Genomic DNA, 127,046 nt, shown 5'->3' on the forward strand with positions numbered 1-127,046 from the left:
TATGTGTCCCTGCAAAATTCATGTGTTGGACTGTGGCTCCCACAAGATGACAGTAGTAAGAGTTGGGGATCTTGGGAGTGATCAGGCTACGAGAGCTCCTCCTTGTGGATGGGATTAGTACCCTTATAAAACAGCCTGAGGGAGAGAGTTCCTCCCTTCCACCCTTCTGCTCTTTCGCCAAGTGAGAAAACAAGGATGCGCCACAAAGCACCTTCTTGGAAGCAGAAAGCAAACACCAAGTTGGCTGGTGCCTTCATCTTGGACTTCCTAGCTTCCAAAACAGTGAGAAATAAATTTCTGTTATTTACAAATTACCCAGTCTGTGATGTTTTTGTTACAGTGGCAGAATGGACTAAACAGGTGGGAACTTTTAGTATCCACCCCTCTGCCCAACTTCCAGAGAGAGAAGAGGGGCTAGAGGTTGAATTAATCACAATGGACAATGATTTAATCAATCATGCCTATGTAATGGGACCTCCATAAAAACCTTAAATGATGGGGTTGAGAAAATTTCCACGTTGGTAAACACATCCATGTGCTGGGAGGATGGTGCAAGTCAACTCCATGGGGACTGAAGCTCCTGTGCACAGGACCTTTCCAGACCTTGCTCTGCATGCTTCAGTGATTCATCTGTATCCTTTATGATAGCCTTCATAATAAACTGATAAAATTAAATAAGAGTTTCTCTGCATTCTGTGAGCCATTATAACAAATTTCTGAGTCTGAGGAAGGAGTCATGGGAATCCTCAATTTGTAGTCCTGTGAGAGAGAAGTGTGGGTAACCTGGGGATTCGTTACTTGTAACTGGCATCTGATGTGGGAGTGGGGCAGTCTTGTGGGACTAAGTCTTTAACCTGAGGGGTTTGTGCTAACTCCGGGTGGTTAGTATCAGAATGGATTAAATTGTAGCACACTTAGCTTGGCATGGTGGCTCACACCAGTAATCCCAGCACTTTGGGAGGCCAAGGCAGAAGGATCACTTGAGGTTGAGGAGTTTGAGACCAGCCTAGGCAATATATTGCCTAGGCAATATAGCAAGACCCACGTCTCCACAAAAAATAAATAAATAAATAAAACAATTAGCTGTCATGGTGGTGCCTGCCTGTAGTCCTAACTACTCATGAGGCTAAGGCAGGAGAATTGCTTGAGCCCAGGAGTTCAAGGCTACAGTGAGCTATGATGGCATCACTGCACTCCAGCCTGAGTGACAAGAGTGAGACCCTGTCACAAAACAAACAACAATAAAAATAAATTGTAGCACACTCAGTTGGCATCTGCAGAGAACTGAGAAACAGTTTTCCTTTAGATATGCTGAGTGGAGAGAAAAATGGAATCCTATAAAATGGTCGATTAAAACCAGAGAAGGCAGAAAAAGAGGGAAGACTGGGTAATTGACTAAGTATGCAGCAACAGCATCCTGAGCTTCCATGCTGGGCCTGAAGCAGCAAATAAATGTCAGAGGAGCGGGGACTGAACACCTTCCTGCCTTCTTGAGTCCAGCAAGACCTAGATACCAAGTTTTCCCCACCCCAGCTGCCCAGATACGGGTGTGATTCTTAATTCCAAAAGACAGCTTCAAGTCAGGAGATCTGATTTCTAGACCCAGCTCTGCTGGACTGTTGTGGGCAAAAAATAAAGACCACCATTCATCCTTTTGGTGCTTTATTTCCTGAGGCATTCGATGGAAACAATGAGTATCCATCCAACCTACTGCACCAGCTGGTGAAAAACCAGAGTGAGCGGACACATCTGAAAGTACTGGGTAATGAGGCAGGCCAGCGAGCGGACACATCTGAAAGTACTGGGTAATGATGAGGCAGGCCATATTGAAACGTGCACTGCCTTAGGTTTGAACCAAGTTCTGCTGAAGACCTGTCACCAGGGGCAAGTCATGTAAATATGAACGGTTCTTCCACTTGTAAAACGTATTCTTTTTCATGTCTCCAAACTGGTAGGAGCGAAGAGTGTCGCGTTATTGGAGACGTTCCTCAGCGCCCCAAGAGGGCAGGTGTCTCAGTCGGTTTCTAAACTCTGGCTCTGGGATTCTCTGGCCCCGCTCTATTATTTACAGATGAAAAAGGCTCAGAGACCGAGTGACTTGTCCACGGTCACACAAGGAGTACTGTCACAGTATCGATCCTACGACCACGGGGTCTGTGAGGAATTTGGCGTGGTCGGCGTTGGATTAGCAGCCAGCGATGGCGGCTTTACAACGTCAGCACCGCAAAGCGAAGACGAGGCCCGTCAACTAGCGGCCGGTTTAGGCACTACAAGAAAAGCGCCGTGAAAAAGACACTGGGTTCTGCGGCAGGCGGGAGCCAATACGCACTAAGTTCGCTCTGCTAATTCCTTTTTTCTATTGGTATTTCTAACTGTCAAACAAACATCTTCCCGTCTCTTATTGGTTTGCCATCAATCATTTTATTCAGTCTACCAATCATACGCTCTTTGCCAAGTACTTGTTTTCGTCATGACATCTCTTTCGGAGGCTGACGAATTCAGCTGGTTCCTTTACTCCATTGGCCAGATGAAACTCCGGGGGCGGAAGTGAGAAAACCTTTATTCGTATTGGCTTAGATTTACAAGCGGTAGTTGTCTATCAAATCTATATAGGCGCCCTTGGCGCTCAGGAAGTACGAAACCGGAAGGGGTGGGCCATGCGAAGATGGCGGCACTGGTGAGTATAGTGTGGTTGCTTCCTCGCGTAGCTGTTATGGAGTTTTCCTTTCCCTTCAGCGGCTGAAGGCAAACTGTTGATACCAGGGAAGGGTGGTGATGAAAGTGCTTCAGGGAGGTTGCCTCGCTAGAGTTACTGTTCCTGTCTAGTAACCCAAGGGGCTGGCTTTAAGACGAGTCTGTGACCCGGAGTGTGAAGGCCCCAAGTCTGGGGTGTCTGGCGGAGAGAGAGCAGTTTTTCAACCTAGTCGTTCCGCCTTCTTATAATACTGAGAAATGATTTTTCTTACCTCATCTCCCTTCTGTAGGAGGTGCTGGAGTCAGACCTGCCAAGTGCCGTGACACTTCTGAAAAATCTCCAGGAGCAAGTGAGTAGTGTCGCCTCTGGAATAAATTAGTCATGGATTGGTTTTGACTTTACGTGTTTCACCCCAAACTTTGGTGGTTGAGATATATGAATGCTCCCCAAAACCATAGGAGGAAAATGATGTAATGAAAATCTTTTCAGGCCAAAATTCGAAGTAATTGATTCCGCACCTAAGAGAATACAAGAGACTCCAAAAAGAAATTATCTGAGTAGTTTTCCTTTATTCATGTAGTTAAGGAAACCAGTGCTTGGAATAGTAACATGATTTGCCCTTTGGGTGCCCAGGTAGTACACACTTATATACAGATAGATACTCCTCGACGTAACAATGGAGGTTATGGCCTGATAAACCCATTGTAATACGAAAATATCGTAAGTCGAAATTTAGGCTTGTTGCTGCTGCCCAGCATCATGAGAAAAGTACTACTGAATGCGTATTGAATGCATATTGCTTCTACTGAATGCATGTTGCTTTTGGACCCTCGTAAAGTGGAAATTCAAATCATAAGTCGGGGAGCTATGTAGTTCTGTTTATTGTAAGTTCAACCAGCACAGACAAAATTACAGCCCTCCCATCACTGCTGTCTCTGTCGTTTTCCCCTCCCTTTGGTTTAATAAAAGATAGTCTGCTCTTTAAGAAGTGTAAAGATTTTTTGTTGTTTTTTACTTTTGTTTTTTTTTACTTTACATTTGAAGAACCATCCCTCCCCAGAAGTGAGAAGATGGTATTTATACTTTAGACAGTGTTTCAGATAATTTTTAGGTGGCATTGTTTAGCTTTTACTCTTCACAATTTGCAGACATGATTTGATAAGTGTAGTCAGTTGTTTTATTTGTGCTAATTTCAGGTGATGGCTGTAACTGCACAGGTGCAATCACTGACAAAAAAAGTTCAAGCTGGTGCCTATCCTACAGAAAAGGTAAGATGTACTCAAACATTAAGCATCCCCTGACTTAATGGTCTCAGTAGTTCTTTCATTGTATGTTTATTGTGTTTTATATATCCTAAGTGCTCGAGCTTCAAACATAAATGAGATCCAGTTTCTGTGTTGAAGTCTAGTGTGAAGACAAAGCAAAGCAACAGATATGAGTATTAATAGTAGCAGTCACATTACAGAGTTATGAGGAGTCTCCAGGGATTAATTAACTGCCAGAAGAGCAGAGAGATTCAGGACAGGCTTCCCAGAGGAGGTGATAAGATTTTGAGGAATAAACAGGAGGAATGGAAAGAAGCAATGTGCAAAGGCACAAAGGCCTGAAAGCATGGTGATATTATGGGTAAGGAGGAAGTCATTTTTGTGGTTGGATGTACATTCTGTGTTATGTGTGGTGGGGGTAGAAAATAAGACTGGAAAGATAGTCTCTGAAGATTATTGTAGGCCATTTGAGGAGTTACTTTCAAATTTCATCTAATCTAAGACACTTATTAAATGGGACATACCACTTATTGTATATACAAAGAAAAAATGTTTGCAGGCTGGGTGTGATGGCTCATGCCTATAATCTGAGCACTTCAGGAGGCGGAGGCTGAGGCTGGAGGATTGCTTGAGCTAAGGAGTTTGGGACCAACCTGGGTAACATAGTGAGACCCTGTCTGTACAAAAATTAAAAATCAGCCGGGCATGATGGCATGTGTCTGTAGTCCCAACCACTTGGGAGGCTGAGGCTGGAGGATCACTTGAGCCTGGGAGGTTGAGGCTGCAGTGAGGTGTGATTGTGCCACTGCATTCAGCCTAGGTGACAGAATGAGCCCCTGTCTTATGACATAATACTAACATGCCAGGGACTGAAACATGCATCCTGATTTCAGAGATGTTAAAATATGAAAACGATGTGCATCTTAAACTTGAAATATGTCCCTGTAATCCCAGCACTTGGGGAGGCCAAAGTGGGAGAATTGCTTGAACCTATGTGTTTGAGACCAGCCTGGGCAACATGATGAGACCTGTCTCTACAAAAAATAAAAAATGAGCTAGGCTCAGTGGTGTGTGCCCATAATCCTACCTACTTGGGAGGCTGAGGTGAGTGGATCACTTGAACCCAGGAGATTGAGGCTATCATCAGCCACAGTTGCACCATTGCACTCCAGCCTGGGCTACAGACTGAGACAGTCTTAAGGCCAGGCTAGGAAGAAAGGTGGCTCACTCCTATAATCCTAGCACTTTGGGAGACTGTGGTGGACAGATCACCTGAGATCAGGAGTTCTGAGACCAGCCTGGTCAACATGGCAAAACCCCATCTCTACTAAAAATACAAAAATTAACCAGGCATTGTGGTACGTCCCTGTGTGTAACCCCAGTTATTCAGGAGGCTGAGGCAGGAGAATAGCTTGAACCCAGGAGGTGGAGGTTGCAATTAGCGGAAATTACGCCAGTGCACTTCACTCTGGGCCACAGACCAAGACTCCATCTCAGGAAAAAAAAAAACAAAAACAAAAACCAACAATTGAAATATGGTAGTTTTCAAATTAAGGTCTGGTAGAACCTTCTCAGGGATTATTGGTTGGGGGCAATATGGAAGAATAACTCTGGACCTCTCATGCCTACTTAACTGGAAAACTGATATTATATTCTTTTATATATTGAGCTTTTGTCCTAAGATATTTATGCCAAATATTCTATGGATAAACACAAGTATGAAAACCATTAAGAATCACTGAAGGATTTTTAAGCACAGGAGTTGCAGGAGATTTGTACTTACAGAAAGATGACTAACAGCATTTAAAATATATTCTTGCCTTTATCATTCATTTATGTTCTTATTGTCCATTTTTATTCAAAAAATTTTGAATCTTTGTTTTTCTCTTATGCTTGTAACTCAGTTTGAATTTGACAGTGCCCAAGCACGTCAGAAGAGCCTACTTCGCAAATTCTTACCTGTTTTCGTCCTGGGTACCATGGTTTTTTGTTTTGTTTGTTGAGACGATGTCTCACTCTGTCACCCAGGCTGGAGTGCAGTGGCATGATCTTGGCTCATTGCAACCTCCACTTCCTGGGTTCAAGTGATTTTCCTGCCTCTGCCTCCTGAGTGGCTAGGATTACAGGCACCTGCCGCCACGTCCAGCTAATTTCGTATTTTTAGTAGAGATGGGGTTTCACCATGTTAGCCAGGCTGATCTTGAACTCTCAACCTCAGGTGATCTGCCTTCCTCAGCCTTTCAAAGTACTGGGATTGCAGGTGTGAGCCACTGTGCCCAGCCCTGGGTACCATGCTTTGAATCATTTTACTGCCTTTTGGATATGGATGAGTTGCCAGCATCCTTCTTAGATCACTATATATTTGTTTGTTGAACAAATATATTAACTTATCTTTTATAAGACTGAGGTTGGCCAGGCACGGTGGCTCACACCTGTAATCCCAGCACTTTGGGAGGATGAGGCAGGCAGATCACGAGGTCAGGAATTCGAGACCAGCCTGGCCAACATGGTGAAACCCCGTCTCTACAAAAAATACAAAAAATTAGCCGGGTGTGGTGGCAGGCACCTGTAATCCCAGCTACTCAGGAGACTGAGGCAGGAGAATCGCTTGAACCTGGGAGGCAGAAGTTGCAGTGAGCCGAGACTGTGCCATTGCACTTTAGCCTGGGCAACACAGCGAGACTCCATCTCAAAAAAGGCGAGGCGTGGTAGTGCATACCTGTAATATCAGCATTTTGGGAGGCTGAGGTGGGTGGATTACCTAAGGTCAGGAGTTGGAGACCGGTTTGACCAGCATGGTGAAACTCCATCTCTGCTGAATACAAAAAATTAGCCAGGCATGGTGACGCATGCCTGTAATCTCAGCTACTTGGGAGGCTGAGACATGAGAATCACTTGAACCTGGGAGGCGGAGGTTGCAGTGAGCCGAGATTGTGCCATTGCATTCCAGCCTGGACAACAAGAGCGAAACTCCTTCTCAAAAAAAGAAGACAATGACTGAGGTCACAAGGTTAAATGACTTACTCAATATTTGACTACCAAATACGTAACTCAGAACTTAAACTGTTTTTCTGACTCTCAACCCTTTGCTTTCTTTCTGTACCACACTTGTGTTGATCTCAAGAGCTTAGCATGTTTGGCTTAAAGACATCCAAGGATTAGGTGTTAGAGTCACATTTCGTTTGAATCTTAGCTCTACTTGTATTACTGTGTAATCTTGGCCAAAGTACTTAGCGTCTCTGAAATAGGTTTTCTCAGGGTGTGAAGTTTGGAAGATACTTAAAAGCACAAAGAAAAAAATGAAAAATATGTGTAATCACCACTCAGATAACCACTGTGGTATATTTTTTTTGGAGATTTTTTAAATTATAAGAGTAATATATGCAACACTTTTTCGCAGTCTAAAATACACCATTTCTTCCTTTTCCTCATCTCTCCCTGGGGTAGCGGTTAATTGTGTGTTATCTTGTAGACAGTTTTCTATGTGTATAAAATGTATACATCATACTCCCTGCCCCCCCCACACACACACAGTTTCACAATTAAAGTCATATTATACTTTCTACAACTTGTGCTGACATGGATTTAATTCTATGCCATTTTATGTAAATCATTGTTTTTACCTATATCATATTCCATTGTATTGGGGGAAGTTGGTAATTGCTTTGATTAAATTCATTTAAAAATTGGCAGTGTATGGAGACATTTTTGATTGTTGCAGCTTGGAGGGGCCAAGAATGGGTAGAGGCCAAGAATGCTGCTGAAAACCTACAATGCCCAGGACAGCCCTTCACAAAAAATATTTTGGCCTCAAATGTCAACAGCTCTGAAATTGAGAAACCCTGTTATAGTTTTTTCTTGGGGGTAGTTTATTGATTTTCCTCTTCTCATTGTCTTTCATTAATTCTCTGAGTGATGTTTCTTTTGTATTACCATAATTTTCTCATTGGCCATCTTAGGCATAGCTACTTCTTGAGACTACTCCAGATACCTAATATGAACTGATTGGGAAGATCTTGAACTTGGAAGAACATCCTGTTTACCCTAGACTTTCTTCCTGGTTTTGTGGCTACAACCAAATCTGCATCTCTTTATGTTTTTTTCAACTCAGGGTCTCAGCTTCTTGGAAGTGAAAGACCAGCTGCTGCTCATGTACCTTATGGATTTGACACACCTCATTCTGGACAAAGCCTCAGGAGGGTCTCTTCAGGGACATGATGCAGTTTTGAGACTGGTGGAGATTCGCACGGTATGAAGCATTTGGCATCTTGGAGTTTTAGGTTTCTAAATCTTGAACTCCAAGGCTGTTACATAGTAACTCTCATTTAAATGAGTCTTCTCATGTTTAAGGAAAACAAATAAAAAAAAGGTATTTTTCTGTTCATTTGCTCTACTTTGTATATATTTTAGGTGACTTATGTGGCATCTTAATATAAAGACTTTGGTATGTGCTTCATTTTGGGAGGGGAATATAATCCTGTTTAACTACCATATTGTAGGTTTTGGAAAAGCTTCGTCCCTTGGACCAAAAACTGAAATATCAAATTGACAAACTGGTCAAGACTGCAGTGACAGGCACCCTTAGTAAGTGAGGAGACCATCATGAAGTTGTGGGAACCATTGTAAAGTTCCAAATTTTGTGAAATCCCTTGGGTTATTTATTTCAGGTGAGAATGACCCACTTCGTTTTAAGCCTCATCCCAGCAATATGATGAGCAAGGTAAGGGGTTATATTATTGGGTTGTATTATTCTGATTTTTTTCTGAAGGAGCTATACCTAGATGAGCCTCGTGGTGATCCTGGATCCCCTGGGATTCTCTTAGGACTTGATTTTATAACTTGTGTGTTAGAATGCTGAGTATGAGATTCCCTTTTCTCCCTTTTTATATTCCCACCTCCCCAGGGTACTCCAGCTTTGGGTTTTCTTCTCACTTATGAATGCTTCCTAAATTTGCAGACATTGTTTCTTTTTTAGTTGAATTCTGAGGATGAGGAGGATTATGAAGCAGAAGATGGCCAGTCTGAGGCGTCAGGGAAGAAATCTGTGAAAGGAGTGTCTAAGAAATATGTTCCGCCACGCTTGGTTCCAGTACATTATGGTATGTGTCTTGGCTGCTGCCTCCTCAGCATGAATGTTTCTCTTCTTTTCTCTGTTCTTGGATAACTTCTGCTTATTTTCATCATGTAGATGAAACAGAAGCTGAGCGGGAGAAGAAGCGTCTAGAACGAGCTAAGAGACGGGCATTGAGCAGCTCTGTCATTCGTGAACTTAAGGAGCAGTACTCAGATGCTCCAGAGGAAATCCATGATGCTCGGCATCCCCATGTTACCCGCCAGAGTCAGGAGGACCAGCACAGGTGTGAGCCCTTGCATTGGAAATTTATTCCTATGCTGGAGTCCTGTCCTCGTGCTTTAGACAATTGTGACTAAGTTTGATACCAAGAGAATTAACGTTATATAGAAAATATAGTGAAAAATTTGGGATGATAGTTTCTAAGAGTCAGGAGTTTGGAGTACAGGATAGGAAGTAGAATTTTTTTTTCCCTGTTTAGTCCAAAGCAAAAGCAGTACATTGCAACTCGACATGAGATTTGAGGGGGAAAAAAGAAAAAAAAGCAGTACAAAGAGGAATACATGCAGTTCCATATATTACAACTTTAAAATTCTGTGTTTTACTGTCACAGTTCTCACTTATGTGCAAAAAGCAATAAAGGCAGGCTTTTATTATTGTGAGTTAGATGAGTTCAGTCTAGGAAAGTAAAAAAGCAGTGTAATTGAATACAGACTCATCAACTTTGCTCAGGTGCAGTCTTCACAGTTGATGGATTTGCATGAAAAGACAAATTTAGGGAAACCTGTTTATAGAGCTGAGATGCTGAAATAAAAAAAATTTTTGGTATAATTTTAAATACTATTATGTATGGATAGGCTATGGACTCATATCTAGGATGAGGGAAGTTCTAGCATAGAGCACATTTCGTTGAGGAAGCTCAGTGTTGAGCATTCAATATGTCCTTACTAAATCCTGTGTTGATCTGCTCTGAAACTTCTTGAGAACTCCCTGAACAAGGGATGAGTAAATACTTGGGCCCAGGTTCTGGGCTGGAGCTTTCAATCTTCATGGTCTGAGCCTGCTGGAAACTGTCTTTCTCTGGCAGGATTAACTATGAGGAGAGCATGATGGTGCGTTTGAGCGTCAGTAAAAAAGAGAAAGGACGGCGAAAACGAGCAAATGTCATGAGCTCACAACTTCATTCCCTTACACACTTCAGTGACATCAGTGCTTTGACAGGAGGAACTGCTCATCTTGATGAGGTGAGGTTGAGATAACCATTGTAGGAGATGACTTTCATGCTTTCAGCCAAATGTATGTAGGGCTTATTACCATGAGGAACTTGGGAAGGGATGCTAGTTCTCAGAACCACAGTACCATTCCTTCGCTTCTCCATCTGTCTCCAGGATCAGAATCCTGCTAAAAAGCGGAAGAAGATATCTAAGAAAGGTCGGAAGAAAAAAGGTCAGTGAACTGCTAGGACTTAGGTGATCAGGTGCAAGGTGGGGAATACAAGTTGAGACTATTTGGATTTGCCATTCTGGGTCTCAACAACCCCTGTAGTATCTCTTCCATACTGGACAATAATCTCCTTAGATGGGCTTTTATTTTTTTCTTTCCTAAGCTGGATATCAGCATCATTCACAAAATGAATCTCTGGATTCCACATCTAAGGTTCCACAGGTCCTGTTCAGGCCATAAATAGAACTGTTAAAGTGTCACTTGAAGGAACCATTATCCCATTTCAATTTTATTCTGTCTTCTCGTCTTTCGTCCTGGGAAGATATGCAAAGTATTGCTAGGAGACCCTATCCCTGTGAGCCCTTCTCTCTAGATGTCCTCTTTTCCTGTCCCTTTAGCTTTTCCAACTGTCCTTTGCCTCATTCTTGGTTTCCCTTCCTTTCAGGTTTTCGGAGGCGGCGGTGATTATGAGTGTACATATTTGTATATTTTTTGTCATCCTGAGATACTTCTAATATCATTGTATATAGGTTGTTTTCCCTGGAATTTATTGTTTGTTTTGGACATGTGGAAAGAGCCTTACTAATAAAATTTATTTTACTTATGAATTAAAGCCCCTTTTGCACATGTATTGTGTGACTGGAGTCGCTGGGTTTGGGGTATTTTTGGTGAGTGGTTGGTGAAAAGGGAAAGATTTTTTTGGAAGTGTGAAACATTTGGCTATTTCCTTTGATAATATGTTTTTCCTGGAAACTAAAAATTGGTTGTTTCACAAAAAATACTGAGAGATGAGGGTGGAATAATCAACTCTTTCAACCCATGTTGCCCCAAGTTCCTGTATGATTTGTTGTAATGCAGTACAGATTTGAGATATCAATACATGAATTTTAGGTTTTATTATTGTTATCTGGGCTGGCCACCAGGTGGCATTTGTGGTTCAAGAAACTTGTGAAGCTTGGCTGTAATCAAAAGCAAGATAGAACCTTTCCACATCAGCAAGAATTATTCTTGTCTCAACCTCTCTGAATGTTTTTCATTTCTTTCTGAAATGGCATGAACATAGGGCTGATCTTTGGTCAGTTACTGAGATAGTTTGTAGAAAATAGTACAGTGAGTAAGAAGGCTGGAGTGAAGAGTCAGTATAGTTTTGTGTTTTTCAGTCTTTGACCTCCCTTCAACTGAGGGTTGTTTTACCAGAGTCAGTAAAGGCTAACCCTTCTCTAAAGAGCTTGCCCCTCCTCCCCCCGAAAAAAGCCAGCAGACAAGCAGAACAGTCCTAGCTTAACAGCCAAAGAAATGAAAATCCCACAGAAATAATCAGCCAAACTCAAATCAGGAGACTGGTGGCAGTTACACATCTGAGATCTTGTATTCTACTCTGTTAGTTAGATATCCCACAGGCCTTGGATAATACAGAAAGTGAAAAAAAGGATTAAAAAAAAGAAGTTGGGTCTGTAAAACTAATTCATTGGAGTTTTTTAAAAAGGCTTTGGGTCTCATGAACATTTGATTTTGTGTCTAGTATTCCTTGGTAGTATTGACAAATTAATTTGGGTTTTTATATGACTAAAACCTTGTTGATTCTGAATATATGAATCTGGATTTATACTATTCTGCCTGATTGGGCAGTCTTCTGTTAATTCTGTGATCTCGAGCAAATCACTTAACATCTCTGGCCTTTAAGTTTCCTCAGCTAAAAAATGAATGTATTACACTTCATTTCTGAGATTCCCTTTAAGTTAAAGCCTAGAGCTTTTGTCAATGACACTAAGTTGGGTTTATGTCTGGGGCCACTAACTTTTAGTCCCTGGTAGATCTGAGGAAGTCTGACATGCCCTGGGCTCTCATACTTCCATTTCCTCAAGGGAATCTAAACAAAGCCACAAGCACAGATTTAGAGACTTTTTTTCCCTTTATGGCTGAACTAACTAGATGAGTGATTTGGTTCAAAAATACTTTAGTTAAAACCACTTCATTTGCTGGTTAGGACCACTGTGTTTCTAATTTATTAAGATTTGTGGATTATGGGAACTGCCAGGGGAAGGGCAGTGCTCTTATAAAAAAAAAAAAAAAAAAACCAAAAAAAAAACAAAAAAAAAAAAAACCTACTTTCTGGCCACATGTGGTGGTTGACACCTGTAATCTGGGCACTTTGGGAGGCTGGGGCAGGAGGATTGTTTGAGGCCAGAAGTTTAACACCGGCATGTTTAACACAACAAGACCCTGTCTCTAAAAATTAGCCAGGTATAGTGGTATGCACCTATAGTCTCAGCTGCTCGGGAGGCTGAGGCAGGGTTTGCTTGAGCCCTGGAGTTTGAGGTTGCAGTGAACTATGATCTTACCACTGTATTCCAGACTGAATGACAGCAAGACTTATCTTAAAAAAAAAAAAATCTTGTGTTACATGCTGAGCTAAGTGCTTTATACTTAATCCTTATAAAATCTATGTTATTTCCATTTTACTAGTGAGGAAGCTGAGACACGTAGGGCAAGCAATTTTTCCTAAGTTGGAGAACCAATACTGGGGGAACACTGAGGATGGAGGACTTCAAGTATCCTATGTTTCATGAAAATCTTCAGGGTTAAAAAATCTTTTTTAATTTGTAGGTGGTTTTTAATCTGGCTCTCCTACCCTACTGCCCCATTTCTGTTAGAGGCCTCATCTTCAAAGAAACCCCAAGTTCCACGATTCTGGTCTCTTGGTGGTATACCAATGAACACAGCAGACAAAATCCCTGCCTTTGTGGATCTTATATTAATTCAATCAAGTCTTTAATCCCAGGACATTTTGTTTTCCCTGAACTTTAGGCATTATTTGAAAGAAGTTTCTGGTAAAAAGTTGAACTGTTTCTGAGAATAATTGTACCAGAGTCCTTAAACACTGTAGAGTGTATTGTTTGACAGAGTATTACATGGATTCTCAATATGTAAAACAAGAATAAGTGGGGTTACTTTGGTCGAAGTGGGGATGAGGAATCCTAAAGTTCCATGTTCTTATGACCCCTTTTCCCCAAGATTCCTGAGGATCCCCTAAGGAACCTTTAGAATTCTTTAGAATATTGTTTGAGAACAACTGTTAGGGTAGTAAAACAAGGGAACTAAGAATTAGAATTTTAGGATTTTGTTATAGCTGTTCACTTTTTTTCTTTCCCTTATTCCTACTCATAGATTCAGTTCTCTGATCAATTCCAGATCACATGAATATCAGATTTCCTCAGTGTATTGCTGACAACAGATCATTTCTGGTGTTCACTAAGTAATATCTGTCAATGCACACGTGAGCACCTTACCTGTTTGGTTTTATCATGTGATGGCTTTATTCTGTACAAGTAGTTTACATCTCTGCTTTGTTTTCATCTTAGGGTACAGGGAAAAGAGTTTGACCAAGGCCTGTCTTTGCCTTAAAAGCATTGTTTTGTTAGGATTTTATGAAGGCTTGCGAAAATGTCTATTGGTAATTCACAACAGTCTTTTTAGATACCTTATTAGGAAAAATGCATTTTATTTACAAGGGAGATTGTTAGTGTGTCAATTTTCAGCACTACGGAGAGTTCAAACTCTCCTCATTGCTTGGGTTGATGGACCATACATAGCTAAACCATAGAGCTATATGGTGTAGACCTGACCTTTTTCAGAGCTCAGTTTATCTGTCCAATCTCCAGTTCTGATTGGTACAGATTGGGTGAGAGTCAAACACTCCTGAGTGTCCCCCATCCTCCCTGGAATCTTTTAGGTCTATAAATCCCAGATTCGTGCCAAGGATTTGGCTAACTTGTTGGAAGTATGTGAGTGGAATCCTGCCTCCTGCTCCATTGGTAATATCATGTATATTATGGTACGTGAGATTTTTACCAGCCCTTAAGAAAAACTCTGTTCCCTACTCGTCTTTGCTTAGAGAACCTTGAGGGGACTTAAAGTTGCTTTTTCATTCCTTGGGCCTTGTTTTCTTCCTCTGCATGAGGAGAGGCATCAATGCTCTGGCTCTCTGCCCAGTCTTACTTTTGTATTTCTTTGATCTCATTGTTCAGAGGGTCTCAGAGAAGCCCCAAGAGCCATGCCTTTGCATGTTTAAGCTATTGATGCTTTTGAAATAACAGAGTGTTGCTGTGTAGGAGTGTATTAAAGGTCTATCTTAAACAAATTTGGGTCAATAGGTGGCAGTAGTCACCGAGTCCGGAGGCCCTGACACCCCCTAAACACAAACACATTTGATGGCCATTATATTTAAGGAAGGATGTGAGAAAGGAGGTCGCATTGAGATTAAAATGGGGAGAAAAGCAGTCCCTTTTGGTGGAATCCAGGAAATGCTGAAATGTGCTGGATTACATCTGTGGAAATGTTGTGTGGGGTGTGGGGGAAAGATAGCTGTCAGCTAATGAAGGACACTGATTGGAAAGAGGAGAGCCTCGGGATTGGGGGAGCAGATTCATTCATCTAAGATGTAGGTGCTAAGGCTTCTTCCAGCTAGTATACGGCTGTGTTAAATGAGGACCAGCACTGAAAGGATAGAGTGGGGTTGGAGGGAGTAGAGATAGAGGTGGGGGAGGAGGGGCAGAACTGTGTGAAGGAACCATGGAAAGGGTGGGCTGTGAACGGGAGAACTGCAGTTAGAGGGGGAGGGGGAGGCTGCTGCAATACTGAACCTATCTAATGGGGGAGGGGAGGGCGTGATATTGGTCTGTGCTGCAGCTGCATTGCTTCCCCTCCCCCACACTTCCCAAGGAGCCAGAGGAGTGCTGGCAAATCTGTCTTCATGTATTTATTATTATTAAAAATGTGACAGATCCTTCCTCCCTGGAAGCACAACAAATACTACTGATCACATTTCTCTCTCTCCTCCCTCTGCAGACCTTTTGCATTCTCTTTCATTCTACCCTGTCCTCCCCCACTTGGTCTGCTTGGTGGGGGGAACCCTTCCTTTCTTTCCTTCTTAGAGCTTGGTGGCTCCCTGGGGGTTTCTAATGGTGGTTGGGAGTTTTGAGGCAGTGCTGGGAGGAAAACCTGAGTGAGGGGCATTCATGGCCCAAGGGAGGCAACTGTATTCTCTTATATCCAGTGGGGAAAGGAAATCACTTGGAAATAAAATAAAGATAAAAATCCTCTTTCCAGGTAATGAAATATGCAGGTGCTCATATTCCTTTCAGTACCTTGTGTTCCTCCTTTTTCATATTCTTCTCTTTTCTATTGCCTGAGTTCTGAAGGGGAAACCCCCTTGCAATGGTAAAAGCCAGGAGTTCTCTGTCTTCCCTCCCTTACCTTGTTAAGTCCTTTTCTTTCCAGGAGAGCCATATACAATTTATTCTTCTAGCCTGCATGTTGTGTAACTGAGAGGTTTGAAGGGCAAAAGCCATGGCTTCTTCCTCCCCACCTGCACCCAGACTCCTGTGCCCAGGCAGTGACCTCTTTTGTTGCAGTCTGTAGCCCTTCATCATACCCATAGGTGGTGCTGCTGTTGCTCTGCAGACGGGGCCCTCCCCAACAGCATCATTCCTCCTCCCCCTTTCCCCAGCCCTCTACTGCCTGATTGTTATTCCACCAGCGTCTCCTCTACTGTTCCCTTCCTCAAATTAATTTTGTGGCGCTCTTTTTTCCGCAGTGCCATCTTCTTCCCCTCCCCCAGCTCCAGCCCTCTTGCTTTCTGTCTCTTTCTTACTCTCTGTCTGTCTGCAGGATCTCCATCTCACTCCCCTATCTGAAATCTACACTGTTCCTTACTCCCTTTCTTTTTCGTTGTCTGTTCTACCCTTGACATCTTACAGTTGACTCTCCCAGTGAAAAAGGGCTATAGATGAGAGTGGTTTAGAAGAGAACAGGGTGAGGAGAACTGAGGGGTCAGTACTGAAGACGGTGGGGATAATCATGAGGCTCTGTAAGGGAAACATGATGGGAGCGAGAAGATATCCTTTGCTGTCTGCCTCTATTCAGTTCCTGGATTTGGATAATGAGAGTTCAGTTGGCAAGGGATCGATCCTGCATTATCTGAATCTACAGATTTGGGTTCTACATGCTGGGAAAATGGGAGCTAGGGAATAGCAAGAATTCAGATAATAATGGCTTCATCCAGAGACTTTTGAATTAGATTGCTAAGATACCTCTACTTTTGTTATCCTATATTTTGAAGACGAGGAGATGTCCTGTTACTGATCTTTTGTGTCCTCACAAGGTTCTTGCCAGGACAGCTGTGACACTGAGCATCCTGGCTTTCTGGTCACTGCTGAGCACAATTTTGGCTGCAGGACCTTGGCTTACTCTTGTAGTCTGCTTCCTCTTTTTGTCATTCCATGCTTCTCCTTTGTCACAGCTGAATTTACATGGTTGCCTCATTTAGCCCACAGTGCTCTGTATTGTTTAACTTTTCCAGGATATAGCCCGAACTCTTTAGACTGTTATCTCAGCTCTCATTTTTTAACTTTATTTTGAAGACCTTTCACTGTGAGACCAGTACCCTAGAACCAGCTAATTCAGCAGTGCTTTTGATTATAAAGTTACCCAATTTCTAGGATGGCTGACTTTTCTCTTATTGGATTATTCTTTATGAATTAATAGCATCCTGGTTACTCCCTGAATAGTAGTGCTGAGTCTGACTTCTGTATATCCTAGGAATAGTCCACAATACGGACAGTATGGCCTCTTTCCTTGTTTCCCTGGTGAGAGGAGATCTTCCTTAGCGTAAGTGGTAGTCCTAGAATGGCTGGCTTCCTTTTTCTCAGCATGTGTCAGTCAAAACTGACTCCTGGATTATGGGGAGAGGCAGAGTTTGCCAGAGCCACAGTAAAAAGCAAGGACTAGAACACCACCCCCTCACCTTACTGTCCAAGCCATGTAAGTGCCTGTGGAGCCCTGTCTCCTCGCCCACCTCTCCTGCCTTCCTAAGGTGTATATATATACGTTGGTGGAGGCAGAGGCTGGTGACCTCTTCATTTTCTCAGCTGATTGTCCTGTTTCCTTTCTTAGAGATCTTTCTCACTCTATTCGGGGGACTCTAGTTAGGGTTGTGGTTTCATGTAAGGTAGACAGTGATCTCTGTTTAGGTCCCTCTTCTAAAAGCAAGGCCCAATAAATATTTGTTGCAGTGAACGGTAGAGACTTTTTTGTTTTAGCATCCTTTGGGTGAGTAATAAATGGAGGTTTAACTCTTTCTTTTCTAGGTACTTACATTGCTGTGGCTAAAATTGTTTGATTTTTGTTTTCTTTTGCTTACAGGCCCTATAGGGGAAAATGATTTATCTAAGACTATTCAAATAAATTACTAGCTGGGCTGGTATTAGAATCTGTTTTCTCTGACATTCAGGTCTAACTTTTCCCTTACTACCCCTTGGAAACCTATGTCTAATTCATCCCCTGACAGCCTTGAAGCTGTGGCCTGGTTTTGTGTCAAAAGCTGGCCTTGGTTGGCCTGCTAAGAGAGCATCAGCAGCAAGACAGCCAGGGTGTGTGGGCTTGGCTGACTGGTTGAGGGACCTCACTCTCTGGGAAGGAGTTAGCATTCCCACAGGCCTTACACAGGCTAGTCTACTACTACAGGAGCCTCCAGAGTACCCAGGTAGGGAATGGATTCCCATTCCAGATTTAATTTGACCTTAGCGCTGGCCAGTATACCCCTGCTGCTAAATAGCTTGGGTCTGGATGGCATTTGGTGGTGGATGCTCAAACTCTGGAAGCTCTATTCCTTCTGTGCTGCTCATTTGCAGCAAACTCATCAGTCCCAGGATCACTTAAGTAACAAAAGGCTCTATGGACCACTCCTTCCACTGGTGTGGATAACTAAATCTTAAGCATTTCTCTGTAATGTAAAACTGTCATGGTGGCTATATTAATACATTTTCTTATTTTTATTGTTAATTAAAGCTTAGCATAGAAAATTGGCTTAGAAAGCATTCATATGTACCACTTTAACTGAACCTATGGTACCTTACCTTAAGAACTGCCTTATTTCGTTTTCCAACCTTGGGTTTAGCCCCATGGGCGGGCTCTGGAGAACAGAAAGCCCCTGAGTTTCTACTTCCTCTCTCCCAATTTTGATTTACTCGCTGCTGACTCTTATAGGAAGCCCTAGGTGGTAAAGAGATCAAATCAGAATTCCTAACCAGGAAAACCCTGTCTCTTAGTTACAATGACCATTCTCTGTCACTGCATTCAACTCTGTGACAGTTAACACCAGAAAACCTGCATCTGGCTTTACACCTTCCTTCTTAGTTTCCTTCAGTCAAGTCTTATGTAATCTGTCACTAATGGCAGACTTCTTCTTACCCTTCTTAGGTAGTCCTCTCTAGGCTTCAAGCCTAAAAGCTTCCTAGATGCCTCCCACCAAAGTGTTGCATTCTGAACTTTCTCAGCCCTCATATACTCACATCAACCCCCTACTGGACACATTTCCCCTGAGAGTATCCGGGGACACTCCTGGAGAGCCACTAGGTACTGCTGCAAATCCCATTCCTCACCCATCTCCCTGCTGGAGCTCCTGGAATCAGATTTTGCAGTTTCCTGTCATTCTAGCCTCCTTTTCTGTTCATTTGGAAGATTTTCTCCATTGCCTTTGGTAAATTCCTGGTTTGGTAGAAATACCCAGTTTTTAGGAAGATCCTGTGGGTTGGGATCCCTGTCTCTGGCAGCTTGGTTGACCCTCAGAAAGATCTGCTCCTGTATTCTGCCTGCAGTGCTTCCATTGCCCTCTGCCTGGCCTAGGCTGTACGGGATCAGTATGTGGAGTCCTCTGCATAGACATTCCATCCCTCTTTATCCATCTTGGCAAACAAAGCATCACTGTGTTCCTAACTTCCTCCTCTTCCTTCTCCCCCATCATTTATTCTTCACTTTCCCTCACCTTCTCCCTTTTGTTCATGGACACCCTGCATTCCTCTTCCTTTAAATCTCCTTGTCCATTTGCTCCCCATTGCCCATCTGTGCCCACTCCCCCCGTCCTGTCTTTCATTTTGAATAGCTATCTTCCTCATCACCTGCTCCTGCTGAGCAAACAGCATGCTATGGGAAGAATGGCAGCAGAGTGGGTCCCTGGTTGCCAAAGCAAGCTATCCCTTTTCTCCAGAAGATCAGTGCCTATGTTTTCCCATCTTGTCCTCAGTGATCCTTAAAAGCCAGGGAACCCCAAGATGCTGGCTCTCTCTTGGAATGAACAAGCTCTTGGCTTCTTCCAGTGTTGAAGAGGAGAGGAATTATTCAGTTCAGATGCCCCATTCTTTGGCTTCTGAGTGTGGGTATGTCCATGTCTCTCCCTCCCTTTCTCTTGTTCTCTGTCTCTCCCCAGCACAAAGCAGCGGCAGGACTGAATGAGCTTGTCTAGAGACTCTGTCAGCCTATGCCCCTCACTTTTGTCCCTCTCCTCTTGTTGTACATGCAGTTGGCAGGGCAGGGGGCAAAGGAGGGGGTTTGGAGGGCAGTGGCATGGTGCCAGCCAACCCAGAACCATCTGCGGTGCCTTCTGCACTGAAGCAGGCTCTGTCTGTCCCGCCCTCCTCCTCTCCCACTCTTCCTCTCTCATTTTTAATTAGGTGCTGAATTAATTAAATCCCACATGCTAATTAACATTCCTACAGGGAAGAATGCCAGGTCAGAAAAATAGGGGGTGGTAAAACAAGGCTTTTGTCCATTTAGGAGAGGAGATTAAGGGATGGGAAAGTAGGGAGAAGAAGAATAGAGGTGAGGTAGAAAGAATAAGGGTGGAAAGAAACCTGAGATAGGTGTGAAGAGATGGAGAAGAGAAATATGGAACCTATTAAAAAAAGAAAAAAATGGGCCGGGCGCGGTGGCTCAAGCCTGTAATCCCAGCACTTTGGGAGGCCGAAGCGGGTGGATCACGAGGTCAAGAGATCGAGACCATCCTGGTCAGCATGGTGAAACCCCGTCTCTACTAAAAATACAAAAAATTAGCTGGGCATGGTGGCGTGTGCCTGTAATCCCAGCTACTCAGGAGGCTGAGGCAGGAGAATTGCCTGAACCCAGGAGGCGGAGGTTGCGGTGAGCCGAGATCGTGCCATTGCACTCCAGCCTGGGTAACAAGAGCGAAACTCCGTCTCAAAAAAAAAAAAAAAAAAAAAAAAAAGAATTATTAGCACTGGAGGAGTGAAAGTGTCTCGAAGTCTCTAAAGGTTAGGAAGTGGAGCTCTGAGTCTAAAGCGTTAGTATGAGTGAATAACTTGAAAAATAATGACACAGGATGCTAATTTGCTGCCTTGAATGTCTTCTAAAGAAATAAATTTCAATTTTAACAGGAGTACGTTAGGTTAGAAATGAAGGAGAACTTCCTTATTTCAAGGCAGTGGAACACTCTGCTAAAGCAACTCTAGAAGGTATGTTGTTATCTGTTCAGAATAGTTAAAGTTTGCCCAAAGCTGGGGGAGGTGATGCACTTTGAAGACTTTTTAAATACTAGTCCTGTAGTGTGTACTGTGTCCTGGAGAACCAAGAAAATCCAGGATGGGGAAATTCAGGATTCACTTTCAGTTCTCTTTTCTCATTGCATCCAGGGGGAACTTTGACCTTGTTCTCTGTGGTCCTATCAACTTTTTAGGGATGAACCTTCTCTTTAAATTAGATAATTGCTTCCCTGGGAGGTTTAGGGCACTGATTCCTAGTTGATTGAGTTAGCTGTCTGATGGCTACCATGAATTCTCTTCTTGGCTGAGGAGTTAACAGATAGGAGAATAGTTCTTTATGGGGCCAGAAGAAGTGGGGATGGGAGGGTATGGATTGATAAGGTTATCAGTCCACAGAGGACTCCCCTGTGAGGTGTGGCCTAGCCTGAGAAAAAGTAGGGACATCTTGCTTGTCATTGCTTTTTTCCTCTGAAAGGTAAAGAAAACTATGCTTAGTACAGATCTAAACTCTCCCTTGCCTCCCCTGCTCACTCACCAAGAAATGATGTCTGTAAGGTATCCAGCAGGTTAGCAGATCCTTCTGATGGCCCTTAACCCAACCTTTTTCAGTCTGAAATGCATCAGGGGCAAGTAGTATCTTATATCCGTCTTACCATCATTCATTTAATTAGATGGCATTGCCCACTACCATTATTCCTGCTATAATAATCAATTCACTCAAAATATTTGCATATTTAAGCACCCACTATCTGTCAGACATATTAAGTATTAGGGTTAGATACAAAAATAAGGAATGAGGTAGAACTACAACATCTGAGGGGTTTACAGTTTAGTGGGGTAGGGAAAAGATGTACACAGGGAAGTGCAGTAACTTGGCCAGGCATGGTGGCTCACACCTATAATTTCAGCATTCTGGGAGGCTGGGGTGTGAAGATTGCTTGAGCTTAGGAGTTTGAGACCAGCCTGGGCAACATAGGGAGACCCTGTCTCTGTTAAAAATTAAAAAAAAAAAAATTAGCCAGGCATGGTAGCATGCACCTATGATCTCTGCTACTTGTGAGGCTGAGGTTGGAGGATTGCTGAGTTCAGGAGGTTCGAGCCTGCAGTGAGCTATGGTTTGTGCCACTGCACTCCAGCCTGGGTAACAGAGTGAGACCCTGCCTTAAAAAACTCAACAAAGTGCAGTAACTCATTCTGCATATACATATGCATACAAATGTGAACTCCTGTAGCACTTAATATCTGTACTCCTTTTTTATATATTGTTACTTATTCTTTCTTATATATATGTGTCTTATCTGTCCACAGAGATGGGGCCCTTTTTGATGGAAGAAACACAGGTCTTTAGAGTGAGGTCCAAGTAGCACTAAAGTCTTACATGTTATCAGCTATTAAGTAAATGTGTTAATTAATATACAACCATTTATCAAGGTAGAATTGTGGCTTTAGAGTCTGTGACATTCCTAGTTGTGGCAGGTATTTGTCCTCAGAAGGGAGTTCTTATTTTTTGAAAGTTGCAAAAAGTATGATGGTAAGTAAGATATAATTATGTGATAAATAAGATAGGTAACTCAATAGGATAAATTGCGTAGGTTCCTAAATGGGAGTTGAAGCCAGCCTGCGTGGCTAAATAGGGGCAGGCCTGAAGAGACGCAGTGGAGAGTATAGAGAAAAGGGCATAGGCGGGCCAGGCGCGGTGGCTCACGCCTGTAATACCAGCACTTTGGGAGGCTGAAGTGGGTGGATCACGAGGTCAGGAGATTGAGACCATCCTGGCCAACATGATGAAACCCCATCTCTACTAAAATGCAAACATTAGCTGGACGTGGTGACACACACCTGTAGTCCCAGTTACTCGGGAGGCTGAGCAGGGGAATCTCTTGAACCTGGGAGGCAGAGGTTGCAGTGAGCCGAGATCACGCCACTGAACTCCAGCCTGGTGACAGAGCAGGATTCTGTCTCAAAAAAATTAAAAAAAAAAAAAAGGGCACAGGCTTGTGTTTGTATGTAAAATATTTCCTTTCATTTTTTCATAGGTATTTCCCACCACCTTCCTACTCCAAAATTACGATTAGGCAATTTATACACATTTATATTGTTTTGTTCCCTTAACATTGTGTCATATTTTCCTATACTATTAAAATATCATATTAAAAATATACTTGGCTAAGTGCAGTGGCTCACGCCTGTGATCCCAGCACTTTAGAAGGCTGAGACAGAAGGATTGCTTGAGCCCAGGAGTTCAATACCAGCCTGGCAACATAGGGAGAGTCCATCTCTACAGAAAAAAATACAAAAAATTAGGCATGGTGGCTTGTGCCTCTAGAGCCAGGTACTTGGGAGGCTTAGGTGGGAGGATCGCTTAAGCCCAGGAGATCAAGTCTGCAGTGAGCTGTGATTGTGCCACTGCATTCCAGCCTGGGCTATAGAGCGATATCCTGTCTCAAAACAAAAACATTCTTAATGAACATGTCATAGTCCATTGTGGATATACCAAAATTTGTAAAACCATTTCTTACTTGTTATATATTTAGAATGTTTCCAGGTTTTTGTTGTTTGGTTAGGTTTTCTTCCTTTTATGATGACACACACATCTTTATACATAAATCTCTGTGGTTTTTGGAAGAGGAATTTCTGGCACAAAGCATAAAGACCCTCATTCTAATGTGTAGATTTTGTTAGATTCACCTGGGGAAGCTTATTATTTAAAATTTTTAAGGACTTATTTTTTGATTAGGTAAAAAATTTAAATGCTATAAAATGGAATGCAATGAAATTTTCTTCCACTTTTGTACCTTATTTCCCCTCCATAAAGTTGTTCTGTGCGTGTATGAGTATTTGTGAAGATATTGAAGCTCTGTACAAAAAAAAATAGAGATCATTTTGATCCTATCTGCCAGAAATTCTAATTCAATCTGAGATCGAACATTGGAATATTCCCCCACCCAGAAAGCTTTCTAGCTAATTCTACTGTGTAGTCAAATTTGGGAACCACTAGGTGAGATGAACTTGAAGGATCCTTTCCAGCTCTAAAATTTAGTGACTGAAACTCACAGAATTCATGATTTTAAAAAGAGTGATGGCTAAAGAATAAGTCGTATTCAAGTGTCATAAAGATTCTCTTTGAAATGATCTCACGGATCAAGTTTTTGATACTGAATTTATTAATAATACAAATAATGGCTACCATCTGTTGAGTGCTTATTTGTGGTGAACTCTGTGGAAAGTGCTGTATACATTCTCACTTAAACCTCACAGCACCCCATGAGCCAGCTAGGTAATTCTAAAGGCTTTGGGAAGATTAAGCAGCTTGCCAGTGATTATGGGACTAGTAAGTGGCAGAGTGAAGATCTGAACTCATGTCTCTTAATCTAGGCTAATGTTCATCCTCACTCTTTCCCTGTCTCCAACTGCGAGATTAATAATATAGATCAGAGAATACCCCTTTCATCCTCCCCAAATTCTTGTAACCACTGTTATCAAATTAGTATATGTCTTTCTGGATCCCCTTCTGTGCACTTATGTAGAGGAATATTACATGGTTTTGTGAGTGTTTTGAAGTTGTTATTTCATTTTTACATAACTGGGAGCACACTATACAGAGGGTTATACCATACTTGCTTTTTTTCTCTTAATAGTATACCTTGAAAATCTTGCAATATTTGTACCTAAAAATGTAATATTATTCTAAAGAACTAATGTCTCCAGTTCATGTAACTATTTCCCTAATGGTGGGAGTTATTATAAACAGTACTATTAGAAAAAATCTTGAATTATTTTGTCATAAATGCATAGAATTGCTGGAGAGAAGTTTTAAATGTTAATGGAGACAGAAGTTGCCCTCCAAAAAGGCTAAGCCGTGCTAGCAAGGGAAATGGTACTCTCATACACTGCTAGTAGAAGTCTGAGAGTACCATTTCCCTTGCTAGCCTGGGACAAACGGTAGCTCTTCATCTGAATTTGCTTTATGTTAATTGCTTCTACTGGATAGTCTCCTGCAGAAAAAGCCAAATATTGACAGATCTCTTTTGATTAAACTCTAGGGTAACTTTTCCCCTATTATTTCTGACCTCTGTCTGCACCTGTTCTCTGAGATACATAGTCTTTTTTTTTCTTTTTGAGTCAAGTGTCTAGATTTTATGGCTTTTCTGAACATCCTTGTCCCTGTCTGCATTTCCCTTTTTTAGTCACTATTATGCCTGAAATGGTTGAAGTAAAACTCTGCTTACAGTCAGAATGCTTTCTCTTAACTACCTATCAGCACCAGTGGGGGTGAGGGTGAGGAATTACATAACACTTTAACACATTGCTTATTTTCTGTTTTAACACTTTATTTGTTTGTTAAATATTATTTTGTCCTATTTGTGATCTGTTTAGAATGTGTGAGTCAGGCTGCTTTCGAACAGAAGCCACTAAAGGGTGGGATCAGAGTGCTTGTGTGTGCTCATCAGTTCAGCAAGAGGTCCCTTGATTTTAGGGCAGCATTGGCTAGTGCACAGTGAAAATGGACTTGCCCTAATGAGAAGGAGTACAGTCACCTTCAAGCCCTACTGACTTTTGGATTACACACAGGAACAAATAACTAAAAATAAATGAGAAATAATGAATATTGTTTGCTACTTTGACAAGTTCTGTTGCCTTAGTAGTTACTACAGAAAAATTAAAGGGGATAGATGAATTCAGGAGGCTTCTATTCTTGAAGGCCTTTTTTGATTTTCTTCCTGTGTGAGTAATAGAGCAGTAAATGTCTGGAGGGAGGGAGGAAGAGGCCTCTTCCAGACCCAGGGATCTAGGATCCTTGAGTAATTAGGAATGTTGCCACTGTGGCCATAAAAAGTTCAAGTTGGGCTATTTAGCTTCTAGATCTTGATGCTATGAACAAATCAATGAAGAAAAACTGACATTGAGGGATAATTTAAGAAACTTCAGAGCATTAGAACAGAGAGAGAATTCAGAAGTCATTTACCATGGCATATGGCTTAATAGGGTTTGGGATCTGAAAAAACTGATCTTGAAACTCAACCACATCCTAGCTGCATAGCTTTTGGCAAGTTGCGTGTCCTCTCTGAGCCACAATTTCTTGATTTGCAAAATAAAGATAATAGCTACTTCATAGGATTTTGTTTGTTTGTCACCCAGGCTGGAGTGCAATGGCACAATCTCAGCTCACTACAACCTCCACGTCCTGAGTTCAAGCAGTTCTCCTGCCTCAGCCCCCTCTCCCCACAGTAGCTGGGATTACAGGTGCACACCACCATGCTCAGCTAATTTTTGCACTTTTAGTAGAGACAGGGTTTCACCATGTTGGCCAGGTCTCGAACTCCTGACCTCAGGTGATCCACCTGCCTTGGCCCTCCAAAGTGCTGGGATTACAGGCATGAGCCACTGTGCCCAGCCACTTCATAGCATTTTTGTGAGAAATAGAAATAAGTAAAAAGCGTTTTGCAAAGTGCCTAGTATGTAGAAGGTACATACTTCTACATGTACATGTGGTTATCATATGGGCCAGCACCCTCATTTGGATGGGGAAACTGGTTCAGAGAAATGAAGTAGTCAGCTTAAGGTCACAGACCTTGTGAGTAGCAGAGGCAGGCCCAGAATCTAGATTTCTTGACTTTTAGTCCAGTTTCCTTTCTACCACACTACAATACAACCTTCTCTCATTTATTCTTTAGTTTAAAAAGAAAAAAAGCAAAAACATGCTGCTGTCACCACCCCCACCCCACAATGTGCATGCACCTTCATCCTTCTCTGTCTTTCTTTGTGTATAGGGAGATAATTGGAATGGGAAACCCACAAAGGTACAAGATAGGAAGAAATGCTCAGTTGGGGAGATTTAATTGACTAGCTTATCAGAAGTCCTTGCTGGCAGTAAAGCAGTCATCTTGGATCCATCTCTGGCATTAAGCAGTGAGGAATGTACTTTGAGCTCCTCCAGTCTCCTCCCCCTTTTTTCCTACTGTGCTCACAGCCTCTGGTTGGCTGTGACTTCCAAATGGATGAGGCTGATTTGTGCCGGTATCCTATTGGCCAACTCTGTTTCCTCCTAACCAGGAGCAGCTGAGAGAGGAAAATAGCTGGTTGGCCTTCGTTTTTTTTTTTTTTTTTTCCTGCATTCTGCAGAGAGAAGAAGGGAGGAGGATGTGAAATTGGAAGATCCAAGGCTGAGAAACTTGCCTCAGCAAAAATATGCAAGTGTCTTTGGGAATCATTGGCTCCCATATTGCTAAATTCTGTACAGAGATTGTCCTGGATGGATTAAGTTGACAGCACTTACCCACTGTCCTTTTAGAGCTAACTTCAGGGGACTGTGTGCCCTGTGCTAACTACCACAGCTGCTGTCTTCACTGTGGTACCTTGAGGTCTGGACCGTTATCTGCTTTTCTTGACCTATTTTATCTTTTCCTACTTCCATTCCCAACGGGCCTTATTTTCTGTTAGGAGACAGTGAATAGTGATGTTAGCCAAGTGCTGCTAATGAGTTTGATTGCTCATGGTATCGTTCCCAGGTGACATAATGCCTTAACTTAGGTAAGAGTAGCACATCTGTCTTCAGAGGATTTTAAGGAAATGACCCTAGACATGGGTAATTTGGGCAACATGATATCTGCAACAAGTCGCATTTGCTAGGCATACAATAACTCTTTTCGGAGCACTGCTTTTTGTATTAAGCACTGTGCTAGGTGCTGGGCTAAGACAAGAGCCCTCTCACAGAGAAGTTCACAATTTGGAAGAGAGTTGGGTATGTTTGAATAGTTATTACAATATAGGGTATGCTCTAGAGTGGACCATCTGTTTAAAGTACTACGTAAGATCAACAGAGTGGATCCATAAGACATGCCAGAGAGATTTGGGGGCCTTGGTCCAGGATTGTGGTATTGGGGCTGGGGCTGTACTTTAGCTGTCCGTAAACTCAGGGTCATATGGAAACCTGGTACAATGGTAGAGGCATTCCCTTCTTTTGAGAAGAGTTTATTAGAGCAGAAACCTTGATAGCATCATTGGGTCACACCTGGGGTTAGGGACACTCTTCACATGCAATCTGGTATGGTAAAGTGGCAAGAACCCTAACTGGGAATAAGAAGACCTAGGTTCAAGTCCCAATTCTCTTCCCTAGAGCTGGTTCATAATCCATAAGTTGATTACCTCCCATATGCAAAGGGGGTATAAGAATTGGGCATATAGAACTTCTTTCCTGATCCCAAGAGCCTGTAATGAAGTTTCAAGGCAAAGCTTACAAGGATTGAAAAGGAGAAAGAATTAAGCTATTTAGTAACTACTATTAAAACAATGTAATGGTAGAAATTAGGATACTCATAATTACATCTCCCTCTCTTCTTAAAAAAGATTGGAGCTAGAGTACTTAGCAAAGCCCTTGGTAAATATTAGTTGACTGACTAAGGTTTGGCAATGAAAAGCCATTTCTGAGGGCTTTGGTGAAATAGTGTTATATCAGTTGACAAAATAAAACTCCCTTAGCTCTTTTTTTTTTTTGAGATGGAGTCTCACTGTATTGCTCAGGCTGGAGTGCAGTGACACAATCTTGGCTCATTGCAACCTCTGCCTCCTGGGTTCAAGCACTTCTCCTGCCTCAGCCTCCTGAGTAGCTGGGATTACAGGCACATACCACCATGCCCGGCTAATTTTTGTATTTTTAGTAGAGATGGGGTTTCACCACGTTGGTCAGGCTAGTCTCAAACTCCTGACCTTGTGATTCACCCGCCTTGGCCTTCCAAAGTGCTAGGATTACAGGCGTGAGCCACCATGCCCCGCCCAGCTCTTAAATTATATACAGTGCTTTAAGATCCTTGGAGGGAGATATTGAACTAAATGCAGAATGCCATCATTAGTCTGATGCATGCCGTTGGGAAACTCTTGTCACGTTATGAGAAGTGAGCTGCCTGTAGCTTCAGTCCAGGCCACATGTTATAGAGAAAAGTGCCCTGGATTATGAGTCAGAAAACCTAGGTTCTACCCTCACCTCTGCTACTTACCAACAGGGTAAGTTTGAGGGAGTCAGCCTTTCAGTTGCCTCATTTGTAAGGAGAAAGTAATATCCGCTGTGTTGATATAGAGAACAGGAAATTTCCAAAGCAAAGCTTAAAGTAGAATGTGCTGTTACCCACAAAAACACCTTCCTCAGAGGCATTAAGTCTCCTGCCTTCAGGTAGGTCCTAAAGTAACCCTGCTTTACAGATGAAGTAACTGAGGCCTGCAAAGGTTATGTTTTGAACTGATCTTGTCTTTGTTTCAGGGAATGATCTTTATTCAAATGTCCCCTTCTGTATGACCACTCTATTTAAACTGGCCCAATCTCTCTCTATGTACAAACCCCTGTGCCCCTTCCCTGCTTTATTTTTCTTTGTGGCATTTTCACCAACCAATATACTACATATACTTAGAGATGGCTTACCTACTGAACATTGCCTTATGGTACAATTTCTGCTGGCATTTCAGGAGCAGAGGAATGTAGTGACTAGAGTGAGCCCTGGACATTTTGCATCTTGGGTCTTGTCTTCTGGTTAAAAAGGGATCCTGCCAAGTGAAAGGATCTTGATAATCTGTTTAACTGGGTTCAGCTTCTAGGTCAAGGATAAAACTGGTAGTAAATAATATTCAGAAGAAGAAATCTAGGAAATAGAAGTATTGTGTTCCTTTGCTCTTGAGCTTGGTCATAGGCATTGTCCTGTTGGGGATGGCCAAGAGGGTTCAGAGGGCTCAGGTTCCCTAGAGTGAATTCCCTGTAGATTGGCGCAGTTACTAATGAGGTTACCATATTAAAAATTCAGATTTATGATGGCTCATGCCTGTAATCCCAGCACTTTGGGAGGCCGAGGCAGGTGGATCACTTGAGGTCAGGAGTTTGAGATCAGCCTGGCCAACATAGTGAAACCCCGTCTCTACTAAAAATCAAAAAAATTAGCTGGGCGTGGTGATGCACACCTGTAGTCCCAGCAACTCAGAAGGGTGAGGCAGGAGAATAGCTCAAACCTGGGAGGTGGAGGTTGCAGTGAGCTCAGATCGTACCACTGCACTCCAGCCTGGGCAACAGAGCAAGACACCATCACAAAAAAAACAAAAACAAAACACCTCAGATTTATGCAAATATAATGATTAGTGAAAAAGGTATTACTTACAAAAAGATTTGGGACATTTATGTGCTGTAGATGACAAAACCCTGGACTAAGACTTAGCAGTTCTGGGCTGGGCACAGTAACTCACACCTGTAATCCCAGCACTTTGGGAGGCTGAGATGGGAGGATTGCTTGAGACTAGGAGTTTGAGACCAGCCTGGGCAATATGGCAAAACTCCATCTCTACAAAAAATACAAAAATTAGCTGGGTGTGTAGTGCACGCCTATAGTTCTAGCTACTCAGAAAGCTGAGGTGGGAGGATCACCTGAGCCTGGGAGATTGAGGCGGCAGTACACTTGGGAGGCTGAGGCAGGAGAATAGATTGAACCTGGGAGGTGGGGGTTGCAGTGAGCTTAGATCGTGCCACTGTACTCCAGCCTAAGCCACAGAGCAAGACTTACTTATTGTAAAAATAAAAGTTTTTAAAGCTTATAAAGGAAAGAAGGAAATAAATATGTATTAACATTTATTGGGTGACTCCTAAATGCCAACCACAGGTTAAGGGCTTTTCATTAGGAAAAGTAGCTCATTTAATCTTCACAATCACTGGGCTGTTTTACAATCATCTTACAGATGAGGAAACTGAGGCTTTTGGGGATTTGTCCTGATAGAGTAAAAAATTTTTCCAGGGTTCCAGATTTATTACATGAGCTGCTTTCTTGGATGTGGATCTTGGTCCTCAGGATGCTGCTTAGCTGCCCCCTTGGAGCACTGCTGTTGTCCTGGCATGCTTCTTTGCTGAGCTTCAGCATGAATATATAAATAGTTACTCAGTGGTGTTAAAGTGGGACTCATCAAACAAAACGGTCCTAAGCAGTGTTCCATGGCAGTAGCCTGGATGGGACAGATTAGCATGGCCACAAGATCTTTGGCTTTGCCTAAACCCAGTGGGCCTCACCATTTGACCTATTGAAGTTTTCTTCTTAAAACTCTTCTTCCTTGGTTTCTGTGATGTACATTCCAATTGATCTTTGTATCTCTCTATTCCTTCTTGGTCTCTTTGGCTCCAGAGCCTTCTCTCACTCCTTAGACATCTTAAGAGTATGTCCTTTTCTCTGCTTGTCACTCAGCATTTTCTCACTAGGTGATGTCATTCACTCCCATGGTTTCAACTACATCAATTTCCTAATAATTCCTAAGTCTCTTATCTTCAGCTTCTAACTCCTGTATTCATTACTTGATGGGTACTTTCACCTGGATGATCTAAACAAACTTTAGTTTAACATTTCTTTTTCTTTTTTTTTTTTTTTTGTATTTCAACAGTTTTTGGGAAACAGGTGGTATTTGGTTACATGAATAAGTTCTTTAGTGGTGATTTCTGAGATTTTGGTGCACCCATCACCTGAGCAGTGTACGCTGCAACCAGTATGTAGTCTTTTATCACTCACCCCCCACAAGCCTTCCCCTCAGGTTCCCAAGGCCTATTCTGTCATTCTTATATCTTTGATTCCTCATAGTTTAGCTCCCACTTATAAGTGAGAATATATAATGTTTAGTTTTCCATTCCTGAGTTACTTCACTTAGAATAATGGTCTCCAACTCCATCCAGATTGCTGCAAATGCCATTATTTGGTTCCTTTTTATGGCTGAGTAGTATTCCACAGTATATATACACTACATTTTCTTTGTCCACTCATTGATTGATGGCCATTTGGACTGGTTCTGTATTTTTGCAATTGTGAATTGTGCTGCTATAAACATGCTTGTGCAAGTGTCTTTTTCATATAATTACTTCTTTTCCTTTGGGTAGATACTCAGTAGCGGGATTGCTGGATCAAATGGTAGATCTACTTTTAATTCTTTAAGGAATCTCCATACTGTTTCCCATAGTGGCTGTACTAGTTCACATTCCCACCAGCAGCGTAAAAGTGTTCCCTTTTCACTGTATCCATGCCAACATCTATTATGTTTTGAGTTTTAAATTATGGCCATTGTTGCAGGAGTGAGGTGGTGTCACATTGTGGTTTCGATTTGCATTTCTCTGATAATTAGTGATGTTGAACATTTTTTCATATGTTTGGCAATTTGTATATCTTCTTTTGGGCATTATCCATTCATGTTTTTAGCCATTTTTTAATGGGATTATTTGTTTTCTTCTTGCTGATTTGCTTGAGTTCCTTGTAGATTCTGGATATTAGTTCTTTGTCAGATGCATAGTTTCCAAAAATTTTCTCTCACTCTGTGGGTTGTCTGTTTGCTGATTATTTATTTTGCTGTGTAGAACGTTTTTAGTTTAATTAAGTCCCATCTATTTGTTTTTGCTTTTGGGTTCTTGGTCATGAACTCTTTGCCTAAGCCAGTGTTTGGTAGTGATTATCTTCTAAAATTTGTATGGTTTTACGTCTTAGATTTAGGTCTTTGATCCATCTTGAGTTGATTTTTGTATAAGGTGAAAGATGAGGAGCCCGTTTCATTCTTCTACGTTTGCCTTGCCAATTATCCCAGCACCATTTGTTGAAAAGGGTGTCTTTTCCCCACTTTATGCTTTTGTTTGCTTTGTTGAGTATCAGTTGGCTCTAAGTATTTGGCTTTGTTTCTGGGTTCTCTATTCTGTTCCATTGGTCTATGTGTCTACTTTATACCAGTAATAGGCTGTTTTTGTGACTATAGCTTGTACAGTTTGAAGAGGTGAAATGTGATGCCTCTAGATTTGTTCTTTTTGCTTAGTCTTGCTTTGGCTATGGGGCTCTTTTTTGGTTCCATGTGAGTTTTAGGATTGTTTTTTTCTAATTCTGTGAAGAATGATGATGGTATTTTGTTGTTTTCTTTCTTTCTTTCTTTTTGAGACGGAGTCTTGCTCTGTTGCCCAGGCTGGAGTGCAGTGGTGCAATCTCTGCTCACTGCAACCTCTGCCTTCTGGGTTCAAGGGATTCGTTTGCCTCAGTCTCCCGAGTAGCTGGGATTACAGGTGCCCACCATGCCCCGCTAATTTTGTATTATTAGTAGAGACAGGATTTCACCATGTTGGTCAGCCTGGGCTTGAATTTCTGATCTCAGGTGATCTGCCTGCCTCGGCCTCCCAAAGTGCTGGGATTACAGGTGTGGGCCACCATGCCCAGCCTTTTTTGTTTTTCTTTTTGAGATAGTTTCACTCTGTTGCCCAGGCTAGAGGACAGTGGCACGATCTTGGCTCACTGCAACCTCTGCCAACCAAGGTCCAGCAATTCTCATGCCTTAGCCTCCCTAGTAGCTGGGATTTCAGATGTGTGCTACCACACTCAGCTAATTTTTGTATTTTCTTTTTAGTAGAGATGGGGTTTCACCATATTGGCAAGGCTGATCTGGAGCTCCTGGCTTTAAGTGATCCATCCATCTTGGCTTCCCAAAGTGCTGGGATTACAAATGTGAGCCACCGTGCCTGGCTGATGATGGTATTTTGATGGGAATTGCATTTAATTTTTAGATTGCTTTTGGCAATATGGTCATTTTCACAATATTGATTCTACTCATCCATGAGCATGGGATGTGTTTCCATTTGTTTGTGTCACCTATGATTTCTTTCAGCAGTGTTTTGTAGTTTTCCTTGGAGAGGTCCTTCAACTCTTTGATTAGGTATATTCCTAAGTATTTTATTTTTTGCAGCTATTATAAAAGGGCCTGAGTTCTTGATTTGATTCTTAGCTTGGTGGCTGTTCGTGTATAGCAGTACTACTGATTTGTGTACATTGATTTTGTATCCTGAAACTTTACTGAATTCATTTGTCAGATATAGGAGCTTTTTGGATAAGTCTTTGGGGTTTTCTAGGTATACAGTCAAATTGTCAGTGAACAGTGACAGTTTGACTTTCTCTTTACCGATTTGGATGCCATTTATTACTTTCTCTTGTCTGATTGCTGTGGCTCTTTTCTTTCTTTCTTTCTTTTTTTGAGACGGAGTTTCACTCATGTTACCCAGGCTGGAGTGCAATGGCGCGATCTCAGCTCACCGCAACCTCCGCCTCCTGGGTTCAGGCAATTCTCCTGCCTCAGCCTCCTGAGTAGCTGGGATTATAGGCACGCACCACCATGCCCAGCTAATGTTTAGTATTTTTAGTAGAGACGGGGTTTCACCATGTTGACCAGGATGGTCTCGATCTCTTGACCTCGTGATCCACCCGCCTCGGCCTCCCAAAGTGCTGGGATTACAGGCTTGAGCCACCGCGCCCGGCCTGTTTTCTTTTCTTTTCTTTTTTTTTTTTTTTTTTTTCCAGTTTTTGGTAGAGATGGTGTCTCACCATGTTGCCCACACTAGTCTCAAACTCCTGGCCTCAAGCAGTCCTCTAGCCTTAGCCTCCCAAAGTGTTGGTATTACAGGTGTGAGCCGTTGTGCCCAGCCTTAGCTTAACATTTCTGAAGCCACTATGTTATTTCTCTACCACATTAACTTCCTTTTTTCTTAAACTTTATTTTTTAGAGAAATTTTTGGTTTACAGAAAAATTGACTGAAAATTACAGAGTTCCCATGTCCCTTGTAACCTGTATGTCCACACATGCACAACCTCCCCCATTATCAACACCCCGCACCTCAGTGGTACATTTGGAGTTTTTGGTGGTGGTTGTTTTTCAGTTTTTTGTTTTGCTTTGAGGAGCTCAAGCAATCCTTCTACCTCAGCTTCCCAAAGTACTGGGATTACTGGTGTGAGCCACCACGCCCAGCCTCACAATGGTACATTTGTTACAGTTGACAAACCTATATTAACCTATCATCACCTAAAGTCCATAGTTTATAGTAGGATTTGCTCTTGGTGTTGTACATTCTATGGATTTTGTCAAATGTAGACTGACATGTATTCAGTATTATAGTATCATACAGAATAGTTTCACTGACTTAAATGTCCTCTGTGTGCTGTCTCTCCACCCCTTTCATCTCCTGACCCCTAGCAACCACTGATCTTTTCACTATCTCCATAATTCTGCCTTTTCCAGAATGTCATTTGGTTGGAATCCTGTAGTATGTGTAGCCTTTTCAGAATGGCATTTTTCACTTAGTGATATCCATTTAAATTTTCTCCATGTCTTTTTATGGCTTGAAACCTTTTTTATTTTTAGTGCTAAATACTATTACATGTACCACAGTTTGTTTATCTAGTCACTCACTGAAGTATATCTTGGTTGCTTCCAAGTTTTGGCAAATGTGAATAAATCTTCTATAAATATTTATTTTGAGTTTTTTGTGCGTGTATAAGTTTTTAACTTTTTTGGGTAAATACCAAGGAGCATAGTTGCTGAACTGTATGGTAAAAGTATGTTCTTTTTTTTTTTTTTGAGATGGAGTCTAGCTCTGTCGCCCAGGCTGGAGTGCAGTGGTTTGATTTCGGCCCACTGCAACCTCCACCTCCTGGGTTCAAGCAATTCTCTGCCTCAGCCTCCCGAGTAGCTAGGATTATAGGCGCCTGCCACTATGCCCAGCTAATTTTTGTATTTTTAGTCGAGACAGGGTTTCAGTGTCTTGGCCAGGCTGGTTGGTCTTCAACTCTTGACCTCGTCATCTGCCCGCCTTGGCCTCCCAAAGTGCTGGGGATTACAGGTGTGAGCCACCATCCCAGGCCAGTATGTTCATTTTTTTAAGAAACTGCTAAACTGTCTTCCAAAGTGGCTGTATCACTTTTCATTCCCATCAGCAATGAATGAGTGTACCTGTTACTCTACATCTTTAATAGCAGTTGATGTTGTGTTTTGTTTTTAGCCATTCTAATGATGTGTAGTGGTATCTCATTGTTATTTTTATTTCCAATTCTCTGATGACATATGATGTTGAACATCTTTTTATATACTTACTTGCCATGTGTGTATTTTTTTTTTTTTTTTTTTTGAGATGAAGTTTTGCTCTTGTTGTCCAGGCTGGATGGAGTGCAATGGCACGATCTCGGCTCACTGCACCTCCGCCTCCCGGATTCAAGCTATTCTCCTGCCTCAGCCTCCCAAGTAGTTGGGATTATAGGTGCCTACCACCACGCCCAGCTATTTTGTTGTATTTCTAATAGAGATGGGGTTTCACCATGTTGGCCAGGCTGGTCTCAAGCTCCTAACCTCAGGTGATCTGTCCGCCTCGGCCTCCCAAAGTGCTGGGATTACAGGTGTGAGCCACCGTGCCTGGCCTGCCATCTGTGTATCTTATTTGGTAAGATATCTGTTTATATCTTTGGCCTATTTTTAAATTGGGTTGTTTTTATATTGTTGAGTTTTAAGTGTTCGTTGTGTATTTTGGATAGTAGACTTTTATCAGATGTATCATTTGCACATATTCTCTCCCAGTCTGTTTCTTGTATTTTCATTCTCTTGACACACACACACACACACACACACACACACACACTTTTTTTTGGCAGAGCAGAAATTTTTTATTACAAATTTTTTTTTTCATTTCAATAGGTTTTTGAGGAACAGGTGGTGGTGTTTGGTTATATGAATAAGTTCTTTAGTGGTGATTTCTGAGATTTTGGTGCAACCATCACCTGAGTAGTGTATACTGCAACCAGTGTGTAGTCTTTTATCCCTCACTCCTCTCTTACCCTTTTTCCTGAGTCCCCAAAGTCTATTATGTCATTCTTATGCCTTTTCATCATCATAGCTTAGTTCCCAGCATTTAGTTCTTTTAGTCACTTTCTAGTTGGTGGTTCCACCATCTTCCTGATCACCCAAGCTCATTATCTGAGCATTATTCTGGATTTTTTCCTCCACTTGTCCCTATCACCATCAGTTAAGGAAAGCTAATATTACTTCCTATTACCTATTACCCCTGTTTTTGTTTAGTTTCTAATTACCTCTAACCTGAACCACCCACAACCTCCTCTTACCCCGCCTCTGGTATTATTCCTATTCAAATCTCTTCTCCAATGAGCCACCAAAGTAATCTATCTGAAGCATAAATCTTACCATTACTCCTCTGCTTAAAATCCTTCAATTTTTCTTAGTAGCTTCAGAATAACATTTAAATTTCTTAATGTACCATACACAGAAAGCCCTTTCTGAGCTGTCTTCTGTATATCTTTGCTTTAAACTTTTTTTTTTTCTTAAAGAGACAAGATCTCACTCTGTTGCTCAGGCAGGAGTGCAGTGGTAAGTCATAGCTCACTGCAGCCTGAGAAATCCTGAGCCCAAGCAATCCTTATGCCTCAGCCTCCTGAGTAGCCCAGACTATGGGTGCATATCACCACGCCTGGCTTATTTTTTATTTTTATTTTTTGTAAAGACAGGATCTTACAATATTGCGCAGGCTGGTCTTAAACTCCTGGCCTCAAGCAGTTCTCCTGCCTTGGCCTCCTAAACTGCTGAGATTAACAGGCATGAGCCACAGTGCCTGGCCCTTCACCTTATACTTTTTGCTGCACAGCAGTAATCTACTTGTAGTTCCTTGTGTTCACCTTTGTGCTTTCACAGGCCTAGCACAGTTCCTGGCTAGGAACTGTGAGTAACTGTGAGTACCTATTGAGTAGGTACTCATAGTTATATGTTGATTGATAGTGAAATATATAAATGTGAGATCGCATGGACTAGAAGTATTCCAGGTTCAGAGCTTCTAGAATAGGATACTAGGGAACCAACTTACCTAGAGAGCTTAAAATTTCCTGAACTGTGGGAATATGTGGACCTTAATGACATAAAATTCGTTTCTGCTCTTGATTCTATGGTGAGGGACTGATGTCCCATCACTGTCCTGAAATTTGGGAGACTTAGACCTAGTGTTGGATCTGTCACTTGGAGCAACTAACTGGCCATCTGTGGGCCCAGAATCAGTGAATTTGCAATGTAGTTAAGAGTAGGCTCTGTATTTACTTGAGAAAACTGAGGGGAGTAGGTTTAGGGGTAAAATCAATAATTTAGTTTTTGGAATAATTTCAAGAGATCTATTGTAAAAAATGATGACTATAGTTAATAACAATGTATTGTATTGAAAATAAAGCCTGGGTGTAGTGGCTCACACCTGTAATTCCAGCACTTTGGGAGGCCAAGGTGGGCAGATCACCTGAGATCAGGAGTTTGAGACCGGCCTGGCCAACATGGTGAAACTCCGTCTCTACTAAAAATACACAAAAAGTCAGGCGTGGTGGTGGGCACCTGTAATCCCAGCTACTCGGACGCCAAGGCAGGAGAATCGCTTGAACCTGGGAGGCAGCGGTTGCAGCAAGCCGAGATGGTGCCACTGCACTCCAGCCTGGGTGACAGAGCAAGACTCCATCTCAAAAAAGATGTAATGTTCTTACCACAAAAAATGGTAAGTATGTGAAGTAATACATATATTAATTAGCTCAATTGAGCTATTCCATAATGTATACATATTTTAAAACATCATGTTGTACACAATAAATATATACAATTTTTATTTGTCAAATAAGTAAAATTTTTAAAAAGAGTAGGCTCTGGAGCCCAGTCTGCCTGGTTAGAATCTCAGCTGTTCCCTTCACTAGTTAGTCTCTCCTTGCCTCAGTTAATAGGTGTAATAATAGACCCTGTTTCACAGAGCTGTTAAATTAGATGAGTTAATATAGCACCTGATATAAAGGAAATGCCGAGTAAACATTGTTATTGGTATTGTTGAAGGAAATAAAGTCAGCCTTTGGAGACCGGGTGACATGACCTTAACCTAGTAGAGGGAGAGGGAACCCAGGGCTCCTTTACAACCCCTAGTCTTAGGGTCTGATCTAGCTGTATCATATCTGAGTGACCCAGTCTTCCCTATTCACAAACAATACTTGTTACAACAAATGCCTTGTGGGTGAGGAGAGTTATTAGAATGCATATTTCTGGGTCTTCTCTTTGCCCTATTGAATCAGAGTCTCTGAAATGTGGTCTGGGAATAAGCATTGTCAGCAAGCTTATCAGGTTATTCCTATGCTTACTCAAGTTGGAAAACCATGGCTCTAGAAGTCTGTATTTTAGTCTGGGATAGCCCAGAGTAGGGGACTGAAGTTTGTGGAGGAGGACTAAGCAACCACATTGAGTGCAAGTTGGGAAGGTGCTTAGAGTTCCAGAAAACATCCCACTGAAACATCCAGGATCTCCTGATTGGCATATTCTCAGTGAGCAAAAAGCAGGTGGAGGACAGGGAGCTTGCCACCCAGTTATCCAGGGAAATGAATTCCAAGAACAGGGACCAGCTAGTGCAGCGACCCTAGATGCAGACCATATCTCAGTTGAAAGGTTGGAGTAGGCTGGTTCGGGTTGCAGGGGGAATGTAGAAGTGGTAGATGCTGAGGACTTTCCATCTTTCTCAAGGTTTCCTGGCCTCTGGTTTTCCTTCTGCATAGCCTCTTCATCCCCAAGGGCCACCACTGAGTAGTCTCTCTGGCTTCTTTGCTGCTAATGGTGGGAGGCTTGGAGAGTGGCTGTCAGGCAGAATGATGGTTCCAGAAGACAATATACAGTTTATCAAATACTGAATTTTGTAGCTCACCTCTATCACTACCGTTGTAGGGATCTGGCCAGACTTGGCAGTGTTGTTTGATAATATAATAATCATCATTTATATCGCGGCTCTGGAGTACCTCTGCTACTGACAGCCACTCAGTGTCTGGGTGTTGGAGAGAGAAAACAGGCTCTAGAAGGGAAAGTGAACCAGGCTGGAATCTACAACCCTGGCAAGCTGAACATTGGCCTTTCTCACTGACCACGAGGGGATAATTTAGCAAAGATACCACTCAATGATAAAAGCAGCCCTGAAATGCTTTCTTTAAAAAAATGTGCCCTTTGAGAAGTTTAAGTTATGCCTCTATACCCTGAGTAGGTGAGTGACGCCACTTTGTCCCCCTTTATCCTATGGTTTCTCAGCTACAGGAGTAGTCAGCAGGTGGATGGTGAGTCATACTCTATAATGGCTCTGTCAGCCCAGTGCCATAGGGCTGTCAGGAGCCTAGGACTTCTTTTTTTTTTTTTTTGAGACTGAGTCTTGCTGTGTCGCCAGGCTGGAGTGCAGTGGTGTAATCTCGGCTCACTGCAACCTCCGCCTCCTGGGTTCAAGCGATTCTTCTGCCTCAGCCTCCTGAGTAGCTGGGACTACAGGTGCGTGCCACCACACCCAGCTAATTTTTGTATTTTTTAGTAGAGACGGGGTTTCATCATGACGAGAATGGTCTCCATCTCTTGACCTCCCAAAGTGCTGGGATTACAGGCGTGAGCCACTGCGCCTGGCCTAGCCTGGGACTTCTACAGGAGCCTATAGAGAGGGAAGGAGGAGATGGGATCATATGGCACATTCATAGACCTTCAGAGTTTGGAGGGACCTTATCACCTGGAAATTTGAATATAGATCTCTTCGGCAAATCAAAATTGTATTTTAAAGCTGTTCCGTCGTTGAAATGGGATGGTGAGTTTTCTTGTAAAGAGTTATCACTCTTGTTAAGTTGTTGGGGGGTTGGATACTGGGAAGGTGGGTATGGAGTAGGATGGGCCCACAGTAGGACCCAGAAAGTGAAGAAAAATTGGTAATATTCTTCAACCTTTAAAATGAGCTGGTCTCCACTTATTACCATTGTTCTTCAGCTCTACAAAGGGCCATGCAAGGGAAGGTGGGCTCATTGTGGCACAGGGAGGCCAGTCATCATGAGAGTAGATGTCCTGAAGCTCAGGGAGCTGGAGAACCACCCCTGGTCACTTGACAAGCTTTCCCCAAAGTGGAACCTGCTTCTGTGGGAATAAAATTAAAAATTAAATTTAAGGTGAGTCATGTGTCCCTGCAGGTTTCAGACAGCCTATCCTCTTGAGGACTCTGATGGAGAGATTAAGTGACCTCAGGGACTCCAGATGTCCAAGTTAGGACAGGAAAAGGGAAGGTTACTAGGGATGCAGCAGGAGATGTCCCAGGAGACATTTGTAGTTTCTGGACCAGAGTGGGATTGAGGAGGTGATAGGAATAGAAGCTTTGGGTTGATACCAATGGTCTATAGTGCAGAATGTTTTAGTAGAGAGGGCAGAGATGGCTTAAAACTGAAGTTCTGAATCCAAGATATCAGGAACATTTAGGGGAGATTTTGAAAAACGCAAACTCCTGCCCCCATCCCCTTCCCCTGCAGGGATATAGAACTGGATTTTGTTCATGGACTATTAGGATCTGCCAACCTGGGTGGGGCTGGCTTATCCATCTGCCAGCTTCCTGGTCAGAAACAGCCCTGAGTACTTGCTAGGGCTTTCCCCAAAGCAGAATACGGTTTCTGTGGGAATAAAATTTAAATTTAAAAGTTAGCTGGACATGGTGGTACATGCCTGTAGTCTCAGCTACTTGAGGGGCTGAGGTGGGTAGATTGCTTGAGCCCAAGAGTTGGAGGTTGCAGTGAGCTATGATTGGGCCACTGCACTCCAGCCTGAGTGACACAGCAAGAGCCTACCTCAAAAAAATAAATAATTAAATAAAAATAAACTTAAAAAGTAAGACCTCTATGGCTAAATAAGTTTGAGAATTAGTGGGTTAAACATGGTCAACCATTTGGGTTTTTTAACCAGCTCCTCAGAGCCTTAATGTACCAGCATACACGTGAATCTCTTAAAAGAGGCAATATGCAGTATTTCTCAAACTAATTTGATTGAGGGTCCTTTTTTTCTTGGGGAACATTTCATCAGATTAATGTTTCACAGTGCATACCCAGGAAGAAGTTTCACTATACTGATATCTCTCTCTTTTAAAAAAATAACAACTCAAAGTTAGATAGCCCTTACTCACGTATTCCTAAACTCTTGGTCTTTGAGGTGGGTAAGAGTATGCACTTTTCCTACTCCGGAACTCCAAAGGCAGGCCGTGTCATGTCGTGGTCTTCCTAAGGCAGCCTTGAAGGCAGTGCCAGCAGTTCTCTGCTACTCATAATTCCCACTGAATTCATACCCCTCACAGTTCCCTATATTGATCTCTCATGGCTCTCTGCAGCAGATATTCCTAGAATACCCCTTCCCCTTGACAGAGAAGTAGACAAGGGCAAGTCAACAGGGACCCCTCTGAGCCCAGAACCTTCTCTCGGTGACCTGGTCTGAGGGTCAGTGTGGCTGGATTGACAAGTAGTAGCTGTTGACTCCCTGGTTTGGGGTTGGTTTTCTGTAGGAGAAGCAACTGTCGGGAGTCTGCTGCCTGAGGAATATACATCTCTAGGCTGGGCTTGGACTCTGAACTCCAGGCTGGGGTGGGGAAATGGGCTTGAAGACAAGGAACTGGCTGGGTCTTAATCTGGATAAGAACGCTGGGTGGCTCTCACTTGGATATCAGTTTTACATCCCATTTACCATGCCTGTTCTCTAGCTCTCCCTGCTCCACCTGTCCGTCACCACTCAGCTCTCTTCCTCCTCCATCCTTCATTTGGGTTCTCTCTTCCTCCCCCTCTGTTCTTCTAAGAAAACTGGCTCGCCTTCCTCCTCCCCATCCCAATCTCTACTTCTCTTCACATCCCCTCTGCACCCCCAGCCTGGCAGCCTGCCCTGTAGGAATGTTAATTAGCATCCACGATTTAATTAATTCTGTAGCTAATTAATGATTGGGGACTGGGGGCTGGTGAGCTGGGGTGCAGGGGGTTGGGGGCTGGAGGTGACAGGGAGAAATAGCGGAGGCTGCAGAAGGCATCGCAGATGGCTGTGCGGTGGCTGGCACAGTGCCCACCGCCATGGATGCAAACACACTTGCGCACACGCACACGTATACACACACACACAAAAAAAGGAAAGGGTGATCGAGGAATCAAATCAAAAGCAGGCAGAGAAGGGCAGAGGGGCCCTGGGAACTGGGGCTGTGGGGCTGGGGGTGGGGAAGGCTCTAGATCTATTTGAATCTGCTCCGGAAGTAGAAGAGGAGAAAAAAAAGAACAACCACAAGCGCAGAGAGAAGAGAGCTCTCCCGATACCCCACCCCACCCCCACCCCACCCCAGCCACCCCTCCTCCCTGGCATGGGGATTCATGGGCACCAGCTGAGGACGGGGTCCCCTCCCTCTGCCTGCCATAAATATTGGTACTGAGGACCCAGACTCAGAAGGATAGAACATTCCCAAAGAAAAGAGTTTTAAGTTGCTTTAAAAAATATATATGTGTATATATGTATGTGTGTATATATATATATATATATATATATATACATATGCATGTATATATATATAAATATATTTTTTAAACTGCACCCGTTCTGGTGTGAGGGCGAAGGCGAGTGAAAGAAGGTGACTGAGCCAGGAGGAGAGCGCAGATGGCTTGGTGGTGGTATGGTGTGGTGAGTTGTGGGGAGGAAAAGAGGGGGGTCTGGCAGAGGTTGGGGGTGGGTGGAATGAAGACCCTGTTTTCCTCTTTTCTTTTCCTCTTTTCGTGAAGGAGAGAGAGAAAGAGAGAAAGTGGGTGGGGAGAGAAGCGAGACAGATGGCAGAGTGGAGAGGCGGCAGCCAGTGCCGGCACTGCCCAGCCTGGGCGGACCCAGCTCCCTCTGCCTGCCAGCTCTCCAAATGCCACCCTTCCCCCATCCTCCCCTCTCCCCATCCCCCCAGCTTGGCACTGATCTCAGGGAGAGAGAGGGAGGGAGGCTGGGCAAAGAGCATCTGTTCCCTCCATTCTCCCAGCTCCATCGGCTGCCAACCTAGGGCCATCGTCTGCCTCCATCACCCCTCCGCCTGCCCGCCTACCCACCCAATCCCAAACGGGTGCTGGATCAGGTGCTGAATCCGGCTGCCTCCTCGGGTACCAGTCACTGCATTGCTGTGTGTCTGCCACCGCTGCCTGGCACTCATGGGGCCGTGTGTGTATGTGTGTGTGCGCGCATGTACATGTACGCAAGAGCGCGTGCTGTATGTGAGCCTCCTGGGCATGGGTGGGGGTTGGCATTGCGGTTGCCAATCTAGTGTCCAACCAGAAGGACATTGGGATGGAATGGAAGAAGGAGGGGAGAGGCTTGGGGCCTGGGAGGGGAGAAGAGGTTGCATGAGTTGCTTCATGCTGCCTGCTTACTGGCATTGGCATTGCAGCTGCCACCCTTGTGCCCACGGAGATGGGAGGAAGCGAGTGGAGAGGGCAGTGGCAGGAGTCCTGTGCTGTAGGAGGAAGGCTCCCTACATGGGAGCTGTTGGCATCACATCTGTCAGGCTGGTGCCCAGAACTGGGGCAATGGGGACTGGGGGATCCAGGAAGCAGAGAGGAGGGGCAGGACTGTGTTTCTGATGTTGCTGTCCCTCTAGAAGCTCAGCTCTGAAAAATTGTTGGAGTTTGAGGTGATTAGTGCTCTTCCAGCTTGGGAAAGTAAAGTAGTGGAGAGAGTAGCCAGGGAAGCGCCAAGAAACAGTCTATGAGCCGGGGAGGAGGGAGTGTGCCACTGTTACCCAGGGAGAACTTGTTGGGGCTGGCAACCTGGCCCTTTGTCAGAGCATTGAAGGAGACAGCAAGGGGACCAGATGTGAGGTGGGTGGGTGCTGGCACTGCCCATGGCACCTGGCACAGGCTCTGGCATTGTGTGGAACAGGGGAGTGTAACGGTGCCTCTTGCCAATCTGGTTGAGAGGGCTATTGTGCCAGGAGTGAGAAGGAAGGAGGTGAAACATTTTGGGAGGCGGGGTGTTTGGGAGACCAGACTTTTTTTCTGCCAGGACCTCCTTCCCCTTCCCTCTTAGGCATGGGGAATGGAGCGACAGACAGAGGGTGTCATGAGGACACAAAGGAGGAAGCACACCATTGCCAAGACCCCGAGGAAGGATGGAGAGCGCTGGCAGTCCTGCCTGGCCCCCAGCCAGTTCCCTGCTGAAGATGGCCAAATCCCCTTGCCTGGTCTGTATATGCCACTTTTGCTGGGGTGGAAGGAGGGAAGGGCTGTCTTGCTGAGCTGGGCTCTAGAATGGGAAGGGTAGCTTTCTGCAGATCCCATTTGGACTCTCCAATTGGAACAAGTGAGATGTCTGATTTTCCTCTTCGGTACCTTCCTCTCTTCCCCCTCCCTTTGCCTCACCCCCCTTTCATCTCTCGTCACCACCTGGGTCCTACTGCTTGGCACCCAACCAACTGGATGCTGCCACATTTGGCAGTGCTGCACTGGCACGTGAACAGTGTCTCAGATCCTGCAGATCCTGGCACTGCGGCAAACCGAAAGCCACCAAACATGCTCACGATGCCACTTGGCGGCAGTCAGAGAGAGGGGGCTGTGCACATAGCAGTGCCAGGCATTGGGTGGAGCTCTGTGCAAGGAAGTGGCATGAGAGGATGCCCTTAACAGCTAGGCTGAGTCAGCACTCCCTGGTCAACCCCAGCTCTGCCTTCCTCCCAACTAGATACCCACCTCCCTCCAACCCTTACTGCCCCCAAGAAAGGGATTTAGATGGTACCATACTGAGTGTTTGAGCACCATGCAAAAGGAAACTGGAGCACAGAGGGACAGGCTATAGCAAGGCTGTAGACACATCTAAGGATCGAGGCCAGTGGACCATGCATATCCTTGAACAGCAAGAATAAAAAAATAAACCCTAGGAGGGCAAAAGGAGGCTGAGAGAGGACCACCAGCTATGTTGTTACCAGGATGGCACAAGAAGAGATTGGAAGGGAAGAAGTAGGAAGGAGTGACCCTCAGGTCTTGCTCTTGGTTGATGGAGTGGTTTGTACCTGCATATTTCATTCTGCCTTGTGATTTGCTGTGGTTGAGATGAACTGGTTCTTTCTCCCTTGTTAAAAGGTCCATATTCAATAATAGTCCTAGAAAGATGGAAAGGTGCTCTAGGCCTAGAGAGGTAGATAGGTGTTAGGAAGACAAAGGGACTTGTCCTTCCAGAAAGACTATGCAAGGCATCCAGTTAGAGTTGGATAGATTTCCGTATCTTTGAAATCCACCCCAAGAAGGGAGACTGAGGATCAGCAATGATCCCTGGTAGAGGAGAAGGGCCCTAGGAGGAGAATCACCAGCATCTGTGGTGATGCAGACCAGTCCCCACAAAACTAGACCTTGGGTCCCCATCTGAAAGAATTTCCAGTAGGTTTGGCTTTCCCAGTAACTGGGCAGATCTTCAGAAGATCTGGAAGATTTGGCTGTGGGTGATGGGGAGGGGAGGCTGGGTGGCTCTGGGAGATAGGGCCTGCCCAGAGGGGAGTAAAGTCCATGCTGGGCTGAGCTGCTCAGGGCAGGGGGAGTTCTGATTTCAGCATCTCTGGAAGAATATGGCCACTTCAGAAGAAACAAGGTGTTTTCCACAGCAGAGGAGAAAGCAGGGAGGCACTCAGTCAAAGTGGTGAGTGGACAATGTTTCTGTCTTTTCTCCTGTGGTTGAGATGAACAGCCAACGTAAGCAGAAGACTACGATTAATTTCCATTATGGTGGGGGTGGGGGTGTGGATGATGTCAGAGTAATGAAGTCGACGAATCTGAGGTTATGATAAGCCCTGGTGTGGTAGCCCCTGGGGTAGCAGGATTGGTCCCTAGGGGCGGGAGAGATGGGGGCAGGTCACAGATATACATGGTGCTGAGCTTTTTAGGCCAGTGCTCCTCAAACTTCAGAGGGTATAGAATCACTTTAGGAGTTTCTGATTCAGTTGGTCTAAGGTGTGATCCAGGAATATGTACTTTACATGAGCATTCATGTTGCAAGTGGAAACTTGAAACTTTGAGAAACACTGTTCTGAGAGATGGCAGTCACCTTACAGGATGGTCGGTACAATCAGGGTTTCCCTTGCCTTTTGCATCTGTCTTCCCCAAACTTACTCATGTCTTTATGCTGTCATGTTTGGGATATGTGTGTTGTGGGGTGTGTGTATGCGCTTTGGGTAGGAGCAGTAGGAGGAAAAGGAGAGATTGTGAGGCTGAATCCAGCAAATGTAACTTGTTAGAACAATGATCCTCATTGGCAGTAGTTACCACAGAAGAATCCTTTAGGGAACACTTTCAAAATTCACTCTTCTTTCCCCACAAGATTCTGATGGCTGGCTGCCCATGGGTTTCTGAAACCTCATCATTGAGAATCACTAGGTTAGGAACATTGTCAAGAAATTATTCTCTGTGATCCAGTCATAATTGTGTAGATTTTGTGGCTAGGTACAGGATGGGTCCTGGGTAATGGAAGTAGGAATCGGCAGAGTACAACTCAGCCTACTGCTGATACTTAGCAAGTGGCAGAGGATGCTGTTGTTTGAGCACTTGGCGGGGACATGTAGAAATGAGCACAGCATGGGTCATTCTTCTCATCCAATTGAGAAGACTTAGTACAGGGTCTGGTATCAGGGAGGGCTTGTAGATGTGGGGCAGTACTGAGCCCCTGCTGATTACTGGTTGTGGTGTCTTCACCGTTGTTTGTGTAAGAATGTGTGTGCAGTTGGATGGGATTATGAGTCAACCCCGGGTGCTGCATCACCTTTCCCCCTCTCCTTGGACAGGTTCAGCTTGTTCTGGTCTACCTATACTCAACCTGCTTCTCCATTAGCTTCTGGGCAGACTTCTCTCTGTGGCTGGGGAATTGGCAAGAAATACCATACTCAGACTAATGACACTTACTCCTTGTCTGTGCTTTGTGTGAAGGCTGTCTGGGTCCCGTATATCAAGGAGCGTCATGGGTGGCCACACAATTGAGTCACGCGACTTTATGTTCTTCCCATAAAGTGTAGTTTCCCTCGAGGAATTGCCTTCGTGATTACTTCCCATTTTCCCCCAAACTTGATGGGCCATGGTCTAGGTCTTCTGCAAATGTCCTCTCTCAAATTTGCCTTCATCTGATCTTTTCAGAGTGTATCTGAGTTATAATCCTGTAGACCCTGAGCCTGGGTCTACAAACTTGTTGTAACAAGAGCTTTCTCAGTATAAAGGCCTTTCATCCTAACTCAGTCTTCTAGAAATGACGCTGTCATGGCTGACAAGTTTCTGACCGGTTGCTTCTGAGAGAAATGGTCCCCCAATACCTGACCGTTCCCAGCGGTTTACCTGTGTTTCATGGTGGTATCATATGAGCTTTCCCAAAAGTTTCCTCTTAATTTGCCTCCTGTGTATCTCTTCCCTGATGTCCAGAATAATTTAAAGTCCTCTCCTCTCCCCACAGCGTTTTTGTTTGGTTGGCTTAGGTTTTGGGTTTTTGTTTGTTTGTTTGTGACTGTGGGCAGCGTGCACGTGCCCCCACTGCTTCCATCCCCTCCATTCCCTCTTGACTGCCCAAAATGGCTGGGTATGGGCCCAGCGCCCATCCATTTTCAGGGCTGGTTGTTTCATGAGGTGAGTTGTTACACACTCCTTAGCAGATCCTCTCCCTGTAACTTTACATTCAACATTTGGTCACTCTTCCTCTGACTGGTTACTTTTTCCTCTCACTTTTCTCTGTGTATAAGCTTTTTCTACCTACTTTTGTGTGATGAAAATTAGCATGTGTTGGAGGGTTTTTCTGCTTATGGGAGTGTAGGTCATGGTCTTGCGGTATGTCCCTTGTACTTATACATACGCCCATGGGGCCCCGTCCTTGCTAGCACTAGTGTGTTTCCCTGCAGCCCCCTCTGCTGGGGTCCGCTGCTGTTTCTGAGGGTGTGTTTGCTTGTTTCACTTGTACAGTCATACATGGAGCTCTGTATTTCAGATTTACATATCTTTCCAGGGATGAATGACTGTCTTAAAACAGATCACGGTGTTGGAGATTTGGAGAATCAATAATCTGGTCTATAAGCCCTGAAAGTGGCTTAAAGAAACAAATATAAAGAATTTAAGCAGAAGGGTGCTATTATACCTGGAATAAAAGGCTTGCTTAGTTCTTAAAGCTGCTTCTGTGAGCATACTCCAGAGCTAGAGGTGGGGTAGGAACAGATTTCTTTTTGTGGTCCTGTTGCAAACTCTGTCCTGTTTGGCCATTAAGGCTTTAGATTTTCTCATATTCTTTTAGCTGTCTTTATTTTTGTTCCTAGTTGAGGATTGGACACCTTACGCCATCCTCACACAGACTCTGGTTTAGAGCAAAAATAGCCAGGATCACTTTCACCCCCTGCCTCTCTGTCTGACCCTGGTCGTTAAGTAGGGTGGAGCTCAATTTGGGTGCCTCTTTAAGGACCTGTGTATGTTAGAAACCCTGGGGCTGGGGGTGGGGGAGGTAGGTACTGTAAAATAGGTGTTATTGTGCCAAGTGCTTGAGTTAAGGCTCTTACTCCACAGGAGAAGTACCATGATTTAATTCTGGTGACTTGGTATTCGCCTGTAGGATTCTGCAAAGGATTATGCTGACTCAGCCTTCTGTCCACCAGAATGCCCACTAGCATTGCTCTCTGGAGTAGGAGTGCTGCTGCTGAGGACTTTTGGTCTGAGAAAGGGGCTGGGGAGGAATGCTTCCAGCCGTTGGGAACATGGAATGGTGTCCCCTCAGGAAGCATGATTGATTTAAGTCAGCAGGGTCAGCTAGGCTCTTTTGCCCCCAAAATTCCAGCGTTCCTAAGCCTGGCAATACCACATGCAGTCCCAATAGTAGATAAGAGCTGACTCCAAGCAGTACAGTTGCTTAGAGTCAGCCCTATCTACTGTTGGGGCTGCATGTGGTATTGCCAGGCCAGGGTGTTGGATGTAAAAGATCATGTTGCGTGACAAGAGGAGCTGGGACTTCTGGTTACATTAGCTCTTGGGAAAACACTCATAGTTCAAACCAAAGCCAACCTACCCTGGCTGTAAATCCCTAAGATGCAGGACTCCACACCTCTAATCATTCCATGCCAGGTGTTTGTTGATATTTTCTTTAAAACGCTTCCTTTTTCTCGTTTTTGTTCTAATTGTTTTTGGTTTTCAACTTTTATACAGAAGTCACATTCCCAGAAAGCACAAGTGAAAAACCTTCTTTCTTTTCATATACATGCTGCTAAGAAAATAGTTTTATACACAGAATTTCAACAAGAGAGAGAAAAGGACAGGGAGGGAGCGGCACAAGAGAGGTGAGGAAAGAAACATGGCAGAAAGCACAAGACCGCAGTGGTCAGTTTCTCTCCTGTTGCCTACATTTGTAACTGGCATTTTTGGTATCAGAAATTGGGGTGGAGTTAGAAAACTAACTCCACCTAATTTGCTGTAGGTTAGAAAACTAACTTCACCCCACCCCTAATTTGCTAGAGTTGGAGTATTTTAGAAGTGAATAGGACAGAAAGTAAGACTCATGGAATATATGGGGGCTACTGATTGAGCTGAACTTTCTCCTCCCTCCCATCCCATCTGTATATAAGCCACTGCTTCAATATTAACATGTTCACAGAGTGTGATGTGACTGACAGCAGAAAATCTAAATTCCAGGGCTGGGCAAATTTGTATGAGAATATGAATTGGATAATGATAGAGCAACAGCCTGAAAGGAAGAGTGGATGGAAGGAGAACACCTTGAAAGAGAAGTGGTCTTAGGGACAAGAGTAGCAGGAAAAACTATCTGGAGGACATGGGAATTTTGCAGACTTTTCTTTGCTAAAAGAAAACATGGACTTCTCTACCGCATGCTACTTCAACTGGGCTTTAGGATTGCCAAAATTACCACCTGATGGCTACAGAAACGATTTGCTTAGGGGTCGGGAACATTATTTCGGGTTCTGTCAGTTCCCTTGGTGATATCACCCTATCAAAGATTGACCTGTGCTTCAGTCATTTCCTTGCCCACCCCATCCCCTCAATTCGTATCAGCTCTAGACCCCCGTGAGCCTCATAGACAGATCCCGACTCCCTTGGGAATGCTTCCCAACAGCTGCTGCTTAATGGAAGAGCTAGGATGGGCTGGACTGGAGAGAGCAGGAGCAAAGGCAGAGGACAAGTGGGAAGAAAAGGAGATTGAGGAGAGGGGAACAAGGGACCCAGCAAAGGTGGGCCTCTAGGGAGGGCAGCAGGATTAGGGATTTGTGAAAAAAGTAAATGCGAGGAAAAGGTAGGAGATGAAAGAGCAGCAGATCTCAGATTCAGAAATTAAATATCCCACTCACCCCTTTCTTCTTGGGACTGCCAAGATACTTTTGGTTACACCGACTTTTCTAACTCATAGCTGGAAATGAAGGGCTATTACCTATTCTAATAAATACTCAATTCAGGGAACTGGGACATGTCTCTCCCCCCCAAGTTCAGGTTCTTCTCCCTATATTGCCAGCTCCCACCTCTGAGACTGCATAGTCAGGGGAAGGTTGCACTGACTTCAGTTCTTCGAGGACCACCAGGCCCAGAGCAAGGAGTTAAAGCTGTTTGATCTTCCAAAGATGAGGTGGTTTAAAGAAACCCTTAAACTGGGGGGTGGGTGTGGGGCAGGGAGTAGGGAGTGACACAAATAGGAAAAACCACTTGGTTGATGGGAGAGTTTTTTTTTTGTATTTTCCAAGTTTATCTTTAGTTCATTCCTCTGGTCTCTCCATTTCTCTCTTTTGTGCGCATGTGCACGCACTCTCTCACTCTCGTTTTTTTGGTTGTGTTTCAGTTTTTTTTTTTTTTTTTTTTTTTTTTAAAGAACTTTGGATTTGCCGTTGGTGGGCAGTGCCTGCCTCTGGAGGCTGGACCCTCACGTGGCAGGGTTAGGACAAGGGGCGGGCCCACGGCTGCTGAGAGTATCTCTGTGTTTAAAGCCTTTGAGAATAAGTTACTGCAGTTCCCAGGGTGCAGGGTAGGGGTTGGCAGAGGGGTTTCTGGCGGCGGCTTCCCCTAGAGTCCAGGCCGCAGGGGCTCCCCTGTCAGGCAAGGAGAGGGTTAGGAGGGAGAGGGTAGGGAGAGTGAACCAGAAGCACTTCTCCCTTGCCAGCCTCCAGTTTGGTTAGAGTTTTGTGGGCTCCCTGCCCATCCCAGGCTCCAACTTTGGGAGCCAACTGAGTATTTGGAAAGAGTTTATGAGCGGTATGGCGCTCTAGACAAGGGGTTAGGAAGGAAAAGGGGGAGTGGCAAAGTTTGTTTTCCTTCCTCCTTCTTTGCCTTGGGTTTTCTTTTTTGTTTCTTCTTTTTCTTCTTTTTATCTTCTTTTTCAAAATTTTTTGGTGTTTTCTCAGTGGAACGTCATGGGATAATGTGTGTGTGCATGTGTATGTGTGTATATGCATTTATGGGGGTGGTGGGGCTGGGAATTCAGTGAGGAAAAGGAAGATAGAACCAAGGATATATTTTGTGTGTGGCAGGCAGACATGTATGAATAATCACGGTGCCAAGATGGGTGTATGTGTCTGTGAAGACAGGCAAGGGCTACATTTGCAAGGAGCTGAGGATGAGGATCAGTGTGTGTGTCTGTGGGGATTGGGAGGAGGCAGGACTCTGCTGGAGGTGGGGTGTGTGGTGCCCACTGAGGGTGGGAACGGAATAGTTCCCATGAGGTGGGCGGGGCCAGGGGGTGGGGTGAGGGATTTGAGCTCCCACCAAACACCCCTTGGGGTAAAAGAGGGAGCCCTGAGGCCCTCCCCTTTCCCCATCTTGGTTTATCTGTTTATAAAGCTAGAAGTGTAGAGGTAGTAGTAGTTTTTGGGTTGGAGTCCGTGTGAGGTAATCTTGCTTCCTCTTTGGCAAAAGCCACAGCAGCCGAGGCAGCAGTGGCGGCGTTGGTGACGGAGATGGGTGGGCCCCCTGGAGGTGGGGCTGCCTTGCGCCTATGGGCTGAGGAGCGCAGGTGGGAGGCCAGGGCTTCACGCCCACTCAGCAGCACCTCACATGCCAGGCAGTGGTAGGTGCAGATGGGCACCCGCAATGGGGGTGGCATGGAGCCCCCAGGGCCCCGCCCAAAGAAGCAGAAGGATCTCTGGTGGGCAGTAGCCAGGGCCTCCCCGTCAAATGCCATCTTGCACTGGCGGCACAGGTAGCGATGAGTTACATCCACAGTGGAGATGCCAGTGCTGCTTGTCAGCAGCTCATCAGCCTCACCAGCCTCCCCCTCCCCTGGAGCAGGCAGTTCAGGAGGCTTTGGAGGTGCTGTGGCTGTGGGCTCAGGGGGCTGGGGTGGTGGCTGGAGGAGGGCATTGGGGAGCAGCCCAATGAGAGTCTGAGGTATCACAGGGTTCATGGGAAATAGCCCCTTCTTCATGCCATAGAGCTGTTGGAAATAGGCTCCTTGTAGCTGGGGACCAAAGACAGCTGGCGGTGCTGTCCCCCCTGCAGGGGGCAATGGAAAGGGCAGGAACTGGCCCCCCAACAGGGCTGGGACAGTGGTCTTCAATGCTTTGAGGTTCTTGAGGGCATCACTGGAGGAGGTGGTGGGGTCTGCAACTGGCTTTTGCTCACCGGAGACCTTGTCCCCCAAGGGCTCAGTAAGAGGGCCCGGGACAGGGTCAGTGGTGCCTGCTGTGGAGGTGTTGGTTTGCTCAGGCACAGGTCTCTGAGGTAAGGGGCGGCCTGGGCCAGCAGTCTGGACCACTGTGGTGGTAGGCAGGACCGAAGTGGCGAGGCCAAGGAGGCCTGAGGAGGCTGCCGGGCCTGGGAAGATGAAGGGAGGGATGAAGGGTTAGCCACCTCCTGTCCCATCATTCTTCCTGACGTAGATCACCTCCAGACACACACACCCATTCCCACCACCGGATTTCCATGCCCCTTCCCTCCCTCCTTTCCCCCAAGAGCCTGAAGCAAAGGAAGGCCACAGGAGATTGGACATGGGAAGAATAAGGAAGGAAAAGGAAGGGCATGTCATTAGAAGGGGATGTTCTCTCAAGCCCAGCTCCTCCCAGCTTCCCCACTCACCTGAATTGAAAGGAGCTAAGTTGCCCAGCGAGGGCTGAGCCAGAGCTGGTCCAGACAAGAGGACCGGGGCCAGGCGAGGCAAGGTTGGGGCAGTCCCGAGGGGCATGGAAGCAGGTGTGGTGGCAGGTGGGGCCTTGGGAACTGGGGGAGCCTCAGGTGCCGGGGCTAAGTCGTAGCACTTGCTTTCACTCTTAAGCTGGGCTCGGACTGCTTCCTTGAGCTTGGCCAGGTGCTGACGGGAAAAGAGATGGCCTCGGCAGGAGACATAGAAATCATACTTGACATCACAGTAGGGGCAGTCGGTGCGCTGGGCTGCCAAGGGTCCCTCACTGCTGCCCCCAGTGCTCCCTGCAGCTGTTCCCTGTAGTTTGGCCTTCTTTTCCTTGGCACGAGCGTTCTGGAACCAGACCTGGATGACTCTCTTGGGCAGCCCAATCTCCTCCCCTAGCACCTCACACTCCTGCATGGTGGGGGTACGGTAAGCTTCATAGCAGGCTTTCATGATCTTCAGCTGCAGGCTGCTCATCTGGGTCCTGTAGCGCCGCTGCCCCATTCCGTCTGGAACCCCAGTCCCACCTCCAGGTCCCCCACTGGTCCCTCCAGCCCCAGGGGATTCTGGTTCAGCAAGGCTGGAAGCAGATGAATCACTCAGATCTCCTGCAGACAGACTGCAAGCCTCACTCTCTGGAGAAGCTTTAGGTGGGTCATCTGGGCCCTCTTCCTCACTGGGTGGAGGGGGAGGTGGGAGAGGGAGAGGTGGCTCTGGTGTTGGGGTGGTGGCCTCTTTCCCAGGTGGTAGGAAAGGCAGGGGCCCAGAAGCAGGGGTGGCGGTGGGGTAGGGAAAAGCAGGTGCTTCCCTCTTTGGGGCCTCCCTCCCAGTGCCATCATCTACCTTGCCCAACAAGAGGTTGAACTTGGGCAAGGATGCAGGGGTGGCTGTGGCAGGGGGCTTGACTGCCGGACTAGGCACCCCCCCAGGGGTGCTTCGAAACTGGCCTTTCCTCTCCCGGGCCCTGGTATTCTGGAACCAGACCTGAACCACTCGCTTTTTGAGCCCCACCTCCTCAGAGATGCAGTCGAGCATCTTGCGTGTTGGGTTAGAATCCTGCATGTACCAACGGTACAGGATCTCCAGCTGCTCAGGTAAGATGGTGGTGCGCAGCCGCTTGTCCCTGGGGGGCTCACCCTCCCCTCCTCCCCCTGCTTCACTGCCTGTGGGGGACAAGCTGCCATCCTCAAGCTTCCGTTTAAGAGGTGGCCCTGGCATTGGTGAGGTGGCTGCCACCAGGGGGCTTCTCTCCCCAAACACCAGCAAGGGCAGATCTAGGAGTTGCGGGGGACCACTGGGCTGCATAGATGGTAGGAAGTGTAGTCGGCGGTGACTGGTCAGGAGGTCCTGGCTGGAGAAAGAAATGGCACACTGGTCACAGGTGTGGGCTGGGGAAGGTGACGGAGTAGGCTTCTCTTCAGGGTCTTTGCCTCCTGCCTTTGTTGCCTCTGCTTGGCTCAGCTCCTCCCCATCCAGAGGCTCTGGTAATGGACCCTCAGGCCCTGCCGGGGGTTCAAGGCCCTGGTCCTCCTCTACTTCTTCCTCTTCCACCTCTTCCTCCTCTTCCCCTCTCTCTGCCTCTTCCTCCTCCTCTTCAGGGGTCTGGTCATCATAGCACTTCTTGAGGTGGCGCACCAACTCAAAAACACAGGAGAAAGTGGCATGGCAACGCCTGCAGCCAGAGGCTCCCCCGGTGCCTCCTCCACTTGGCATGGGCCCACCCTCACAGGCATTTTTACGTGCTTTCTGACGGGCATTCTGGAACCACACCACCACCACACGGCTAGCCAGACCCAACAGACTTGCGAGTCGTTCCACCTCTCCGTCTTTGGGGTAGGCACTAGTCTCAAAAAAAGACTGCAGGGCTTGGGTCTGGAACTCTGTGAACTTGGTTCTGGAGAACCGGCGGCTGGCAGGCACCAGGGGAGGAATATTCCCTCTGGAGCTTTCTTCCTCCTCTGTGGGCCAGCGTCCCCCTGCTCGGCTTCGCTCTTCAGGGGCACGGATCCCCGCTGCCTCAGGCTCTGGGACCAGGAAGGGTGGGGCCAGTTGGGGAGCAGGTGAATCCAGAGACCCATCAGGAGGTCTGGGGGTCTCTGCAGGGGGTGGGTATAGGCTGTCATAGCTCTTTCGAAACTGAGCAGCATAACGGCTCAGGGCTTCAAAGGGCAGAAAGCGGCGGTGGACATGTTCCTCGTGTGTCTTGAGGATAAGCATATTGGAGAAGAGTTTCCCACAGGCCCCACAGGCCAGCTTGTCCCCACCCCCGAGGGTCTCAGGTGGAGGTGGGGTAGGGGGAGGGGGCACAGCTTGTTTCCCTTCATTGTACTGAATCACCAGCTCAAAGCCAAAGTTTTCTAGAAGGGCTTTGGCTGCAGTGCGGGCAGCCTCATTGGGCAGTAGGTGAGGGGGTGAGGAAGGCGCTGCCTCATTACCCTCTTTGGCCATGGGGGGCCGCTCCCACTCCTTCTCAGCCAGCTCAGCCTTTGGAGGTGGTGGTGGTGGAGGAGGAGTGGCAGCTGGCAGGGACAGCATGGGTGCAGGCCCAGCTAACGTCAGCTTGGGCCCCACCTTGAGATCGTGGAGGTAGAAGGGCAGAAGCAGCTGTTGCTGCTGGAGCTTAAGCAGTGATTCGGGCACCAGAGGGAATGGGGGCAAGACTGGTGGGGTGAAGAGAGGGGCTGGGAATCGGTGCAGGTCCAAGGGAGGTGGGGGAGGGGACAGGAAAGGCAGTCCAGATATGAAGCCACTGGGGTCAGGGCCCTTCTTCTCAGTGCCCACCTCCCCCTCTGTCTCGCCTTCCTTGGGCTCTTCTTGGCTTCGCTCTGGCCCTTCAATCTTGGAGTCAGTCTTGGTTCCCCGAGAGCGAGTCTGATGCAGAACTGACCGCATGTGGATCTCCAGGGTGGAGCTCTGGTTGTAGGAGACTCGGCAGACTGTGCACTTAAAGGGCTTGTCTGTGGCAGCAGTGGTGGTAGGTGGGGCACCAGCCTCTCCCCGGGCAGGGGCGGAGGGGTCAATGGCAGCCTTCTTCATCTTATGAAGGTGGGAGACAGAATTATAATGAACCAACAGAATATTCTTCTGGGTGAAGGACTCCTTACACACAGTGCACTTATAGGGCCGGGCAGGGTCAAGAAACTTGTCCAGGGCAAAGTTGGTGGTTTTCCGATAGGTTAGAGGATGGCGAGGATCAGCTGGAGCTGGCTCTGCAGAGCGGAGCTCCCCAGTGGTCCCCTCTTCCTCCTCAGCCATGGTGGGCAGAGGAGCTACATCTTCAGCTTGGGCATCAGGCTGAGGGACTGGAGATGGGGCTGGAGAAGGGGGTTGACCAGGGCTTCCCGAGGGTTTGTCTGGGGCCTCAGCTGAGGCCAGGGGAGGCTCAGGAAGAGGATCTGGACTGGCTTCTGGGGTCAGGTTAGGGCCTTCTAAGGGAGAGAGAAGAAGGTACAATGAGCAGGAACTTCATTTAAGCCAGACCCCACCCACTCAATGTCAGGGAGTTGGCCTTGGCCTCAGTCATCTTCAGACCTTGTTGGCCCATGGAGCCCACGTCCCCTTTCGTGGTACCTTGGGAGGTTTATTGTTCCCTTCCTTACCTGCTGCCTGGTCTCTTCTGGGTGCAGGCTCTGGCCCATGAGTCTGGGGTTCTTGGCCATCATCCAGAGGGCTTAATGTGGGTCCAGACAGCACTTTGGTTGTAAATGTCATCTCTACAGTTGTAGCCTGCAATGGGAAAGAGCCTAGTGGCATCACCACCACCACCCACTGCCTCTATGGTACTCCTGACCCATCTGCCCTGTACCTATACCTGTGCTGAGCTCCCTCTCCACAGATCCAGCCTCCTGTCTGGACAAACCTCCCACCTAATTGCTGCTTTTGCTACAGGTGGGAGAGCCTGGGCTGCTGCCTCTCCTGTTTGGCTCCCTCTTTCCCCAAGCCAGAAGTCATTGTTCTTTGAGGCTCCCTGGTCTGGCAGGCCTGTACCCGCTGTTCAGCAGCACTTCTCAGGACTTAATGAAAGTGAAACAGAAGCCTAGTCTTCTCATCTCTGAGGCAGCTAGACAAGCTCAGTTCTGAGGCTCCTTCTCTAAAATCCAACTTTGAATCCATGAAATGCTGCTTTTGTCACCAACACATGCACTTGCCTGAATGCTCCTGCCTCTTCCTCCCCTCCTGCACAGCCCTAACAAGGCCAAGTTGGACCGTTCTCACCCAGCCAACACACACGCTTGTCCGAATGCCCCCTTCCCCCAACACACGCACTAGCCTGAATGCCCCTGCATTTTCCTCCCCCACTGCACAGCCCTAATAAGGGCACCATTGGACCATCCTCACACAGCCTGTACTCACTACAAGCAGCAGCTTCTCAACGCACTCCGGCACCACGTTGTGCAGGTGGCTAAGGTGGAAGTGCAGGGCAGGCCGGCCCACCAGCTGCTCCTGGCACAGCGGGCATCTGTACTTGGGCTGTACTGCATGCTGGGAGAGTGTATGAGCCCTCACCTGGCTGGACTCTGGGCTCAGGAAGCTGCAGTATGGACAGCAGTAGACCTGGAGGGTACATATGGGCAGTGGAGGAAGTGTCAGGGAAGGATGCGACCCACCATTACATAGTCCTTTGGATGCAGCACTGGCCCCCACTCCTTTTTTTTGAGAGAGAGCCTGGGTCTGTCACCCACGCTGGAGTGCAGTGGCATAATCTTGGCTTGCTGCAACCTCCGCCTTCTGGGTTCAAGCAATTCTCCTGCCTCAGCCTCCGAAGCAGCTGGGATTACAAGCATGTGCCACCAAGCTTGGCTAATTTTTGTATTTTTAGAGAGACAGGGTTTTGCTATGCTGGCCAGTCTGGTCTCTAACTCCTGACCTCGGTGATCTACTCATCTTGGCCTCCCAAAGTGCTGGGACTACAGGTGTGAGCCAAAGCGCCTGGCGTCTCTCTCCTAATTTAAGAGGAACTAGCCAGATAGGAAGGCATTACAGCGGACCCAGCCTCCAGCCACAGTCCTGAGAGCTAGCTCCTTCCCGCTTTCCCTTGGATTGGGACATAGGCCTAGCTTAGGCCGCTACCTTGCACTCCTTCTTTGGCCCTCTTCCACCATCTTGGCCGCTCTGCCTTTTCTTGGTGTCTTTCCTAGTCTTTGCTGCTGGCCTCAACTCTCCAGCTAAGTGATGGCTCTGAACCTACCTGCCCCCACCTCGGATTTAGTTTTCTTTTCTTACCTACGCTATCCTGCCTGTGTCTGCTCTGTGAAATGACTCCATTTCCTCTGGGCACTTTCTGGACCCAGAGGCTCCCTTGTCCCTGGCCACTCTGCCTCTGTGAACTGTCTCCTGAAGAGGGGCCCTACCTGTCTGCTTAGAAGCCGGTTTATCCTCCCTCAGGCTTAGCAGCTTCCACCTTATTTTCCACCTTTTTTTCCTTCATCGTAATGTGAATAAACATGACAGCTCCCCTAGTGGCCCAGGAAACTTCTGGCCCAGCCCTCTCAGCTCATTTTCAGCCATACTTCCAGAGGGGTGAGGCTGCCAGAGCCCCATCATCACCTGACTGCCAGACCCTGTCCAGTCTGCATCCAGGCTGGCACAGGCCTGCATGTCAGGGAGGGCATGGCCGTAAGGGAAGGGGATCCACATGCTCATCTTAATGCACCTAGCCCCTAGAGCAGACATCTGGGAGAGGTCTGTTGGCGGGAGCAGGAGTTAGGAAGAAAAGATGCTGAGGACGTAAGGCATTACTTCAGCTTGCAGTAATGCAATAAATTGAATATTGCAATAACAATAAGTGCTACATACGGCAGTCCAGCTTAGAGAGCTATGAGGCATAGGATGGCATCTCAAACCAGGGGTTGGGAATGCCCTCAGAACCAACTTTCAGCCCATAGAGCTGCCATTCCTGGGTGCTGCCTAGCTCTGAGTCCTGGTGATTTAGAGATTTGTGGCACATGCTGTCAGCCTGAGTCATTTGGTTGGTGCCTCTACCCTTAGCAAGGGGTGCCAGGACAGTTCCATCTAGGCTCAGGGCTTTTTGTAGGGTAGGAACACCGGTGTCTTGTCTTTCTGCTCCTAACTGAGGGATAAAGAGCTGGGCATAGCTGATTGTTTGCTTTTGCCTTTCTCTTTTCATTTATTTACTGCTTTCCTCCCCTCCTTCTAGCATCTACCCGCACTCTTTCCTACTCTTAGCACAATTCCTTTCCTCATTTCCAATCCCACAAGTTCCTGTCTCCCTCCTGTCATCTCCCTCCGTGCTTGACCCTTCTGGGCCAGCTCTGCCCCACATGGTGCTGAATATGTGGAACTGGACCTGGGTGGAATTTCTTAACTGTGCTATTCTGAGTGAAATAAGTCAAAGCATGACAAATTAGGTCTGCCTTCAGAATATGAACAGATCTCAGAGCCAGGCCCCCACTTCAGCTCTTCCCAGTTACCCCAGTTCTGACCATGGTCTGGTTGGCACTGTCTCTGGAAGGGCCAGTCTTGTTCTCTGTCTCTTCTGAAGCTGAGGATGAAAGGAAAGGAGATTAAGGAACTTTGACAACCCTCAAGATGATTTGTAGCAGACAGCCCCCAGGGTAGGGAGTTGGGCACTAACTAGGGAAAGGGCAGGAAACTCAGTAGGCAGGTGAGTCTTGTCAAGGGATGACTCCGGGTCAGTAGGATGGTCAGATCTGAGTTCTCAAAGAGGGCAGAAGTGCCTAGTGCCCCATGGCTCAGCCTCCTGTCCCCCTGATGAGCCCTTTCTTTAATCAGTTTTGCTCCTTCAGCACAGACATTGCTGGCTCCTGGGTTACTGCAAGGCCCCATGAGTGTCTCAATGTAGGAGTACTTGAGGGGAAGGGAGGGAAAAAAGACCAGATGAACAACTCACCCAATTGTTCTGTCTTGTTCTGGGCATCTTTCTCAGGGGTGGGTGGCTCAGCTATGGGGGTGACAGGAGCCTTCCCTGTGTAGGATGGGGAGAGAGTCAGCTTAAAGAGATTCAGCATCAGGGAAGGGAGGACATAGGGCAGAGGAAGCAGGACAAGCAGCAAGTCAATGAAGGAGAAAATGGATGGATCAATCAACAGGCAGGAGAGTATGAAAAGCCAACAAAAAGAAATACCTACACAGAAGGTAGAGGGAAAATTACAGTAATTGAACTGGTAGGGCCTAGGAGATCATTTTGTGAGAGTCCAGCTCCTGTCCTTCTATAGAAGTCCAGTGGTAGACAGCAGAAACAAGACCAAACTCAGCTCCTAGTCTTAATTGACCCAGGAAGTGGGAAGCCCCAGAAATGTGGGAGAGGCACTGAAGAAGGAAGCCTCAGTTGAATGGAAGCAGCTGCTGTGGTGAGCAGGAAGTGGCAGGTCTAGCTGGGAGAGGAGATTACCACTCAAGTAAGAATTGACAGATGTGTAGGAATTTATTTTCGGTGGCAGCCTAATTAAAGTGTTAAAAGTTCCTTAACTCCATTCAGCCCTGCGCCGGGATCGTTAGCTATTGATCTGGGCCCCTCCGGCACTTAACTCCAGCCAGCATATTGGCAATTCAATTAGCACCAGTCAATGCTGCGTGTTCCTGGCTCCTGCTCCCCATGTCCTCACCCTTGCCCACCACTGGCTCTACAAAGCCCGACGCCCATGCCCACCTCTGGCAGCCCCTTCCAGGCTCTCCTCCTGCACCCTTGGGATCAATGGTGCCTGGCTGGCTGTTCCCGGCCTCTGTTGGTACAACCTCAGCTGCCTAAGGGTGACTCTAAGCCCAGCCTTAGGGCTGAAGACCTCCTAGGAGACAGGAAGAGGCTGGGAAGCTTGTCAGGGGCCTCTTCCCATCCCTGCTGCCTTTGGATCATGCCCACAGCTCCTATCTCCTTCCAAAAAGCCCTGGCCCAACACAAACCAGATTCCGTCCTTTTCTACCTTCCCTCTCCTTCCCACCCAGCTACCGCCTGTCACCCCCCAGCATTACTAGGACACTAGTCACTATTCAGGATCACTAGGTGGTTCCTCCTCACCACCTTCCCATTCTATGTCATCTACCCAGCAAAGCTCCTGCCCTTCTTTGCCCCTCCTCTCAAGGTAGCCTCCATGGTGCCTGATGCCCCCATTCTGTCTTAACCTTCACAGCTTCTTCCCATTTGCTATAGATGGCCCACAGGCCCACTTCTTCCTTGTATCTCTAACTCTGCAGCCCCCCTGCTCCCCACATCCTGCTGCCCTCCCTGCCCAGCCCTTATTCTCCAGTCCCCTCTTCCTTACCGGGAGTCTGGAGCTGCCTGTGGCTGAAGCTCAGGATGCTCTGAAGAGCTGCGGGTCCTTCCTCAGCAGTTGGGCCATTCTGTAGCAGCTGCAGATGCCTCTGGGCCTGGGCATCGCGGTGGGCAGGTGTGCGCAGGTGTTGTAGCATAGCCAAGCGGGAGGGTGTCTCCCACGCACACAACAGGCAGTGGTATAGCCCCAGCTCTGCCCCTGCCTCCGCTCCCTCCATTTCCAGCAGAAACTAGAACCATGGGAAGAGGCTGGCTCAGGCCCAGAAGGGACACCCCAGATCTCAGGGGAGTTTTTTACATATATATTTTTTTGAGAACAGAGTCTTGCTCTGTTGCCCAGGCTGGAGTGCAGTGGCATGATCTCACTCACTGCAACCTCTGTCTTCTGGGTTCAGTGATTTTCATGCCTCAGCCTCCCAAGTAGCTGGGATTACAGGCATGTGCATCACACCTGGCTAATTTTTGTTTTTTAGGTAGAGATGGGGTTTCACCATGTTGGCCAGGCTGGTCTCGAACTACTAACTTTAAGTGATCCTCCCACCTTGGCCTCCCAAAGTGCTGGGACTACAGGCGTGAGCCACCACACCCAGCTTCAGGGGAATTCTTTGCCTCCCCCAAGAGAGACTGACTAGCAGCAGCCCCCCTACCACCCCTCACCTCCTCCTCCCGAAACTCCCTCTTTTCCTCCTGTGGCCACCTGAGTATTACTGCTTGCTCTTCGCAACCTTTTCTCTTTCTCCTACCACTCCTGGACTCCCTCCCAGCATGCGAATGGAGTCTGGTTCCATCCTCTTGAACCTCTGGTGACATGACAGACTGAGCTGACACAACCCTCCCTCCAGGGCCAAACACCAGAAGAGCCAAATAAAGTCTGTTTCACTTGTCAGTCTACTATCCTTTAGTTTCTTTCTCCATGTCTGTCACTTTGTTACCCTGCTGCATACTTTCCTTTTTCTCCATTTGTAACCCTGGGTTTTTCTATCACTCTCTCATTCTGCATCTCTTTCCTCCATCCCCATTCCCTTCTCCTCTTCCAGTGGCCCTTCCTGACCCAGCCTCACCTTATAGATTTGGCTGTTTTCTTCGTGGGCTGCACCCCTGGCATGCAGCTGCATCTTCTCCTTGCTGTTGGACTCAAAGTCACAGATGTTGCAGCGCAGGTGCAGCGGGGAGATGGACCCATAAGGAGCCCCATCTCCCAGGGGCAGTGGGGAAGGGGTGCCTACGGCCCCACCTCCTTCCCGCAGGTGGGCTGCCAGCTGGTACTTCTGAGCATGTTTGTCAGTCTTGAGGTGGAGTTGGAAGTTGGCCTTGAGCTGGGTGCCATAGCAGCAAAGTTTGCAGCGGTGGGTGTCACCAGCCACCTCTTTCCATTCAGCTTCCGGGAGGCTCCGGCCTATGCTGCAGTGGTAGAGCAGCAGCTCCAGGCTGTCTGTGCTGAAGGCCTGGCACACTAGGCAGCGGAACACCTTCAGGGACGGGCTATCATCTGGGGGTGGTGAGGTGGGCAGGCTGTCGGATGAGGAACCCAGGAGCTGACTTGGAGGCAGGTGGGCATCAGGGGATAGGCTTCCAGGGGCTAGAGGACAGAAACAGATTAGTGGCCCAAGAAAGAAATGGGACAGGGTTGGTTCACTATGTGGGGAGGTGGGTTAATGAGGGGGCAGTGCTCTGAGGGACTTATGATTACCTAAGTGGGAGTTGCTCCTTGGGAGAAAGCAAGGAATAGGGTTTTGGCCCTGGGGAGGAGAGAAGAGGAAAGAAGTTCAGAAGCTTACCAGGTGTGGAGAACTTGCGGGCAGGTGCTCCAAGGTGATGGAAACCATTGAGAAGCAGCTGGGCTTCCAGGGGCTTGTCTGGCCTCAGCCCTGGGCCAGGCAAGGGAGTCTGAGGCTGCCCTAGGGCCTGGGGCCCAAAGTACTGGAAGAGTTCAGGGGGGTTAGTGGGGGCAGCCCCTGGTGGGGGAGGAGGGCCTGGCCCCACCAGTCCAGGTGGCAGGCCCAGCGGCAGCCCCTGGTGCAGCATTAGGACATTCTGCATGTGCTTCTCAGAGGTCATATGGATGCGCAGGTTGCGGGAGATGTTTGTCTCGTAGCTGCACACCTTACACTGCCAGGATGATTTGGTCTTAGGCTCTTTGTCTCCCGCAGAGGGTGGGAGTGATGCCTCTGGGGGACTTCCTTGCCCACCAGGGCCGGCTTGGAAGCCCTGCAGGTTGGCCAGGTGCTTGTCAGACTGCATATGGATGCTGAGGTTGCCTTTGGTGGTGGTGGAGTAGTTGCAGACGTCGCAGCGGTAGGGTTTGTAGCCACAGTTGTAGCTCTCTCCACGAGCGAGGCGGGGGTGGGCGCCCCCAGCACTGCAGTAGCTGCAGTGACTGTTGCTCTCAGGGTGTTTCTCTCGCATGTGCACATCCAGGGTCTGCTGGTACTTGTAGTGCCAGTTGCACTTGGGACACTTGAGTGTTTTACAGGAGTTGCGCGAGTGGAGCAGGGACATGTGGCTGGACAGGCTGAGGCCCTGGAAGGCTGCAGGGGCCGGGGTGTAGTCATCAGCCAGGCGATAGGGCTGGGGTGGGTCACTGGGGTCTTCGGGGGAGCCCACTGGGGCAGGGAAAGTGCCCCCCTCCTTGGAGGTGGGTGAGCTTTGGTTGAGTGGGGGGCAGAGCCCTCCATCCTCTTCTTGCCCCTCGGGGAACCAATCTGGCCCTGCCTCGCCTGCTGCTGTTGGCGATTCTTTGGCTTGGGTTTGGCTGGGGTCCCAGGTGGCTGTGGGTGGAGAGGGTGGGCTGAGGGCCATGACTTCTTCATCCAAGAGGACAAGGGCCTGGACGTCTGCCTCAGTGGGGCCATCCTCTGTCTTGGCCACATTCGCCTCCATGTTCACTGTGCTGCTGTTGTCAAGGGGTATGTCAGAAGAGGGGCGAGCAGGGAGTTTCAGTTCCAGAAAGCTTATGAGGGCCTTGCAGCCTTCATCCCCCTCCTGGAGCACAGCTGGGCTACCTGACAGGCCCTGATGTTGGGCAGGGGTTAGCTTCACCCCATGAGACTGTGTATGACCCATAAAGGCCTGGGGCTTGCTGAAACCCAGGCGGCACAAAAGGCAGAGCCAGAAGACTGTCACGTGGTTGCCCCCACTGTTCCCCACGGGGCCATCTTTGGGATCTCCGGCTGGGTCTGGAGCCAGCTGGTAGCTCCAGAAAGCTCCATGCCTTCCCTCACAGGCAGCCGGAGATGGTACTGAGGTATCATGGGACAGAATTTGGTCAGAAGAGCTAAAGCCTTGGATTGGGTCAAAGCCATGTTGGATGTGAAGGGCAGTAAGGTGTGAGGGGGGTGGGTGGGCAAGGAAGTTCAGGCTGGGCTCTTCCTTGATGCCAACCTCACCCCAGGGGAAGCCCTTTGGTAACAGGAGTTCACTGCCACCTGGCAGGGACAGCTTGGCCACCAGGTAGGCCTCACCTCCAGCTGTGAAGAATAAGTGGTTGCTCAGATCCACGGGAGGGAGCCCTTCTTCCTCCTCCTGCTCCTTGTCCTTTTCCATCTCCAGGTCATTTGGTGAGAAGTGACCACAGCCAGGCCCTTCTTGGGGCTTCCCAATCTCCTTTGGTGGGACAAGGCCACAGCCCACCTCCAGGGGCTGTCCCCCTGGCTCTGAGGACCTCATGTTCTCAGAGGTGGAGGGTGCAACAGGAGGATCTTTGGTGATAGGACCAGAGGAGGTGCTGGAGGAGGAGGTGTCCGGAGGCGGGGACGGGGCATTGTGCCCAGGAGAGGGGGTGGTGCCAGTGGTAGAGGCTGAATTAAGGGTGGCCATGGTCGACGGAGGAGTGCTGAGGGCTCATGTCAGCGTGACAGCCAGTACCCTGCAGGGAGACACAAAGAGAGCAGTGCTATGAGGCTGCAGGGACCCCAGCTGGGCAGCTGGATCTCTGGATACTCCTGCCCCATCCTCTTCCCTGAACACCAGACTTAACCACTTTGCTAACCTGAAATTTCACTTAGTGTCTGACAGGCTTCAAAACATAGTATGTCCAACATCAGAACTCTTTATTTTTTGAGATGGAGCTTCGCTCCTGTTGCCCAGACTGGAGTGCAGTGGCTTGATCTCGGCTCACTGCAAACTCTGCCTTCCGGGTTCAAGTGATTCTCCTGCCTCAGCCCCTGAGTAGCTGGGATTACAGGCATGCGCCACGACGCCTGACTACTTTTGTTATTTTTAATAGAGACAGTGTTTCTCCATGTTGGTCAGGCTGGTCTCAAACTCCCAACCTCAGATAATCCACCTGACTTGGCCTCCCAAAGTGCTGGGATCACAGGCGTGAGCCACCGTGCCTGGCCTAGAACTCTATTTGTCCCCTGAACCTGCTCCTCCCCATCTTTCCTATCTCAAAAGTTGGTACCAACATTCATCCAGTTGCTTAGGCTAAAAACCCAAAGATTTCTCTTGCCCTCACCCACTGGACATATCCAATTCAACAGCGACTTCTAAAACATGTCAATGCCTCCATTTATCTCCTTCACTAACATCATCCTGGGTCCTACTGAAATGCACGCAGCACAGAAGGCAGCCCATTATCATCTCTTTCCTGAACTAATAAAACAGACACCAGATTGGCCTCTCATTTCCACTGCTATCTCCTACAATGTATTTTCTCTGCATCCAGCAGCCAGAATGATGGGGGCTTTAGTTATTGCTCTGCCTTTAGCATAGAAAACAATGCCTGCCACAGTCAATAAGTGTCTTTTGAATGGCAGAATTCTAGGAAAGACTCTTGGATTTTCCATACCCTGATGAGGTAAATTCCCTAAGTCTTGCCAGAGACAGGGCACAACTGATTTCCCCTGGCATACAGGCACCATGCTTCTCTCCAGTGCCTTCCAGATCCATCTCTGGTCACAGCATGTGGAACAGATGGGAGCTTCTCTGGTCAGTTAAAAGATAACAGTCTGTTGTCTCCTCCTCCCGAGAGAGATAACAAATAATAAGTAATAGTAATAATATTACTATTATATTACTACTATATAAGTGCATATACCATGGTCCTGGCACTATGTTAAATGCTTTATATTATGAAGGTGCATATACCATGGTCCTGGCACTATGTTAAATGCTTTATATTAATCATCTCATTTAATCTCACGGCAACCTTATTTTATAGATGGGGCAGCCAAGAAACAGGTTAGGTAAGCTACTGAGGGTCACACAGCTCCAAGATGGTAAAACTAGAAATGACTGATGAGGCACTAAGTAAACCCCAGATCTTTGGTCTACACTACACCCAGCTAGACGGTCCCTCAGACACAATACAAGCAAAACGAGACTCCAAAGGACTAGAAATGAGGATTCCAGGCCAGGCGTGGTGGCTCGCACCTGTAATCCCAGCACTTTGGGAGGCCGAGGCAGGCAGATCACCTGAGGTCAGGAGTTTGAGACCAGCCTAGCTAACATGGTGAAACCCCATCTCCACTAAAAATACAAAAAAATTAGTTGGGCATGCTGGCGCACTTATAATTCCAGCTACCTGGGAGGCTGAGGCAGAAGAACTGCTTGATGCAGGGAGATGGAGGTGGCAGTGAACTGGGACTGCGCCATTACACTCCAGCCTGAGCAACAAGAATGAAACTCCATCTCTCTCTCTCTCTCTCTCTCTCTCACACACACACACACACACACGCACGCACGCACGCACGCACACACATACACACACAGAATGAATGAAATGAGGATTCCTGGGCTGCCCCCAGCTGACAGAAGTGCCAAGTCTCCCATCCTTTTTCTTTTTTTAAATCAGGAACCTCCCTCTCGAACTCACCAATTCCCATACCTCACCATCCTAAACTTCCCCCAGGGTCCCAGTTGGCCCATCTACATCCTCTCTAGCTCTCATATTAGCAGATCTCTAGTGATTAAACTGGTAGTGCTTCGGGTAATGGGTAAGTGGCATGGTCTCTCTTTTCCTGGGCTACCTCTAACCCTCACCTCCAGATTTTTTTATTTGGAATGGGTCCTTGGTCTGGCCCCACCCAGCATGAAGTCCCTATTCCTGCTTACCTCCTCCTGGGGGTGTCTAGCCAGGCACGAAGTCAGAGCCATTAAGGAACACTGAGTGGGGTGGGATTACCATGCTAATTAAAATGCAAATCAGCACCTGGGAAAGGGGTGGAAGGGATGGGGAGGTGGGGGAGTTGGAGAACCAAAAGGGAAGTGAAGGAATTGGACTGAGGGGAGCTGATTTCTAGATAACCAGAAAGCAGAAGTCCTGAAGTTGAGTGAGAAAGGTATTCCTCCTGCAGAATCTGTGGTGGGGGTGAGGGGTAAGGGTGCTGGTTTGCGAGGGTCTGCCATTCTATTGTCACCCACAGGGTGGGCCACAATGCCCTTCCACCTCCCCACCTGGAGGGAATAACTGACTCTGGACTAGGGGACCCTGTTGTAGGCCCTGCCGCCAAAGGCTGAACACAGGTGGGTGGGTGCTCACTCCCAGCCAGCCCAAGCACTAGAGTTCACCCTGTCTGCACCTACCAGCTCCTTCCTGGCTCCTGACTCACAACGCTAGATCACAGCTTAGAGTAGGGCTAGGCAGACCTAAGACCCAAATCCAGTAGTAACTCCCAGATTCTCTCTCAAAGCATCTATTTCCTAGAACTGGGAAAAGACACAGCTGATTGATAGCTAGAAACCAAAGGAGCTTAGCTTTTGGCTAGCTTGTAGGTGAGATTCCAATCGGCCGAAGGTAGGTTGACAGCTATTTAAAATTGCAAATCTCTTCCTCATCTCCCAACCTAACCCTCCTCCTCTTCAGGAAAGAATTTCAATTGCAAATTTATCTCTGCCTCAGTTCATCCTCCCCCCACCCCAAATCCTCCTCCCCTTTTCTTCTCAGAGCTTCTCCCATCACCCACTATTACAAACCTTTAGCTGCAGCAATTATTTTTTCACTTTTTTTCCCCCTCATTGCATTTTTACTCCTCCATCTTTCCTTCCTTCCCTCTCTGAATCTCTAGGTCCCTTTCTTTGTCCTTCCTACCTTGAACTGGAGACAGCGCAGAAATGGACAGGCCGAAGAGTTGTCCCACTCCTGCCACCCCCAGGCTAAGATTGTTGCTCATCCTCACCCATTGCCATTTTCCCCTTTAGTTCCCGGCCTTCCTAAGGGCATCTTTTATCCCTGGGGACACATCTCACATGTGGGTAAAGGGACAAGGCGACCCCTGAAAGGCCCTGACATTCCTGCCTCGAAGGAGGCAAGAGGAGAAAGGAGGAAGAAGGTGGATCTGGTGTAGGGTGGAGTTTGGGACAGTCCAGGAACGACCTGGGTAGAGTCGAGGGCCGGGGGGCCTCTGCGAAGGAGAGGGGTTAGGGGAGACAGCAGGCTGTGGCGGCAGCGTGATTAGAGAGGAGATTGATGTGAAGGGGCGCCACAGACGGCAGAGAGAGTCAATAAAACGAGAGGATCACATTAGAGGCGACAGAGAGAGCTTTAAATTACAAGGCTGCTGCCACTGAGGGGGAGGGGAGGAGGCAGGCCTGGAGCCAAGGGAGGGTGGAGAGTTCTGAGGGTATAGTCATCCCTGAGATGAATCTTGCAGCTCCAAAATGGCCCATAGTCTCCAGAGCTCCCTGCTGCCCCTTCATTCCACCCTCCTCCCCTAATGCACTGTTTCCTCACAAGGCTGAGGAGGGGACGAAGGTGACGATGGAGATAAAGGTGTGGAGAAATAGAAGACATTTTTTCCTTTTGGTATTGCCCTCTTTCTCTGTCCAGACCCAAGTCTCTGTTTACTCCTCAGGATGAGAAAGGGAGGATGGAAGTGCTACGTTCAAGACTCAGCCTGGGAGTTAATGCCCTACAAACAAAAACATACACAGTCATAATTACTGAGCTGCAAATATTCTTCTATGGGAGGTGGGAAGATACACACTAGGACCCAAAAAGCTACCGAGAGAGAAATGTGACGAGACAGAGATAAGAGGCTCAGATGTAAAGTTGCAGAAACACAGGTGGAAAGCAGAAAAGGCAGGCTCTGACTGAACAAGACAGGGGAAACACAGTGAGACTTAAGAACCAGAGAATTACAAGAGCCAAAGGGCATGGGCAAAAGGAAGAACCACAAAACTGAAGTGTGAGAAAGGAGAGAATCTGCTCCTCGCTGAAGAGGAGCCAGGTCGTGGATTCAGGCTGACGGGCAGAACTGGAGGCAAAGCTGACAAGGTATGCTTCCTCTGATCCCCCAGCGAGACCAGGACTCCCATGGGTACAGCCCCCTCCCACTTCTGGCTGATGAAGAGAGGAAAAGACACACTACTGCTCCCTAGTGGTTACAGAGGGACTATCACCAATGAGAGGGTAGGACTAATGCAGCCTGGCTTTTTCCTAACACCCCACCAAAAAAAAAAAACCTCTCCTCTCCCTTTTCTCCAAATCCAACTCCATGGCAAAGGCTTTCCAAGCAAAGTCTATCAGGGCACCGTCAAGTTTGCATACAATGATTTCCACTTCAGGGCCTTCCAAACAGTTCTGAGTTTTTTATTTTTGGGGACAGGGTCTTGCTCAGTCTCCCAGGCTGGAATGCAGTGTCACCATCTTGTCTCACTGCAGCCTCTGCCTCCCAGGCTTAGGTGATCCTCACACCTCAGCCTCCCTCCCAGTAGCTGGGACTATAGGCATGTGCCACCATGCCCAGGTAACGTTTGTAAAGATGGGGCTTCACCATGTTGCCCAGGCTGGTCTCAGATTACTGGGCTAAAGCAATCTGTGCGCCTTGGCCTCCCAAACTGCTGGGATTACAGGCATGAACCACCGAGTCTGGCCTTCCAAACAGTTTTGCCTTTCACTTTTCTAAATGTTTAATCTACCCGTTTTCCCTTACTCAGAGCCACTTTTAGGACCTTTTTCTTTATTCCTCTTAAATAATTGCCTAAGGCATTTCACTCTTATATACTCTCCCTGTCCTCACCTTTCTCTCCTTTTTGTCTCAACCTGTTGATTACAAGAGAAGGTGACCATGGAAAGAAGAGGAACAGGAAGGATGAGATATGTGTACCCCTAGTAAGGGAGATTGTTTGATATAAACAGCAAATAAACTATAACTAGATGAGCTTTATTTTTAAGGGCAATGGAAGAACATGGGCTTTGGATCCATGCAGAGAGAGCCAGGTTCAATCCTTGCTCCACCACTCACTAGCAACTTTGGGAAGTTACTTATGAAGCCTTAGTCTCCTTATTTGGGAAAATGGGAATAATGATATTTTCCTGACTCGGTTGTGAAGACCAGAATAGGTAATATGTAAAGTGCATTTACTGGGTGTTCAATGAGGGTAGTTCTTTCCCTCTCTCTTGGCTGTTTCCCATCATAGAGTAGAGCAGTGTTTGCACAGAGGCTGACAACTTTCTTTCTGTTCACCACCACCCCCACTTTTTTTTAAGACAAGAGTCTCGCTCTGTCACCCAGGCTGGAGTGCAATGGCACGATCTCCACTCACTGCAAACTCTGCCTCCCGAGTTCAAGTGATTCTCCTGCCTCAGCCTCCTGAGTAGCTGGTATTACAGGCGCCCACCACCACGCCCAACTAATTTTAGTATTTTAAGCAGAGATGGGGTTTCGCCATGTTGGCCAGGCTGGTCTCAAACTCCTAACCTGAGGTGATCCACCCACCTTGACCTCCCAAAGGGCTGAGATTACAGGTGTGAGCCACCACACCCGGCCTCTGTTCACCCCTTTCTTTTTTTTTTTTTTTTTGAGATGGAGTTTCACTCTTGTTACCCAGGCTGGGCTGGAGTGCAATGGCACGATCTCGGCTCACCACAACCTCCGCCTCCTGGGTTCAGGCAATTCTCCTGCCTCAGCTTCCTGAGTAGCTGGGATTACAGGCACGCGCCACCATGCCCAGCTAATTTTTTGTATTTTTAGTAGAGACGGGGTTTCACCGTGTTGACCAGGATGGTCTCGATCTCTTGACCTCGTGATCCACCCGCCTCGGCCTCCCAAAGTGCTGGGATTACAGGCTTCAGCCACTGCGCCCGGCAATTCACCCCTTTCTTGACCAAGACTCATCCTCTAATCTCTACCCTTTTCAACTGAGGGCAAAATCTTAGGTGGCCAGGATTTAAATCTAGTCTACTCAGCCATGGAGTTCACTTCTTACTTAGCCCTCTTGATTGTTGGCCTAGAGATACCCATTATTCCAGAGCAAAGAGTAGAAGTTTTGCCCAGGCTCACACTTGCACAGAAGCATCTAATACTTGGATCAAAACTATTCTGGCCTTTCCCTGCATGTCTTCTTTTTTTCAAAGATCCTTTCCAAGTCATCCCTGCATTTAAAACTATCATTTTCTCTATCTCTACATCTTAACTTCTATATTTAAAAAGAAAAACAAACAGTACTTCGAGTCTTCCCTTTTAATTCTACCTATCTCTCCTAGACCTTTCCTCTTCTATAAATATTTAAGGAGTGCTTACTTTGTGCAAGATAAGTTTTGTCCAAAAGAGAGGGAGACAACCAGTATGGCAGAGAATGAGACAAGCAGGAAAAGGAGTGTTGTAGAGGGCAGAGAAAGATCGATAAGGCAGAGAAGAGGAGGGAGGAAGAAAGGAAGGAGAGAGGGAGAGGTCAGGAAGTGAGGAGGAAGATGAAGCATTTGCATATATTCAATCTTTTCCAGGCCTCCCAGCTCTGGCACCAGATTGGGATAGTGGCCTGTCCCCAGTGAGAGGGAGATAGCAAGGAGTCTGTGTCCTATACTTTTGCAAGATGCTTAAGGTAGGCATGAGGAAATTGGGTGAGGTGTGAGGAGAAAAGGGCAGGCTCAGGGAGAAGATGGGGGTGGTAGGGAGCAGACAGGACAAGGGAAGCGGCAGACGAAACAACACACATTCACATTTGCACGGATTTGCTGAGGTGTGCTGCAGAGTGTCTGCTACTGGTGGGGGCAGTATCTCCCTTGAGGACTTGGAAAGTGTTGGATGTGTTAGGACAGCAGTGTGGAGCTGCTGTGCTGCACAGATATGTGTGATTTTATAGTACACTGGAGAGGCTCACATCCTGCTGGATGTGGTTCTCATGTTCTACACACCACAGGCTTAGACAACCACAGGCCAGCTCAGATCCCTTCTTCTATATGAGCACTCGGTGAAGAAGAGACAGGGAGTTGTTCCCTTAAAATCAGAATCAGGATCCTTTTTGCTCCTGGCATGGGAGACCGCTGAAGAATCTGGTCTCCCAGAACTTGGAAAGAAACCATCCTAAGTGACTGTATATGTAAATAAGTCTTTCTGGTTATTTTATTTTGTGAACCTGTGTGATGTAATGACTACATTTAAGTGCTATTACAAACAACTAATTGTAATGATAGTTAATAGCTAACATCTTTAAAAGTTTGCCATGGCCAGGCACGGTGCTAGGTCCTTGGCAAGTATCACATCACCTAATCCTCCACTACAATCTGATGCAATAGATGCAGCTCTGTATTCATTCCTAGTTTACAAACATGGAGATGGACTTAGATGGGTTAAGTAATTTTTAAGATTTCCCACTTAAAAAGAACTAGAGGTTGGAACTCAGGTACCCTGATGTCAGTGCCTCTGCTCTTGGGTTAATTTGTAAGCTTCTGAACTCTGGCTGGTATGCATTTTGAATGAGGCCTTCTAAGTCTGATTGTGTTACTCTGTGTGTCACCATGATAGCATATGTGCTATCATGCTCCTCTTTGAGCTTGAAGGTGCTAGATGGCTGTCTTCCATTTGGTTTGTTCTTAGTATAAGATGGGCCAGAACAGGACCACCGCTTTGTGCAACTCCAGGGCATGTCATTCATACTGCATTCTCTGCAGGGGCACTGGCCATGCCCTGTGTGAAGGAAGGGAAGGAGGGGAAGGGACGGGAGGGGAGGGGAGGGATCGATAATGGCAGGTAGTGTTATTTGAATGATATACATACCCATTTGTGACAATATCTCCTAAAGTTGAAGGTCTACACATGTATATCCATATTAGCATATGAACTTCATCAAACAAGCAGTCTGGTGTTATTTAAAAACAGCCGTTAGGGCCAGGTGCAGTGGCTTACGCCTGTAATCCCAGCACTTTGGGAGGCTAAAGCGGTGGATCACTTGAGGTCAGGAGTTTGAGACCAGCCTGGCTAATATGGTGAAACCCTGTCTCTACTAAAAATTCAAAAATTAGCCAGGTGGCATATACCTATAAGCCCAACTACTCAGAAGGCTGAGGCAGGAGAATTGCTTGAACCCGGAAGGCTGAGGTTGCAATGAGCCGAGATTGCACCACTGCACTCCAGCCTGAGCCACAGAGCAAGACTCCATCTTGAAAAAAATAAAGAAATAAATAAAAACAACCTTTAGGGGTTGAGTGGGCATGGTGGCTTATGCCTGTAATCCTAGCACTTTGGGAGGCCGAGGCAGGTGGATAATGAGCCCAGGAGTTTGAGACTAGCCTGGCCAATATGGTGAAACCCCCATCTCTACTAAAAATAGAAAAATTAGCCAGGTGTGGTGTGGTGCATGCCGGTAGTCACAGCTACCTCAAAAAAGCTGAGGCAGGAAAATCACTTAAAAACCTGGGAGGCAGAGGTTGCAGTGAGCTGAGATCACACTACTGCACTCCAGCCAGGACAACAGAGTGAGACCCTGTCTCAAAAAAACAAGAAAAACCCAATAGCCTTTAGAGTCAGACAGACCTGGAATCAGATTCTATTTCTGTACCTTAATATGTAAATGACCTCAGGTAAGTTGTTTAAAGTCTCAATTCAATCCCTTCATATAGAGAATGGGGCAGACCGGGCACGCGCCTATAATCCCAGCACTTTGGAAGGCCAAGGCAGGCAGATCATTTGAGGTAAGGAGTTTGAGATCAGCCTGGCCAACATGGTGAAACCCTGTCTTTACTAAAATTACAGTAAAATAAACTGGGTGTTGTGGCGCACGCCTGTAATCCCAGCTACTCAGGAGGCTGAGGCAGGAGAATCGTTTGAACCCGGGAGGCAGAGGTTGCAGTGAGCTGAGATCTTGTCACTGTACTCCAGCCTCGGCGACAGAGTGAGACCCTGTCTTTTAAAAAAAAAAAAAAAAAAAAAAAAAAAAAAAAAAGGAAGGGGGAATAGTACCTCCTGGAGTTGTATCCACTGAGAGGATCATCACTGAGATTGGCACTCTGGATGTAATCAATAAATGGAAATCACAATTATTCATCCATGTGCCCTGTTTCCTGTGTTGGGGGTATGTGTATGTTTGCTGTTTTTTGATTGTATGTGGGGAAGCTGGTAACCTGGCTGTAGCCTTGTCCCAGTACTTCTTTGGGGTTGGTGAAGGTGCTCGTTCTCCCTGGCTGGATTTTCCCAGGCCCTCCGTGTACACTTGTGTGGGCCCTGTGCTTCCCGTTCGGTAGCAGGGTGTCCTGTTCAGTGTGTTGCCTGGAGCCTGTCTGTGGTTGGCCTGGCTGGCTGGCGCGGGTGTGTTTAGGGTGGTGGTAATTACTGGGATGGCCCAGCCCTAATGAGTGTGATCTCGTTACACTCTTGCTGCCTCTAATGGAGCTAACCTCATTTCACAGCCATTAGAGATGGAGATGAGGCCCCGCCCACTGGCCCTGCCAGCTGCAGCTTTTGCAGCCCTGGCCACGTTCTTTCCCTGTAGTTCGCTATTTCTCCATTCCACTTCTCCGTCTCCCTCCTTTTTTTCTGCCCTTCCTTCCAGGTTTCCCTTTCTGTCCTCCATTGTTCTTTTCCCTGGCTGTTTTTATGCACCCCTCTCCTCTTTCATTCTCTTTTCCTGTCTCCCTTCCTGCTCCTCTCTTCAATTCCTGGGTTCCTCTTCTCTTAGAATGCTCCCTTTTTTCTCCCCTAGTCGATTTGTCCTCCACATTGCTATTTCTCCATCCTCTTTTCCCTCCACCTCCCCCCGCCCTTCGCGACTCCTGTCTCTCCCCTCCCCCACATTGCCCTGTCTGGCCAAAGGACAAATCTCAAGGGGAAACCAGCAAAGACAAACAAGGAGCAGTGACTTCATTATCGTCATTAATTTGCCACTTCAGTTCCTCCCATAAGGGTCAAAGCCAGCACGGCTTGAACTCAGGACTGACACGTAGGCTGAGACCACGGCCTGGCTTTTCAGCTTTACTTCTCAGACAACCACTCGTCCTCCCTCAGCTGTCTTCATTTTCCTGTGGGAGGTCAGGCTCCCTGTTTTCTCTCCAATTTCTTAGTCCTCACAGCCTACTACCTTCCTTCCTTTCTCATCTAAATTGTGGCCATCTCCAAGTCATGGGTTTTTCACCTTTGACTCCTATCTCTGTCATACTCTCCCCCAACTTCTCCCTGCCTAAATCTTTCTTGAACCTCTTATCTTTCCCTGGCCTTCTCTCTTCCTAACCTCAAATGCATTTCTTTCCCTAAAGCAACAGTATTTATTTGTAGGTTTGTGGAAACCACATAGCCTGAAGAAGCTGGAAATCAGAAGAAGAAAAGCATCTGTGGCCCAAGCAGACCAGTAATACAGAACACAGAGATGGTGGGGAGAAAGGCAGACAACTGCGATGGAGGCAAGAGGTCTGCAAGTAAAGGGGAGCAGCAAAATCTAGACCCATGCTCATGGCCCAGGAAAAAAGAAGACAGAGGCTTAAGACAAGGTGAAGGAAAGGGGATCACAAAACAAAGAATGAAGTCTGAGGATGGAAATGGCGTTTGCTCCATTAGGTCCTCGGGGAAACACAATCTAACACTCCTGGCCCACCCTCTGCCCTCCTTCAATGAGAAGCCAAACGACTGGTAATTGACTCTTGACCTTAGCCCAAGCCTAGTCCCAAAGGGAGAGGTGCAGGGTAGTTAGCAATGACTGGAGGAGGCACTAGGGAAATGTGCATACATGAAGTTAAATTCCTGCCCACACCCACTTGCACCATATCAACATGCTTCACAAGACCAGACCTTCCATGCATAAACCTTCTCTCTGCAGAGAGGTCTTGCACACCCCGGGACATTCATGTCTTTCCGATTGCACAGGACCCTAAGCATGTGACATTCCAGTGGTTGGCCCTGCTGGGAATTCCAAGGCCTGAACTTTAGCTTTGATGTAATCTCATGTTCCTGCCAAATATAGAAAGAGGGCTTCTATTCTCTCATTAGACTTTTGGAGATAAAAATTGCGGATGGGTGCTGAGCTGTCTCAGGAGGAATTGGAAAAAGAGATCTTCCTCCGGTGTATGCAGCCACCATGCCAGTGGTACAGCTTGGTGACAGGACTGTGAGTGGACATCAGCCCTGTCACCCCTTAACAACTGCACATGGGGGCCCTGGTCTCTGGACTAGTTCCTATCTGAGGAAGCCACTAAGAGCCCATGGGATTACCCTAGAGGGCTGAAGTTACTTTTAAATTTTTCACCCCTGCCTTGCCAGCCTGGGGAGGAAGAATGGGCAGGAAGTTCCCAGGGACTTTCCCCAGAGAGGCAAGGGGCTCTAGGAATGTGGGTGTTGGGATGACTGAGCTTAGTGTGAGGAGCTCGAGAAGAAAGATGGAAAAATCAATGAAATGAGTTTCTAACGGTGAGGTAAAGGACCGCCGTGTCGACAGCCTGTCGCCTGCTGCAAAATATGAGCTGCCCAACTCCGTGGCGGCGGCTGACAGTGTAACAGCCACCACTGTCCTTCCTTCAGGACCCCTGCCTACGAGCCCCTTCTCTAGCTGCCCTGGCCTTTCTTCTTATAGCCAGATTGTCCTCCAGTGCTCCCGGCTCTCTCCCATCTTCTTTCCTACATTTCTCAACCCATTCAGGGTCTTTTTGGCCCTTTGTCAACCTCATGATTTTTGATTGGGTGCATCTTTCTCCTCTATAGATTCTGTGTATTTAGACCTGTTTCTGCAGATTTTGCTCTGAGAGTTGTGGTGAGCTCTACATCTCTTGCCTCCTCCTCTTCTAGATACCTCAGGAGTCTCAACAATGGACAGTCAGACGTCAAGGCCATCCCTCAGAGGGTTTTCTACTTCAAGATCTGGGCACCAGTAACTTCTGCCTCCTCTGGCCTTTTGGCCCACATGACCAATGCTGACTTCCTTGTATTAATAATTACCTGGATGGGGATCGGTGTTTAGAATGGGTCTGGTATTGATTTATGAACCCTTTATTTGTGGCCATTGTGTGTGTGTATGTGTATATGCATATATATATATATATATATATATATTTATGGGTATTGTAGTTTCATGATTGGGAATGGGGTGGGGATACTACTTTTTTTTTTTTTTTTTTTTTTTTAGAGGGGGGTTTTTGTTACCCAGGCTGGAGTGCGATGGCTTGATCTCGGCTCACCGCAACCTCTGCCTCCTGGGTTCAAGCAATTCTCCTGCCTCAGCCTCCCGAGTAGCTGGGACTACAGGCATGCGCCACCATGCCCAGCTAATTTTTGTATTTTTAGTAGAGACGGGGTTTCACCATGTTGACCAGGATGGTCTCGATCTCTTGACCTCGTGAGCCACCCACCTCGGCCTCCCAAAGTGCTGGGATTATGGGCGTGAGCCACCGCGCCCGGCCTGGGATGCTACTTTTAATTCAAATGTGCCAACTCTCTTTGGAAACAACTCTCAACATTTTCTGGAAACCACCTCCTTTCTCTTCCCTCCTCCACATCTTCCTCTTGGGCTCCTAGGGCTGTTCATTCATATTTTTCTCCAATTATCTCTACAAAGACTGCACATCAGCCCTTAGAGGTCCCCTGGCTGCCTCCAAGTGTGACCCTAACCTAGTCTCTCCTCTCTGCCTCAGATCTCACTGTCACTGGTTAACTACCCTCGAGCCATTCCCTCCTGTTTCTGATTTCCCAGTTTGCTTGTTAATGTGGACTACGGTGGGGGTATTGGGTGAAAGTTAGGTGGTAACTCTTTCCCCGAGCCTCTCCCTACTAATTCAACATCTGATCATTAGATATTTATTGAGACTTTTCTGTGTGACACTGTGTTAGGTGCTGGAAAACAATCAGAAACTAGACAGATGTAGCCACTTCTCAGATGCCCATGTGACCAACCCTGAGTGTCTTACCAGACAGCTTAGTCTCTCAGACTAGGGGACTCTGTCCCATTTTCCCCCTTCCTGTATAGCCAGATTCTACTGTGCCCTCTGCATTTTACAAGTCTTCCCTTTTCTCAATCCCTAAATGAGTTTACACTCTCACATAGCCCTGACCCCTTCTCTCTGCATTCCAGCTTTAGTCTTCATTCCTAAACCCAAAGCCATTACATTTTCAACAACTCTCCTCCCTGCTCACAAAGCCCTTTTTTCACAATCTGTAGCTGCCATTTCTAGTCCTCCTCTGCCGTCTCTGTCTGCCTTTTGATCCAACCATCCCGACCTCAATGCCCTGTCTTAGGTTCCTTCCTCTTGCTCCTGTCAGGCTCTGGCAAACCTCAGGCACTCACAAACAAGTTATTTGTGACAACTGTTGTTCTGAGCTGAGAACAACTCCAGGGAGGCAACGTCAAGCTACCAGAGTCAGAAATCCTACAAATTCGACGCAGGCCCTGGCCCCATAGGTGATACAGCACCCCAGCAAAGCAGCAAGTTGTTCTTGTATGGGTCTCAAGGTAACACCAGCTGCCTCTGACATCATGGAGGGAGGAACTCTGTCAGGTTGCCAAGGCAATACCAGCAATTTATGACATTAGAGGCTTGAGGTCTCTGGTTTTCAGGGGCTGGGAAGATTCAGGTTCCTCTCAGCTGAAGTATATGGGAATTCTACTTTTTCATCTCTTTGCTTGTGTTCTGGCTTGGGAATTTGAAATACAAAGGCTTTGGTAGGGTAGCGAGTGATTAGGCCAATGAAATGAATGCTGGTGAGGTTCTCTCTCCTTCTCTCTTCCAGATATTTCTGCTTTCTCTCCCTCTCTTGGGCATTTCTCTCTTCTGGAGCTTCGCCCAGTGGTATTTCTGCTATTTCTGCTATGCTTTTTTTCCACCCCCTGCAGTGCTCTCACTCTCTTTGCATCAGTCACGCTGTGTCCTCCTCACACCAGAGGCATTTGTTTCCTTTGATACCTCATCCTCTCCTCTTTTCCCCCTACCAAGCTCTGCGCAGCTCTGATCTGCCTCAGCACTCCTTCGTTTGCCATCCATTTACCTCCTTTGTACCATACTCTCTTCCCACCTCATCTTGTTCGGCAGTTCCTCCCTTCCCCCACTTTACCATTGTATTAATTTCATAGTGCTTTTTCTGTTGACCTCCTCTTTAGGAATATTCTATTATTTCTCTTCCTTTTACCTTCTGTATTGCTATCAACACGTTTTGTTTCATTCTTCCAATTTCTTATTGATCACCCCTTGGTCCTCCCCTGCCCCCCAGTCTGCACAGATTTTCCTCCCTCACATCATACATTTCTCTATCCCATGTGTTTATTGCACTGACCACCCCTTCCTTTCTGTAATTCAGTTCACCTCTGAAATCTGCTATCTTCTGCTCATTTCTCCCTCCTCCTTTTACCTTTCCAAGACCCTGAGATTTGGAAAAACAATGATGGGCTAAAAACCAAGGTAAACTCTCTAGATCCTTTATCCACCTTTACTGTTCTTCAGGCTGAAATGAACCTGGCTCCTCACATACGATAGCTTTTATGACACTAATAAACACTGCCTCATAAAAAAATGGTGCTATGATAATAGCAGGGGCCTAGGAAGAAGATGAACTAAAAAGTGAAGAAAAAGCAACTGATATCTAGAATGAACTGAAGGATGAGGGGCAGCTAGGCAGGGAGGAGCTTAGAGTCCTAGGGAATGTCTCCTTACAAAATCAAAGTTGACAGTTAACTGACATAATGGCACTGATTGATGAAGGGGTTATATGCCCCTGGAAGCCCATTAAATTTATTTCTTGGCCTGTTAATGTGCCTTCACAAACCGTACCCCGCACCTCTCCCAGCCCCTTGCTTGCTGGTACCTTCTGCTGCTGGGGTTAAAATGCTGGGTAAGAGGGAAAGGGATAAAAGAAACTTAGAGTGATCAAGTAGAAAAGGTAGGAAGAGGGCAGATTATGGGAACAAAGGTGGAAACTCTTAAGAGATAATGGGAGACAGATGGAAAAAAGGGATGAAGCAAAATGGGGAAATGAAAAATATACAATGATAAAGTGGGGGAAGGGAGTAAAATTAAGTCAGCAGGGAAAAGGTTTGTGGTGGGAAGCTCCTGGAAAGGCAGATGACACAGGAGACCAGAAGGTGAGGTTCTGATGAAGGAGTCAGGCACATGGCAAAGGGGATAGTCAACAATGTTAGGAAGTTCCAAAGCTTCCCTCGTGAAGGTGGAAGAGGAAGCTGTCCTGGCCATGCTGAAGGCACTAGAGGCTTTGCTCCATCATCCCACTCCTCCAGGCCCTGACTGTGACCACCACAAACATGACTGATAAGCAAATTCCAAAGTAACCTGAAAAGGCCAGAGATATCCAAACAGCTTCTGAAGGAGCGGGCATGGAGTCCTAGACTGACAGAACAGGCAGCCAAGGCGTGACACATAGTGACAGGGACACAGGAGAGGATCACTCGGATGGGAAGGGTCACAAGCAGAGAGAGTGACATACAGACCCAGAGACGGATAGGGTGGAAGAGATGAGTGAATAACAGCAAAATCAAAAGTCAGGGACACATGGACAGAGATCAGCGGGGCTACAGGCGCAGCAAGAAGCTTGGTCCTGTGCTTCATAATGACAGGGCTACTCAGAGGGGCAGCCAAGAGCAGATGGGGGTGGTGGAGGTGGGCGAGCAGGACAGACACGCTTCACCTTGAATGGGGCTGTAGCCTCCCCTCACCTACTCAACCCTTTCAAAAAAAAAAAAAAAAAAAAAACAGGAAAGAAAAGCCCAACTTCAGCCAAAAACCAACGAAGATTGAGGGTATCCACGACCCCTCCCACTCCACGCCCCAGCACGCTAGCCCATCCATCAGCCCGCGGGCCGCGGTTCTCCCATCCCACAGCCGGCGGTGGGCCGCCGGGACCCAAGCCCCTCCAGGCTGACAGCTGCGAGCCCTCACACTCACCGGGCCTCCCCTTCCCTCCGGGACCCCCGCTCCCTGCACAGCTCGGCGCGGTCCGTCTAGGCTTTCGATACCCTCCGTCTGTCCGGCGGGCCTCTGCCTTTCCCTTTCCCGTTTCTCCCTCCACCCCCGCATCTCTCGCTTCCCCCATCCCCGCGCACGCCCTCTCCCTCCCACACCCCTGTCTGCTTTCTCCCAGGGCTCTGGGTCTGTCGGTCCGTCCGTCCTTGTCCCCTCCCCCAGACCCTTCCCATCCCTCTCCGTCCCCTCCAGCAGCAGTCTCCGAGCGCCTCCTCTCCCGTCTTGAGCTTCCAAAGAGCAAGGAAGGGAAGAGAGAGAGGGAGAGGAGAAAAAAACCAACCCAGCAGCATCGGAAATCGATGCACTTACACCTCAGCTGGAAGCAGGGACGGGAGTCGAACCGCGGCCGCCAAGCAGCGCGAGGCGGGGAGGGGAGGGGGCGGCTCTTGGAAGGGACTTCTCCGATGTGTTGATTCCTCTTTTTTTCCCCTCCTCCTCCCTCCCTCCAGCGCTCGCTCCGGGGCGTCGGGGACGGAGATGGAAAAAAAAAATAAATAAATTCACGGAGGTGAGGGAAGTGAAGGAAAATAATCAATGCTATTTGGCTGCGGCTGAAGTGTTTCCCCGGCTTCGTGAGGGGGTTTCCATTGATTCACCCTGGGCACTCGCTCGCTCCCTGCCTCCTCCTCCTCCGCCTCCTCGCCCTCCTCCTCCTCCTCCTCCTCCTCGCCCTCACTCCTCCGCCTCATTCACTGGCTGGAGTCGTGGCGTCCCACACAATGGAATAATCAATACCCAGGCGCCCGGGGCGGCCCCACTGAGCAGGTGCAGCGGCCCGCCCGCCGCGGCGGATGCCGGGAGTTGTAGTCTGTTTGCGCCCGCCCGCCTCGCGGGACCCAGGGCAGGGGCAGGCCGGCCAGCCCACCAGGCCGCCTCCTCTACTCTGGCTCCAGTTCCAAGCCGGTGCCTGCAAAGAGGGCAGACCCCTTTAAACTCTTTCCCGTCTCCTCTGCTTTTCATCCTGTGGCCTGCAGAAACCATACATGTGTTTTGTCTTGTTTTAAATCAGCTTTAGAACTAGCCCTAAGCCGCCCAAGGCTTCCTTTTTTCCACTCCCTTCTTCCTGCCTTATTATTCCCCCTCCCTCCCTATTGGGTACTAGAACCTTCACCACAGCAATTAGTCCTTGGTCTCTGATAGCTTCTGCCTCCTCTAAGCGGTTACACAGTCCCCTGAACTGCATAGGGGGAGGGGAGATTCTGGCTCCTCCTCCTCATCTTCAGTTTATCAGCTCATTAAGTGCTCTTGTATTTATTTATTAATTTATTTTGAGACTGAGTCAATCTGTTGCCCAGGCTGGAGTGTAGTGGCTCGATCCCTGTTCATGCAACCTCTGCCTCCCAGGTTCAAGTGATTCTCCTGATGCAGCCTCCCAAGCAGTTGGGATTATAGCCTCCCAGGTTCAAGTGATTCTCCTGACTCAGCCTCCCAAGTAGCTGGGATTACAGCCTCCCAGGTTCAAGTGATTCTCCTGACTCAGCCTCCCAAGTAGCTGGGGTTACAGCCTCCCAGGTTCAAGTGATTATCTACCTGATTCAGCCTACCAAGTAGCTGGGATTACAGCCTCCCAGGTTCAAGTGATTCTCCTGACTCTGCCTCCCAAATAGCTGGGATTACAGCCTCCCAGTTTCAAGTGATTATCCTGCCTCAGCCTACCAAGTAGCTGGGATTACAGCCTCCCAGGTTCAAGTGATTCTCCTGCCTCAGCCTACCAAGTAGCTGGGATTACAGCCTCCCAGGTTCAAGTGATTCTCCTGCCTCAGCCTCCCAAGTAGATGGGATTACAGGTGCCCACCATCATGATTTGTTAATTTTGTATTTTTAGTAGCGATGGTGTTTCACCATCTTAGCCAGGCTGGTCTCAAACTCCTGATCTCAGGTGATCCACCCACCTCAGCCTCCGAAAATGCTGGGATTACAGGCGTGAGCCAGCACGCCCAGCCGCTCCTATATTCTAATAACAATAATTTCTAATATTTCTTGAATGCACAGGGACAGTTCCAAGCACTTTTACATATATTGTTTACTCCTCTCAATCCCATGAGGTAGATACATTTATTAGTCCCATTTTACAGTTGAGGAAACTAAGGCACAAACAAGTGAATTAACTGGCCCAAGGTCCAATGGCCAATAAGTAAGTGAAGCACCAGGACTCAAAAACCTCCATGGTCTGGCTCCAGGGCCCACATTAGCTGCTATAGCCTACAGGTCTTAAACAACAACAAAACCCTGAAGTTCACATGAAAAATAAAGAGAGGCCAAGCGTGGTGGCTCACATCTGTAATCCCAGCACTTTGGGAGACTGAAGTGGGTGGATAACGAGGTCAGGAGTTTGAGGCCAGCCTGGCCAATATGGTGAAACCCCATTTCTACTAAAAATACAAAAATTAGCAGGGTGTGGTGGCAGGCACCTGTAATCCCAGCTACTTGGGAGACTGAGGGAGGGGAATCGCTTGAATACGTTGCAGTAAGCTGAGATCACACCACTGCACTCTAGCCTCGGCGACAGAGCAAGACTCTGCCTCAAAAAAAAAAAAAAAAAAAAAGGAGAGAAAGAAATGAACATTTGGAGTTTATACTATGTGACAGTTTATTTCTGAATCCTCACAGATAACTGAGGCAGGGCACATTTTCTCAATGAAAAAGCAGAGGCTGGCTGGGCACTGTGGCTCACACATGTAATCCCAGTACTTTGGGAGGCCGAGGCGGGCAGATCACCTGAGGTTGAGAGTTCAAAACCAGTCTGACTAACATGAAGAAACCCCGTCTCTACTAAAAATACAAAATTAACTGGGTGCAGTGGCATATGCCTATAATCCCAGCTACTTGGGAGGCTGAGCCAGGAGCATCATTTGAACCTGGGAGGCAGAGGTTGTGGTGAGCTGAGATCGTGCCCTTGCACTCCTGCCTGGGCAACAAGAGGGAAACTCTCTAAAAAAGTCAGCCCAGTGTAGGGGTGCGCCTGTGGTCCCAGCTAATTGGGAGGCTGACGCGGGAGAATCGCTTGAACCTGGGGGGCAAAGTTTGCAGTGAGCTGAGACCACGCCATTGCACTCTAGCCTGAGTGACAGAGTGAAACTCCATCTCAAAAAAAAAAAAAAAAAAAGGGGAAAAGCAGCAGAGGCTTAGGGAGTTGGAGTAGCTTGCCAAAGGCCACACATCTAGAAAGTGAACCCCTGGTCTGGCTCCAAAAACTGGTCTTTCCATTCAAATAAACTGCTGCCTTTACCCCACTGTATTGGACCTTCTAACACAGGAAAAATTAGGTTTCCATCCCAGGTTAACAAAACTGGAAAGCAAAAAATGGATGAAAAGCAGACCATAGGAGCTGGGGTTGCTCCCCTCCCTAACCAACGATGCTTAACATGGAGTGGGGCCAGGGGTCCATCTAAGCTATCCCAAGTTCAAGATGCCATTTGTTTATTTATTTATATATAGGGTTTTGCTCTGTTGCTGAGGCTAGAGTGCAGGCAGTAGCAGGATAATAGCGCACTGGCCTTGACCTCCTGGGCTCAAGCTATCTTCCTGACTCAACCTCCTGAGCAGCTGGGATCACACCTGGCTAATTAAAAAAAAAATTTTTTTTGGTGGCCCGATGCAGTGGCTCATACCTGTAATTCTAGCACTTTGGGAGGCCAAGGTGGGTGGATCATCTGAGGTCAGGAGTTCAAGACCAGCCTGGCCATCATGGTGAAACCCCATCTTAAAAAAAAAATAAATTGGCCGGGCGCGGTGGCTCAAGCCTGTAATCCCAGCACTTTGGGAGGCCGAGGTGGGTGGATCACGAGGTCAAGAGATCGAGACCATCCTGGTCAACATGGTGAAACCCCGTCTCTACTAAAACTACAAAAAATTAGCTGGGCATGGTGGTGCGTGCCTGTAATCCCAGCTACTCAGGAGGCTGAGGCAGGAGAATTGCCTGAACCCAGGAGGCGGAGGTTGCGGTGAGCCGAGATCGCGCCATTGCACTCCAGCCTGGGTAACAACAGCGAAACTCCGTCTCAAAAAAAAAAAAAATAAATAAATAAATTTTTTTTGTAGAAACACAGGCTTGCTATGTTGCCAAGGCTGGTCTCAAACTCCCGGCCTCAAGTGATCCTCCTGCCTTGGCCACCAAAGCGCTAGGATTACAGGTGTGAACCAATGCACCTGGCCAAAATGCCACGTCTTTATTTATTTAGAGACAGAGTTTCGCTCTTGTTGCCCAGGCTGGAGTGCAATGGTGCAATCTTGCCTCACCACAGCCTCCGCCTCCCGGGTTCAAGCTATTCTCCTGCCTCAGCCTCCTGAGTAGCTGGGAATACAGGCATGCACCACCACACCTGCCTAATTTTGTATTTTTAGTAGAGATGGGATTTTTCCATGTTAGTCAGGCTGGTCTCAAACTCTTGACCTCAGGTGATCCACCCGCCTTAGCCTCCCAAAGTGCTGGGATTACAGGCATCAGCCACCATGCCTGGCCAATGCCATGTCTTTAAACCAGTGTCCTTCTCTCCATAATACCTCCCACGGGTCATGTGTTTCCAGAAACATACTGGTGAGAGGGCAAGTGTTGAGAATATGGCACTTCTCACCCATCATAGGAAGGAGTTCAGGAGTTAAGAGCCACTGTTCCTCAGAGAGCTTCCTCACACGGAAGGTCAGACTTAGAGTCTCCAGATAACCAGAACTATGGTTAAGTCCTCAGAGGGAGTAAGAAGGAATTAATATTTTGTCTCCCAAAGCATTCAAAGGGCTGACCCCATGTCTTCCTGTATTTTATTTTTTGGGGGACAGATCGAGTCTTGTTCTGTTGCCCAGGCTGGAGTGCAGTGTCGCCATCTCAGCTCACTGCAACCTCTGCCTCGTGGGTTCAAGCAATTCTCATGCCTCAGCCTCCCGAGTAGCTGGGAACACAGTGCGCCACTACGCCGGGCTAGTTTTTGCATTTTTACTAGAGACGAGGTTTCTCCATATTGGCAAGGCTGATCTCGAACTCCTGGCCTCAGATGATTCGCCCACCTTAACCTCCCAAAGGGCTGGGATTTCAGGCATGAGCCACCACACCGGCCTTTCTGTATCTTAAATGAACATGAGTAGTTCTACACCCGACAAAAACTGTTTAGGGACTGCTAGAAACTCTGACAAGCTCCTCAGTCTAGCACTCAAGGCCTTTTCCTCAACTGGATTTCTAGCCTGGTCTTTTACTTACATACTGCCCAGGTGCTCTCCAGTTTCTGGGCCTTTGCTTAGGCTATTCCTGTCTCCATCTAGGTCTCCAACTGTTGAAATCCCATCACATCTTTAGTCCCGGGCAAAATATCACTTTATTCTCTGACAGAAAGTTTATCACCTGCCCTTACTCTAAAAGTTCATGCCAGGAGGTATTAGATCCCCTCTAATACTCCAGAGTAGCCAAACTAAATTATGCGCTACCGCCACCCTTTCCCCCAACTTCGCCACCATTGCCACTGGCCTGCACTTAGCTGGCTGCTATAGTAGATACCTGCCGGACAGGGTGAGTAGCTTGTATTCCAGGGCCATCTGCCTGCGTTGGGGGTCCAGCGGGGAGGCGCTGGAGACGAGAATGGGGCTTGAGCTCCTTGCACCCTACTCTCCCCGCCGCCCTGTTAGGTATAGTGCTACAAGCACCAATTGCAGCTTTCCTGTTACCATAGCGACGGGCGGGGCGCGAGGGCAAAGTCTCCCCTTGGAACTACATCTCCCATCATGCACCCGCGCCCCAGGGTGCCTGGCTCAGCCTCAGGCCTGAGACCTGTTCCAATCCCCCGGAGCCCTTAGGGGCCGACAATGAGAAGCAGAGCTTTAAGAGGCGGCCTCGCTCCCCTGCCCACCGCTGGGGTTGTGGCCTCCCATAACATAGCAGATTCTCGAGCCCTGGCCTGCCCTCGGCACCGCCACAGCGGGCCTAATATGGCCGCTGGTGCTGGGGCCGGCCGGGCGCGCAGAGAGTCCGGCAGAGGTCTGCGATCAGGAACTACTCCCGGCATTCCTCGCGGGTCTATGGCGTGGTCTCCCTTCCCCCTCTCCGGGTCTTGCGAGGAGACTCTCGGGCTTTGAGGTGAGACCTGAGGTTCCGCTGGCCGGTACTGTAGCAGGAAAGGGCAGGTCATCCCGGGTCGTGAGCCACTGGCCTCCTTGGGTGGCGAGGTGTAGAGAAGGGGGCGTTGGAAAGACATCCGCCACCCGTCCTGCTTTCTAGGGGGCCCTTTGGATTGAGGACATCATCGGCAGTGGAAGGGATTTTACTGGAGACCTGTCACTGTCAGAGACTTAAAATATCACCAACGGGGCGTTAATGTCACCGAGGCTGAGAGAAAAGGGCAGTAGCCCTAGAGACTACTGCGACACAGTGTGTGCCTCATAAATTCTTCCAGGGAGGGCGTCTGTGCTGAGTTGTCGCCCCAGGGGCTGAGCACCAGGCTTTGCATCCTCGGGAGCTCAGCAAACGTTTGTTCAACCAATTGCAGGTAGCATGGCCCAGGGGTTGATTGAGGTGGAGCGAAAGTTCCTTCCAGGGCCTGGCACAGAGGAGCGGCTGCAGGAGTTGGGGGGCACCCTGGAGCACCGGGTCACCTTCCGAGACACCTACTATGACACCTCTGAGCTGAGCCTCATGCGGGCCGACCACTGGCTGCGACAACGAGAGGATAGTGGATGGGAGCTCAAATGTCCTGGAGCAGCAGGTGTCTTAGGACCCCACACTGAGTATAAGGAAGTCACAGCGGAACCTGCAATTGTGGCCCAGCTCTGTAAGGTGCTGGGGGCTGAGGACGTCGGGGCTGGAGGTGTGGCTGCTGTGCTGGGCCCACTGGGGCTGCAGGAAGTAGCAAGTTTTGTGACTAACCGGAGTGCTTGGAAGCTGGTGCTCTTGGGAGCTGGTGAAGAGGAGCCACAGCTCAGGGTAGACTTGGATACAGCCGACTTTGGCTATGCTGTGGGTGAGGTAGAGGCCCTGGTGCATGAGGAGGCGGAAGTACCAGCTGCCCTAAAGAAGATCCACAGGCTCAGCAGCATGCTTGGTGAGGGAAACAACAGGCCCTTTTGTACTTTTCCTGTTCCCCACTTTCCTCTTTTGGAAGCACCCACTGGACTGTGTAGTGGGGGAGGGCCTCTGGATTAAAAAATTTTTTTAAAAGAGAGATGACGTTTTTCGGTGTTGCCCAGGCTGGTCTGGAACTCCTGGACTCAAGCAATTTGCCCTGACTCAGCCTTCCAAAGTGCTGGGATTACAGGTGTGAGCCTCCGTGCCTGGCCTGGATTAATTTTGTAATGGGAATTATTATTATTTTCTGAGTTTGCTTACAGTTCTGTGAAATCTCTTTAACAGTAGCTAATTTGGATTTAGTCCTTCTATGTGTCAAATCCTAGTCAATCTGTCTCATTTAGGTCTTATACCTATAGCCAGGTCTCCTTCACTTTCATTTCTCTGCTTTGATTCTTCGTTCCCCCAATCTTTTTTTTTTCCCAGTTGCCACTCCTCCAAAACAAGGAAAATAAGCCTTTTTACAAAAGCTGTCCTCTCTGAAGCTCGAACTCAGGACCTTTAGATGATGAGACTGATACACTACACCAAGAGTCCAACTGATCTGTCCTTTTGTTTTTATAATCAGCTAGATCCTCTTTTAATTTGTCCTTTTGGCTTTTCATAAAGGACAATAACATTATATTTGAGGCAGTGGGGTAGGATTTGGCAGATTTGTTCCCAAGCATAATTCCCTTGTTGACAGTTCACCCATACTACTGTGGACTTGTGCATCCCATGGGGCCTGCTAACAGCCCTGCAGTGCTGTTTGAGCCTCTTCGGCAAACACACTGAGTTCCTTACTATGTGACCAGCACGCTGCCAGGCACTAACAACAGATACTGGTAGTAGGCAGTTCCATTCTCACCTCACTATGAGAATTCTATGTGAATCCCACCCCATGGCTATAGCTTCCCTCTTCTTTCTATAGCCCTGGTTTTTATGTGTACGTCCCTGGATATGCTTCATTACCAAGCTAATGAGCTTTGGCCTGCCTAGATGGGCTTTAATCTTGATTGGGGCATGGGGTAATAACTGAAATGAGCTGGTGTTGAGACATCCTTTGTCTTCATGGCACCTGAGTTCCTCTTCGCCATTTCTCCTTGCTGGAGGAGAGGCTCAGGTGTGGTTTCCTAGTCCCACTAGTGCCTGAAGTTGCTTTTTTAGGTCCCACTTCCACAGGCAGACAGGGAGTGGACTAGTGGGTTATAGAAGCTGGGTGGGTGACACTCAGAACCCCAGTGTGGCCTTGGAAACATCCATGGGGTCCTGGCTAGGTGGGCAGGGAGCAGAGTCAAAGTGCTTGTGGCTTTGTCCATTTCTCTCCTTGTCCTTTCACCTGTAGGTGTGCCAGCACAGGAGACAGCACCGTCCAAGCTGATTGTGTACCTACAGCGTTTCCGGCCTCAAGACTATCAGCGCCTGCTAGAAGTGAACAGCTCCAGAGAGAGGCCGCAGGGGACTGGACATCCTGACAACAGCTTGGGCTAGGGGTGTTACTTCGTAGAAGGGGAAGAGAACTCTGGGTCTAACGGGGTCCACTCCTGGGCCCACTGTGCCTCTCCCCTCGGCGTCCCTTCTGACAGTGACTCCTCTCTCTCCAGCTTTGTCTGTTTCTTTCCCCTACTCTAAGCTACTCTTCCTTCAGCCCTCCCTGGCTGCTTCCTCTCCCTCATCCGTCAGATGCAATCTGTGGGCCGCCCCTCTCCCCTGGCCGCTAAGCAGCCTCCATTGATTTCCGCTCGTGTTTATAGGATTTCCACTTAGCCGTGATCAGTAGTTAAGCACAGGAAAATCCCTTGCCGCCCCCCCTCCCTTGGTCGATGCCATTGATTCTGCCAGCGGCTCCTAAACCGCCTTACAGCTGAGTTAGAGATGAGGGGAGGCAGCAGGGATTTCCCTGCCTTGGGGTTTGGGAAATAGAAGCAAGTTGAGGAAATGGTTGGGAAACCCTTATTAGAACTCTAGGAATTCAGATCTGATTTTGCCACTGTGCCCAGCTCTGGCCCAGAGGGTAGAGTGCCTCCTCTGGAAGTTTAAGGGCAAATTTGTTCCCTGACCTGGAGAGGGGTAGAAAGAACCAACCCCCCCACCCCATGTTGAGACAGGTTCTCAAGGCCAGGGGAAGATGCATACCTCCTATGTAAGAAGGCTCTTCCCTTGCTGTTATTAATACACATTTTCTACTTCAAATATACCCAAATATGGCTTTCCTCCCCTCTCAGGCTTTATTGGGCTTTATTTGTGGGAGAATGGGGCTGGTCCCCAGTTTTTGCAGTGCAAAGCCAGAGCGCCACCTGCTGGTAGCCCTCAGGGGTAGGTTCCAAACTGCTGGGGCCCCCTGGGGTTTGGGACACAGGAGAATTTCAGGCTGTGAGTGAAGACAGTTACTGCCACGATTCCACAGGCAAGTTGTTCACCTCAAAGATCTCCTGCACCGACTGGCCAAAGTGGTTGTAGGTGAGGCGCAGCTTTAGCCGCAGGGGGGCCTAGGAATTGGAGAACGGGGACCAGGATTAGCACCCACAGCTTTTCCTATCCCTGGGTCTTGTCTTGGCGGGGGGCGGGGGAGCTCCTGAAGCTCACCTTGTTAGGATTGAGGATTCTGAAGAGCTGAGTGACAGGAAAGCCACCCCGAGCTGAAACTGTGTTCCCACTGGGGGCCTGCAGCTGCAGCTGGAGACTCTGAACACAGGAGTTTAGTAGAACACAGTATGGTAGTAGGTAGGCCTCAGGCAGCCCCTCCACACCCAGTGGCTGCACACCCTTTTCCTGTAACTCCCCAAGCTGGTCTCCAGATGAGTCACTCCCATCTCACACTGCCACCTATCCACCTCCACTCAGTGGCCTTTTTTCCTGGAGTCCCCAGGCCACCTCTGAACCCTAATCTTTGCAAACCTTGGGCACAGCAGCCTGGCAGATGAAATGGGTGACATCACTCTCTGAGGAGTTGGTGGCAGTGATGATGATTAACAGCAAAGCAGGATTTTCGGGGGGTCGAATGAAAGACAGATTCAGCTGTACTCCCTCACGCTCAAATACTTTGAGATCTGGGATGGGAGCTGGAGTAAGGAGATAGGCAGCTCAGTGTGCCTGTTTGAGAGAACATGTTTATTCATTCATTCAACAAAAATTGAGGGAACACCTATTGGCCCTGCACTGCTTAAGAGGCTAGTGACAAAGTAGACAAGAAGATAATGCTGGAGCTTACGATAATGGGGGAGGGAAACAAGGGCCACACCCAGTGGCTCACGCCTGTAATCCCAGCACTTTGGGAGGGTGAGGCAGGTGGATCACCTGAGGTCAGGAGTTTGAGACCAGCCTGGCTAACATGGCAAAACCTTGTCTCTACTAAAAATACAAAAAAATTAACCAATCGTGGTGGCTCCCGCCTGTAGTTCCAGCTACTAGGGAGGCTGAGATAATGAGAATAGCTTGAACACAAGAGGTGGCAGGTTGCAGTGAGCCGAGATCATGCCACTGCACTCCAGCCTGGGTGATACAGTGAGACTCCATCTCAGAAAAAAAAAAAAAATAAGCAAGATAATTACAGACCATAATAGATGCTATGAAGGAAATAAATCATGCCAGAATAACTGGGAAGAACTAACTTAAATAGGAGTGGTAAGGGAAGGCATCTGACATTTTAGCGGAAGCCTGAAGCGTGAGAAGGAGCTGGTCATTTAATGTGCTATGGAAAGAACACTCCATGTATAAAAGAACATGAAATGCCAAGGGTGGGAGGGTGTGAGGAGCTGAGAGGGGGGCAGTGAGTGGGTAGTGGGAAAGTGGTATAAGAAGGGCTGGGGAGGAAGCAGGGCCCTGCAGGCCAGGGGAAGAATTTTGGAATAAAGGGAAGACATGGGTAACCATGATTGACTTCATTCTTTAACCTTCTGAGATGGAGATGGGATGGGGGACACACAGGAGGAAACAGGGCCCATGGCCTCAGCCCTTGGCTTAGGAGGAGAAGCAGCACATTTCCACCTACCTTCTCTAAGACGTACCCCCTTTGCTTAGGCTTACCTGGGGATGGAGGTGCACAGGGAAGATCAAGCAGGTGTACCAGGGCACCTCCTGGAGAGCGGTCCAGAAGAGGAGGATGCTGGGCATTCCCAGAAGCCCCATCCAGGAGATCTAGCAGATCCAGGAGCTGTGAGGCCTGGGGAAAGGGACAGAAGGGGCAGGGCTAGGTACAGCAGCTCAGCCGTCTTCCTACCCCGGGGCTTCCAGCCTCCTCACCTGGGACTCTGTGGGCGCTGGGGCTCCTTCTTTACTTTCCTTTGCTTCCTCATCAACCTGAGGGCCACCTTGCTCCACAAGAGGCATTTTTTCCAGGATGGCAGCCCTGAGAGGATGGAATGCAAGTGTGCCTCTGTGTGGTCTCTGGGTCTTTCACAAGAGGCATCTAGGATAAGGACTAGGAACATGGAGAGCCCAGGGCATATGGCTCAGAAGTGGCCTTCTGATTTCCTAAAATGACACGTTGTTGCTGATTTTCGGATGGGCAAGGAGGGTTGGAAGCCAGCTACAATTAACAGTGGGTGGGAAGCTCTCACCGGGGATGTGGAAGAACACAGGTAATGATGAGGCCCTCGTACCTAGAAAAGGGCATTTGGGATTGGGCAGGGGTGTAGGTCCTACACTGCAGCACAGTGCTGGACGCACCTCATATGGTCGTACTTCCGGAAGAGTGTGTCATACTCCACAGCCCGCTGCTGCAGCTCCATGTCCAAGCAGCTCCCGTAGATGGACACCACCTGGCGGATGCGGCTGTGCCAGTGTAGTATGTAAGTGGCAATGGCAGTGTGCCACTGCAGGATGTGGCAGGAAGGAAAGGCCCATGGACACCACCTGGTGGATGGGGCTGTGCCAGTGTAGTATGTAAGTGGCAATGGCAGTGTGCCACTGCAGGACGTGGCAGGAAGGAAAGGCCCATGGAGCAGGGAAATACCCAGATTTGGCTCAAAAACAAGAACCTAAGGGCTAGGGTAGGGAGGGCTGGGTATGTATGCCTGGAAAGAAACTCAGAAATGGGTGGGCCCAATGAAAGGCCATCTCTCAAGAGGCTGGGACCCCTTCTTACTTGTTGTCCCCACGGAGGCGGGTGCTGAGCTTCATGAGGGCTGTGAGGGCATATCCTCGGGTGGCTGGCAGGGACATATGGGACTGCAGCACCTTTTCCAGCAATGCCAGCACTTCCTCTTCATCCACCTTCAGACATGGATAGTTACTGACTCTGGTGCAAGTTCTGCCCCCCTGATGAGTCCCTCCTCAGTACCCCCAATAAGGTCTCACCTGAAGGGGCTCAATCTCCTCGAAGTTCCCCTCCAGCAGGAGGTCCCCATACTCCCCAATGCACCAGGCTGCCACCTGCACCAGTGGTTGCTACACGGGATAAGAAACTGCTGGGCTGGCTGGGCACGGTGGCTCACGCCTGTAATCCCAGCATTCTGGGACGCTGAGGCAGGAGGATCGCTTGAGACCAGGAGTTTAAGACCAGCCTGGGCAACATAGCAAGACCCCGTCTCTATTGGGAAAAAAAAAAGAGAGCGAGAGAAAGAAAGAAACACTGCTGGGCCAGTGTCTGAGGTCCCCTCCTCACGTCCAGACCTGGCAACATCCCTCTAGGCAGTGCAGAAATGGTGGGGGTTGGAGGGGTGGGGAAAGGGAAGTTTGTTACCTGGCTCCCACTGCCCTCTGGTGGCCAAGCATCAGAACTACATGGTCAAACTACACAGGATGTAAACGTAAGAGGGTCGCTCCCTTGTGGAAGGGGTGGATGCTTTCTGCCCATCCTACTTAATTAAAATGAAAAAGGGGGATATAGATACTAGCTGGCATCTGTTAATTCATTCAGCATTCAGAGTAATAATAAAACCTCATAAACACAAGAGCTTTAATCTCAAGGCAGCTCTAAGAGGCAATCAGGGTACATGGAGCATAAAGGAAGTTAGTCATCTGTAGTTACACAGCCAGGAGATATCAGAGTCAGGACAAAAGCGCAGATGTTATTAAAGACGGGGCTCTGTGCTTGGATGTCTTCTGCACTATTTAGGTAGCTATGAACTTGAGAGAAAAATTGGAATCTAGTGTAACGAGGAGGTGGCCCAGGATGGGCGAAGGAATGGTTGGGCAGCCCTGGGCCTGGGTAGGTGGGAATGGTACCTGGGAGATGTCTTCTGCCAGGGCATTGTAGAGGCGACGCACAGAGTAGGCATGTAGCTCCTGGGCCCCCCCAATCAGCTGAGTCAGGTTGGCCACTGCATCATCCCGCACATGGGTGCCCGCCTGGAAGGTGCGGACATGGCCAAGTCAGTGTGGTGAATCCTGACTGCTCCTGCCCAGCTCTTTGGCCCCTGCCTCACCGTTGTCAGCACATGCAGGATGGTGTCTATGTGCCAGCGTTTGGTTGGAGCAAACCTAGGGGACATATGGCTCATCAGTCCTGGTACTGACTCCCTCAGATTCTACCCTCTTTGACTCCTGGACACCTCACCTCTCTGCAGCTAGCAGGATGCCTGAGGCACAGTCAGCTCGTAGGTCAGGAGGGCAGGACTCCAGAAAGGCTTGCAGCTCTTGCATCATGGCTCGCACATTGGAGCCATTTACCAGAGCCAGGCTTAGTTCCAGGGCCCTCCTGGCAGAAGAAAGAGGTTTCTATGCAGGTAGCCCAGGTCATCCTGGTCCATGCCTCAGGCCGTCCCCTTCCCCAGGAATCTGTTCCCCTTAGTCCCCTTACTCCAGCTGCTCTAAGCTGGCTTGGGGCTTGGCCATCAGGCACTGGGAACTTCTGCCCTGCCCTCCTGTCCCCTCTCACTGCTCACCGGCTAAGGGAGGCATCAGTTTCCTGTAGACATTCCACCACAGTGGGCCGATGCCGCTGCACAGCACTGTGATCAGACTGCACCAGCCGAAGCAGTGACGTCAGGGCTACATACCTGGTCAGGATGGGGGAGGCTCTATCACGCCATGGCCATCAGCCTCCACCCCCCGTCCTGTCCTGGGTATAGGGGTAAGGGAGAAATGGATCAGGAGGCTCTGAAGGAAGGACAGAAGGCCAGGGGATCAGTGGCACAGCCTAGGTAGACAGTTGGGACTATTACCTAATGTTCCTGTCACTGTTGTGTAGGAAACGGCCAAGAATGTTGACAGCTAGAACCTATGAGAGGCAGACGTTGGAGTTGGCCAGGAAAAGAGCAACATGCTCATCCACTGAGGAGTGGGAACACGCTGGCACAGGATGATGGGGCTAGGAGGAAGAAACCAGCAAGCAGGATCTGTGTGGGTGAGGTGGTGGGTGGGGCCCTGGTGGGAGAGGCATAAGAAATAATACCCGTAGGCCAGCTGCGGAGCGGATGTCCATGATGGTGAGTACTGTCTCAAACAGAACCGCATTCCCCGCATTTCGGCTGGTGTCTGTGTTAGTGGCCACCTGAGTGGATGAGAGAGATGTATCTGCTCAGGGCCCTCCTCAAGTCTCCGATGTTTGTTTGTTTGTTTGTTTTTGAGAATAAGTCTCGTTCTGTTGCCCAGGCAGCAGTGCAGCGGCGTGATCTCAGCTTACAACCTCTGCCTCCTGGGTTCAAGCGATTCTCCTGCCTCAGCCTCCCGAGTAGCTGGGACTACAGGCGCACACCACCATTAGCCCCAGCTAATCTTTTGTATTTTTAGTAGACACGGTTTCACCATGTTAGCCAGGACATTCTCGATCTCCTGACCTTGTGATCCGCCCGCCTCAGCCTCCCAAAATGCTGGGATTACAAGCATGAGCCGCCATGCCTGGCCAGGTCTCTGTTTTTCTGAGACAGGGTCTCACTCTGTCGCCCAGGCTGGAGTGCAATGGCATAATCACAGCTCACTGCAGCCTTAACCTCTCAGGCTCAGGTGATCCTCCTGTCTCAGCCTCCTGAGTAGCTGGAACTACAGGCACATGCCAACAAGCCCAATTAATCCTCAGGTCTCTTGAAGGTCTTCACCATTGTCATCTGTCCATCCTTCAACCATCCAACAAAGTTCCCTGAGCCTCCACTATGTGCCAGAGCCAACCTGGGCTCTGGGGCAATAGCACTAAAACAGACTGTGTCCCTTCTTCATGGAGTTCACTGTCTAGAGGAGATGGAGCAGCGATTATACGGCCACTGCACAGTGAAGAGTCATGTGATGGGTGCCCAGGGCTGGTGGAGTCTCTAAGCAACACAGCTAACCAGTGCCCTCTTCCCAGCCCCCACCTGGGCCAGCAAGTCATTCATGGTCTCACTGCTCTCCTCATGGTTCCGGCCCAGGATCCGAAGCAGACGAAGTATCTGGACCTGAGGTTGGGGTGAAAGTTGAAAGGTGGAGGATTTCATAGGATAAGGAGTCACGGGGCTGTAGAGAAAACTCCAACATGGAGGACAGCACTCGCTCCCTAGAGCCTCCCTGCCCTTCACCTCCACAGGTCCCTTGGTCTTGGGAGTGGAACAGAGGTATGCGAGGCCAGGGGAGTTTAGGACAGGCTTTAAAAAAAATTGTTACCAGACTATATTTTCTGACTTTTAGGCATCTCCTCTTCCCTCACAGGTCCTGGGATGACCCGGGCAATTCTGTGCCTGCTACTCTGCTGCCCAGGACACTGACAGAACTAGTGTCCTCTGGGAGGAGACCACTGGCCATGGTCTTACTGCTACAGCCTCTCTTCCAGGGATACAGCAGTGAAAAGTCACCCCACCTGCAGGAAGGGGTCGCTGACTCCAGATATGCTGTGTTCTGTGGAGCATCCCGTTGTCACCAGAGTCCGGAGGATCTGTGCCAGCTGGGGTACCACCTGAAGGGAGGGCATGACTTTGGGCATTCTTCCTAATCCTCTCCAGCTACAGTCCCACTCCTTCCCCGCTGACCCTCTCTCTTCCAGGCCCAGGGCCTGCCCCTTCACTAGCCTACCTTTCGGAAGTGCCTGAGGGCTTCAGGGCTTCGTTCGCAGAGCTCCGTGATCAGCGTGATGGTGCCCAGCAGGATGCCTGGGGTCAGGGTCGGGGAAGTGAATGGTGGGGGCCAGGGGCAAGAGAGTCTACTGCGTGTGTGCCTGTGTGTGTGTGCTACCCTTCTCCTATAGGCTGGTGTCCCCATCCAATTTTCAATTCTTTTGTCCACAGAGCTGAAGCAAAGGATGGGGAGCCCCACAGCCTTACCATGGTGGCGCTCGTGAAGCAGTTTGGCACAGGGTGGGAGGAAGACGTTGGAGAGTTCGGGGACCTTCCGGATCATGTGCACAGCAGTCAGAATAGCCTGCAGAGGTCAGGGCCCTCAGACAGGTCAGAGGGGATGGACCCCTACACCTCTACTATATGGCACACAGCGGGCAGTCTTTGGAGGAGCAAGTGCCAAGAGTCCCGCCATCTCACCTTCTTGCGCACGTAGGGGCTGGGCTGCAGAAGCAGTTTCTCCACCTCTGTGGCCAGGTCTCGGCACATCTCAGCAGAGCCCATGGTGCTCAAAGTGCACAGGGCCAGGCCTTGTACTGGCTGAATCCCCTGGCTCAGGTCACTGCAGGGTTTGGGAGGACGGTCAGTCAGGCCTCTGAGAAAATCAGTCCTTTTCAATACCCACAACAGGCAGTCCCCTGGGATTTCCAAGGTTCCCCACTCTCCCATCTCCCTGATTCCAAGTGATTGCCAGAACCCTCTCACTTCTTGATGCTGTTGGTAATGAGCAGGTGGGCCTCGTGCCTCTCATCCAATAGAAGCATGGCCCCCAGGTAGCCCACCCTCTTGTCTGTGAATCTGGAGGAGGCGATCAGTTTCAGGCACTCCATCTATGGAGAAGCGGGCAGACCAGGAAGAGGCAGGGGTGAAAACAGAGACACTCACATCCCTATTCCATCTTCCTCTTTAAAAACAGATTAACCTGTGGGGCATCATATCTCATCACCCTCCCTTCAAAAAGAGGAGAAGCTTAGGAGATTCAGGTGTTAGTGGGTAGGAGGAACTAGGAGTTGAGGAGGATGGGAGGCGAGAGGAGTGGAGGAGGTGCCTGCCCTAAACAAGGCTAGCCAGAGAATGAAGGGCTCAGGCCAGATGATGACCAGTAGGGGTAGCAATGGGGAAAGAGGTTTGCAGCGCAGGCTGGAGACTCAAAAAATGTACAATGAATGAAAAAACAAACAAACAAATAAAAAAACAGGCCTTAAACAGGTGACGGCGTCTGAGACTGCGCCACTAGCCTTCATCAAGCTCAGAAGAGAAGTATTCCTGGCCGATACCTGTCCAAAGTGGGCGGGGTAGCCCAACATGTGGACGTAGAACAGTTTGGTCAGCTGCCGGTGCCTGAGCATTGGGTCCCCATCGCGGAAGGACGCCCGAATGTGGGCACACTCCTTTTGGATCACCTCCCGCTCCTGGGCCTGAGTCCTGGCCCCGCGAATCTCTTCGATGAGGTCCTGAAGCTTCAGCGACGGCACCACCATCCTGACGAGCAAAGCCCGGGAGTGGAGCAACACTCTCTGGCCGGGTGTGCCTGGGCTTTCAGCCCAGGCCTGTCCTGTGTCAAGACCCTAAGAGCCCCGGTCCCACAGGTACCTTAAAATTGGGCCCCGCATTTTACCTTTCCCCAAGTGGGTCTCCAAATTTCGCGCCCACCCCACCGCCCGAGCAGCCCACTACGCATGCGTCTCCACCCCAGCCGCGCTCGTTCCTATTGAGCATGCGCCGGAGCCCCACCTGTCTGTCCCCTGTTTCCTCCCCTACCTGGTACCCTGTCCCTAACTCAGCCGATTGCTTTCTTTCCACGGCCCTCCACTGTTTCTTCCGCGAGCTTCCTCCCCCCATTCCCATCTCAGGCAGCGGCAGCGACAGCCTGCCTTCCCCAGGACGCCACCCTCACCTGGCTTCGGTCTCAACTCCGCTCCTCTGCCCCCCAGCGCTTCCTGGTACGGGGCCGAGCTGGGGTTGGTGGTGCTCGGTGCAGTCCTTCCCTCTCCCCGCCTCCACCACGGGACCCCGCCCTCCTGGGCCGACTGCAGTCTTCCAGAATCCTCTGACCTCGGGCCTCAGAGTTAAGGGGAAGGATCTCTTATCGCAGAGGGGCGGAGAGACACCACGATAGTCCTGGAGTTCTCCCAAGAGGCCTCCTCGCACGGCCTCACCACCCGGAGGGCCTCAGCTTGGATTCGAAGCCATCGCACCCAAAAGGAGATGACAGTCCCCCCCCTTTTTTGAACTTTTTTATTAATATATTTTTTTGTTAAATTTCTTTGTATTTTTTTCCTGCAAGACTTGGTGTTGGCGGCACTGTTGTAGTTTAACGTCAATCCCAAATTCCATGAAATAGAAATCAGAAGTAAAGGTTGAGAGGGGAGGAAGGAGGGAGGCAAGCCAAGGAATAAACAGTTTGACTAGAAAAAAAGAAGAGGGTATGTGTGGTGGGCATTCCCGGGCAAGGCCATTCCTTGAGGGAGGGGGTTGGCAGGCAGCTTGCCTCTGCCTCATGCAGGGGAGGGAGGAAAGATCCCCTGGGGACCCTACAGTCCCCTCTTCCCAGGGCTTCCTGCTCCCAGGGGAAAAGCTAATACCAGGGAAGGATCAGCCACAACCTCAAACAGGGCTCTCCACCCACCTGTCACCTGGGTTTGACTCCCACCTCTGCCCTGCCTGGGTAGCGTGTGAGATCAGCTTTCTTTGATCCCCTCCTTCTGTTGTTTTCCCATTTCACAAGATTCTGATGTGAGCGGGGAAGGGACATAACCCATTTTGAGACTACTAAACTTGTCACAGCTTCTGCTTCCTTGTGAGCTCCTGTTAACTTGTCTGGTCCTATCCCCCAGAAGTGCCTCCCCCCACCCCAACTCCTAGAGTTGGGGTGTGGGGGCCTTGCTCAAGTGCCTCTAACCCTCTGCAGTAGAAATGTCTTCTTCAGGCCCCTTAGGAATTTAATCAAAGGCCACAAGTGAGTCCAGACCAACCAAATAAACTATTGGAGTGAGGGGAAACAGAAGGATGGGAGAAGTCAGTGGCAGAGTCTGGGCGGGGTGGACCTGACTGCATTGGATATTCTCTGTTCCTTTACACGTTGCTCTTGGCATGGCATGCCACCATAGGGGGCTGGAGGAGGGGCTGGCTTGATGAGGAGAGAAAGAGGGAGATGCTAGGGAGTTATTCTACTTTTCACTTCCCTTCTCTCCCTCAGGGAAGGATGGAATTGGGCAGGAACCCAGCTCAGTGCTTGGAGGTGAGATAATAGCCTCCAAGATTAGAGGTGGAGGCTGCACCTCCTGCAGCTTTTTTACTAGGCCTCAGAGGGACACCAGGCCCCTCAGGCCAGGGAGCCACAGCAGCTCAGCCAGTGCGTTGCCCGGCATTCAGTCACTCCTTCTTCATTTTCTTCCTTCTCTCCATTCAGCTTCCAGGAGTCTCCTTAGGATACCAAACCCCCACCCGCAGCAAAGTTTAGGTCTAAAGAAAAGGTGGGGAGGGCGTGGGGCAATGGTCTGACTTAGATTTGTGTGTCTCAGAGAAGACAGCAACTCTGAGAGAGAAAAGCCCTTCATATGTAAACAATCTAGAGAAAGAAGGGGTTGGGATGGGAAAGGAATACAGGGACAGATCCAGAAGAAATGAGATAATCTGAAAGAAGAGAGGGAAAGAAAAAAGAGAGAGAGAAAAAAAGAGGGGACAGAAAAGAAAGGAAGAAGAGAAAGAAAGATAGGAGAAAACACAGCTAAGAAGAGGAAAAGAGAAAAAAGACAGGTCAAAGGGGTGAAGAGGCAGGCAACCAAAGCCAGAACCAGGCCAGGAAGTAGCCTCAGGTGAGGAGCTGGGAGAACAGGAACGCCAGGCTGAGGTCTAGGAGGGCCACAGCTCCCACCACCAGGGGGTTGGCAGCTCCCTAGAGAGACAGAGAGGGAAGCCAACTCAGTCCCTGAGGACAGGGCCCACCTTCCTGCCTTGGCTGAGGTGGCAGAGCTGAAGGGTCTCAGGCACCTCCCTGTAGAGTCTGGAGCTGGTGGGGCTGGTATCACCAACATTTGTTTTGGATTGCAAAACCCCCTGTTCTCCCAGGCAGGGTCCCACCTTTCCTCTGGCACCATCAATACAGGGACAGCCCTTCCTTCTCCTCCCCCCAGTCCCCTCCCATCAGCATATCATGTGTCCCAGGCAGGAGGTGCCTAGCCTTAGTAGCAGACATTGGCAGCAGCAGCCAGTACTGCAGTAAGGCAGAGGGATGTAGGGGTGAGGATGTGGTTGCTAGGAAACAGAAGGCCTAGAGCCCAATCAGAGTAGAGGGTTCTGGGGAAACTCCGCCTCTCCTGGTTTTCGGCCTTCTTCCCTATTTCAACTTCTTCCCAGGAGAGGGAGGGAGAGTCAGGGTAGGGAGGGAACAATCTTTTCCTTTTTTATTTCTGGGCACCAAAGAGAGAAAGTGCGGAGGTGGGGGTGGGGGTGGAGTAGGAAACAGAGAGCTGGAAATGATATGGAAGGAGAGCGGGGAAAAATGTTTTGGCTCTCCCATTAATTATTAGTTTATAACCCTGGGCAAGTTAATTAAATGCTCTGGGCCTCAGTTTCCCCATCTGTCAAATGAGGGTGTCGGGCTCACAGGTATGTAAGGTTCCTTTCAGCTCAACATCCTTTTTTTTTTTTTTTTTTTTTTTTTGAAGTGGGTTATGGTCCAAGACAGGCAGAGGAAGCCAAGTCGAAATAAATGCCCTCTGGGGATCAGACAGGTCTGGAAAGGGTGGGAGGCAAGGCTTTGGGGAGAAAAGGGCACAGAACAGGAACAGAGAATCTCACCGGCTGGGCTGGCCTCTCGGTTGCAGCGGGCTCCCCAAGCTCTTCTGTCAGGCACCCAGCATCAGGACTCCTCGAGGATGAGCCCCTCAGGACCAGCATGGTGATGGGCTCAGGCTCCGTGCCTGCTGGGGCCCTCAGTGGGGGCAGGGCCTCTTCATCCTCCCCCTCCTCCTCTCGAAGACTTCCTGAACTGTCGCTGCAGCCTCCGAGGAGTGGGGAACCGTCTCTGGGCCCTGGCCCCTGCATCCCAGCCTCATCCTCAGCCTCATAACCAGCTAGTTCCTCTGCCTGCTCACCTGGTCCCCCCCATTCCTCAGGCCAAGCTTTGGGGCTGGAGAAGGGACCCTGGTCCCCTCCAGGAGGCAGTGGGCTTCGGCAGGCAGGGGGTCGCCAGGGTTGGCGGGAGGAGGCAGGACTGCTGGGCAGTTCAGGGGATCCCTCTGAGGGGGTCAGTCCATTTTCATACACCCCAGGGCTGTCCTCATCCAGGGGCTCCGTGTCAGAACCTTCTGAGTCCTGCCTGGGTCTGCGGCCTGGGTAGGGATAGCTAAGAATCAGAGGGGCCTAACTGGCCTTGGGCTGGAGTGGCTGCAGCTTTATCCTTGACTGGGTACTTCCCAGGACTTTGGAATCCCCAGGCTCATAGCCTCTCACCGCCAGACCCCAAACCCCCCATTATCCTACTGCATACATTTCCAGTCCCATTCCCCAGACAACCGGGTCTAGCTCCACCCTGTGTTCCTTGCACCCTCATTCCTTGCTTTTTCCATCCCCTGTTCCCTTGCAGGGCTTCTCATCTGTTTTCCCACACCTGAGCCTCTCTAGCTCCCCAGGGGCCCCACTTCCCTCCCCTGGCTGCCCATGCCTCACCTGGGGCCTCTAGCATGGGCTGCAGGTCCTGGGCTATCAGTTTGGCCATTCGAGCTGCCTCCACAGCCTTCTCAGCGACACTGCTGGCTGCCACTGCCTTTAGGATGGCGTCTGCTGCCCTGTTAGATCCGGAGACAGGGACTAGATGGGGACTTAGCAAACCTTCCCCCACTTCAAAATAGCCCCTGCTCAGATGCACCAGTCCCCAGTCCCTGTCCCCTAGTCCCTGCCCCCTCCCTTTTTTTTGAGGCGAAGTCTCACTCTTGTCACCCAAGCTGGAGTGCAATGACACAATCTTGGCTCACTGCAATCTCTGCTTCCAGGGTTCAAGAGATTCTCCTGCCTCAGCCTCCCGAGTAGCTGGGATTACAGGTGCCTGCTGCCAAACCCAGCTAATTTTTGTATTTTTAGTAGAGACGAGGTTTCACCATGTTGGCCAGGCTGGTCTCAAACTCCTGACCTCAGGCAATCCACCTGCCTTGTCCTCTCTAAGTGCTGGGATTACAGGTGTGAGTCACCGTGTCTGGCTGTCCCTGTCCCCTCTATATCACATCCTCCTGAGACGAGCTCTCTTCTGGAGTCTTCACCCTTCCCCACAGTCTGCCAGCTGTTCCCCTTCCTGGCAGGCCAGGGCAGCTCCGGTTTGGTTTCCTCCCTCTGACCTGGGCTACGTTTGCCATCATCACACCCTCCTGCTCCTCTCACACCTTTCTACTGCTACGTCCTGTAGTAACACTTCCTCCTCCATCTGCAAGGGCTGGGCCCTCCTGGAACTTTGTCATTCCATTCCTGTCCTGCCCCCTTCCCAGTGACAGTTGAGACCTCACTTTTTTTTTTTTTTGGGACGGAGTTTTGCTCTTGTTACCCAGGCTGGAGTGCAATGGCGCCATCTCGGCTCACCGCAACCTCCGCCTCCCGGGTTCAGGCAATTCTCCTGCCTCAGCCTCCTGAGTAGCTGGGATTACAGGCACGCGCCACCATGCCCAGCTAATTTTTGTATTTTTAGTAGAGACGGGGTTTCACCATGTTGACCAGGATGGTCTCGATCTCTTGACCTCGTGATCTACCCGCCTCGGCCTCCCAAAGTGCTGGGATTACAGGCTTGAGCCACCGCGCCCGGCCCGAGACCTCACTCTTTTAGCACATCTCCTGCAGTCCTGCTTGGTGCTTATGAGCTATACCTACCACCCTCTTTGCAGTCGGCACCTCCTGTTGTTACCAACCCCTCTCACCCCCACTGGGGTCACAGCCTCCCTGTGGGGTCCAGCACGGGGTCCTGTACCTCGATCCTGCCCTCCTAGCAGCTTCACCCCTGCCCTGCCCCCTTGTTTGGATCTACCGTCTCCCTCATGTTAACAATCTCTGCCTCTCTTTCCCTTTCTACCACCACTTCTCCTTATTATTAATCCTGTCTCTACCAGTGCAGATTTCCTGGCGTGAGAATGTCCTATCTTGCTTTCCTTTGGCCTCTTTTGTTATCACATTGTCCCCTCCCACCCTGTGTCTCTGCTACCACCCCACTGTTCCGACTCATGCTTTTCTCAGCTCTGGAACTGGAATAAGTGTGGGTCTCCCCTTTGGGTAATGATCCCATCCCTTCTCCCTGCTAATATGCATGCTTTCTCACCATTGTGACTACGCTTTTAGCTAAACCCTTAGTCTTCTTTCCACAGCCCCCTCCCACCTTCCCTGCTCCTTAGGTGCAGGCAGCCTGGGAGTCTGATCAGTTCTTTCCCACTGTTGTTTCTCAGTTCTCCCTCTGATGTCAGATGCTTCCTCAGTTTTCTCTTCTCTTTCACCCTCTGCTGTTAATCATAGATGCCTAGTCATCCTCAAATAAGTTCTGTAATTCTGAGGGTGGGACACAAAAGAGCCAGGACAGAGGCAGTCAGATGAGCTTGCCATGGGCTTGAATGGATCACACCCCATGACTGCCTCTGGCCACAGGTCTGTTCTCTCTGGCTTAGGAAAGCAGTCCAGTATGGGGGTGAGGAAAAGGATGGTGATATCTACCGTCCATATTCTTAGTCCATAGTCTGTTATTTATGTTTTTGGGAGCTATGATTAGCCCCTCAAACCTCGTGGGTCAAAGATCTTTAGAGGCTGCTTGGAGGGATCTCAGATAATGTGGTTCTTCTGTCTTAGGACTTTCAGATTCTATATGACTAGCCCTGTCCTGAAACTGAGCTGGTCTCAGGGTGCACAGCAGACACATATGCAGTCTCCTGCCTCTGGCCTTTCAGTGGGGCAAAGTCAAGGAGAAGGTGGACAGGGCTGTCAAGGGCACCTGTAGAGCCGTGAGCATGGGGATCGTGGTCTTGGGTCATATTGAGTTATTTTGGTGGCCTGAAACTGGTGCACTGATGAGGCCTGTTTTTGTGTATGAAGAGTAGGGATGATCAAGTCCTTTGCAGTAGACTTAGTCTGTGCTCCAGCATCAGACTCAGGGCAGGCTCAGGCTACCTGGCAAAGGCACCTGCTGCTGAGGCTCTGCTGTTTCCATGGCAGCTGGCAGCCAATCAGGATTGCCAGGCCTGTTGCTGGGGAGACCAACCAACCTCCTCCCACTGCCTGATCCTCTAGTTACTGAGATCAGTTTTTCCTGCACATGTCTCCACCCTATCTAGCCTAAAATGTTCCCTGGTGCTCTGCCTTCTGCCTTGCCTGGCTTAAGGCCCTGGACTCTAACATCCAGACTCCCAGACACATCTATAGATGTACATTCTCTGGCTCAAACATCTACTCTGCATTTGGCATATTTATATTCTCTCTTACACACACACACACACACACACACACACACACTCTCTCTCTCTCTCTCTCTCTCTCTCTCTCTCTCTCTGTCTCTCTCTCTCACACATTCTGTCACCTGTTATACAAACTCATTTAAGCATATTTGGACATATCCTGATCTCTGACCTACTGAAAAGTCTCAAATTTAAATGAAATCCCCCACCCCTTTAAAAGAAAATCCAATATGTAAAAATTCAAATATGTGAGTTGTATAAATAAGGGGAATATGAATCTCATTACAAGTGGATTTTTGACTTCTTTTAGATTTTTTTTTTTTTGAGACAGAATTTTGTTCTCGTTGCCCAGGCTGGAGTGCAGTGGCGTGATCACTGCAACCTCCACCTCCTGGGTTCAAGTGATTCTCCTGCCTCAGCCTCCCAAGTACCTGGGATTACAGGCACCCACCACCACACCCAGGTAATTTTTATATTTTTAGTAGAGACAGGGTTTCACCGTGTTGGCCAGGCTGGTCTCAAACTCCTGACCTAAGGTGATCTCCCTGCCTTGGCTTCTCAAAGTGCTGGGATTACAGGTGTAAGCTACCATGCCCAGCCTTCTTTTAGATCTGTTCTATCTAATTCAGTAGTTACAAACCATATGTGGCTACTAAGCATTTGAAATTCATCTAGTCTGAATGGAAATGATGTGATTTAAGCGTAAAATTTAAGGGGTGGTCCCGTGCTGACCTCCTCACTATGCAGGGAGCCTCACTTGCTGCCCAGGGAGCTGTATGTAGATTTCAAAAACCTAGTTCAAAAGGAATTTGTAAAATGCCTTAATAATTTTATATTGGTTACCAGTTGCAATGATAATGTTTTGGATATATTGGTTTAAATTAAAATATTATTGAAATTCATCTCACCTGCTTATTTTTTTATTCCTTTGTTTGTTCGGTTTTTTATTTTTTAGAGACAGGGTCTTGCTATGTTGCCCAGGCTGGTCTTGATGGGCTTAAGTGATCCTCCTGCCTCTCAAGTAGCTGGGACTACAGGTGTGTGCCACAATGCCTGGCTTCTTTTTATTTTTTAGTGTGGTTACTAGGAGATTTAAAACTACCTATTTGGCTTGCATTATATTCCTGTTAGACAGCACTGCTTTAGATAGCAAGGTTCCTGATGCAAGGAAATGCAATTTGATTTACAGAAAAGTTTCATTTACAGGGAAGCCTCCTCCCCTCAAGCCTCTGATCAGTTTCGTAAAAGGCGGCAAAGGAGACAAGACTGGGAGAGACTATCTCTTCAGGTGGATAGGTCAGCTGTACAAATTAGACTTCCCAAAGGCCCAAGGCTGAAATGGTGTCAGGCTGAGAAATGGTTAGGAAGGGACAGTCCCTATTCCACCCAGGGCTGATGCTCCCAGCCTGAGGCCTGGAGGCTGGATCAGCTGCAAGAAGAGGAAGACTAGGGACATGTTTGAGTTCCAAGAGATTTCTGGGGCTGCACAAAACAGGTTCCTTGCTACTCCCACACACAACAATGGATTCCATAGACACACATCTCCACACAAAAGACACCAAGACGCATGTACAGTCTTACACCACCTCCCTCAAATACCCAGCCACCCACAGTTACACCCACATCCACCTGTAGCCTCAGATATAAACACCGAGAATGCCCAGGACTACAACTGCCTGGCCTTAGGCCTGCTATTCCCCACCAAGCCCTAGGCCTTGGGCCTTGGTCCTCACTTCGGCATACCTCCCTTCCTGGTCCCCAGTGCACTCCCCACCCCGCCCAAGCCCAGCCTTGGCTTCTGAACTGGATGCCCACCTGGCAGCGGCGATCTCCTGGCGCTGACGGGCAGCGCTCACGGCTCGACGGGCGCCCTCGACAGCCCTGTCCACCTTCTCCTTAACTTTGCCCCGCCGAAGGGCCAGAGGCAGGAGGCTGCGGACGCGCCCGCCGTGCACCAGCCGGTTGCGCTTGTACTTGCCCTCCTCGCGGGAGCCGTCGGGGCGGGTGGTGCGCCCGTAGCCGTGCCGCCGGTTGCCCAGCCACTCGCCCTCGTAGCGCAGCCCGTTGGAGCGCTGGCTGACGCCGAAGCCGCTGCGCCGGTCTGCGCGCCACTCGCCGGCGTACACCTCAGTGGCCGAGCCTTCGATGAGGGCGGGTGGCGCTGCGGCCGGAGGCCCGCTGGCCTCCGAGCCGGGCGGTCCGGTGCTGCCCACCTCGCTGCTCACCTCGCTGCGCAGGGAGCCTCGCTTGCTGCCCAGGGAGCTGCGACGCCCGCCCGCCCGGAGCCCGCTGAGCAGCAGCGAGCGGCGGAAGAATCCGCCGGCCGCCGGGGTGCGCTTTCGGGAGGACGCGCCGTCGGCGTCCCCCGGCCCAGCCAGCACGAAGCCGCCCCGGGAGCCCGAGGCGGGGCTGCCTCCCTCGTCGCCGGGCAGGGGCAGGGGCGGGGGTGGCGTCGGGGGGTCGCTATGGCCCGAGTCCAGGGAGGTGCGGCGGGGTGAGCGCAGCAGCGCCGCCTGATGGTAGGGCACACTCTGGCGCACCCCGTAGCCGTGGCGCTTCCCGGCCTGCCACTGGCCCTGGTAGGTGCCTGCGGGCGGTGGAGGGGTGGGAGAAAGTCAGGACGTACCGCTGGGCTCCTTGCACCCCAAGTCCCAAGCACTCCTGGAAGCCCAAGCGTCAGGCGGGAGAGGTAGAGGCACTTAGCGTGGAAGTTGGGGAAGGGCACTGGGAGCCGGGGAGAGGCCAGGCTGGGCCGGAAAGTGTGGAAGAGCAGAGTGAAGACGGGCAGACAGCAGGAGCCCTACGTGGATTTTGGCAGTGCGGGTAGACAGGGGAAACGGGGAGGTCCCGGCAGGTGGCGAAGGACAGGCTGGCGGGGGTGTTTGGATAGGCAAACAGGACTCTGAGGGACACGCGGACGGAGAGCAGAAGTGTTAGGGACAGGCAGGTAGAGAGGGAGGTGTGAAAACAGGCAGACAGGGAAGGGGCGAGGGGTGAGGGAGAAGCGAGCAGGAGACAAATGAGGAAAGCAAGATCATGATGGGAGAGAGCTGAAATTGGGGGTTAGGGGTCACATCGATGGGGAATGGTGTGGGGGACGGATGGATGGGTGCAGGGGCGCAAATGGCGGGCGAAGGCGCAAGGCTGGGGAAGGCGCACGCGGACAAGCAGACAGACACTGGTGGGCCGGGCCCCGCACCTCCGTCGGAGTAGGTCTCGGTGCCGTAGCCGTCCTGGAAACCGTCCTTCCAGAGCCCGGCGTAGCGCAGGCCGGACACGCTCTCCCACACGCCGCTTCGCCCCTTCAGCCCGCCCAGCCACTCGCCGCGGTACGTCCAGCGGCTCTTGCGCTCCACGCCCAGCCCTTCGCGCTTGCCCTGCTGCCAGTGGCCCTGGTAGCTGTGTCCGCCGGGCCCCGTGAAGACGCCCAGTGACTCGAAGCCGTGTGCCCAGCAGCCGCTGTACTCGCCCTGGGCGCCGGGGCCCGTGCACACGCCGTAGCCATGTGCCCGCCCCGCCTCCCAGCCCCCCACGTAGCAGCCCCCGTCGTCAAAGTCGAACTTGCCCCCGGGGGACATGCATGTAGTTGGCGCGGCCTCAGCCCCCCAGCGGCTCAGCGCATCCTGGGGCTGGAGAGCCGGCTGGGGGCCTTGGTGCCGGGCGAGGTCTTGGGGGCGGGGGCAGTTAGACCAGGGCCGGGCGGGGGGGCCCCAGCGCGGGCAGGCAGGGCCGGACCCTCATCCTGAGTGGCTGCGGAGAAAGAGGGAGGGGGGCAAGTGGCGAGAGAGGCCCCTCCTCTTGGCCCGCCGCTCCCTGGCCCGGTGGCTCTGGGGCATCAGCACCGCCCCCCAATCCACCCCCTGCCTCGGCAGCATCTTCCAGCAGCTCCCAAGCTTTGGGGGTATGGGGGCTTCCCCCATTTCTCTCTTTGTGGAGCAGGCCCCTCCCAGGACTTGGGGCCCCAACCCCAAGCGGCAGTCCCAATTCTCCAACCTAGAACCCCGAAGTGTCGAGTATGGATGGCAGTTTGGGGGTCCTGAGAGGGGGGTGGGCAGAATCGTAGGCCACCAGCTTCCCTGGCTGCTGTCAGGACCCCTCAGCCCCGGTTCTTCGGCGTCTCTGGCAAAGGGATGGGGGTAGGGGTAGAAAATGTAGCGGGGAGATCTGATCAAGGTGGGCAGACGGTTTGTCGGGGGTAATGGATGGGGCCCAGGGGAAGCTCTGCAGGGGAAAGGCCAGGGTGGAGACGGGCAGACAGGCAGAAAGGAGGGGGCAGGTTACTCACCATGTGGGCTGGGGCTCAGGCTGCCTCCCCGGCACCGCATCCATGGCAGGATACCTCCACTCCCACCTCGCCCGGACAAGCCAAGCCCCCTCCCCTTCCGGAGAGACTGCTCCAACCCAGAGAGGAAAGGTGGGGGAGTCCGGAGAGAGTCCCCTCTCTCCCCAGCTGGAGGAGCAGGCTGGGTGGGGGGGCGAGGTAGTGGCAGGAGTGGGGGAAGATGAGAATAGTGTAGCGGAAAAAATCTGCCTTGGATGGAGATAGGGAAGAAGAGCTGGGAGCTGGATGCAAAGGGGGAGGGGGCTATCAAGAGGGGGTGTTTTTATTATTTTTTTCTTCTTATGGTTGGGAGAGGAAAAATAAATCAAAATTCCGATTCCATCCCAGCACAAATCAATGTTTGCTCCATCCCAGCATCACGGGGGAGGCTGGGCCAGGCAGATTTAAAGGGGCAGGGAGAAGAGAAGAGAAAAGAGGGTGGGTAGAGGAGGATACAGTGAAGAAGAGACAGGGGCAGTGATGCGGGTGGTGGTGGGGGGTCCCCAAGCAGAAAAGGATGGGTGTCTGCTAACCCTGCGGTGAGGGAGGAGGCAGGCAGCGAGGAGAAGGAGAAACACTGAGACCCCCAGGGTGGAGAGAAATCCTGGCAAGCGGGTTAGGAGTGGGGCGAGGCGGAGGGGAGGGGAGAGGAGCGAGGGGGAGGAGACTGAGCTGAAGATGGGGAGGCTGGGGGAGGCCGAAGCCGGGCGGAGGAGGAGAGATGCTGGCGAGGCTGGGAGAGAGTGAGAAGAATACAAAGAAAGAGGTGCAGGGGTGAGCACTAAGGAGGGAGGAGATGCAGCCTGAGAGGGAGGAAGGTGGGGAGACTCATTATGGGGCTGGGGAGGGATGGCAAGGAGGAGAAAAGCAGGGGAGGAGGGAAGAAGGGGGAAAGAAATAGATATGGAGACTGAGAGAACGAAATAAAGGTTGTGAAGGGAGGGAGAAAGCTCTGCAGAGGGAAGGGCAGGCGTGGGTATAGAGATCCAGGCAGGAAGAGCCCAGATAGAGGCAGGAGGGCCGGAAGTGTTGTTTGCCGGGCCCTAGGGAGAAGGATGAACCTGCCAGCTGCTTGGACTGAAGCCAGGAAGGCTTGGGGCACAGATGCAGGTGTCCACTGAGTCCACTATCCTCCCAAAGAAAGCACTGGAAGGGGACCAGCAGGCTCATGCTCTTGTACTTTCTGAAGAAGCCTGAAATGGGGCCCTACTGGGAAGCCTGGCAGGTGCTTCTCCAGGCCTCCCCATCCTCGCCCCCACCACCGATTTCTCCCTAGGTTGTCTCTCTGAAGGGGAAGGGGGTGTATTGCTTTTGAATAGGGAGCAGGGCATCATACTTAGTGATAGCATGAAGATCCCAGGGCTTTAGAGTCTTTTCTTTTGCAAACCTAGAGGCAAAGACACACAGACATGTTTGGGAGGGGCCTTATTGTGGCAAGGACCCCCCCCCCCCTCCAGCCCACCACACCTCTGTCTTGTCCTTTCACCAAAGGGCCAGCACATCCTGACCTTGCTGGCTACAGACAGAAGTAGGCACTGTCTTCCCTCCCCCTCAGTTTACTTAGACTCTGCATCTAGTTCTGTCCCTGCCACTAAGCCTTTAGGAAGGAGGACACTGTGTGCAGTTGCATGCAACAGAGTACATAGTCAAATGCACTCAACTGCCCCTTTTTTCATACAAGGTTTGGTCCACTACTCCTCCCCTTTGTACCCCCATTTTGCAGAGAAGAGAACTAAGGCCCAGAGGGGGAAGTCACTCACCAGAGGTCATACAACAGAACCGGCAGAGCTAGGAGGAGAACACTAGACTTCAGACCATTTGAGCCCTGTAATTCCTCCCAGGATTCCATGAACCTGAGGACCCTCCCTGAGGCTCAGGGCCTCCATTTTGAGTACTTTGTTGAAATAAAGAACATGAGGTTTGGAATAAATAGGGATTTCCCTTATTGCATGTTTTCCTACAATTTATATGAGGTTGGAGAAATTAAAATTTAAGCCTCCAGGAAAGGGACCACATCTTCTAAGTGCTTAGCATAGAACAGGTCAACTGTGGGTCCACTTGAGGCATGACTGTTGATGGAGAGTTTGTCCATTTATTCATTCACTCATTTCTGTATTCATCAAGTATCTACACAGTTTACTGAGTACCAGGTATATAGCCAGGTGCTAGAGACACAGTGGTGAACACCGTGGGGTCTGCCCTCATGGAGTTTACTATCTAGTAGTGAAGACAGACAACCAACAAGCAATTCTAGTGTGGTTAGTGCCATGACAAGTTTGTGGGGTGGGAATAGGGAATGGGGATGGAATCCACCTGAGGCTGGCACCCAAGAGAAAGAGGCATTTGAGATGAATCCAGAAGGGAGTTCTGGGGCAGGCCAAGCTGTGTTTCTTACCCAAGCTGTGTTATTCAGCCTAAGGTGTCAGCCTTTCCTTCTCCACACAGTACCTTGTCTCACTGGACCCCTAAAATTCCCTTTTTCTCCAAGAAAAGGGAAAACAAGAAAAGAAAAACCAATCTATGGTCCTGGAACCATGGAAACACCTTGTTTCTTAGGGGGAAGGGGTAGCAGGGGTAAGTGGAAGTTGGGGAGTGATGCCTTGTTGGATACTATACTGTCTTTACTGTATTCTTTTATTTATTTATTTATTTTTGAGACAAAGTTTTGCTCTGTCACTCAGGCTGGAATGCAATGGCCCGATCTCGGTTCACTGCAACCTCTGCCTCCTGGGTTCAAGCGATTCTCCCACCTCAGCCTCCTGTGTAGCTGAGATTACAGGTGCGTGCCACCACACCCAGCTAATTTTTGTATTTTTAGTAGAGACGGGGTTTCACCATGTTGGTCAGGCTGGTCTTGAACTCCTGACCTCCTGATCCTTCCACCTTAGCTGCAATTACAGGCATGAGCCACCATGCCTGGCCTGATTATACTGTATTCTGAGTTGCAAATTAAGCGTAGGGTCCAATGAAGTCCTGAGGAAATCTCTGACAGAAGTACCCTGGAACATATGGGATGCACAGTCGCAGCCCCGCATGTCTCCCTGAGTGAGCTAGCCTTCCAGCCCCTTTCTGGTCTATCCCTACCAGCTCTACAACTCCCTCTTTTAGGACAGGGGCATTTTTTTTTTTTTCAGAGAGTGCACTGTTTTGTTTTGCCACAGTTTACCAACATTCAGGTATCAGAGAAATGAAAAGTAACATTCGATGGAGTGGCTCTGAGTTTGGAGCCAGGTACTGTGCTTGGCACTCCATCTGTATGACCTCATTCTATCCTCACAACAAAACTCCCACTGCGAGCAGTCCAGGCTAGAGGCCTGGAGCTGGGTTTCCAAAGATGGTCATATCTATGTCTGAATCCTGACTCTACCTATTTGGGTGAACCTGTGCATGTTACCTAAATTTTCTGAGCTGCAGTTTGTGTATCTCTAAAATAGGAATATTATCACCTACTCCATGCCTTATTTTGAGGATCAAATCAATCACATATGAAGTGTAAGTATGCATAGTATATATAATAATTTGTGGAGGGAAAGCCACTTGGCATAGTACCCAGCACATAGTAAATGCCCAGTAAATGGTGGCTCAAGAAATAGGTTGGCAATATGCCAATTTTATAGGGGAGAAATCTGGGACCCAGCAGTTAATTAATTTGCTTAATGTCGCCCAGCTAATATATGGCAGCCCTTGCAGCTCGATATATATCAGACTCCCAGGTTAGTATGCTTTAACAAATGCGATTTTAAAGGTTGTTTATAAAAGTAAAACATGCTCCTTGTAGAATTCAGAAAACACAGCACAATATCAAGAATAAAAATTAAAACCACCCATGGTTTCATTGTATAACAAACACTTTAGTATATTTTTATATAGTCTTCTATGTACTTTTAACATAATTAATTAAATGCTGCATATACAATTTTGTATCCTACTTATTCACTTAGTTTTTCACTGTAAGCATTTTTTTTTTTTTTTTGAAGATGGAATCTCATTCTGTCTTTCAGGTTGGAGTGCAGTGTTGCGATCTCGGACCACTACCACCTTCGCCTCCAAGATTCAAGCAATTCTGCCTCAGCCTCTTAAGTAGGAGGGATTACAGGCTCCCGTGACCATGGCTGGCTAATTTTTTTTTTTTTTTTGAGACATAGTCTTGCTTTTGTCCCCCAGGCAGGAGTGCAATGGTGTGACCTCAGCTCACTGCAACCTCCTCCTTGCAGGTTCAAGTGATTCTTCTGCCTTAGCCTCCTGAAAAGCTGGGATGATAGGCGGGCACCACCAAGCCTGACTAACTTTGTATTTTTAGTAGAGACAGGGTTTCACCATGTTGTTCTCAAATTCCTGATCTCAGGTGATCCACCCACCTCGGCCTCCCAAAGTGCTGGGATTACAGGTGTGAGCCACTGCACCCAGGCACATTGTAAGCATTTTCCATGTCATTAAAACATCCTTGATTTTTAAATGGCTGTATAATATTCCAATGTTTGGATGCACAATCATTTGTTTATTCTAGCATAGCACTTTTACACTGTTTGTACTTTTTTGCTATTAAAAATTAACATGTTTGTACACAAATCTTTGTATCTCTGATGGTTTCTTTTTTTTTTTTTTTAAGTACAATTTCCACTTTATTTTTCTCCAGAGAATAGTCATCTTCAGTCTTTTAAGGATTCAGCTCCCTACATGGATTTTGGTGGAGGTCATGGGGCAGCACCCGCTGGCTTAAATCGGGGTAGGGGTGTTCTGTCCTTTTGGGCTTCATGAGATCGATTCCTGACTACTTTGCTGTGAATTGCACAACTCACATAGTAATGCAGCTTCACATAGAGCTTGGGAAGTACATACACATCGAAGATGCTCGCTTCAGAAATGTCCTTGACTGCTGTGGCCTCCACTATGTTTCGAATGACAAATTTCTTAGTGGCCTTGTCCTTGGGTACGCATCAGGCACAGTTAGTACACCGAATAGGCTGCATGTGGCCACGGCCCTTTGTGGCACGACTGTTGTTCCTTCTTTTCTTTGTCATCTTGAAGGTATGCACCGGAGAGAGCTTTCTTTTTTTTTTTTGAGGGGTCTTGCTTTGTCACCCAGGTTGGAGTGCAGTGTCATGATTATAGCTCACTGCAGCCTCAGCCTCCTGGGATCAAGTAGCTGGGACCACAGGTGTGCACCACGATGCCCGGATAATTTTTTTAATATATATTTTTTTGTAGAGACAGGGTTTTGCCATGTTGCCCAGGCTGGCCTTGAACTCCTGAGCTCAAGCAATCCTCCTGCCTTGACTTCCCAAAGTGCTGGGATTACAGGTGTAAGCCACCATGTCCAGCCTCTGATACTTTCTTTAAAAAGTTTTATTAAAAAAAGCTTTATCATGGAAAATTTCAAACATATACCAAAGTAAACAAAATAGAATAAAGAACCTCCCACGTGCCTATTACCCAGCTGCAGTAATTCTCTCTTTTGGTCAATCTTGTTTTCTCCTCCCTCATTTATTTCAAATTCCAGGTATCATGTTATATCAATCTATTGATTTCTTCAGGCTGGATTCTTAACATAGGGTCACAGGATAGAAACACTGAAAGATTTTGGCTTTATTTTACCAGCATTACTGGTAGAAAGGTTGTACACATTTATACTCTCACCAATTGCTCATGAGAGTACTGGTCTTATTGCACCTTGATTTGCATTGATCTTTAGTTGTAACACACACATACACAGATACACACACATATACACACACACACATTTTTGCCAACTCGATAGGTGAAAAGTGCTTTTTTTTGTTTTGTTTTTTGAGACAGAGTCTTACTCTGTCGCCCAGGCTGGAGTGTAATGGCACGATCTTGGCTCACTACAACCTCTGCCTCCCAGGTTCAAGTGATTCTCTCTGCCTCAGTGTCCCAAGTTGCTAGGATTACAGGCGCACGCCACCATGCCTGGCTATTTTTTGTATATTTAGTAGAGACAGGGTTTCACCATGTTGGCCAGGCTGGCCTCGAAATCCTGACCTCAGGCGATACACCCCCCTCAGCCTCCCAAAGTGCTGGGATTACAGGGGTGAGCCGAAAAGTGCTTTATACAGTATACACTTGTTTGATTGATTGCTGGGCTTATATCAAGAAGGCATCTGATGACTTCAGTGGAGCAAATCCTCCTGAAGGTGCTCTAAATATGCTGGCAGCTCCTGGGGACCCCAGCTGAGGCTTATAGCAGTGGAGGTGGGAGGATAGGGCTTTTCATCTGCACTGGATCCCACAAGCTTCCCCCTACTCTTAGAGCAGGGAGGAGCTTGAAAAGATTTTTCTCCTCATCTCACCAGCAGCCACCAGGGGTCAGGATGGGGCCAGAGCTGCTGCTGATTGGAAAGGGTGAAGATGGCCAGCTGCCAGACACTGCATTTCCTCTGTCTGGCCACTGCCGGTTGGTTTCACAGCTCCCCTCTGCTAATCAGATCATGATTCCAGAATGTTTTTCATGGCTGGCCTTCCTTGTCTGACTGTCCCCTCCTCTCACTGCTCCCAGGTTTGGCTTGTTGAAAAGGGAACCTGCTTGACAGATACCACCCAGGATGTATAACTTGGTTTTGCTTTGTTTCTCTACACATCTTTGTGGGACTGGGTTCACTATGGCATGGGGATTTTTAACCTAAGATCCATGAACTGAGAGACCCAAGGACAGGCCTTAGGGACTGTGAACCCTCTGAAATTGGGCAAATAGGGTATGCATCTCCTTTTTTTCCATCTGGGGAGAGAACAATAGCTTTGTGAGATTCATGGCCCCCAAAGTCTAGCATCTTTGGTACCCCTCCTCCCTCCTAAACCTGTTTGCTTCCTATGATGGCTGCAAAGGGAGCAGCTTGCTGTTGGAAACAGGTGGTCTTGGGGGTCAGGCTAAGGGGTTGGGCCTTCCTCTTCACCCAATGGATTTGAGAAAAGAACGTGAATTTTCCCTGGGGTGGGATGGACTGGTAAAGGGGAAGTGGACAATTCTGTCAACCCCCTGGCCAACCATCGGGGCTATACTAGATCTAGGTAGACAATGAGGTGCCCTGCTTCATACTGATGTGCACATGCTTGTGTGCTGTTAATGACTAGGTCCAGGGAGCAGAGGATGAGGGAAGAAGGCTGATCTCAAGCTAGTGGTCTTGGAACCTATATCTCTGAGCCCTGGGCAGTGGCATGAGCAAGATGCTCAAAATGTAACAAGCTTCCAGGTTACTTTCTGCTGGGGAACTGCTTATTTTGTTATCTTAGTCTTAATAAAGCAAAATAAAGACTTATTTGCTACAACTTGATCTAAGTATTAACTCCTGGGCAAGTGTAGGTGGGATGTGCGGTTAGAACTCAGGAGACTCTGAAAACAATGCAGCCTTGCTCTACAGCAAGAAGAGGAGCTGGGGGCTTGGTGAGGCTGAGGGTCAAGGCCAGAGTTGTTCAGCACCATCAGATATGAAGAAAAAACCTGAGCATTTCTAAATACCATACTAGTGCTTCGTTTTATCTCATAGCAATGATTTATATTTATACATAAACTAAGGCTGGGCACAGTGGCCCATTCCTGTCATCCTAGCACTTTGGGAGATACAGGTGGGAGGATTGCTCAAGGCCGGGAATTTGAGACCAGACTGGGCAACGTGGTAAGATCCCATCTCTACAAAAAATTTAAGAAAACACTTGAGCCCAGGTGTTCGAGACCAGCCTGGGCAACATGACATTTGTAAAGATGAAACCCCATCTTTACAAAAACCCCCAAAACTAGCCAGATGTAGTGATGCATAGCTGAGTCTCAGCTACTTAGTAGGCTATGGTGGGAGGATTGCTTGAGTCTGGGAGGCAGAGGCTGCAGTGAGCTGAGATTGCATCATTGCACTCTAGTGAGACTTTGTCTCAAAAAAAAACAAAAACAAGGCCGGGTGCGGTGGCTCAAGCCTGTAATCCCAGCACTTTGGGAGGCCGAGGCGGGTGGATCACGAGGTCAAGAGATCGAGACCATCCTGGTCAACATGGTGAAACCCCGTCTCTACTAAAAATACAAAAAATTAGCTGGGCATGGTGGCGCATGCCTGTAATCCCAGCTACTCAGGAGGCTGAGGCAGGAGAATTGCCTGAACCCGGGAGGCGGAGGTTGCGGTGAGCCGAGATGGCGCCATTGCACTCCAGCCTGGGTAACGTGAGTGAAACGCCGTCTCAAAAAAACAAACAAACAAACAAAAAAAACCAAAAACAAAAACATTAAAAAAAAAAAAATAGCCAGGTGTGGTGGTGTGCTCCTGTAGTCCCAGCTACACCAGAGGCTGAGGTGGGAGGATCACTTAAGCCCTATAGTTTGAAGTTACCCTTTCTCTTAAAAAAAAAAAATAAAAAAGGCCGGGTGTGGTTGCTCACACCTGTAATCCCAGCACTTTGGGAGGCCATGGCGGTCGGACCACCTGAGGTCGGGAGTTCAGACCAGCCTGACCAACATGGAGAAACCCTATCCCTACTAAAAATACAAAATTAGCTGGGCGTGGTAGCACACGCCTGTAATCCCAGCTACTTGGGAGGCTAAGGAAGGAGAGTCGCTAGAACCTGTGAGGTGGAAGTTGCAGTGAACCGAGATCGCACCACTCCACTCCAGCCTGGACAACAAGAGCAAAAAAACAGATAACTTGAGGCCACAGCAGATGGTGATGATCATTATAGCAAATAGTGGTGATTTACCCAAATCCCTGTTTTGCAGCTGCATGAAGAGGAGTAGGCAGACAGTAGAGGCTTGTTGGTTAACTACAGTGATCATACATATGTGAGTGCAGGAAATTCAGCTTTAGGTTTTGGAATTCTTGGTTTCTTTTAAAAATTATTTAATTTAATTAATTAGTTAATTTTTTGAGATGGAGTCTCACTTTGTTGCCCAGGCGGGAATGCAGTGGCGCAATCTTGGCTCACTGCAACCTCTGCCTCCGGGGTTCAAGCAGTTCCCCTGCCTCAGCCTCCCGAGTAGCTGGGACTTAGGTGCCCACCACCACACCCAACTAATTTTTTTTTTCTCATATTTTGAGTACAGACAGGATTTCACCATGTCAGCCAGGCTGGTCTCGAACTCCGGACCTCAGGTGATCCACCCACCTCAGCCTCCCAAAGTGCTGGGATTACAGATGTAAGCCACCATGCTCAGCAAATTATTTTACTTTTTACTGACACAGAATATATGTACATTTTTGGGGCCGTACATGTGATAATTTAATACATTTACATATTTGTAAAAATCAAATCAGTATAATTGGGTTATCCATCACCTTGGATATTTGTCTTTTTCTTATGCTAGAAACATTTAAGTTATTCTCTTGTAGCTATTTTTTTGGGGGGGTGGTATAATACTATTTATTAACAGACAAGGCCTACAGACATTTCTTGGACACACCCACAGTACGGCCACCACGGCCAGTGGCCTTGGTATGCTGGTACTTGGAGCTATTTTTGTTTTGTTTTGAGATGATAGAGTTTCACTCTTGTTGCCCAGGCTGGAGTGCACTCTGCCTTGAAAAAAAAAAAAACAATTATAAATGTCTATGCACCCACCAACGGAGCACCCCCAGGAATATAAAGTAAACATTAATAGATCTGAAGGGACATATAGACTTCAATACAAAAATAGCAGGGGACTTCAACATCCCATTCTCAGTAATGGACAGATAATCCAGACAGGAAATGAACAAAGAAATATCAGAATTAAACTGTACATTAGATCAAATAGGCCTAACTGACATTTAAAGAACATTTTGGCCAGGTGCAGTGGCTTACACCTGTAATACCAATACTTTGGCAAGCTGAAGCAGGAGGTTCACTTGAGCCCAGGAGTTCAGACCTAGCCTGAGCAACATAGCAAGATCCTATCTCTACAATATATATATATATATATTTTTTTTTTTTTGAGACGGAGTTTCACTCATGTTACCCAGGCTGAAGTGCAATGGCGCGATCTCGGCTCACCGCAACCTCCGCCTCCTGGGTTCAGGCAATTCTCCTGCCTCAGCCTCCTGAGTAGCTGGGATTACAGGCACGCGCCACCATGCCCAGCTAATTTTTTGTATTTTTAGTAGAGACGCGGTTTCACCATGTTGACCAGGATGGTCTCGATCTCTTGACCTCGTGATCCACCCGCCTCGGCCTCCCAAAGTGCTGGGATTACAGGCTTGAGCCACCGTGCCCGGCCCAAAATATTTTTTAAAGAACATTTTACCCAACTGCTGCAGGATACACATTCTTTTGACCAGTACATGAAACATTCTCCAGGATAGGTCATACCTTACGCCACAAAACAAGTCTTAACAAACTTAAAAATGTAGAAATCATATCAAATATCCTTTCTGACCACCATGGAATAAAACTTCAAATCAATAACAAGAGGAACTTCAGAAAATACACAAACACAAGGAAATTAAACACACTCCTAAACAGTCAATGGTCAATGAAGAAATTAAGAAAGACATTTAAAATTTCTTGAAACAAATGAAAATGGAAATACAACATACCAAAATCTACGGGACACAGCAAAAGCAGTGCTAATAGGGAATTTTATAGCAAAAAAAAAAAATATGATCAATATCAAAAAGTAGAAATAGTTGGCCAGTGATGACTCATACCTGTATGGCCTGTATGGTTTCTGTTTTGGAAGTCTGTTGCCAGGTGAATTGGAATTCCTTTATACATTATTTACTTCTTTTCTCTTGCTGCTTTTAGGATCCTCTCTTTGTTATTGATCTTTCAGAGTTTGATTATTATATGCTTTGGAGTAGTCTTGTTTGGGTTGAATCTCTTTGGTGTTCTCTGACTTTTTTTGTACCTTAGTATTTATCTCTTTCTCAATTTTTGGAAAGTTTTGTCATTTTTTTGGAATAAGCTTTCTACCCCTTGTTCTTACTCAACTCCCTCTTGAACACTAATAATTTTTAGATTTGGTTGATCTTTTGAGGTAATTTTATATATATATATATATTTTTTTTTTTTTTTTTTTGGAGATGGAGTCTCACTCTGTCATCAGGCTGGAGTGCAATGGTGTGATCTTGGCTCACTGCAATTTCCACCTCCCTGGTTCAAGTGATTCTCCTTCCTCAGCCTCCTGAGTAGCTAGGACTACAGGCGTACGCCACCACACCTGGCTAATTTTTTGTATTTTAGTAGAGACAGGTTTCACCATGTTGCCCAGGCTGGTCTCGAGCTCCTGAGCTCAGGCAATCTGCCTGCCTCAGCCTCCCAAAGTTTTAGAATTACAGGTGTGAGCCACTGCGCCCAGCCCGTATCTTTTTCTTGTTTTGGAACAGATCTCACTTTGTCACACAGGCTGGAATGCAGTGGCACTTGGCTCACTGCAGCCTTGACCTCCTGGGCTCAAGTGATCCTCCCATCTCAGTCTCCCAAGTAGGTAGGACTACAGTACAGGCATGTGCTACCATATCCAGCTAATTTTTACAATTTTTTATAGAGATGGAGATTTCACCATGTTGCCTAGGCTTGTCTTGAACTCCTGAGCTCAAGCAATACGCCCACCTGGGCCTCCCAAGGTGCTGGGATTATAGGCTTGAGCCACCGGGCCCGGCCGGGCCTGGACAATTTTCTGTGTCTTATAGGTGATCTTTGTTCCTTTCATTCTTTTTTCTTTTTTGTCCTCTGACTGTAATTTCAAATAACCTGTCATCAAGCTCACTGATTCTTTCCTCTCCTTGATTCATTCAGCTTTTGTGAGCCTCTATTGAATTTTTCAGTTTAGCAAATGTATTTCTCACTTTCAAGATTTATTTTCTTTTTATTATTTCAAACTCTTGTATATTTTCTGTGATAAATTTCAGAATTGTTATCAGTCATAATGGATTAGATAAAAAAAGAAAAAAAATTCTGAATTGTTGTTCTGTGTTATCTTGGTGATCACTGAGTTTCCTTAAAACTGTTATTTTGAATTCTTGACCAGAGAGTTCAAACATACTGCTGTCTCATTAGGGTCAGTCACTGGTTCCTTGCTTTGCCCATTTGAGGAGGTCATGATTCTCAGTTTGCTGTTGTTTCTTATTTGTGTATGTCTATGTCTAAGCATTTAATGATTCATTATTTATTCCAGTCTTCTCTGTCTGACTTTTTTTTCCTCCTAAAGATATTTTATCTCTCGTTGTTTTGGTTTTTATTGAGTATGTTTGCTTAGAAATTCTTTGCAATTTACCTGTTGATTTTCTTACTTCTTTTTTCCCTGCTAGGTCACTGCCTCCTTTTTGGTACTATTGTGTAGGTTAAGAATGGGGGAGGTCCTAAGGTAGTGCAGTGTAGGAAGGCTGCCTAAAGAATCATGCCCAGGGACTTGGGAGTGAGCTTTCTGTAGTGTGGTGCTGCTGAACAGCTACTCTTATTTGATATCTCCTTTGACTGAGTTACAGAGCAGAGTTTTGGTGTCTGGGGATCCTAGTACCACCTGTCCACTTTGTCTCTGAGATATTTCTCCCTCTGGGGACTTCCAGTGCTTCCCCTGGGTTGAAACAGGGACAGATCTCCTGCCAGGGAATCCAATATGGTGGGGAAGCTGGTTGACCACCTCAATCTCACTTTTTTTGTTTTTGAGACGGAGTCATGCTGTCGCCCAGGCTGGAGTGTAATGGTGCTATTTTGGCTCACTGCAACCTCCGCCTCCCGAGTTCGAGTGATTCTCCTGCCTCAGTCTCTTGAGTAGCTAGGATTATAGGCGTGCACCATCATGCCCAGTTAATTTTTGTAGTTTTAGTACAGACAGGGTTTAACTGTGTTGGCCAGGCTGGTCTTTAACTCCTGACCTCAGGTGATCCACGTGCCTTGGCCTCCCAAAGTGCTGGGATTACAGATTACAGGTGTGAGCCACTGTGCCTGGCCAGAATTTTACTTCTTACAGCTGTGGCTGTTACTTTGCAAGAACTTCCTTATAAAATAAGAAATTAGCAGGTGTTAAAGACATATTAACATCTAGTTGACTCTGATAAAAAGAGAAAAATTGAAAAACATATTTTTAAAGCAACATATTTGAAGAAAAATGGGAACAGCTGTTCAGAATGGTGTATGCCAAAAATAAATGCAGGAAATTTCAGGATTTGTGAAATCCATTTTCAGGTAACGAAGCTTCATATTCTGCCCCATGGGGCCAGCAGACGCCCCACCCCTTTCCTCCCTTTGCCTTTGTGTGACGCCTTCTTCCAGACAAGGCTGCCATGAACTCAGCTCCTGCTGTTTATACTCGAACAGCTCTCAACGAGCATTTGCCCTTGTACAAATGTAAGGTGTTCACACTGTGAGGTTAACCCTTACCCTTACATTTCCCCAACGAAATCTTTGTTTGCATAAGTACATCGACCTTTCCAATCAGTTGACTACATAGCTTTCCAACAACCCTGAAATAGGTGGTGGTAAAGGCTGATCATTACATGGAATATGGAGAAGTTGAGGTTGATTTCACTCTTGAGTGAGGACTGAGCAGCCAGCATGCGCCCTGTTCCCTTGTGTGGGAGACATAAAGGGTGTCACACCTGGCAGGTCATGCTCCACACACCTGGTATTCTGGAATGGGGCTTCAACCACAGTATCTCTCAGAAGTTCTCAGCTCTCCCTCTCTCACTACATGGGAGGGAGATATGCCCCATGTCTTCTCGTCAATGCTATGGTGCTTGAGAGATGACACTGACCAGACGCCCCAGGAAGAGGACACCACTAGGTTGTGGATTCTTTTTGGTTTGCAGATTAGGTGGGAAATAATAGCGATAATAACAGGCATTCACTGAAGGCTTACTATGAACCAAGCCCTGTGCTAAGTTCTGTACTTACAGTATCTCATTTAATTCTCAGAAAAGCCTTATGAGGTAAGTACTATTTATATTTGAGCCCACTTTATGTGTAAACCCATTTTACAGATGAGAACACTGTGGATTAGAGGTTGGCAGCTATGTCTTAGGTCAATGGCTCTCAAACTTTGGTGTACAATGAAATTAGTGGCAGAGCTTGTTAAAACAGTGTGTGGGACCTCAACCCCAGAGTATGATTCAGTAGTCTGTGGTGGGGACCAAGAATTTACCTCTCCAGCACATTCCCAGGTGAGGCTGATGTTACTGGCCACACTTTGAGGAACACTGCCCTTGGCCATACAGCTGAGAAGTATAGGGTCATGTTCCTTTTTTTCCCTAAAACCTATGTATTTTTTTTCTTTTTTTAAATTGCATTTTAGGTTTTGGGGTACATGTGAAGAACATGCATGATTGTTGCATAGGTACACAGGTGGCAGTATAATTTGCTGCCTTCCTCCCCCTCACCTATATCTGGCATTTCTCCCCATGCCATACCCCCCCAACTCCCCACCCCCCACTGTCCCTCCCCAATTTCCCTCCAACAGACCCCAGTGTGTAGTGCTCCCCTCCCTGTGTCCATGTGTTCTCATTGTTCAACACCTGCCTATGAGTGAGAACATGCGGTAAAACCCATGTTTTTTAAACCACTGCACATGTTGCCCTCATTACAGACTTTTCTGTGTAACTTCCCCCAAACCCTGTCCTTGGTGGGAGATGAACTGGGTGAAGTAGGCAGCCAGCCTCCCTCTGTTCAACCTAATTATACCTATAGCTTTCTCTCTTTCTGGGAAGACTTGCCCTAGCCTCCCAGCTCTTTTTCCTTAGGGCTCTGTGCTATGGTCTGAATGTGTCCCCCTCAGATTCGTATGTTAAAACCTCATCTCCAATCTCCTGGTGGCATTAGGAGGTGGGGCTTGGGAGGTGATTAGAAAGCTGCCTTGCCTCTTCTGCCATGGGAGGACATAATGAGAAGGTGCCATCTGTGAACCAGGAAGTGTGCTCTCACCAGACACAGAATCTGCCGGCATGTTGATCTTGGACTTCCAGCCTCTAGAACTATAAGAAACAAATTTCTGTTGCTGGGCATGGTGGTGTGCGCCTGTAGTCCCAGCTACTTGGGAGGCTGAGGCAGGAGAATGGCTTGAACCTGAGAGGCAGAGGTTGCAGTGAGCCAAGGTTGTGCCAGTGCTCTCCAGCCTGGGTGACAGAGTGAGACCCTGTCTCAAAACAAAACAAAACAAAACAAAACAAAACAAAACAAAACAAAACAAAACAAAACAAATTTCTGTTTTTTGTAAGCCACCCAATCTGTGATACTTGGTTATAGCAGTCTGAACAGACTAAGACACTCTCTTAACCTGTTAGGAATATCTTCCTAATGACACCATTCTACTGTCTCCTCTGTCCTTGATTCTGAGGGCTGTCCTGCTCCCACCCAGTGGATGGAAGGAACCCACAAGAGTAATTTGATAGTTTAGCTTCAAGGCCATGTGGCTGCTGGTCTTGCAATGATCCTGAGGCTCTTTTGTGTCTCTGGATCTGACCTTGTAGCTTCATGCTCCAGATCACATATGACTGAAGATCCTGCTTGTGGGTCCCTGACATCAACACTCTTTTGTACTGACCTATTGCTGACTGGTATTGACAGGTTTCTTCCTGCTTGACCAGCACTCTGTTTATGCTGGCACAGGAGCTGTCCTGAATATGTTCAGAGCGACTGTGGGGATTTCTTCCTCTGGGGTGCATGTCTAAGGTCATAATCCCATTCTTGGAGATGGGCTTCCCTTCACCTCCAACAACTACTGTGTCTCCTTGCTGATAAGCTACAGGGAAAGGAAAGTAGGGTAACTTTAACTGTACTAATATTTAGTGGTGATCCTGGCACCCCTCCCCTGACAGAGCAAAGTCTTGGGGCTTGACTGAAGAGGTAGGGTGACCCTGTTTTATAGCAGAAAGAACATGCAGGCATAACATGAATGCTGGGAGCCAGACACTACATGCAGCAGCTCAGGTGCCTAGTAAGGCTCCCACTGCAAAAGGCCACTGTTTCATCTTTAATAAAGCAAGCATTAGATGAAGCACATTAGAAGGCCAAGTGACTCATTTCTATTTCTGGCCTTCAGACATCAGTGACAGTGGTGACCTCAGGCTGTGGACAGGAAGGATGGTTGAAGGGTCGGCAGCAGTAGGATGGGCCCCAAACCCTCTGCAAGAGACCCCGAACAACTTTGGAAAGATTTCTGACCATTTTTGCCTTGACTGATGACGCGCCAGGGCCTTCTGGTCCTTGCTCTTGTTCAGATCTGACTTCTGTGTTCTTGTCTCCATGAGCTCACCATGAGCACCCCTCTTTCCTACCATATTCTCACCAGTTTCTGGATCACTCTCCCAGCAGAACTAGTGGCTCTCCCCTTTGGAATCCCACAGGACTTGGTTCCTCTGCAGCTCAGGAGTCTCTCACATTGTCTTATCTGTGGTTGTGCTGCCCCTACCTGACCCCTAGGCCCTAGGGGGCAGGGGCCCATTCCCAGTGCTAAGCAAAGCCTGACAGTGATGACTAAAAAGCTATAGGCTGTCGGCCAGGTGCAGTGGCTCACGCCTGTAATCCCCGTACTTTGGGAGGCCAAGGTGGGTGGAT

The 127,046-nt window shown here is 48.3% G+C and overlaps 5 protein-coding genes and 1 pseudogene across 23 annotated transcripts; 2 read left to right on the forward strand and 4 right to left on the reverse strand.

The window, feature by feature from the left end:
- Positions 1 to 2,542: 2,542 nt before the first annotated feature.
- NGDN (neuroguidin) lies at positions 2,543 to 11,087 on the forward strand. Its single transcript, XM_032265441.1, has 11 exons — positions 2,543 to 2,677; positions 2,985 to 3,044; positions 3,892 to 3,963; positions 8,072 to 8,209; positions 8,460 to 8,544; positions 8,628 to 8,680; positions 8,936 to 9,059; positions 9,149 to 9,317; positions 10,119 to 10,275; positions 10,420 to 10,477; positions 10,920 to 11,087. The coding sequence occupies exons 1-11, from the start codon at positions 2,666 to 2,668 to the stop codon at positions 10,937 to 10,939; spliced, it is 948 nt and encodes a 315-aa protein (XP_032121332.1). The 5' UTR covers positions 2,543 to 2,665; the 3' UTR covers positions 10,940 to 11,087.
- A 31,911-nt stretch (positions 11,088 to 42,998) lies between these two features.
- On the forward strand, positions 42,999 to 91,105 carry THTPA (thiamine triphosphatase). Of its 8 annotated transcripts, XM_032265490.1 has the most exons (5): positions 42,999 to 43,095; positions 43,436 to 43,553; positions 44,452 to 44,629; positions 88,331 to 88,882; positions 90,230 to 91,105. In XM_032265490.1, the coding sequence occupies exons 3-5, from the start codon at positions 44,485 to 44,487 to the stop codon at positions 90,373 to 90,375; spliced, it is 843 nt and encodes a 280-aa protein (XP_032121381.1). In that variant the 5' UTR covers positions 42,999 to 43,095; positions 43,436 to 43,553; positions 44,452 to 44,484; the 3' UTR covers positions 90,376 to 91,105. The 8 variants fall into 8 exon arrangements, with proteins under 8 accessions (XP_032121381.1, XP_032121383.1, XP_032121379.1 ...); XM_032265492.1 differs by lacking the exon at positions 43,436 to 43,553 and having other exon boundaries at positions 43,037 to 43,095; XM_032265488.1 differs by lacking the exon at positions 42,999 to 43,095 and having other exon boundaries at positions 43,391 to 43,553.
- Positions 51,100 to 87,434, reverse strand: ZFHX2 (zinc finger homeobox 2). The gene is made up of 11 exons (XM_032265472.1): positions 87,346 to 87,434; positions 82,170 to 82,828; positions 63,535 to 65,621; positions 62,818 to 63,335; positions 61,746 to 61,986; positions 60,377 to 60,451; positions 59,949 to 60,007; positions 57,859 to 58,059; positions 57,105 to 57,231; positions 53,457 to 56,933; positions 51,100 to 53,195 (listed from the first exon to the last, which is right to left on the reverse strand). Exons 3-11 carry the CDS (start codon positions 65,570 to 65,572, stop codon positions 52,216 to 52,218), a joined length of 7,716 nt encoding a protein of 2,571 aa, XP_032121363.1. The 5' UTR covers positions 65,573 to 65,621; positions 82,170 to 82,828; positions 87,346 to 87,434; the 3' UTR covers positions 51,100 to 52,215.
- AP1G2 (adaptor related protein complex 1 subunit gamma 2) lies at positions 91,094 to 99,970 on the reverse strand. Of its 11 annotated transcripts, XM_032265476.1 has the most exons (22): positions 99,745 to 99,970; positions 99,125 to 99,329; positions 98,553 to 98,677; positions 98,268 to 98,409; positions 98,055 to 98,151; positions 97,807 to 97,883; positions 97,595 to 97,690; positions 97,116 to 97,196; positions 96,221 to 96,319; positions 95,991 to 96,046; positions 95,712 to 95,825; positions 95,384 to 95,524; positions 95,253 to 95,307; positions 95,053 to 95,175; positions 94,183 to 94,272; positions 93,971 to 94,098; positions 93,553 to 93,657; positions 93,127 to 93,232; positions 92,911 to 93,046; positions 91,783 to 91,946; positions 91,471 to 91,569; positions 91,094 to 91,373 (listed from the first exon to the last, which is right to left on the reverse strand). In XM_032265476.1, exons 2-22 carry the CDS (start codon positions 99,326 to 99,328, stop codon positions 91,272 to 91,274), a joined length of 2,340 nt encoding a protein of 779 aa, XP_032121367.1. In that variant the 5' UTR covers position 99,329; positions 99,745 to 99,970; the 3' UTR covers positions 91,094 to 91,271. The 11 variants fall into 11 exon arrangements, with proteins under 11 accessions (XP_032121367.1, XP_032121364.1, XP_032121366.1 ...); XM_032265473.1 differs by having other exon boundaries at positions 97,807 to 98,151; XM_032265475.1 differs by having other exon boundaries at positions 97,807 to 98,151; positions 99,609 to 99,970.
- A 101-nt stretch (positions 99,971 to 100,071) lies between these two features.
- On the reverse strand, positions 100,072 to 111,570 carry JPH4 (junctophilin 4). Of its 2 annotated transcripts, XM_032265485.1 has the most exons (7): positions 110,553 to 111,570; positions 110,261 to 110,386; positions 109,467 to 110,017; positions 108,083 to 108,854; positions 103,521 to 103,639; positions 102,651 to 103,183; positions 100,072 to 101,745 (listed from the first exon to the last, which is right to left on the reverse strand). In XM_032265485.1, exons 3-7 carry the CDS (start codon positions 109,843 to 109,845, stop codon positions 101,662 to 101,664), a joined length of 1,887 nt encoding a protein of 628 aa, XP_032121376.1. In that variant the 5' UTR covers positions 109,846 to 110,017; positions 110,261 to 110,386; positions 110,553 to 111,570; the 3' UTR covers positions 100,072 to 101,661. The 2 variants fall into 2 exon arrangements, with proteins under 2 accessions (XP_032121376.1, XP_032121377.1); XM_032265486.1 differs by lacking the exon at positions 110,261 to 110,386.
- A 3,624-nt stretch (positions 111,571 to 115,194) lies between these two features.
- LOC116541359 lies at positions 115,195 to 115,623 on the reverse strand (annotated as a pseudogene).
- Between the last annotated feature and the right edge of the window lie 11,423 nt (positions 115,624 to 127,046).

This window comes from Sapajus apella, unplaced genomic scaffold (assembly GCF_009761245.1).
Source record: "Sapajus apella isolate SASKATOON/1434 unplaced genomic scaffold, GSC_monkey_1.0 scaffold151, whole genome shotgun sequence".
Classification (NCBI taxonomy): Eukaryota; Metazoa; Chordata; class Mammalia; order Primates; family Cebidae; genus Sapajus; species Sapajus apella.

Bases quoted from the DNA above. Each gene is read 5' to 3' on its own strand.
- THTPA (XM_032265490.1), top strand. From the start codon at position 44,485: ATGGAGCGACAGACAGAGGGTGTCATGAGGACACAAAGGAGGAAGCAC. The intron at 44,630-88,330 runs GTCTGTATATGC...AACCAATTGCAG, and splicing joins TGGCCAAATCCCCTTGCCTG to GTAGCATGGCCCAGGGGTTG. The intron at 88,883-90,229 runs GTGAGGGAAACA...TTTCACCTGTAG, and splicing joins CAGGCTCAGCAGCATGCTTG to GTGTGCCAGCACAGGAGACA.
- AP1G2 (XM_032265473.1), bottom strand. From the start codon at position 99,328: ATGGTGGTGCCGTCGCTGAAGCTTCAGGACCTCATCGAAGAGATTCGC. The intron at 98,152-98,267 runs GTGAGATGGCGG...TGACCTCTGCAG, and splicing joins GCCCCTACGTGCGCAAGAAG to GCTATTCTGACTGCTGTGCA. The intron at 94,099-94,182 runs GTGAGACCTTAT...CCATGTCTGAAG, and splicing joins AGGAGATTGAGCCCCTTCAG to GTGGATGAAGAGGAAGTGCT.
- ZFHX2 (XM_032265472.1), bottom strand. From the start codon at position 65,572: ATGGCCACCCTTAATTCAGCCTCTACCACTGGCACCACCCCCTCTCCT. The intron at 57,232-57,858 runs GTGAGTACAGGC...TTCCCATTGCAG, and splicing joins TTGAGAAGCTGCTGCTTGTA to GCTACAACTGTAGAGATGAC. The intron at 56,934-57,104 runs GTAAGGAAGGGA...TCTCTCCCTTAG, and splicing joins CAGAAGAGACCAGGCAGCAG to AAGGCCCTAACCTGACCCCA.
- NGDN (XM_032265441.1), top strand. The intron at 8,545-8,627 runs GTAAGTGAGGAG...TATTTATTTCAG, and splicing joins TGCAGTGACAGGCACCCTTA to GTGAGAATGACCCACTTCGT. The intron at 9,060-9,148 runs GTATGTGTCTTG...TTCATCATGTAG, and splicing joins CTTGGTTCCAGTACATTATG to ATGAAACAGAAGCTGAGCGG.
- JPH4 (XM_032265486.1), bottom strand. From the start codon at position 109,845: ATGTCCCCCGGGGGCAAGTTCGACTTTGACGACGGGGGCTGCTACGTG. The intron at 103,184-103,520 runs GTGAGGCATGGG...ATCCCTACCCAG, and splicing joins GCCCATGCTAGAGGCCCCAG to GCCGCAGACCCAGGCAGGAC. The intron at 101,746-102,650 runs GTGAGATTCTCT...CTGTCTCTCTAG, and splicing joins CCGAGAGGCCAGCCCAGCCG to GGAGCTGCCAACCCCCTGGT.